Source organism: Staurois parvus, unplaced genomic scaffold (genome assembly GCF_062004578.1).
Source record: "Staurois parvus isolate SC_StPar_1 unplaced genomic scaffold, SC_StPar_1.0 ptg000840l, whole genome shotgun sequence".
Lineage (NCBI taxonomy): Eukaryota > Metazoa > Chordata > Amphibia > Anura > Ranidae > Staurois > Staurois parvus.
This window is the reverse complement of record NW_028318636.1, coordinates 9,162-137,601: the sequence shown is the minus strand read 5'-3', so window position 1 is coordinate 137,601 and position 128,440 is coordinate 9,162. Positions and strand designations below refer to the sequence as shown.

Below are 128,440 nucleotides of genomic sequence, written 5' to 3'. Positions count from 1 at the left end.
TTGTAGTTGTACTGAATAGGGATGAGCTCAGGAGTGTTAGGATCCTTTTTTGAACTCCACTTCCCTGAGATTTCCCACCAGAAAACCATCAACTGCAATGCCTCAGCTGTTTATTATTGGTGGTGCACAGTAACAGCTTCCTGGTGGGATAGCTTAGGCAGGTTCATACTAGGATCTGAACGTGCCTCAACTCATCACTGGTGCTAAATGTAATTGCACAAGTCTCACTTTTATTTGATCTTGTGACCAATCTATTTTAGTTCACCCTTTTTCCATGCCAAATGACTGTGATACATGCATTAATTCTGCCTGCTGTTTCTACTTTATTTTTTTTTTCAAATTCTTTATTTATATAGACAGCGCCACAGCGCCACAGTCACAGAACAGTACAAAACATCACCAGTATAAATATATAAAAAAGAAAGGGGTAGCATCCCCTACGTATAAAAGTCACAGTAGAATAGCCAGCCAGGGATAAAAACAATAAGAAAATACAAAGAATAAATATTCGAAGGGCTGTACATTATACTGTATGCTATTGAAAAGGCAAGCCGATGTGAGGTGTACCTCAGGAGGCAAGAGTAACTGCTACTATGACTGCTGGAATTTGTCCATTTTTACAAAAAATATATAAAAAGATGAGAAACAGAGTGAAGTCAGATACAGAAAGCTGAGAAGAAGACTGAGGAGGGGAGGAAGAGAGAAGGAAGAAAAAAGAAAGGGAAGGGGAGAAAAGGGGGAAAAGATACATACGGGATGCCAAAGGAGGGATGTCCAGCTGCCCGAGGATAAAATTAATTCATCAAGTGAGGGGGGTGCAAAGAGGAATTTCCCCTCATCTAAAAAAATAAACATTCCAGAGAAGCCATGTCTTCGAGTAGGCCTCACGTCTGTTTTGCACCGTTAAAATCAAATCTTCCATTCTGTTGACCTCTACTCTCGACATCCAGAGCAAGACAGAAGGAGGCCACGAGTCTCAACATCATAGGGCGATACAGGATCTGGCGGAGTTAAATAGTTGCTGTAGAATCAATTTGCCATATGTTGTTTTTTCAGGAATGTCCGACACGTAAAAGAAATAGAGCTGGGACGTCAGGGAGAAGATAATCAGTAAATTTCTGGGAGGTACGATGTACCTCTTTTCAGAAAGGTTCCAGTTTTGGACACGTCCAAAATATATGCAATAAAGAGTCCTCGTCCCCTGACATCTCCAGCAATGGTCAGGGAGTGTTTGGCAGCATTTATTGAGTATCGACGGAGTGCGGTACCACCTGGTGAGAAGTTTGAAATTCGTTTCTTGTATGCGTGTGCAGATAGATTATTTGAGAGCAAAGCGGATAATTCGCCGCTGTTGGATGGAAAAAAAAGGATCTGTTCAGCGCCAGTTCCTATTTCTGCAAAAAAGGAGGCGCGTAGTCTTCTGGTGGAGAGATCAGTTGCGCGTACATCTGAGAGAGGGAATTTGACAAGGGTCCCTCGTCTGCACAAAGTCATTCAAAAGAAGTTAGCGGATGTTGGAATCTCTCCGGGGAGAGACAGTGCCCTCAAGAAATGTCGTAGTTGCAGGGCACTCCAAAAGCTCAGGTGAAATCGCCCCGTCTCGGAGGTAAGCATCGCAAGTGACGCCCATTGCGAAGAATTCAAGAAATGGGATGCTTGGTAGCATAGGCAGCCCAATAAGGCGTAAAGTGATCCCCTCGGCATTCCCAGCGAAAAGCACTGATTCCCCAAAATCGGAAAAAGAGGCAGAAGATAAGGAGGTGGAATGGCATACCCTAGCGCAAATAGTAGTGTGGTCCCCAAGGTCAGGTGCCTCTTAATATTGGTGGGAATGTCTTTATAGCACCACACCGCCCACTGCAAAGGTGTATCTTATTGAGATTGTTCTATCCACGGCCACAGCTTGATGTCAACATGTCTGCACCAGTCCACAAGGCGTCCCAAATGTGTCGCCTGGTAGTACTTGTAGAGATCCGGAACTGCAAGGCCCCCATGTTGTTTGGGGAGAGTAAGTAACCGTCTGTGTAGTCTGGGCCGTTTGTGAGCCCAGATAAACTCAATAAATAGGGCAGTTGCCTGTTTGAAGAATTCTCTGGGTATATGAATCAGCAGAGCTTGAAAAAGATAGGTGAATTTCGGTAAAATGGACATTTTAATATTACACCTTCCAAACCACGAAAATAGGCCTTGGTGCTAGGTTGACAGTAGGGTATGAACTTTACTAAGTAAGGGGATAAAATTCAGTAAGTAAAGTTGAAATGGACGTGGAGGACTATAGGTGCCAAGATAACGGAGTGCCGAAGTCGTCCATTTGAAATTAACCTCCCTAGCAGTCTGATTATGTCCATATTTCTGTGCTCAAAGTGGTACATTTTTTTGCATGGAAATATGTATTTTTTTTATTGTAGGCCTGTAATTCTTAGGAATAACTCACTGAAATCTGTCCAACAAGAGTCTAGTAAACATCCCGGGTATGTTAAAATTTGAAACACGAAATCATAAATTATAATTTAATATTCATAAAAAATAATATAATAAATTTAATTCAATAATGTAATCAAGCCAAAAACACTGAAATTTGAAATATAGCGCCAAGTACGCACATCACTGAGCAAAGTTGCAAAATCGTTTTCAGTGTCTGATGACGAATTTCCCCACGAATCATTATCACTCAATTCTGCAAGTGATTCTAATTTACTATCGCTGTTCTCTAGCTGGTCTAAAACCGCTTTTGACCTAAAGGGACGCTTTATGGACGCCATGGACATTTCTCAGTTTCCAGGCAGAAAGAACAGTCAAAATGCAGGCAGGGCACCAGACAAAGCACTCGGGACAAAATGTATGTGAAATGGTTTGATACAGTAATGTTTTACTATGTGATTTTAGTGAATTTAGTGAATGTCACTTTTACAACTTTCAAATTTCCCGCCAGTTCCGTCCCCGTATGTCCCGACGTCGCAGGGAACGGAACCCAGAAGACAGATGCTGGCATCCGCCGGAGGACATTGCAGGGGACACTGCAGGAGGGACATCGCAGGAGCGAAGGACAAGGTAAGTGAAGAAGAGATCCCCGAGCAGCGCTGCAGGGTATTCCCGAGTGTAGCGGTCTGATTATGTCCACAAAGGGCAACCTTGGCGAGTATCATTAGAGATGGGAAAAGGCTCGGAAAGGAAGCCATTTGCTTTGACTTGAGCCGTCGGAGCTGAATAGACGCTGGAAATCCAATTGATCATCCTTTCTCCCATCCTCACATGGCGCAAGACCGTAAACGGGAAAGGCCAAGCTACACGGTCAAATGCCTTATCTGCGTCTGTAGCAAAGAACACAGCAGGAATCTTAGAGAGGTTAGACATATGTACCAAGTTGAGAACGGTGGTATTGTCGCGGGCTTCTTGCGTAGGTATAAAACCCACTTGGTCAAGGTGCACCAAGTCAGGCAGGTGTGGTTGAATGCGGGTGGCCAAGATTTTCGTGAAGATTTTCAGGTCCACATTCAATAAAGAAATGGGACGGTAGCTTACACATGAGGAAGGGTCTTTTCCCTCCTTGGGGATAACAGAAATGTGAGCTTACAGCGAATCGATAGAGAAGGTTGTGTCATGACCCAATCCATTAAACAACTGTAGCATGTGGGGTCCAGAAAGGGGGAAAAAAGCTGATAGTATCTGAGGGTGTAGCCGTCTGGGCTTGGAGCCTTGCCTGATTTCTTGGTGCCAATTGCTACTTGCAATTCCTCAAGGGTAATAGGTTTTTCGAGCTCCGCTTGTATCTGAACTGATAATGTAGGGAGGCCGGAAGAGGAAACGTATTCCTCAGTAGAGTCCGGAGGGATCGGAGCAATGGGCAAGTTATATAAGTTTTAATAAAACTCACGAAAAGCTGCCGGGATTTTAGAAGGTAGACATATCCTTCTGCCGTCACGTCCCATGTGGTCGGGAATGTAGGACTGAGCGCGTTGGTCCTGTAGGGCCCTAGCGAGTAAACAGCCACATTTATCTCTAGACTCATAATAACACTTCCTACAGGCTTGTAACGCTGCCTTGGCTTTATATTGGAGAGCCGTAACTTGTCGGCGTAAACTCAAAAGTTCCTTTTCCAGAGCTGACACGGGCAAATGTTTATGATGGGTTTCTAACGAGTGAATCGCTGACAGCAATCTAGAAAGCTCAGCATCTCGATCGCGTTTAATTCTCGAGCTGTGCTTAATAAGGATCCCTCTAATCACTGTTTTATGAGCCTCCCATACTATACCAGGACTGCTGTCTGGTGTGGCATTCGTCTGAAAGTAGAATTGGATCTCTTTGGTGATAGCCTGAACCACTGATTGTTCCTGAAGAAGACCCTCATCCAATGTCCCAGGTGGGGGAGGAGCATGTTTCGCCACAGATATGGGGAACGAGACCGGGGCATGTTCCGACCAAGTTATATGTCCAATCTCGGCTGCCACCACCGTCAGGAGAAGAGGAACCAAAAAAAGATCAATATGGGAATATGCCTTATTTGGGAGCGAATAAAAAGTATAGTCTCTTTCATCCGGATGAAAAAGCCACCAAGCATCAGTAAATTAATCAAAAAAGGTTGCGCTTGTTAATTAAGTATTTACACCATGATCAAATAAATGTGCTATTTTTAAAAAAAATATAAATCACAAAAATGTCCTTAATATCAAATGTAATGTAAAAAGTCCAACACCAAAAATTGAACATGCTTAATATCTTCAATTATTAAATCTTCATCCTCACGAGGTGCGTAGGGCGGGGCTTTTGGAGGTGACGTCACGACGTTCGGCGTCTGTGGATGCCGAAGGAGGCTGGGTTGTTTTGCTGTGAATGCTGTTTAAGCTGGTGTCGGCTCGGGCACCAGTTATTGTTAGTTTGATACTATGTTTTACAAATAAATCCTTTTTTTACATTGCTACACTATGAGTTTTTCTCCTCTCTTGCTTTCTGAGCCCATTCCGAGTTTGAGAAGATGTGTATGCTACTCTGAATTGTCCCATATACGCTGGTATTCATCTGCAGATCATTGCTCCCAGAGCAAAAGCACTTGTGCTAGTTTATAATCTGACCAGCATTGTGCTCTGGTGAGTTTATTCAATCTATTCGGTGGTGGATTTGAGCACGGTGTTTTGTGTTTTTTTTTCACATGAAGATTTAATAATTGAAGATATTAAGCATGTTCAATTTTTGGTGTTGGACTTTTCACATTACATTTGATATTAAGGACATTTTTGTGATTTATATTTTCTTAAAAATAGCAATTTTTTTTGATTAAGGTGTAAATATTTAATTGGTGATTAACAAGTGCAACCTTTTTTGATTAATTTATATGCACACCTTGTTGAGGGTTAAGTTATGCTGCTTTATATATGTTTTTGGGATATATTTATAATTTAATTTAATTCATTTTAATAATTTTTATATTGAGTAGTTGAATATTTTTGGCACTGCCCATATTTTGAATATTAAAGCATCAGTAAGTTGAAAGTGGTGGAGGGTCTGCAGTACACGTGTACGTCCTCTAGAAGCAACGAAAGAGCTCCCTGTCGCAGTGTTGAGCGTAGGGTTCAAGGGCATATTAAAGTCACCCCCAAGTGGAGAATACCCTCTTTAAAGGACATGAGTGTGTCAATAGTGGTATAGAGAAATTGGTCTTGTTGACTATTAGGAGCATAAAGTGTGGCCAAAGTCACCTTAACTCCTCCAATCGTACCTTTGAGAAACAAATATCGTCCCTCCACATCCGCCCTGGAGTCAAGAAGCAGCCAAGGTAGCCATTTAGATATCACGATAGATACACCTCTGGATTTAGACGTCCAGTTGAAAGCATAAGTGGTATGATAAAATCTGTTTCTAAGTATTGGGGCTTTCTCTTCTTTAAAATGGGTTTCCTGATTAAATGCAATGTCTGTATGAGAGCATTTCAGATCGTGGAGCAATATCCTGTGCTTCTCTGCGACATTGAGCCCCTTCTCATTAGGGGTGGTAACAGTGACTACATCCATTCCAACCTCTGGGGGAAAATGAGAAGGAAAAATCTGAGAGAACAAAAAAAAAGGGGGGGGGTTTGAAGGGGGGAGAAGAAGAAGGGGATGAAAAAGTTTGAAAGAAGAAAACAAAGGGAGGAAACAGAAATAATAGCAATAGAATCAACAGGAGGTAAATAGAGAAAGTGTGAAGACCTCACACCAAGGCGAATAACGGGCAGAGGGGGTCTGCCACTACCCCACCGAAAGAGAAAAGGAAGAGCTACAAGAAGGCACTCACGTAACCAACTTACCACGTATGTGAGCGCAGGCCTAAGTGGAGGAGAGGCCCAGAGATGTCAGCAAAGGATTACACCCCTCCCTCCAGCTATACATACAGTTGGCAATGAAATAATGATGTGCAGACTTATGAATCAAATAAAAAGGCATGGCATATATAGGTCATCTCATAATTCTAAACGTAAAGTACAGAGCCCAACAATAGGTAGCAAACCAACAGATAATGGGAACAGTTATTGGCAAAAAAGTAGACTTCCCTGATGTCAATGCCCACCCTCCACAAACCCGTCAATGAACAACTGGATCCCAGCAGAGTCTGCCCCCACCAGTCAGCCGCGGTGGGATCCCCCGGGGAACGCAAAACGAACATCTCCCCCGAGATCAGGGCATCAGCTCCGGACATGTGAAGCCCATCGCCACTGACCCGACATGCCCTCAGCGCCCTACCCATGGGCTCAGTTAACCTCAGCACCGTGGAAAAGAGGAGGGGGGGGACCACAGTGGAATAAACTGCAGACGAGGCAGTGCCCCAATAATACATTTTCCATCAGATGTGTCTGGCCAGTTCCCCAGCAACACTGGTGTGTCATCCCCACTCCTCCCATGGTACGAGAGGAAGAGCAAAGAAAAAATTGAGGTACTAAGACCTCCAATTTGGAAAGATAACATTAAAACTGTGTATAGTGCAAGTCTATCTGGGATCAGGCTACAGGGAGCAAGGGCCTAATAGTCTCACATTAGCTCTGAAAAACCTCTTCTTGGTCTCCGGGGCACAGACGGTTAGGAGTCCACGTTCACCAGGAACCTCAGGCAGGGAGTGCGACCACATGGATGAGGGTTATGTGGTAGATTTCCTGTGGCACGAAATTGGGCCCAGGAAAACAGAACAAATTGAGCAAAGCCCTCCGATAACTTAGGAGAAGTGCAATCCAGAGGTCTTCCCATGGGGCCACTTCAATATAGCCATCTGGTGTGCCACCCGTGTAGTCACCTCAAAGGCACATGAGAAAAAAAAAATCAGTATGTAGTGCTATGTTTTGCAGGGTTGAGGTGAAGACCAAAAACAAATGCAGTACACCTCTGCAATACATACACATTTCCCTTTTTACCTTTAAAATTGCTGCAAGCATGGATGAAGTCAATGTTCTCTACAAGGCAGGTTCAGTGAAGATTACTAGAGCTTGGGTGCCAAATCCCAACCCTAATGAAGTCAATGGGAATGGAATATTAAAAAATAGCAATGGCCAGTCTAAGTGCTAATAGGCAAGGGACTGTCAAACAAATGGCATGGGGCTGGGTTCTGCTCTGAGGAATATGAACTGAAAACATAAACTCAATTTGGAGGGGAGTGGAGATTTTGATAATGCTTTAAATCAGCGGTTCTCAACCTGGGGGTCGCGACCCCTTTGGGGGTCGAACGACGCTTCCACAGGGGTCGCCTAAGACCATCGGAAAACACATATTTCCGATGGTCTTAGGAACCGAGACACCGCTCCTCGCCGCCGCCGCCACCGCCGTCTCCAGGTGTGGGTGGGATGACATGCCGCCCCTGTCATCTGGACACACCTCGAGATCAATCCTCGCCTGTGATTGGCCGCCGGCACTGTAGCTCAGGAGAGGCACACAGGCGGCCAATCGCTGGCAAGGAGGTGGAGCTTGGAGAGGAGGAGCCGAGCGGCACCGCGAAGATCGAGCGAGTGAAGAGGAGGAGAGCGGCCGGAGAAGGAAGACAGCTGACAGGTAAGTGTCGGTACCATGGGAGAGGGAGGGAGCGAGCGAGCCCAGGCTGGAGCAGGGGTCTGCAAGGTAAGTGTCATTGGTGTCAGTGGGAATAGTGCCCCATCATTGGTGTCACTAATACCAATAATGGGGCACTATTCCTCCCACTGACACCAACGATGGGACACTATTCCTCCCACTGACACCAACGATGGGGCACTATTCCTCCCACTGACACCAACGATGGGGCACTATTCCTCCCCCAAATGACACCAACGATGGGGCACTATTCCTCCCCCACTGATACCAAGGATGGGGCACGATTCCTCCCCCCACTGACACCAAGGATGGGGCACAATTCCTCCCCCCACTGACACCAAGGATGGGGCACAATTCCTCCCCCCACTGACACCAAGGATGGGGCAGTATTCCTCCCCCCACTGACACCAAGGATGGGGCACTATTCCTCCCCCCACTGACACCAAGGATGGGGCACTATTCCTCCCCCCACTGACACCAAGGATGGGGCACTATTCCTCCCCCCACTGACACCAAGGATGGGGCACTATTCCTCCCCCCACTGACACCAAGGATGGGGCACTATTCCTCCCCCCACTGACACCAAGGATGGGGCACTATTCCTCCCCCCACTGACACCTATGATGGGGCACTATTCCTCCCCCCACTGACACCTATGATGGGGCACTATTCCTCCCCCCACTGATACCAATGATGGGGCACTATTCCCCCCACTGACACCTATGATGGGGCACTATTCCTCCCCCCACTGACACCAATGATGGGGCACTATTCCTCCTCCCACTGACACCTATGATGGGGCACTATTCCTCCCACTGATACCAATGATGGGGCACTATTCCTCCCACTGATACCGATGATGGGACACTATTCCTCCTCCCACTGACACCTATGATGGGGCACTATTCCTCCCACCGACACCAATGATGGGGCACTATTCCTCCCACTGATACCAATGATGGAGCACTATTCCTTCCACTGACACCAATGATGAGGCACTATTCCTCCTACTGACACCAATGATGAGGCACTATTCCTCCCACTGATACCAATGATGGGGCACTATTCCTCCCACTGATACCAATGATGGGACACTATTCCTCCCACTGACACCAATGATGGGGCACTATTCCTCCCACTGACACCAATGATGGGGCAATATTCCTCCCACTGATACCAATGATGGAGCACTATTCCTCCCACTGACACCAATGATGGGACACTATTCCTCTCACTGACACCAATGATGGGGCACTATTCCTCCCACTGACACCGATGATGGGGCACTATTCCTCCCACTGACACCAATGATGGGGCTCTATTCCTCCCACTGACACCAATGACGGGGCACTATTCCTCCCACTGACACCAATGACGGGGCACTATTCCTCCCACTGATACCAATGATGAGGCACTATTCCTCCCACTGACACCAATGACGGGGCACTATTCCTCCCACTGACACCAATGACGGGGCACTATTCCTCCCACTGATACCAATGATGAGGCACTATTCCTCCCACTGACACCAATGACGGGGAACTATTCCTCCCACTGACACCAATGACGGGGCACTATTCCTCCCACTGATACCAATGACGGGGCACTATTCCTCCCACTGACACCAATGAAGGGGGCACTATTCCTCCCACTGACACCAATGACGGGGCACTATTCCTCCCACTGATACCAATGATGGGGCACTATTCCTCCCACTGACACCAATGACGTGGCACTATTCCTCCTACTGCAAAATTACAGTTATGAAGTAGCAACGAAAATAATTTTATGGTTGGGGGTCACCACAACATGAGGAACTGTATTAAGGGGTCGCGGCGTTAGAAAGGTTGAGAACCACTGCTTTAAATAAAAAAAAATATGCAAAATTCATTTAACCCTTTCACTGCCAGGCCCTGCTCTCCACTTTTGAAATCAGCTGGCTGGACCATTTTTGCAATTTTTCCATTGCTTCTTTATATTTCCATTACAGCTTTCAGAGTTTGTAAAAGACTCTATTCACTGTGCTTAGTGATAAATAAACAATAAATTCACAGCTGCACTCAAAAAAAACATCAAATGTGTAGTAATACCTAATTAACAAAGATTGTTGCGCTGTACAATCAATTGCCTCCACTAAAAACAAATAAATAAACAATTATAGTGTTCAAAAACCACTGAAATAATTGTTTGTATGTAATCTAATTGTAAATTATTCTCAACAAAATATTTGTGAGTAGGAAATAACAACAATAAAAAATCCATAGACCTACTGCAGCTTTAGTCCGTGAAACAAAGCATCCATAAACTCAATCCTCCAGTGAAAATGAAACAAAGTAAAACAAAGTGTCCATCAATTCAATCATCCAGTGAAAATATGAAATCTACCACCAGAGAAACACAACCTCTTACCAGATCTATAAACACCAAAATTATAGGTGGTCTAATACAGCACGCTGTGTGTGATACGATTTCATTTTTCACTTACAGCTTTCAGAGTTTGTAAAAGACCACTCAAACCATATATTTTCTGAAAGTTTGCATGTGCGCGGGACCAAAGTGCGTTCACCATTTTTAAAAAAAAACTTTTAATTCATTTATTTTATTTAAACTGTAGCTTTCAATTTTTTTTGTCTTTGATCACTTTTATTGCTGTCGCAATAATAAACATCCCTTATGACAGCAATAGGCATGTGACAGGTACTCTTGATGGAGGGATCTGGGGTCTATAAGACCCCAAATCCCTCCTCGGCCCTATAAAGCATTCAAAACACCAAGATTGGAGGTTTAAATGCTTTCGATTGTTTGAAAATGGCACTGATGACATATGGATAAACCGGAAGTGATGTCAGGTCACGAGATGACCGCTGGATCTAAAAAGTAGTACAACCACTTGAAGCACAATAACATACCAGGTATATGATTGTGCAGTAAGTGGTTAAATGCTGCGGCTGTGATGATTCGCTGCGCACCCGCAGCACAGTTGACCTGACTTCTGAACGCTGCACATTCAAGTCTGAGGAAGCGCCTCAAAGGCCCTGCAACTGCATGCAATGCATGCAGTTGCAACGCATTTATCGGCAAAATGGGGTTAAAACAGGTGGTGAAGATGCATCGCTTCCTCACTGCCTGTCAGTAGCCTCTGGAGCGCGATCATAATGCAGAACAGGTTTCAGCGGCAGGGGAGATTTAGAATCTAAATATACCCTTACTAGGTTTTTTATTTTTACAATTTATTTTTTTTTAAATATCTTTACATATGTTTTTGGAGGGGGGGGGGCTTTCGAGAAACACCAGGGGTCTATACAGACCCCTAATGTCTCTTTTTTGACAGAAGACAGTCCCTTTCTCTGTAACTTGGGCTGCACTGTAATGAATAGGATAGGAGGGTGTATAGAAACTCCATCCTATTCATTCACAAACTGACACATACTAAGCACAGTTTACTATGTGCCAGTGATGAATGAACAGAGTGATCCATATTGATCACTTTGTTCATTCAGGAAAGAAAAGGGCTGGTAAACACGTTTTACCAGCTCCCCTGCTCTCCATCCTGATCATGATCTGTCAGTGCAGCCATTGTTAGAGGTGGAGTGAAAGCTGGCTTGCAGAGCTGCCTGTGGGTGGGGGGTGCCGGAGATCAGTGAGTGAGGGGGGGGTACTGAAGGGGGGTCCAAGCAAGGGGGGGGGCCCACAAAGAAACAATTTTATATATACAGTATATATTGTGTGCAATTGCCAGAGGGAGTTGCAGTGGAGGGAAGCCAGCAATTCACAGAGATCTGTGCTGGTGACCATGAGCTTATAGCAGAGGAGGAATGTAGGTCCGTACAACGAACCTGGCCTGTTCGAAGCAGTGCTGTGGGTCTGTACCCTGTACGGACCTGGCAGTGAAAGGGTTAAAGGCATTATACGTTTTCAAATGTTATCATACTTTTAGGTAGATATTAGTGTGAATTATATTCCTTGTGTTGTTTGCCTTAGCTTGTAATGATGGGAACCCCACACAGCAACAAGAACAGAAGCTTGAGTCCCCTCTGCACAATAGCCATACCTGACCCTTATGACAGCATGCCCAGAATATAAAATCTGCTACGTAGATTGACTTCTCCTCTACTCCACTCTTTAGGACTTTTTATAGGCATTCCATCCTCTCTGGAATTCCTATTACCAAGTCATTTGACACTCTCCAACCCCTGCAAACCCTGTTACCTACCATTGTTTGTATCCCTTACTTTGTGTATGTCATGGGAAATGGGGGTGCTAAGCAAACTAATAATCATTTGCAACAAATTTATTGTTTTTAATGATATAGTGGATATTGTTTTTGTTTTTTCTGAATTTTTTTTTATTGGTATGCAAACAGGAACAATAGAATGACATAGTACATTTTGACAACCCATAGGAAAAATACAAAAGAATAGCTCACAGATCGTGGGGTCGGGAAGACACAGTGGGATTGATTTACTAAAACTGGAGAGTGCAAAATCTGGTGCACCTCTGCATAGAAACCAATCAGTTTCCAGTTTTTGTTTTTGTCAAAGCTCAATTGAACAAGCTGAAGTCAGATGCTGATTGGCTACCATGCACAACCGCACCATATTTTACACTCTTCGGTTTTAGTAAATCAACCATAGAATGCATGAAGGTAAAAAACATTCAGCCTTTAGAATCACTTTAAACACATTTTGATGCAAACATTAACTACATACGGTATAATAAGCTTTATAACGGAGGACTGGTATAGATTAAAGAGCATAGTTGAGACTTAAGAGAAGCATTCATGGTATAATACTTTTCACTACTTTTTGCCTTTCTTGCCTTTCCCTTTACCACTAGCTCCCTTCCCCTTTCCCTTTTTTTTCTTCTTTTTCTTTGATTTCATTGCTTTACGGACTTGATACCCTTTCCAGTGTGCCTGAATGATGGTGGCTGCATGGTTCCTGTTGGCTAAATCCTTTTCTTCAGCTTCCTTCTTCAGTTGGGCCTGATGTCTTTCTTCCATAATCTGGACATACTCCACCTCGAAGACTGACAGATTCTCCTTTAGCTCTGCCAACTGAACCTTTTCCTCTTCATACACAGATTCTATTTCTTCCAGCTCTGTCTGATATTGAAAAACAAACGAGAGTTATTTGAGACTATGATTATTTATTTATAGACACATATGAATTTTACTTTGGTTTAGGAGTGCAGCAAACATACATACATAATGTTGGAGAGGTTTAAAGAGCATTGTCAGATTTCTAATGTCTCTGTTAAGGCAAGTTAGCACTAAACCATTCTCCACAGAGTGAAACCGAGCAACTTCCTCCTTCCTATGTACCCAAAAAGGAAACACTTGTGGCCCAAGTATCCCTAATTAGGGCTAAATTTGACATTATAAGAGATCTTCTATTTTGCTTCAGGTGATTGTAGCCATATTACTGCACTTGTGACAGAAACAATTGAGTACTGTCCGTGATACTTTTTTATTTGCATTAACATACAATTTTGAAATTTGATACCCCAAAAGCGTGTCCTGAAAATTGTATGTTAGTGCAAATTAACAAACGTATCAGCAACAGTACTCAATTGTTTCTGTTACATTATAAGAGACAAATCATGCTTGCTTAGCTGACTATTCTCTGATTTCTATACCTCTACATAGTGTGATGCTTGTAAAAGTTCTCTGGTATAAATGCTTTATAGGGCACAAGCCAAACAACTGAAACAGAGCATAAGATACAACTAAGGTCTAGACAAAAGCCTAAGCAGGCCTCTTAAAATATTTTAAATGATTAGTATATGTAGCTGAGTCACATCAAACATCAGATTTTTCCTACAAGCGTTTAGCTTGATTTTGTCCATTACACCTCACAGTCTGCCTATTCGAACTTGAAGTTGCCCATCATATTAAAGGACCAATAGGGAGGATGGAGAGTTGTGAGGGGTTGAGGTCAAATATAGAGGATCATTCATTGCTTTGGTGTGCCATCATCCCAATCAAAATATAAAATACCCAAAGTACACTATGGGGGACTTTTAAGGCACACACAAGAATGAACATGTACATAGAAAATCATATTATTATATAAAATCCAATCCTTATCAAATATATAATATTATGATTTTGTATGGACAATAGTTCATTCTTGTGTGTGTCTAAAAAGACACACACACAAAACTTTGGATAGTTTCAAAGGTTGGGGCCAAGCTTGATTTTAGGAGGTTTAATAATTAAGGTTTGTATAAAAATGTTGCATTCGGAAATATAGGCTGCCCAAATTATATGTAAAATTTACTTTTTCCTGTAAAAGCTGAGGGTGGCAACAAACTCTCCAATTTCCTGAGCCACTGTATTGATCTTTATATGATAGGAGATGATATTGAGAAATATAGAGGATTGTTTATTCAAAAATTATTTTTAAGGATCTCCACAAGGGACATGACTTACAATCAATGCAATGTGTCCCTTGTGCTGCTGGCTGCAGATTTAGTTGAAATATTCCTCCTCTGAATCCCACCTCCACCTCTGCCACCATAACATAATCTGCTGGTACCATAGAGGTTATCAGAGCTGATGGACCTGTTATATTCACAGAATTTATAAAAGCCTTACTATAACTTCCATGAATGAAAACCAAAATATGAATGGAGAACGGGTGCATGAATGAAAGGTCTGTCTCTTCTCCTCCTGCTATAATACAGTTTCTATGAATGAAGGAGGTGGGCGCAAAGGACGGGCATAGCCAGAACTCCCGAAGAGTGCATATGACAGGTCCCTTGGCTTTATTAACACCTGCAGCACGGAAGGTTGTTATGGCGGGAGGAGGTAAGGTTCGGAGGATTTAGGAATCCACCTAAATCTGTAAGTACTGTCCCTTGTGCTGTTTTTTTTGTCAAATAACTTTTTATTAAAAAAAACAAACAAAAAAAAACACTTTTCAAGCTACTGTACATACATACATAAATATGTATACATCACACATTTGCCCAGCCAATCTAAAACCAAAATAACACTGTGGATATACAATTACTTTTTAGCAGTGTCTGGAAATAGCTAGGAGAACTAGGAGTTAGGTACATAAATCAGAAGAAGGAACCTCATAAGGTTCTCTAAGGTGTGGGGTACATGAACAATGAGAAAGTTGAGTGGGAAGAAAAGGGATGGAAATTCTTAAAAAGCTGGATGAAGTCTCAAGAGGAGTGAACTGAATACTTTGCAACTAAAGCTAGAAAAGTGGTTGAATCACTATAGGCCCGACAGCTCATGTGGTGCATATTTTCTCAGGATCAGGGCTATCTTCTGCCACCAAAGTTTCCATTGCCATGATCTTGTTTTATATCTGGGCCCATTTCAAGAGGTGGGGGGAAGTAGATTCCAATGATGGGAAATAGCAACCCAGATTGCTAGTGGGCAGTGCTGTAATATACCCTTTTTAATTTTGGAAATGGATCAAGGAATCAATGACAGCAAGGCAATGGCAAGAGATGGGTGGACATCGGAAATACACATGGAGGTTCATTTACTAAAACTGGAAAGTGCAAAATCTGGTGCAGCTTGCATGGTAGTCAATTAGCTTCTAACTTCAGCTTGTTCAATAAAAGTAGTTGTAAACCTCACAAAAAGAAAGTTCACTGGCTGTTAAACCACTTGCCCTCCTGAGGATTTACCCCCCTTAATGACCAGGCCTCTTTTTGCTACTCAGCGCTGCACTAATTCAACTGATAATTGCGCGGTCATGCAATGCTGCACCCAAACAAAATTTACGTCCTTTTTTTCACACAAATAGAGCTTTCTTTTGGTGGTATTTGATCACCTGTGCGCTTTTTATTTTTCACGCTATAAACAAAAAAAGACCAAACATTTTGAAGAAAAACAATATTTTTTACTTTCAGCTATAAAAAATATATAGTAAACTCAAAGTTAGTTATAAATTTAGGCCAAAATGTATTCTGCTACATGTTTTTGGTAACAAAAAATCCCAATACGTGTATATTGATTGCTTTGTGTGAAAGTTATAGCGTCTACAAACTATGGTATAGATACTGCAATTTACGCCATTTTTTTGCTATACAGTGCTGCGCTAGTTTAACGGACAATTGCACGGTCATGCAATACGGTACATAAATGAAATTTATGTCCTTTTTTCACACAAATAGAGCTTTCTTTTGGTGGTATTTGATCGCCTGTCCGTTTTTTTTTTTTTGTGCTTTAAAAAAAAAAAAAAAAAGGCTGACAATTTTGAGAAAAAAAAACAATATTTTGGACTTTTTGCTATAAAACATGTCCAGTAAAAAAAATGTAAAAATCAAATTTCGTCATACATTTCGGCCAAAATACATTCTGCGACATGTCTTTGCTAAAAAAAAAACCCCAATATGTGTAAATTAATTGGTTTACATGAAAGTTATAGCGTTTACAAATGGCGGGAAAGATACTCGGATTTTTAATTTTTTTTATACTAATGGCGGTGATCAGCGACTTATGGCGGCGATCAGTGACGGGAAAGATACTCGGATTTTTAATTTTTTTTATACTAATAATGGCGGCAATCAGCGACTTATGGCAGGACTTCGGCAGACATTCAGACACTGGGGGGGGAACTGACTTGGGGTCACTGACATCTCCAGTGACACCAATACAGTGATCAGTGCAAAAAAAACACTGACACTGTACTAATGGCACTGGGGAGGAAGGGGTTAACTTTTTTTATTCACTGAAAGGGTTAACTGTGTGAGGGGAGTGTTTTACTAGGGGGCGGGGGTGTGTATTGCACGGGGACACGCTGATCGGGAGAGATAAACTCTTCTCTCCTGATCAGCGTGTCAAGAGCTGTCAGGGAACTGACAGAAAGCAGAGCTACTGCAGCCCTGCTCTCTGTCAGTGATTGCCGCTAATTGGCGGGACACGGCCGGTAATGACCGGTCGTGACCCAGCGACTGACACCCGCGGGCCGGGATCGGCGGTGCAGGTAGGGCGGCGGCGCGCCTCGCGCGCCCCCTACCTGTTTTGGAAACGCACGTTTTAAAACGTGCTTTTGCCCAGCCGTGCCGACTTGCCACCGTATTTCTACAGTGGCTGGTCGGCAAGTGGTTAAATTAGTTCAACGTGGTCTGTCATGTTAATATCATAACTCTTCCTGCCAAAGTTCTAAATTACCTGCCTGATTGATCCTGCCTGCGCTGTTCCTCCTACAAGTAAACTGACCACAGTAGCATGGCAGCCATTTCATGTAAGCGTGGTCAGTTTACATACTGCCATCATCCCTCTGAAGATACAGGTGTGTTGCTGCAAGAGCACAGCGTGCCTATATCTTCAATAGTCAGTACATAGCCATGCCCCGCTCCTGCCTTGATTGAAAGTGCATTTCCTTTAAAGGGTAGGGACGTTATGCCACTGCTCCATTGACATGAAAATGCAGAAGTTTGGCAGCAACGTCATTTCTCATAATGAGGTACATGCCCCAGCAGTGCATTCTTAAAAAAAACAAAGCACACTATTAATGTAAGCTTAATTTTGCCTATTGAAACACAATATTAGCAGTAGCAAGCTTTACAGCCACTTTACACTTTGACAAACAAACCTGGAAGCTGATTAGTTTCTATGCAGAGCTGCACCAGATTTTGCACTTTTAGTAAACCAACCCTATAGAGTTGTAGGAGAGAAATGTATTCTGCCAGAATGGTGAAATCAGACGGCAGCTCCATCAAATACAGAGGTAGGAGCTCTTGGTTTCTTGGCATCTCCAACTGGAAGTGGTGGAACACAAAGATTGGAGGTCGACTGGGGTACGGTACCATAGGAACACAATCTTGTAGCTATTTTCTTGGAAATAAAAAGGCATAGAAAGTATATGGGTGAAAATTAAACACTTTTTCCAATCTTCTTCAGAGAATGAGGTACCAAGATATTTTCCCCACTTCAATAGAAACGGACGTTTCACCCCGAAGGTTCCCCCTCAGGATTCCATATAACTGGGATACGGGGTGGGTGTGGGCTAAAAGGCAATTACTCTGCACTTCTACAATAACGTTTTCTTTTTATCTTACTTGTTTCTCTCCCATATCCGCATCATATTTCTGTATCCAGTTTTCAATTTCTGTTTCAACTTTATATTTTTTCTGTTAAAAAAACATACAAAATTATTTAAAAATGTATATGGATAATACCATGAAACATTCACCTGCAACTTTCTTTTGTTTAAGACCTGTTTACGCTCGTATATTATTGGTGCAGTCATGTTATATATGGAGACTAGGGATAAGCTTTTTAAACCTTCTGGAAGCACAGTTCATAGCCAACTGAGCTCATGATTATAGTTTGTGGTCCAAAACACAGCAATCTATACTGTTTACTACATTGTGTGAACTTTTTGTGACATTGGTGAACCTGCCTACATCCAATGTGACCCAAAAAAAAGTTTTCCTTCCCTATATAGTATTTAGCTTAAAGGTGTGAAATGAAGACATTTGCTTCCATATAAAACCATGAAAAAGCAGAAATGTTTGCCATTTTTTGGGAGTTTAGATAGAGTAAGAAATGGTTAAAACTAATGCCAGTTTATTGTTGTGCTGTCTGTGTACCATTGGGGGATATTCCCTTCACTTCCTGTTCTAGAGACACAAAGTTGGAGGAAGTTAGAAGAAATCTCACATAGTGAGAATTCCCTATTTAATTGTCCCAGGAACAGGTGTCCCCAAGATTTACACAAGATTTACACGAGGAAGTCACGAGACCACGTGACGTAACGCGTAGGCACGCTAAGACGTAACTTCCGGTATCCGAAGTGTCGTACTTCCGGTGCGGGACGCCATTTTCCTGGTTATCAGGAAGCTCAAATACATGTGTGCAGTTTGCCCATATAGGGACAGAAGAATCGCTGTACAAACACATGTAAGTTACCTTTTGTTACTACTACAATTAAACCCTGGTTATTGGAAATACTACACTATGGAGGATCTCTGTTTTTTGACTCACTATTTGTGAGAGAGAGTTTGAAGAGAATCGCTGGTGAGGATCCTATGAGGCACAGCAGTGGAGGTGTGGAGGAGGCCAAATAGGAAGAATATCTGAGAGGTACCAAACCAGGATTCTTGAGGATCCAAAGTGATCCTAAAGGCTTGTGGGCCGTTAGGGGTCACTGAAAGGAGGTGAGCGGGCATTGCAGCTGAAGTGGATAGAGTGTGGTTTATTCAGGAGTGGCACTTGATATATAAAGACACATTGCATGTATTTAAATATCACTTGGAATAGATTCGTTTGGATTTGGACATTGGACGTTGTATGAAGTTGAAGTGGCACCATCACATGATATTGATTTATATTGTTTTGAAGCGGCACTATCACATTATTTATATGTTTATTTCATTTAATGCAATAGGAGTTTGTACTGATTTTGGGGATTTGGAATATATATATATGTAGTAAGTGATATTTAAGAACACTGAGAAGATTATAGTATTTATCACAAAGTGACAATATAAGTGATTATAATAGTTTGTGCATTTTTAGCGCTACACTAATTTAAATTTATGATTTACCAAGATTTACACTTACCTCTTGCTCTCGGGACAACTCTATTATGTTGGATTTCTCCTTATTTTCTTTCTTGTTGACAGTTGTCACCAGTATAAATAGAGGGGAAAATCCCCCCAATGGGGACAGAGACAACAATACAAACTATAAACAAGATGCACTCTAAGTCCCGGTTCACACTGGATCCAACTTAGAAATTGTGCAACTTCACTTGAAGTTGCACAATTTCAAAGTTGGATGGCAGTGCGACTTCAGGTGCAACTTCATAGATATCTGTGCAACTACTTTCGAAGCGGTGCGACAGAGGGTTGAACTCTTTCACAATCTGTCCAAAAACTAAGAATATGGTTTTACCTAGATACACTTTAAAGTATCTATGGTCAAAATATTAAATCATTATGGAAGGAAGGCAGGAAGCTGTGGAAAGAGATGGCCAGCAGACACACAGCATTCACAACACGAAAGAAGATTTTTCAAGTGAAGTGTAACTTTACAAGAAAATCCAATGCCGGATTGCCCCACCAATGCAGAAAAAATAGGGGTTCTAGTACTGTGGGGAAGCAGCTGTTCTTTCTATGGTGAAATACCCGAGAGAATTGTGCAAACGAATATTATGAAACAGCGCTACCCAACACCTCACCAACCTGTCTTACTCAGACATGTTCTACGTCCATCAAGTACTAAAGTGCAAATAATAATCAAAAACTTTGCTTATATAATTCAAAATACTATGCACAAACAATTATATGAAAAATACGCATATAAAAAAAGTGAACAATCAATTCATATATACAGTATGTATACAAATCCTATACACAAAGTGCTAATGTCCAATAAATTTAGTATCCAATTCATATAGCATTCGTGACAACATGTTGCCAGATCAATAAAATGTATGAATGTCCACCTCAGAGATAAATATCAAATTCCACGTGTCTTCTTAATATATATCAGCAAATATGTGCTCTATCACCACCGGATGAATTAAATAGACTCACCAAAGCTCCAGGCTGGTAACATAAAAACCAACATGAACTCATGAACTCTGGGAGTAATGATCTGCAGTAATAACGATCCTTTCCTCAGCCACTCAATTCCACTGGATGTTCATTTTATCTCATGTAATTCCCAGAAGGAGGAAGAAAAAGGAAAGCTCCCATAGAATAAAACCACTGTATTCATAAAATCAAATACATTCAACTCGCTGTGCGTGGTGACGCCACATCCAAGCCCCACCCTATGCGTTTCATCATTTGATGATTTAATTCTTTTCTAACTGCCCTCTGAGGCTGCATAACCCCTGACCCTCTACCTGGACAGCACTGATTGGTCCTGTGATGATCGCATGCACCCTCCCCCAAAAAAACAAACTCTCTAGCAATACACACCAAACAGAAAATGTGCAGACTTGCCACTGCTGCTATAACTATGCTAGATAGATTGGGGACAGCAAAAGAAGGGAAGGATCAGAGAAGACAGGATCAAACAGCCTTTTTACACAATGCAGAGGATTAACCCCTTAAGTTCCACAGTGAGTATAACAAGCATGCTTCACTGCATACACTAACTGATTTTACTGTTGTGGGTTTAATAACACTCTGAGAGATCACTTCATGTTGGCCCCTTCTGCATGTATAGGTGGTTGAACGAAAGAAAATCAATCATATATGGCCTGCCTTACTGTTGCTGAAGAAGGAAGAAAGCATCAAGAATGACAGACTGTGTGAATGGCACACAAATTAGGGAGACACAAAAGAGTTAAGCTTACAAGGATAGTGTCTTATCTTATCTTCCTGATGTTCTCTCCTTTCTACCCTGGCAGCAGCAGCTTGTGAACTTTAGCACTATACAGCTTCTGTCAGCACCCCTCTCTATCTTCTGAACTAAGACATACAATCAAGGCTAGAAATATACATGAAAATTAGTAGTGTGTGATGTAGCGCTGCTGGCAGGGAATTGTGGATAATGAAAGCATAAACATCAATTGAATGCTAAACAACCATGATGAATAAACTCTTGGCAAAATTGTTTGATAATGAATAAATATATAAAGTTCATTCAATTTCAGAAATTGCGTGATCCGACACCACAAAATATAGATCCGTGCTTCATGTGAATTTCATACATTAAAGTAAAGGGGGGTGGACTCATGCACTGCCAAAGATATAAAAACGAAGAAGCTGCTGACACCTAACTAGACTACAATGGATGAAACATAGGTAGATTAAGTGGTGTAGCGCTAATACCATGTAATAATAGACATAAAAAATGAATAAAGGACTCGATATTAAATGGGTGAATACATAAATTATATGAATAAATATATAGGTGTACAGTGGTGCATCTAATGTGTAGCCCAAAAACTTGCCATCGAGAATGTGACTAAATATAAGTGATAGGTGATATAAGTGAAACAAATATTAACCAAATATAAATACATGTGATCATAAATGAACAATATTCATAAATCAGATAGCAGAAAGTCCCAAACGTATAACTGTGATGAATCAATCTTCGACCGTGAAAATTAGTACGTGCTCAAGTGCATCAGACCATCTGTCGCCGTCTAGCGTGCACTCTTACCTCCAATCTTTGACCCTCAGGGAGTCATAAGGCATAACAAATCACCATTTAGTCCCAGGTGGGATGAATCTCACTCTCTGGATGGATACAGGATCAGCTTCCACACAGCCCACGGTTAATCAACCATTACAATTACCACGCTGTAGTCCGACATGTTGCGTCACGATAACACGTGGATAAATCCCTGGAGAAGTCACGTGTTATCGTGACGCAACATGTCGGACTACAGCATGGTGACGCAATTACGCATGGACGGCAGCCATCTTTGGACTCCCTATGCAAGCACACTGACTGTGGGTTATACAGTTCATACCTGGTGGGTCTATGACCCGATTTTAATGTGTGAGTAGGTCTTTGGCATTTGTGCATGGTATAATAAACTTTACTTTCTTACACTATGGTGGCTTTTTCTCTGATTCCCTGTTTATGAGTCATTGGGAGAGTGGAGGAGTTTTGTAAAGGTGCCTTACCATTGTACTGGTTGATTAACCGTGGGCTGTGTGGAAGCTGATCCTGTGTCCATCCAGAGAGTGAGATTCATCCCACCTGGGACTAAATGGTGATCTGTTATGCCTTATGACTCCTTGAAGGTCAAAGATTGGAGGTAAGCATGCACGCTAGACGGTGACAGATGGTCTAATGCACTTGAGCACGTAATAATTTTCACGGTCAAAGATTGATTAATCACAGTTATACGTTTGGGACTTTGTGCTATATGATTTATGAATATTGTTCATTTATAATCACATGTATTTATATTTGGTTAAAATTTGTTTCACTTATATCACCTATCACTTATATTTAGTCACATTCTTGATGGCATGTTTTTGGGCTACACATTAGGTGCACCATTGTATACCTATATATTTATTCATATAATTTATGTATTCACCCATTTAATATCGAGTCCTTTATTAATTTTTTATGTCTATTATCACATGGTATTGGCGCTACACCACCTAATCTACTTATGTGTCATACATTAAAGTGCCAACTCAGTGCTCTCAGAACTCTCACCTCAAATGCGTATTATACTGCGCATTTATAGAAATATCGCCATTATTGGTCTCTATCTCCTCCAGCCACTGGGGACTGTCCACTCCTCCCCTCTAGTAGACGTTAGGATAGCTTTAAGGATTCCACCATTTAGGATGGTAATAGTAACCTGTACAACAGGATTCAGTGGTCATCTACATAGTCGTTCAGCTTGTTACTTTGAACTTTTCATCATAGCAGTAACCCACAACTTAGGAAGTGACCAGTCTATAATTGCCGCTGCTGCTTATAGACTGGTATATATAGCTATAAATACGCAGTACAATACGCATTGAAAGTGAGAGTTCTGAGAGCACTGAGGTGGCATGAAATTCACGTGAATCACGGATCTATATTTTGTGGTGTCGGATCATGCAATTTCTGGAATTGAATGAACTTTATATATTTATTTATATTTTATATATTTATTCATTATCAAACACTTTTGTCATGAGTTTATTCACCATGGTTGTTTAGCTTTCGATTAATTGATGTTTATGTTTTCATTATCAACAATTCCCTGCCAGCAGCACTACATCACACACTACTAATTTTTATATTGCATTGTGGGAACACAATTGATGTTAGCAGCAGCACATATAGTGGCAGTCACTACTAAACATGCATATTTTATTTATTTTTAGCTCATAGTAGGCGCAGGAGTTTTTTCACTATATTTGGAAATATACATATTTTAGTTGAAGAAATTGACATATATTTTTTTAGATTAAGGAGAGGGGGAGAGTTTCCAATAAGGAAGTGACTGCTCTGGGCTTCAAAATGGCAACCTCCAGCGATAAGAAACAAGAGCGATTCTGAAGGCAATTTACAGCAAACACTATTTTTTCTAGCATAGATATTATCGAAGAATGCATCTTCTTTGGTTAAAGAGCAATAATTGTTATTAAACTGTTATGGGTAAAGTTCCGCTTAAGCTGATATTGGATTGTCAACAATAACTATTGTGTGAATTGGTATTATAATGCAAATGTTATAAAATGAAAATGTATGCTGTGACCAGGGGTGGACTGACAACTCATGGGGCCCCCGGGCAATAGGGGATCATGGGGCACCTGTGTCCTTGCCCAAACTCAAAAAAGCCTATGAAAAGGTACCAGGGCCATCTCATGGGGCCCCCTACTGACCCCGGGCCCTCGGGCTGTGCCCGAGTTTCCAAATGGTCAGTCCGCCCCTGGCTGTGACCATATGTACATGCAGCACAGCCTGATTTGCTTCTTAGGTTGCTCTGCAAAGGATGACAGAGCCTTTCAAGACAGATTCAGGTGCTTTAAAGAGTTGTAAGTAAACTACATTTGATTATTTGTACACGAATACACATCTATCTTAAAAGGCTAATTTTTATCTGCCTTGACTTCAGTGGTAAAGGTATAAATGAATAGTCTATGACTTTAGAACATCTAAAGTGCTTTTTAGGTGGCACTGGCATTTCACTGACTATATAATCAATATATAATCATACTTATTTAAATTAGGTCTTTCAGGCTGGTGGTTACATGTTTTCTTTACAATTTTATTTTAAGGAGTTAAAAAAGACAAACACATAACTACACCTTTCTGAGGCTTAGCTCAACCTCACGGTTTTCAGCAATTGCGCCATTAAGCTGTGATCTTAGTTGCTGCAGGTCCTGCTGGAGCTTTGTACACTTCCCTTCTGAGGCACGGTGGTCAGACTTCTGCTGCTTCTCTGCCTCTTGCACTGTACGTCTCACTTGGCTCTCCGAAATTTTCTCCAGCTGATGTAAACTGATCTTCAACTGCCGGATAACCTCATTTTGCTTTGCAATCTACACAGGGGGAAAAAACATCTGATCTGTTAAACAGAATTTTAAAATTTCAAACAATTTAGTGGCATGGTAGCACTTTACAAGTCAGTTAGTTCTCTAGCCAGTAATGCCATAATGTTTTCAACAAATGAAGGCATGCTGAATCATTCATTGAGTTCCTACCAGGTACCACCCACGGCATAGATATTCGTTTTGGGAAGACCTAGTTTTAATTATAAGCAAATTACTTCTGTAAGCAGGTATGGGTTTTAATGCATGATTCTCTCAGACAGGAAACCATGCTGTCCTAGGTACACATGAATAGTGGTGCTCTTATAATCCTCAATCCTTTTTGCGTCAACTGTGGTGTGATCAAGAGCATGCAATTTGAATTCAAAGGCCATAAGGAATGTAGAAAAATCATAAAGACAATGAATATCTTCCTAATTAAGTGGAAATGGCCAGGCAAAAGGACAGCAGCAAAAGAATGTGTGTATTCTTGGCAACCAAATGTTCCACTGATTCAGCTTGAAGTGGATCAGACAATAGTCAAAATGCATGGATAACCATGGGCACCATTACTGTAATGTGGCACAAAATGCAACATGGGTGATAGTATGGGAGTGACAGCCAAACAAACTTTTGATCCTGATGGAAGGGGAGCTTCAGAGGGTTGAAACGGATTCACTTGACTCACAAGGGGGAGGATTATGGCTCATTTACACTGCAGCTGCTAAACTGATGTTCAGGAGCTGTTCAGTGTTTTTTTTCAGCAGCCCCTAAACTCTCCCTAATGTTTTCCTATGTGTCCATGTACACATAGTCGTTTACAGGCAGTTGAGTTTACAGTAGTTTTTTTGAATGAACCAAACTTGCATTCAGGAGTAGACTTTACCAGCGCTTCAAATGCCAAGCGCTTGCAACGCATGTAAACGCTGGTAAACATGGTTAACCACGTTTAGAAGCGTTTTTAACTGTTCCATGTCCGGATGCTGTCCAGAGCCTTTTTTCATCATCAGAAATGCATGCAAAGCATTTTCCATGTATTCAAATGGACCTAGTACACCAGCACAGTCAGTTCCAGGTTTTGTGTGCAGGAAAAAAAAGTAGAACGTGCTGCATTATGCTCATGATGGGATCCATAGTGAATACAACCAGAAAAGACAGGTAATCTCAACACACTCTGCTCTCTCTATTCCTCTCAAAATGTCTGAAATAGTTATTTATTTACAATTTTTCAGTGCATTCTGGGTATTTGGGAATGTCTGCTGAGGTTATCTTTTAAAAACGCTTCTAAACGCAAACGCGCATAAACTGACATTTTTTAACCTACGTTTTTCAACAGTCAGTTTCATTCGTTCAGAAGTGTTTTTCCAGATGCCCCGTGCACATGAGCCCTTATACTTTCCTGACTGATCTTTTGTTGCTTGACTCAGAAAGCCAGTTCTTATATGGTAAAAAGCAAGGGACCATCAGTGAGATGCATGGTGTGAACTGCTATTGAAAGGATTCTTTGTGTCATCATTGGTAGCAATGGGTCTCTCTGAGAAGTGGAGTTTAACAAAGGACTGATCTTTACTAAGAACTGCAAGGACAAGGAATATAAATAACACTTTGTAACACCTATAGGTCACAGTCCCACAGTTGTCAAGTGAAAGCAAGCCAAAGCAAATGACCATGGCAATAGGTAGGAGCGTAGTTTGTTGTGGTCACAGCTACTGGTGATATAGATAATCTTTACAAGGGCAAAGAATTCAGATGAGAGGTCAGGTCAGAACAATAAAAAAAAGAAAACAATACACATTTTTGCTTAGGTACAAGTGCACTGAGAATATTTATTGTATTGTAATACGTATTGCATTTTTTGAAACCTCAATACTAATAAAATTTGAGCAAATGATATAAGAAAGTGCTTAGGATTAAAGTGCCTAGACAGAGCATACATACACTGGCAAATGCAGCTGGCACAGGAATGGAACACCTACACCTGCAGGGGAATTTATCCAAACTGGAACAGGCAGAATTTGGAGCAGTTGTGCAAGACAACCAATCAGCTTCTATCTTTCATTTTCAAAGCATAACTGAACAAGCTGAAATCAATGCTGATTGGCTGCATACACAGCTGCTCCAGATTCTGGCTGCTCCAGTTTTGATAAATTCCCCCCACAGTGTTTCTACATAAACAAAGTACATCAAAGTGACAGTGTCTGAAGCCTTATATTTACCTACCATGTTCCTTCACCACCTCTGTACTGCAGCATCCCAGCCAGTTTATGCTCCGGTGTCAAAGTTTAGACAAGAAGATGACTTCAAAAATTCCCCATGTGACTGTGTTCAGGTCAAGCCTTCTCACATAGACGAGGGTAAATGCTACCCCATACCCTAAAGCTGCACTCCATTACCAAAGGCTTTTATGGGAACAGAAAGGCAGCATGGGAGCAATGTTGGGCAAGTATAACTGCCCTAGGGGTGGGCTACCAGACACCAAATTGGACATAGTGACAGTGTCAGTAAAACTCCACATTTGGTACAAAAAAAAAAACCTGATACAGTGCACATAACTGCAACACAAACAGTATATTGTTTAAAATAGCCTTTCCCATTTCAGTCTTTTTCTAAAACGCAAAAAAAAAAAATTACCAATATTGCTTTTTCAACACCTTAGTAAATGAGGGCATTGTATACACACCATTTATGTTACAGACATCTCTGAAAGCTCATATCCCTTATGTGTGTTTGGCTTTCTGCTTTTCGCGGACGTCTGCACAAAGTATAGTGTAAGTTATGGGCATACACTGACATAGGAGTTTCATTTGTGGTAAGATGCTTTCTAAGACTTCTAAACCCATAAAGGGTTGTGGAAGCTGTAGCTTTTTCTTATTACAGCATTAAGACCTCTCACATGGTTTCAATAAAGCCGTAACTTCTAACGTAAAGCATTTGTAAAGGCTGAAGGTTTTATACCTTTGTGCATTTTATGCATGAAGGTAAAAAACTTTTTGTGTGCTGCTCCACTCCCCCCCATACTTACCTGAGCCCCCCTGGATCTAGCACTGTGCACGGAAGATTTGGCTGTCCCGGGTCTCTCTCCTCTGATTTGCTGAGACACAGCATCAGGAGCCATTGGCTCCCATTGCTGTCAATCACAGGTAGTGAGCCAATGGGGAGAGATCAGCGGGCAGGGCTGAGCCATGGCTCTATGGGGTTTATTTACTAAAGCTGGAGAGTCCAAAATCAGACTCCCTTCTGCATAGAAACCAATCAGCTTCTAACCTCAGCTTGTTCAATGAAGCTTTGGCAATGAAACCTGGAAGCTGATTGGTTTCTATGCAGAAGTGAGTCTGATTTTGGACTCTCCAGCTTTAGTAAATAAACCCCTATGTGTCTTATGGATGCATAAAACAGGGCTCAGAAGCAATGCACTAGGTCCAACTAAATGATTTCTTTATTTATTCAAAACTTGCAATGAGTAACATACTGTACGTCAATGATTGTATTTGCCAATACAGTTAATTTGACTTAGGGTCCATGCACACTGGCCTAAAAAACTCTGCTTCTACAGGAGTTTTGTGTTTTGCCTTTAGAAGCAGCTCATTGTTATCCTCCTCCTCAAAAAACTCCACTCTCTTGGCCTCAGAGACTCCGCTCTCTCCTGGCTCTCTTCCTATCTATCACAGCGCTCCTTCAGTGTTACCTATAATGCTGCCACCTCCCCCCCACTCCCCCTCTATGTTGGGGTCCCTCAAGGTTCTGTCCTCGGGCCCCTTCTCTTCTCCATCTACACCTCCTCCCTTGGCCAATTGATACACTCTCACAGCTTCAACTACCATCTCTATGCCGACGACACTCAAATCTATCTCTCTACCCCTCACCTCACCCCTTCAGTCTCCGCCCGCATCACAAGCCTACTGAGTGACATATCAGACTGGATGTCACTCCACTTCCTCAAACTAAATCTTTCCAAAACTGAGCTCCTAGTTTTTCCCCCAGCCCGCGCCCCCCCTGACTTCTCCATCAAGACGAACAACACCACCATCAGTCCCTCCCCTCAAGCCAGAGTACTAGGTATTATCCTAGTCTCCAATCTGTCCTTCCAGCCCCAGGTCCATTCGCTGACAAACTCATGTAGGCTTCACCTCCGCAACATCTCCAAAATACGTCCGTTCCTAACCCAGGAAACCACTAAGCAACTCATTCACTCCCTCATGATATCACGACTTGACTACTGTAACTCCCTCCTCACCGGCTTACCTCACCGCAAGCTATCCCCGCTTCAGTCTATCTTGAATGCTGCAGCCAGACTCATCCACCTCACTAACCGCTCTGTATCCTCTCTGCCAATCCCTCCACTGGCTTCTGATTGCCCAACAGATAAAATTCAAAATACTAACATTGACATATAAAGCTATTCATAATACTGCCCCAAACTACATCATCGATCTGGTATCCAAATACCACCCAAAACGTACCCTCTGCTCCTCACAAGACCTCCTACTCTCTAGTTCCCTGGTCTCCTCCTCCCATGCCCGTCTCCAGGACTTCTCCAGGGCTTCCCCCATCCTCTGGAACTCCCTACCCCAATCCATCAGACTATCACCTACTCTCCTCAACTTTAGGCGCTCTCTGAAAACCTATCTCTTCAGGGAAGCCTACCCCGCCCTCAGCTAATTACAGAACTCCTCCACTCTTCCTACCACTCCATCCCCCACAGCTATTTCCACCTGTACCACTCTCCCCTCCCTCCTAGATTGTAAGCTCCAAGGAGCAGGGCCCTCGATCCCCTCGTGTATTGAATCGTATTGTTACTGTACTGTCTTGTGTACTGTCTCCCATTATAATGTTATAATGTACAGCGCTGAGCAAACTGTTGGCGCTATATAAATCCTGTATAATAATAATCCTATGGGTCCATGCACATTTGGATATTTACAGGCAGAAAACAAAAACCTTCTGGTTTGCATTTTGGCAGTTTTCTAGCAGAAAAAAAGCTAAATCACTCCTAAATGGGCCTAAACGTGTACGAAAATGCTCTATAAAAGCGTTTTTTTCTGCCAAGGGAACTGGCATATTTTAAGCCTGGTGTGCATGGAGTCTTAGGCTGGCCATACATTATACAATTATCTTCCAATTTTCTGCCCAATTTCATTTAGATTTACCTTCAACTGTGTAGTGCAAGGGCCTGCCTAATTGGATACAACTGAAAGTGTTGTTTAGGTTTGTCCTCCTATTATATGGTTTTTGGTAAAACTAAACCAAAAATCTCCAGATAATTCTATAATGTATGGGCAGCCTTAATCAGTTTAAAGTGTTACTAAACCCAGGATCGTGCATTCACTATATCTGGTCTCCCACAGTACACTGAACATGGAAATGCAATTATTTTAGTAAATATAAACTGCTAAATACCTTTTCTCCCCAGCAGTTAGAGCAGTCTTGTGACTTCTATCAGTGTTCAGCAGAGCACTGGATACAGCTTGTAGAAGTTTTAATTTTGCGCTAGGAGGATGCAGAACTGCTGACCTCTGTCTGCACAATGCTGATTGGCCCTATGCTGATCACATGCACTCTCCCAAGAAAAAAAAAAACCTCTCTAGCAATTCACACCAAACTGAGCATGTGCAGAGTGACTCCACAAGATATGTCTTATCAGAAGATAAGAGGGGGACACTGGAAAAGGGGAGAATCAGAGAAAACAGGATCAAACAGTGTTTTTAAACAATACAGAGGTTCCACAGTTAGAATAACAAGCATGCTTTACTGCATATACAGACTAATTTTACTGTTGTGGGTTTAGTGGGAAATATTCCCATATAATTACATTTTACAAGTAATTCTTTATTGTCTTGAAAACACTATATTTTGGATTGTTTTAAATTTATTTAAAATATAACTCATGCATGTTTGACAAGATTTATTGAAAGGTAGACGTACCATCTTAAAGGAACCCTGTCATGGAAAGGATAAGTGGGCTTTCATTGCTGAAATTCTTTTGAAAAAGCTAGATGCCTGGCTGTCTCTGTCAATACTATCTGAGTCTCTGAACTAGTGTGCAGATGTATGAAACAAGTGAAGTGATTTTGAAATCCGGCCCTGATCTGCATACTTGTTTCAGGCCAGCAACTCTAAAAGTATTGAACCCGGAAAATCAGTATGATAGCCAGGCAACTAGCATTTTCAGAAGGAGGTCAGGAGTTGTGGCCTACATGCTTCTTAGTTTTCTGTTCAATGTAAACTTTTTGTTTTAAAGTACTGGCTGAAATTGTTACAATTGTTTTTTCTTTATTTTTATTTCTTATGGGTATATATATATATATATATATATATATATATATATATATATCAGAATTTTTTTTTATTTTGTTTCATTATTGAAATCATAGGTAAATTAGCTTAATTTGTTTTTGGAATTCGTTTAGTTTTGTTTTGTGTATTTGTTTTTGAATTTGATTCGATTTTACAAATTTGGTTGAATTAAATTCAATTAGACCAAATTCACAAAATTCAAAAAAAAAGTACTGAACTGCCATTCAAATTTATTCTATTTAAAATTAAAATTTTGGAAGACAGTTATAGTCTATTTTATTCTATTTTATTCTATTGTTCTATTTTATTATTTTTTGCTCTGTTTTACTCTTTTCTATTCTATTCTTTTAGAAAATTCGAATTTTGGAAGGTGGCTATGTTCTATTTTATTATTTTCAATTCTACTCTATTCTATTATTTTCTATTCCCTTATTTTCTATTCCATTTTATTCTATTCTTCTAATTTCTATTCTATTCTGTTTTACTCCATTCTTTTCTATTCTATTATTTTATTTTCTATTCTATTACCTTTTTTTTTATTCTATTTTATTCTATTTTTTAATTTCCTGTTCTATTCTGTTCTGTTTTATGCTATCATTTTCTATGCTATTCTATTATTTTATTTTCTATTCTATTTTTTTCTATTGTATTCTTTTCTATTCCTTTTTTTCTATTTTACTCTATTCTAGTTTTCAAATTTGATTTTGATTTCAAATTAGATTTAATTTTTTAATTAGATTCACATTCGATTTGAATTTGAATTTTGGACAAAGTTTTGTTTAGTTATTTTGGGATTCATTTAAATTTGTTATTAATGTAATTTGGAAATTCGGATACATCCAAATCTCCCAATAACTAAAAAGATGTCGGAGATTCGATTCAAAACTAAACAAACTGCACATGTCTATGCACCACTTTACATATTCTACATTCCTGTCAGTCCCTGCCCTAAATTAGCTTACAATTCAAGGTCCATACACACACACACACACACACACACACACATACATACACATATATATTTACACACACACATACCAGGACCAATATAGCTACCTGCATGTCTTTGGATGTGGGAGAAAACTCACACAAAGACAGGGAGAACATGCAAACTCCATGCTTGTAGTGTCCTGGCTGAAAGTTTAACCAAAAACCCACATTATATTGCAAGGCAGGAGTGCTACCTAACCACTAAACCACTGTACTTCATCCAGGTTTCAATCAGGCAAAGTCTATGAAACCTCAATGAGAAAATGAATCAATCCCATAATAGTAAGAAAACAAAATTCCCGAAGGGACGTACATATCTGCTAAATACCTTTTTTAAGTTCTCTGTTAATTGCATACCTCAGTGTCACGATCAAAAATAGCTGCATTAAGCTCCTCTTCTAAAGCTGACAAAGCCTCCCTGTTCTTATGGTCACGGACTGTGATCTCCTGGAGGAAGTGAATCCTCTCTTTCTGTTCAAGAGGGCTGGTCAGGAGCATCTCAAAAAGAAATCCTCTCAACTCTGAAAGGCTTTGGATGAGTTTCTGGAAAGCCTGATCTCTTATTTGTCCTTCGGATCTCAGTGCTTTACTGGCAGTAGGGTTAGCCAAGAACCACCTCAAGATATTTCTTACTGAACTTTGAACTCCTTGACGAAGTGTTAGAAAATTCATGTGAGCCCTATCCACCATATTTGTTTTTCCCCACAGCAATCCTTGCATTCCCTTTTCTTCCGTTGATTCTTTACTCAAGTGACTAAGTTGTCTCTGCATGTTAACTTGCAGTCTGTGGTGCTCCCTCAAAGCTCCCATCAGCTCAGAGCCAAACACTATACTGTATCTCTCCAGGTTTTCAATTGCATGCTGAAAAAGACTGACATGTTCAAGGTTTTTGATTGTCTCATCAAGTACTGCCACCACCCTCTGGGTTTCCACTGAGCTCAGTTTTTTTCGACCAGGTTCTAGCATCTTCATACTGTCAAGACTTAGCTGATTCTTCTGAAGTGGTTTCAAGAGTCTGTCTCCAGTGTCAAATGGGGATTGTGACTGCTGAGTTGAGGCCCGCATTGGCACCTGGGAAAGAGAGAGGACCTCTGATGCCATGTTTGATGACCTCTTATTCAGCAAAATGTTTCAATGATGCATCAGATTTGTAAGCTTTTCTGTTGGACAGTTTTCAATTGCAGATGGCTGAAGAAGAAAAGAAAATGAATGAAAATAAAGGGAAAAATGCTAAAAAAGGAAACAAATACCACCAACACATCTAAGAATTGATTTGCACCAATATATTATATTTTTTTGGGGGGGGGGGGGGTTAATTCTGCTTTAAGGATACAGACTTAATAAAACTAAAGCCAATCGTTCAGAAACTGGTCCTGTACTGCAGTATGGACAAACAGCTGACATGCTACTATCTAATAGCAAGTGAAAAGAAAGCATGGCTGGACATTTACGGGGTGATTTTGCACCTGATTTGATGAAAATTAGATGACCTTTCGCATCAATTAGTTTTGCGTGTGAAGATGATTGTAAATTGGCTGATAATCTGGCAGATATTTGGCAAAATTATTTCTCAATGGGAAAGAATACCATTGTGGCCATACGATTGTTACCAAGCAATATGGTCAATGTGAACAAAAGCAGAGAGGTATGTGGGGGTGTGGTCTACGAAGTCGTTAGGTGTTGTTAAGATAAATTACGTACATTCCTAAGGCTATATTCACATCTCTGTATGTCAGGAATGCATTCAAAATTGTGCACTGTCCTGAGCCTCACAGAAATTCACTGCAGACATGCAGCGATGCCATTAATTGTTAATGGCACCCCCATGCATCTGTTAACATACACCAAAATGCATGTTGACGCAGCATAATGTGGTTTGGTGTTCCACGTTTTTGAAAAAGGGCCATGTTTTTCGAGTATAAGGCAGACCATTGAAATGAATGGACTGCCCTACACACAACATGTGGAAATGCACGTGGGCTTGGTCGCACCTGTTGGTGTAAACCTAGCCTAAATCAAGCTATGGAAAGGAAAGATTTTCTGAAAACTCCCTCAAATTTTGATTTGTGGTTGTTTAAATTTGTGAAACAGTGCTAAGGTTTTACAGTTGGCCATAAAGGTCGTATCTTTGTTGGGTCAGCTAAAAATTGATTCAAGAGCTAATACACCCAAATCCAAAAATGTACTACAGTGCATCCAGAAAGTATTCACAGTGCTTAATTTTGCTACATTTTGTTATGTTACAGCCTTATTCCAAAATGGATTAAACATTCTACAAACAATACCCTATAATGACAACATGAAAGAAGTTCATTTTAAATCTTTGCAGGGGGAGGGATGTGAGCATGACACTCTGCGGCCACATGAGATAGGAGCTCCTGACGCCAGCAATGGTACTCATCTGATCTCTAGGCTTTGCTGCATTGTTGTGATGTTCCCAGTCTGGAGACCCCCGTGGGTTGCTGAGTGGCTGAAGGGGGAGAGAGACCCATCACAGCCTGGGTTGTGCCCGGTGTGCTTGCGGGTCTGGTGGAGCCTGGGACCTGTGCCGCTGGAGGGAACCCCGTGAGTCGCTGCACGGAGAGAGACATGGCAGAAGAGTGGAGGACGCTGAGTAGACCCGCATGATCAATCAGGTGACCAGGGCAAGGAAGCCTGGGAACTTGGGATGCCGGCCAGAGCTGTATGGAAGCCGGTCCCGGGGTCGGAAGAGTTGACCTGAGGTGGAGGCCATCGGGCCGGGGAGCCCCTGAACACCAAAGGAGATTTCCTGAGACCCCTGAAGACAACAACCAGCAGTTGACGTCCAGCTGGTGGATGCAGGACACAGGAGCAGATAAGTTGCCACAGGAGGTGGTAAATCCCCAATGCTGAGGTCATGTATGCTACTGTCGTTGCTGGGAGAAAGGTGAACATAATAAAAGGAGCTGAGGTGTCTCAGAGGCTAAATGCAGTTTTATGAAATCAAGTTTATGTGAAAAAAGGAGGGGGCACCCAGGAAGTGTAAGGTGGAAAAGGAAAAGAAGGGAACAAAAGAGAAATCTAACCCTCATAAAGATTAGGAGGGGAAAGACACTAAGTGAGATCATTGTTGGGTGTAAGGACCTGGGGAAACTGGAAATACATTTCTACCTGGAGCTATAAGTAACTGTTCAACTTTAAGAATATGAAGAGTAGATCTGTAAAAGGAGGAGAAGCAAAAACCCCCCAACCAAATTTAAATACAAGCACAATAAAGAAGTATATGCCTTTGCATGAGAAAAGCCCAGAAGAACAAACCCCAGAGAGTCATGGTGAAGCAAATTGCATAGGAGATCAAATGAGATTGTCTTTTGAAGTATTGGACAGGAATCAGTTGAAAGAATTTTCAAAGTTGGAGAGCAAAAGGGGGGAAAGGAATATGGAGGAGCAAAAAGTAAGGCCACAAATGGCCACAAAATTGGAAATGGTAGAAATGTTTGCTAAATTAGAGAATGCCATAAAAAGTGACAAAAATGGGACAAGTCCTGTCTCAAGTGGAAGAAACGGAAGGAAATTGGAGAAACAAGCCCAAGTAATCAACAAATTAGAAGTGAAATATAAAAGGTGCAGCGCTAAAGTAATGAATGAATCAAATTAAATACTTCTAAAACGTGAATATAGATAAATAAATAATTAATGGTGATAAGGTGAATAGAAGCAGCAGTAGAACGAATAGCAGCAATATTAAAAAGCAGACACAGTGAGGCGCTCTGATCAGCGCTACCGGACGAGAAAGGGGGGGCTAAACAGGAGAGATGGGGAATGAAGTAAAAATGGTGTTTTGTGTTTCATGATGTTTGATATAATGTGGAGTTTGTATTATAAAACTAATAAAGATATAATAATAATAATAAAAAGAAATCTTTGCAATTTATTAAAAAGAAAAAAAAAACCCACATGTACATAAGTATTCACAGCCTTTGCTCAATACTTTGTTGAAGCACCTTTAGCACCAATTACAGCCTCAAGTCGTTTTGAGTATGCTGCTACAAGCTTGGCACACCTATTTTTCAGCAATTTCTCCCATTCTTCTTTGCAGTACCTCTCAAGCTCCATCAGGTTGGATGGGGAGCGTCGGTGCACAGCCATTTTCAGATCTCTCCAGAGATGTTCAATCGGGTTCAAGTCTGGGCTCTGGCTGGGCCACTCCAGGACATTCACAGAGTTGGCCTGAAGCCACTCCTTTGTTATGTAGGCTGTGTGCTTAGGGCCGTTGTCCTGTTGAAAGTTGAACCATTGCCCCAGTCTAAGGTCCAGAGCGCTCTGGAACAAGTTTTCATCAAGGATGTCTCTGCATTCATCTTTCCTTCGATCCTGACTAATCTCCCAGTTCCTGCCGCTGAAAAACATCCTCACAGCATGATGCTGCCACCACCATGCTATACTGTAGGGATGGTATTGGCCAGGTGGTGAGTGGTGCCTGGTTTTCTCCAGACATGACACTTGGCATTCAGGCCAAAGAGTTCAATCTTTGTTTCATCAGACCAGAGAGTTTTGTTTCTCATGGTCTGAGAGTCCCTCAGGTGCCTTTTGGCAACTCCAGGCGGACTTTCATTTGCCTTTTACTGAGGAGTGGCTTCCGTCTGGACATTCTACCATACAGGTCTGATTGGTGGAGTGCTGCAGAGATGGTTGGTCTTCTGGAAAGTTCTCCTCTCTCCACAGAGAACCGCTGGAGCTCTTTCAGTGATCATTGGGTGTTTGGTTACCTCCCTGGCTAAGGCCCTTGTCTCTTGATCGCTCATTTTGGCTGGGCAGCCCGCTCTAGGAAGATTCCTGATGGTTCCAAACTTTACAGGTGATGGAGGCCACTGTGCTCATTGGGACCTTCAATGCTGCAGACATTTTTCTGTACCCTTCCTCAGATCTGTGCCTTGATACAATCTTGTCTCGGAGGTCTACGGACAATTCCTTGGACTTAATGGCTTGGTTTATGCTCTGACATGCACTGTTAACTGTGGGACCTCATATAGACAGGTTTATGCCTTTCCTAATCATGTCCAATCAACTGAATTTCCCACAGGTGGACTCCAATCAAGTTGTGGAACCATCTGAAGGATGATCAGTGGGAACAGGATGCACCAGAGCTCAATTTTGAGTGTGATTGCAAAGGCTGTGAATACTTATGTACATATGTTTTTTTTTTAAATTTTTTTAATTTTTAATAAATTGCAAAGATTTCAAAACAAACTTCTTTCACGTTGTCATTATGAGGTATTGAATGGGGTATAAAATGAATTTAATCCATTTTGGAATAAGGCTGTAACATAACAAAATGTGGCAAAAGTTAAGCCCTGTGAATACTTTCTGGATGCATTGTATATTACAGCTTACCAAACATTAGATGTGGTGGCTGTGACAGGAGTGGTGTCAGACCCCCAGCCCTTCTCACTGACTTGTGACCGAAGGACTAGCCAATCTAAAACTGCGCTGCCACTTGCGTAACAATGCCACTCTCAGCTGCACCCTGCACAGAGATTTTCCAGCTCACTGGACCACAATCTATGTGCCAGCCGCCTGAGAGCGATTGTTACTGGGTCAGGTTAGTTACGCAATTAACCCTTCACACTGCCACCACCACCTTTTTACAGAGAAGGAGAAAACTCACAAATCTCAGCAGTAACAATATGATGTTTGAATAAGCGTCTGTATACACACTGTCACCGCAGACAGATGTATCAAGAGGTTTTAAAACACACAGTAGCACTCTTCAGAGACAGGGATTCTTAGTTTGCATTAAAGAGCTTTAGAAACAGTTCAACACTTTTCAGAAAATAGGATTTATTACTAAAAAGGTCAAAATGGTGCAATAAAAACATTTACAGAAAAGATGTAACCAATATATATATATATATATATATATATAAATAGAGAGAGCAATAACACAACAGAGAGATAAAAGAAAGAAGTTTAAGAAGGTAGAATAATTGCAGAAGTCCTGGTTTAAGCAGAGTCCAAGTGTCCTGAACAAAAGGGTACATTTTCTCCCAAAGTTGGTTCCTGATGTTAAGAGGGAGAATCTCTTCATACTTCTCTCTCCAGGCATGACAGCTTTTCTAGTGTCTACTGAAACCAAGGGCCAATCGCCTCATTTAGGGGGGGGGGGGGGGGTTAGGCGGAGACCCAGGCTGTGACCCAAATACCTCCTAAGCTTATACCATGGTCAATAACCTTCCATAAGTGCATGCAGCAGCCTAGCCACTGGCAGGTTAATACGCAGAATGATATTCTGTACGTACAGACACCAAATATGACATATCCGGCTGTGACGGATAACAAGATATCACTTTCTACTCTCTGGTAGACGTTATCTAGGGGTGTAAGGTATCAGGTGACTTGTATTAAACTGACCTATCTGAATATATGTTTTGTTTTATTGTACCTTGTTCCTGCTGGGATTTATGAAATTGTATGAAAAAGTGGTTTCAAGTGGGATGTCTGTTTTACTGCCACTCTGGAATGCTTTCATGTCCAGTGACTGACTGGTTTATAGCTTTATGACCAGGCCAAGGCAAGGGTCTGACAGACATCATGGAACCAGCTAATTGGGTTTACAACAATGAAGCATATCTAGCTGTGCCCGATGCCCTTGTGACCCCAGCATACACACACACCACATGCCATTCAAAAAAAAGGGAGGAGAAAGACTGATTTGGAGTGAGAAAGACATTTGCAGAGTATGATCCAAATTATGGTTGTCATTGTCCATATCTGTGCGCACAATTATCACAGTGGCTGCATCAGTTTGTTTTTTCTCTGGCTTTTCCTCCTCTGTATTCACCTGGTGATCTGGTCAGTAACACACCTCTTGTATTAGTGAGACACCACTCTGTAGGAATGAGCACAGGACACAGCAGAAAGCAGCATTGTCAGTCTAGGGGGAGCAGGGTTGCCAACTGTCAGTAAATTTACAGTTTTAATTAGTTCAAATCAGTGATTTTTTCAACTGTCTGTAAATATCAGGGGCTGATAATTTGTCATGTTGTGCTGACTTTTGAAATGTAAACCTGTCAAAATTACTTGTTATTGGTATTGTCTTAGTTTTTAATGTAATTTTACAGGTTGTCAGTAAAAAATGCGCTCTGTCAGTAATTTTTCCATGTTTTGTCAGAAAAAATGCTGTGGGAAGTTGGCAACACTGGGGGAAGGGTGCATGTTAAATGTATTAGCAGATTTAGAACCACTAACAAATTCCAAGCTCCAGCTCATATTTTAGGCTCCATGCAAACTGGGCGTTTTAATAATGCTGCAAAACAAAACTATACAAAAATGGCCACTGCCCCAGTCTACAACTGGCCTTCACAGCAAGGAGCACATGAAAGGGCGACGCATGTCACACAACAAAAGAGAAAAATTCCCAGCTCAACTTACCAACCAGCCTGCAAACAAATCGAATTAACCTGTCTAACAGTATGCATTCAAATCAGCGGTTTAGTTAGCACACATTGCAAATACATGCGTAAGCTACAGCGCCTCATCACGGCACATCGATATTCTGTAGACCTAACTCTACAAATTTTAATAACGCTGGTAGCGTTAGCTGTGTAAAGTCATGTTAAAAACGTGAGGTTTTTTGGTGTTTTTTAGCATTTTTGCATTAGCATTTAGCCACGTTTTTTCCGTGTTTCCCTGTCTGCTGCTTGTGTGTTTTAGCTGGTTTTTTTTATAAAAAAAAAATAATTTTTTGCTCCAAAAAATCCACAAATGCTGGTTTGCTGCAGTTTACCCTGTTTTTCAGCGTTAGAGCATTTTTACAGCTAAAAAACCCCTCTACAAACCCACTAGTTCTGGGGTTTTTTTTCCAGCCAAAAAACGCCCTTCTCAAAAACCGCTGATTACAGCCTATGTGTGCATGGACACATAGGATAACATCCTGGGGAGTTTACTGGCAGTAGAAAAAAAACACCAAAAGCCAAAAACAGCAGCTGTAAAAACGTCCAGTGTGCATGAGGACTTATAATCAGCTACACCAAACAGATCTGTTTCCATTTGTGATAAAGGTTTTACATGAATAAATCAACGCCGACCATTTTAATCACCCCTGCCAGTGTTAAATGGTTTGTCTCATCCATATAAACTGACACATTCTGTTGGAGAGTTTTTGCAGTGAAAAACAACAGACTTGCTGACTGCTCTCATCATCAGATGAAAATAGAAGAAAGAAAGCCCAACAAACGAAACTAATACAGCCATCACATTTAAGAATTGGTAAGCTGCAATATAATAAATGTTTGCTTTGGGGTTTAAAGTGGATGCAAACTTCAGATATGAAATATGAACAAAGCATATCCCTCTATAGAGTGTACTGAGCACTAAGTGTCATTTCTGTCTGCTGCTTCCTTCCTCTGCTGTCAGCAAGAACCACTTCAGACAAGTTTTCCTGACACCAAGAGAAAAATGGTGACAGGGGAGGGAGCTCCATCAGATTGACAGCCTCAGCTGTGTTCCTGTGTGGAGAGGGTGTGGCTCTTCCCTCCAATCAGCTCTCAGAACTCGCCTCACTGAGCACTGCAAAGTGTAATTTCAGCTGCTTACCCCCTTTTTTCTGACACCTCAGACAAACTGTATAAATTCTTAATTTTGAAAGGGGTAGAGAATACTGTAGCTGAACAGGTACAACTTAGGTAGGATGACTTGTTTCCTCTCTGTGTATCACCTTAGCCCAGTCTCCTCACTGAGTATATGGAAGGATTTATAACCACTCATACTGCTTTCAGTCTAAAGTCAGCCTTGAACCCCCTCCTTCACTTGCCTTCCTAATGGTAGCCAAGGACCAAGCTGCTTTCCTCCGCGGGCTTCTTCCCTGTGCCTTCTCAGTGTACAATTGCTATGGAGACCAATCATGTGACTAAACTTATCCTGTCCAGCCAATGATAGAAGGAGTCTCCTCAGTGACTGTTGCGCAGGCGCACACTGCTTATGTTAACATGAATTACTGCCGTACAACCAACATACGGACGCCGGAGATAGGCTGGGCTGCAAAGGAATGCTTCGCATGCGCACATCGTGGGACAGCAGGTTTTGTAGTACGCATGCGTAGTGAAATCATGCACAGTCTGGGTGATGTGCTGGTGTCGTGACTGGGTCCAGATCCGGGAACCCCTCCGTCACGTGATATTACAGCGGGCTGGAAGATGCTGAGGTGAGAAGACATGAGCGGAGATATGTATGCGTGGCTGGGGAGAAGTGAGAGCGGGGACTTATCTCTCTGGGGTGAAGACCCTCACAGCAGAAGTGTGTCCTTCATTACTCTCACGAGGAGCCCTCTGTGTATAGCAGTCTTCTCCCCGCATAAGAGGGAGCTCAGGGCTTTGTCCGGGTCTAGCTGTATGGGAAGAGTCATCTCTGATACCACCGTGGAGAGAAGGAGGAGGACAGCTCTGCAGGGCGGAACTTTTCACTCAGCAACTTTTTTGAGGAAGAGTATGGAATGTCTGACTCTGTCAAGTCTTTCCTTTCTCTCCCTCAGTCTTTGAGGAGACTTTCTTGCACTTCGTTTTTGTTTTTTAGACAGCAAGAAATGTGAGATCTCTCCAAAGCAGGATAAATACAAACATGGAGGTAGAAATGAGGCCTCATGCACACAGGACGTTATAAAAAAACACCCGGAACTTTAGCTGTAGAAAGTGGCGGTAAAAACGGGAGTTTGTTTTTGCGTACGCGTTTTGCTTTTGTGAAGAAACACCGCTCTACTATTTTTAACTCCCATTTTCCCATAATGCAAAATGGGAATAGTCATAGTGTAGTTCAGTGTTTCTCAACCCTTTTTTTTTTTTTCTTACCCTGGAGGAACCCTTGGCAAAAAGTTTGAGATCTCGGGGATCCCCCGAAAAAATGTTTACATCTACAGCTCACAGATCATTGGATCTGATCAGCGAGCTGTAGATATAACGCAATTCACAAACAAATGCAGAGCAGTGCAGGGAAGCTGTTGTTGTGACATGCCTTTTCTCCTTGATTCCCACTAGCCCTCCTCTCTTCATTACCAGGTGATATTCAATTTAATCACTTCCCGTCTGGCCCATGTATATAAACGGCCGGACGGGGGCAGTGCAGGAGCGGGTTGCCTTTCATAAACTTCACCCGCCATTTTGGACTGTGCGCGCTCCCTGGGAGTGCGTGGCACCGCAATCCGGTGTCCGGAGGTCCAGATCATGTGATCACTGACTGGTCAATCAGTGATCACATGAATAGCAGAAAGCAAGATGTCACTTCTACGTGTGAAATCTATGAATGATCACAGAGATCACATGGTACAAGGCTATTTCCAAACAGCCTTGTACCATGTGACAAGCTGTGACCAATCACAGCTCACGCAGTATTTCTCAAGAATGCAGCCAGAGAGAAGGAGAAATTATTGCTTTTACAGCCTTTATGGGTATAAAAGCAATCGGTGTAAAAAAAAAAAAAAAAAAGAAAAAAAAATCTTCATCACCCCCAAGTAGTACAGTGTCACTATGGTGACACTGTATTGCTTGGTTGACAGTATGTTAAAAAAACCCATAAATAAAAATTTAATTTTTGGTTATAAACTAATTTGAGTTATTTTTTTTTACTAAAAAGATAACTGAATACATTTTGTCCAAGATTTATGAAGACAGATTGATTATTTGCAAAATTTATAAGAAAAACACTTTTTTCTAAATTTTTGGACTTTTGCCTTTTATATAGCAAAAATAAGAATCCCAGTGGTAAATAAATACCACCAAAATAAAGTTTTATCTGTCTCAAAAAAATGCTAAAAAATTCATATGGGTACAGTGTTGCATGACCGCGCAATTGTCATTCAAAGTGTGATAGCATTGAAAGCTGAAAATTGGCCTGGACAGGAAGGGGGTAAAAGTGTCCAGACATGAAGTGGTTAACGGCCTGAGACAGAAGAGGAGGACCTGTGAGGAACTGCAGTAAATCACAGTATGCTTCCCTGCACAGCTCTTCAAATCCATAGCACAGGGTTTCTCACATGGGGTCCACTGCAGATCCATATTGTGGCAGATGTATATCCACCCAATGTTGTTTTTAACCACTTGCCCTCCAGAGGATTTACCCCCCCTTCCTGACCAGGCCATTTTTTGCGTTACGGCGCTGCGTTACTTTAACTGACAATTCTGCGGTCATGCAACACTGCACCCAAATTAAATTTCCGTCCTTTTTTTCCCACGAATAGAGCTTTCTTTATTTGGTATTTAATCCGCTGTATGTTTTTTATTTTTTGCGCTATAAAAAACCCCCCCACAATTTTGAGGAAAAAACAATATTTTTTACTTTTTGCTTAACTGGTTGCCGACCAGCCACAGTGTTTATACTGCGGCAGGGCGGCACCGCTGCACAGAACGACGTTTTAAAACGTCATTCTGCAAAACAGGTAGGGGGCGCGCCCACCATACCTGTGCCGCTGATCGCGGCCGCGGGTGTCATTCACCGGGTCCTGGCCTGTCATTACCCGCCGGGTCCCAGCGATTAATTACCGGCAATCACTGACAGGGAGCATGGCTGCAGTGTTTACACTGCAGCTCTGCTCTCTGTCAGTTCCGAGCACACTGATCCTAAGAGCGGAGTTTATCTCTCGGGATCAGCTTGTTTCTGGGAAGCACACCCCCTCCATCCCCCTTAGTAAAACACTTCCCTCACATAGTTAATCCTTTCATTGCCTAAAAAAAGTTAGCCCCTTCCTCCCCAGTGCCATTATTACAGTGTCAGTGTTTTTTTTTTTTTTGTACTGATCACTGTATTGGTGTCACTGGGGATGTCAGTGACCCCAAGTCAGTCCCCCTCAGTGTCAGAATGTCCGCCGCAGTCCCGCCATAAGTCGCTGATCGCCGCCATAAGTCGCTGATCGCCGCCATTATTAGTATAAAAAAAAAATTAAAAATCCAGTATCTATACCCCCATTTGTAAATGCTATACCTTTCACGTAAACCAATTAATTTACACTTATTGGGATTTTTTTTTAGCAAAGACATGTCGCAGAATACATTTTGGCCGAAATTTATGACAAATTTGATTTTTAAATTTTTTTACTGGACATGTTTTATAGCAAAAAATCCAAAATCTTTTTTTTCTCAAAATTGTCAGCCTTTTTTTTTTTATAATGCAAAAAATAAAAAATGCACAGGTGATCAAATACCACCTGAAAGAAAGCTCAATTTGTGGGAAAAAAAGGACGTAAATTTAATTTGGGTGCAGTGTTGCATGACCGCGCAATTGTCAAAGTAACGCAGTGCCGTAACACAAACTGCTTCTGTAACCGCTTCCTGACAGCCCTCTGACCGCCCTATAGCAGAAATACTGCTACAGGGCGGCACGGGTGCACAAAATCACACATATATATATATATATATATATATATATATATATATATATATATACACACACATATACATACACGTGAGTCGCTCTCCCGTGGTTTTCACACCCCTCCCAGATAGCGTCAGATTGACCATCAGTACACCAGTCATCACATTTAACCCCTTGATTGCCAGGAACACGCTCATGCACAGTAAACCTCCATTGCTAGTATAGTGTTTGAACGGATCAATATCTTTGATGAGATCAGCACTATACCAGCGTTCACATTAGTATAGCGTCCCCAAAAACGCAGCATTACCGGGATCAGCCCCGGCACCTGCCAGCATCTGCGTTTAGCCCCTAAGTTTACCCCGCTCCCTTCTCCTCCAGCAAGTGCAGTGTCAGGTCACTGTCACTTGATATATTACACACAAAACCACAGTGTTCGCAGAATCAGGCCTGATCTCTGTTTAGCATTTGTCAGTAAATTTTGATGACTCCCATATGCAGCAGAGTGCCAGTACTAGTGCCATGCTACCTTTTGGTGAACTGGCGAGTACTAGTGGCCTAGTACATCCTGGTCTTTCACATACCTCTTACATTGTAAGCTCCCAGGATCAGGCCCTCCTAACCCTCTTGTATTGAACTGTATTGTTCTGTATTGTCTCCCGTTATATAGTAGCACTGAGCAAAATGTAGGCGCCATAAATCCTGTATAATAATAATACCAGCACTGCAGTATGACTTGGCAATGTGGCGAGTCCCATAAGTGCAGTACAAGCCGATGCGGTGGCCAGCACAAGTATTGTCCCGCAACCACCAAGAATTTGCACATAGGCCCACAGAGCTCCTAGTATCCTTCCGGATGTGCTTGCAAATCCCGATTGACAGCCCACAAATTCTGCAGCACCCGTACTTCCCCCATTCACTGCCCAACCCGGAATTCAGGTGGAAATAGCAAATTTAACTACTCCCCTTGATTTTTGGAGCTGTTTTTCATGGAATATCTGTATGCGTTGATTGTGGATAAAAGCAATTTATATGCACAACAATTTATCACCGCCAACCCAAATTTAAACCTTGCCAGACCAGTCACATGGAAACTCATTACGGTTTTCGAATTAAAATTTTTTTTGGGCCTAACCCTCAACATGGGCATTACTAAAAAAAATGAATTGCGGTTGTATTGGTCCGCAGACCCGATTCATCATATGCCGTGTTCTCTGCTGCCATAGCCAGGCATAGATATGAGAGTATAATGTGTTTTATGCATTTCAATGACAGTACACTCTGTCATCCTCGGTAAGACTGAATTTGACCGGCTCCACAAAATTCAGCCTCTCGCAAATCACCTTAACCTAAAATTTGCAGATGTCTATACTCCCCAGCAAAACATCTGCGTTGATGAGTCCCTCATTCATTTTTCTGGCCGCCTTGCATTCAAACAATTTCTCCCCAGCAAGTGTGCCAGATATGGGGTCAAGATGTAGAAGACCTATGAGAGGACAACAGGCTATACTTATAAGTTTCAGATTTACAAGGGAAAAGATAGTCACGTGGAGCCCCCCCGGATGCCCAGACTACATGGGGAGCAGTGGCAAGATAGTTTGGGACTTGTGGCAAAGTGTGACATAATGTGTGCCCACCATTAGAAGTGGGTGGATGCAGGGCGGTATATTCTAATCGTGGGCATTCCACACACTTTATCTGACACTTTCTCTTTTTTTCATTCAGTCTGCAGGCTGCATACAAAAAAAAAAAAAAGAACATAGCATATATAACCAACAAGGATCAGCGATGTACTGGTACATCACTGGAATTTGGTTATACCAGGATGATGCCTACAGCTGCAGGCATCATCCTGGTATCGTTTTTTTCAGCCGGCGATTGGCTTTCATGTAAATGCAATCCTAGTGGCTAATTAGCTGCAGGATTGGTTTTACAAGCAGCGGGAAATGATGCCCCCCCCCTCCCCCGCTGCCTTCCACGGCCTTCTCTGGCAGTCCTGTGCCATCAGGGGAACCTGAGAATGCAGCCGGTGTTTCTGCCTAGCTGACCATAGAGCTGATTGGAGACCAGAGTGGTGCCAATCATCTCTATAGTCTAAGAATTCGGAAGCTACAAGCATTTCATCACTTCAGTTTCAGAGGATATAAACAGCACCATTTGTAAATTGGGAAAGCATCTGATCACACCGATTTTGGTTTGATTAGATAATGTAAGGGCAGAGGAGATATCTAGAGCCTGATAGACCCCAGATTTCTCAAAAAAGAATATATGACCACGCCCATTGAAGTTATAGGGGATATTTGCATTCCCTGTGATAGCATTAAAAGTGATCAAAAAAAAAAAGAAAGGTACAGTGTAAAAATAATTAAAAAAATCAAAATAACTAAAATAAATTGCCCCTTCCATGCGCGCACACCTGTGTGCACAAGCCTTGACCCTGTGTCGGTATGTAAACAGTGGTTGCACCATGCAGCATGTGAGGTATTGCCGTGAATTTCAGATCAAGGGCAGTAATTCTAACACTAGACCTCCTCTGTAAATATAAAATGGTAGCTTTTAAAGGCTTTTAAAGCGTTGCCTATGGATATTAAAAATGTATGCAGTTTGTTGCCATTGCACGGGGCATGGGCAGTTTTAAAGCATGTCATGCTTGGTATCTGTTTACTCGGCATACCATTATCTTTTATATTTTACCAAATAATTGGCCAATATATTGTGTTTTTATGCATTAAAAGTAAAAAAAGTATATTTTTTTTGTAAACATTTTGCTTTTGAAAAATTGCTGCGTGAGTACTATGTGCCATAAAAAATTGTAGTACCCACCATTTTATTCACTAGGGTGTCTGCTTTAAAAAAATATATAATGTTTGGGGGTTTAAATTAATTTCCTAGCAAAAAATACAGATTTTTTTCATGTGAACAAAAAGAGTCAGAAAAGGCTTGGTCTTCAGGTGGTTAGAAGAGTGAATGATGTGTGGCATAAACATCTAATGCTGGGCATAGAATGCCCCCACCCCCCAAAACGACCCCTTTTTGGAACATAGTCACCCCAAACTATTTGCTGAGAGGCATGTTGAATCAATAGAAGAATTTATTTTTTTACCACACGATTTTGGAAAATGATAAAAAAAAATATATTTTTTTTTTTTTACACAAAATTGTCACTTAAATGATTTATTGCTCACACATGCCATGGGTATATGTGGAATTACTCCCCAAAATACATTCTGCTACTTCTCCCGAGTATGGGGGTACCACATGTGAGAGACGTTTTGGCAGTCTAGCCAAGTACAGGACCCCAAAATCCAATAAGCACCTTCAGGCTTTTAAAGGGCTTTATTTCCTCATTACACTTCCAGACTACCTATCACAGTTTCGGAGGCCCTGAAATGCCAGGATAGCACCTAACTCCCCCAAATGACCACTTTTTGGAAAGTAGACACCCCAAGGAATTTGATAAGAAGCATGGTAAGTATTTTGCAGATCTCATTTGTTGCCACAAGTTTTTGAAAAATGAAGAAAAAAAACAAAAACATATTTTTTCTATTTTTTTTTATGTTGCAAAACCTTGTGAGAAAAAAATGAGATCTGCAAAATACTCACCATGGTTCTTTTTCAATTCCTTGGGGTGTCTACTTTCCAGAAAGGGGTCATTTTGGGGGGGGGGTGCTATCCTGGCATTTCAGGGCCTTTGAAACTGTGGTAGGTAGTGAGGAAGTGTAATGAGGAAGTTCCGCACCTTCAGGCTTTCAAAGTGGTCATTGGATTTCAGGCTCCTGTATGTGGCTAGACTCCCAAAAAGTCTCACACACGTGGTATCCCCATACTCGGTAGAAGTAGCAGAATGTATTTTGGGGTGTAATTCCACATATACCCATGGCTTGTGCGAGAAATAAATCACTTAAAAGACAACTTTGTGTGTTTAAAAAAAAAAAAAATGTTTTTGTCATTTTTCAGAAACTTGTGGAAAAAAAATAAATCTTCCATGGACTCAATATGCCTCTCAGCAGATAGCTTAGGGTGTCTACTTTCCGAAAAGGGGTCATTTGGGGGTGTTTGTACTATCCTGGTATTTTAGCACCTCAAGAAATGTGATGGGCAGTCAGAAAGTAAAAGCTGTGTAAATTCCATTATCTATACCATAGTTTGTAGACGCTATAACTTTCACACAAAGCAATAAATATACACTTACTGGGCTTCTTTTAACTAAAAACGTAGCAGAATACATTTTGGCCTAAATTTGTGATGAAATTTTAGTTTTTTGGGATATTTTTTTATGACCGAAATTAGAAAATATTGTTTTTTTTTTTCAAAAATTTTTTTTTTTCTTAAAATTTTTCTGTTTATAGCACCAAAAATAAAAAGCGCACAGGTGATCAAATACCACCAAAAGAAAGCTCTATTTGGGTGAAAAAAGGACATAAATTTCATTTATGTACCATAATGCATGACCGCGCAATTGTCTGTTAAACTAGCGCAGCGCTGTATAGCAAAAAAATAGCGTAAATTGCAGTATCTATACCATAGTTTGTAGACGCTATAACTTTCACACAAAGCAATCAATAAACATTTATTGGGATTTTTTTTACCAAAAACATGAAGCAGAATACATCTTGGCCTAAATTTATAACTACAGTGGGGCAAAAAAGTATTTAGTCAGCCACCAATTGTGTAAGTTCTCCCACTTAAAAAGATGAGAGAGGCCTGTAATTGGCATCATAGGTAGACCTCAACTATGAGAGACAAAATGAGAAAAAAAATCCTGACAATCACATTGGCTGATTTGGAAAGAATTTATTTGCAAATTGTGGTGGAAAATAAGTATTTGATCACCTACGAACAAGCAAGATTTCTGGCTCTCATAGACCTTTACCTTCTTCTTCAAGAGGCTCCTCTGTCCTGCACTCATTACCTGTATCAATGGCACCTGTTTGAACTTGTTATCAGTATAAAAGACACCTGTCCACAATTTTAAACAATCACACTCCAAACCCCACTATGGTGAAGACCAAAGAGCTGTCGAAGGACACCAGAAACAAAATTGTAGACCTGCACCAGGCTGGGAAGACTGAATCTGCAATAGGCAAGCAGCTTGGTGTGAACAAATCAACTGTGGGAGCAATATGTACGGAAGACATACAAGACCATTGATAATCTCCCTCGATCTGGGGCTCCACGCAAGATCTCACCCCGTGGGGTCAAAATGATCACAAGAACGGTGAGCAAAAATCCCAGAACCACACGGGGGGACCTAGTGAATGACCTGCAGAGAGCTGGGACCAACGTAACAAAGGCTACCATCAGTAACGCACTACGCCGCCAGGGACTCAGATCCTGCAGTGCCAGACGTGTCCCCCTGCTTAAGCCAGTACATGTCCGGGCCCGTCTGAAGTTTGCTAGAGAGCATTTGGATGATCCAGAAGAGGATTGGGAGAATGTCATATGGTCAGATGAAACCAAACTAGAACTGTTTGGTAGAAACACAACTCGTCGTGTTTGGAGGAGAGAGAATGCTGAGTTGCATCCAAAGAACACCATACCTACTGTGAAGCATGGGGGTGGCAACATGCTTTGGGGCTGTTTCTCTGCAAAGGGACCAAGACGACTGATCCATGTACAGGACACAATGAATGGGGCCATGTATCGTGAGATTTTGAGTGCAAACCTCCTTCCATCAGCAAGGGCATTGAAGATGAAACGTGGCTGGGTCTTCCAACATGACAATGATCCCAAACATACCGCCGGGCAACGAAGGAGTGGCTTCGTAAGAAGCATTTCAAGGTCCTGGAGTGGCCTAGCCAGTCTCCAGATCTCAACCCCATAGAAAACCTTTGGAGGGAGTTGAAAGTCCGTGTTGCCCAGCGACAGCCCCAAAACATCACTGCTCTAGAGGAGATCTGCATGGAGGAATGGGCCAACATACCAGCAACAGTGTGTGCCAACCTTGTGAAGACTTACAGGAAACGTTTGACCTCTGTCATTGCCAACAAAGGATAAATAACAAAGTATTGAGATGAACTTTTGATATTGACCAAATACTTATTTTCCAACATAATTTGCAAATAAATTCTTTCCAAATCAGCCAATGCGATTGTCTGTATTGTTTTTCTCATTTTGTCTCTCATAGTTGAGGTCTACCTATGATGCCAATTACAGGCCTCTCTCATCTTTTTAAGTGGGAGAACTTGCACAATTGGTGGCTGACTAAATACTTTTTTGCCCCACTGTAACTTTGAGTTTACTATATATTTTTTTATAGCTGAAAGTAAAAAATATATAGTTTTTCTTCAAAATTTTCGGTCTTTTTTTGTTTATAGCATGAAAAATAAAAAGCACACAGGTGATCAAATACCACCGAAAGAAAGCTCTATTTGTGTGAAAAAAGGATGTAAATTTCGTTTGGGTGCAGCATTGCATGACCGCGCAATTGTCAGTTGAATTAGTGCAGCGCCGAGTAGCAAAAAGAGGCCTGGTCAGGAAGGGGGTAAATGCTCAGGAGGGCAAGTAGTTAAACATTAAACATGTCCAGTAAAAAAATTAATACATAAAATTTTGTTATAAATTTAGGTCAAAATGTATTCTGCTACATGTCTTTGCTAAAAACAAATCCCAAATACGTGTAAATTAATTGGTTTACATGAAAGTTATAGCCTCTGGCCACCCCCTGCACTGTGTCCGCAGCCTCTGGCCACCCCCTGCACTGTGTCCGCAGCCTCTGGCCACCCCCTGCACTGTGTCCGCAGCCTCTGGCCACCCCCTGCACTGTGTCTGCAGTCCATTGGTTCAGAATATCTTTTTTCTTGTTTTCCTCCTCTAAAACCTAGGCGCGTCTTATGGGTAGGTGTGTCTTGTGGAGCGAAAAATACAGAAGTTATAAATGGTCAGTCAGTCATAGATCCAGTACTTTCAAACATACTTTAAACACAAAAAAGAAATGATCAATTTGGTTAGAGTCAGATTTTGAGTTAATTGCTGTTTCAGCAAGAACAATCGCTCATATATCAGACTTTACATTTTGTGTAATCAATTTCTGAAAGGTGCAATTTTGTTATCAAAATAATCCTTCTGCTGATTGATTGTATTTTTACATGTATGGCCAGCAGTGGATTAGGCCAGTGTTTCTCAACCTTTTGTCAGTCAAGGCACCCTTTAAAATCCTGCACAATCTTGAGGCACCCTTTTATAATTCTCCACAATCTTGAGGCACCCTTTAAAATTCTGCACTATTTCGAGGCATCCTTTAAAATTCTCCACAATATCGAGGCACCCTTTAAAATTCTCCAGTCTTGAGGCACCCATTACAAAATGTAAAAAAACTAATAGTGTTACAAAATACATCAACATCTGCATATGTAGTACACCCAACATTAGAGGTCATATATTCTTCCAAAGTACTAGTACTTACTAGTATTCCATTGTTTCTCTTCTCCCTCAGTTTCTCTCTCTTGCTCAGCTAATGTGACCCCAATGCTGATGTAGAGGGACAGAGGAGTGTCAAGCAAGGATGATGTGCTGGTGCCCGATGTCCTTCTAATACAATTTTTAGGCATTTTACCAAGGCACCCCTGAAGAAACCTGAAGGCAGCACAGGGTGCCTGAGCACCCTGGATGAAAAAGACTGAATTTTAGGCCCCATCATGTCACCTGTATAAAAATGTCAGCAGCACAACCCCTCTCATCTTGCAGCAAGGAGCAGTTAGGACAAAAACTAAGCATGACAATTAGAGACACAAGGGAGGAACATGGAAGGGAAAGCACAAGTATTAACACCTGTTAGTTGCACTAAACACATATTACTTTGTGATTTTATAATGAAATCTTGATACATATGGTAGTATATTGTGTATATACAAGGATTCTCCAAAAGGTTTCCGTACATTTGTTTTTTAACTCTGTTAAGAATTTCAGAAAAAATGTGACAACTCTTAGGCCTCGTACACACAGGGTGTTTTTTGCAGCCACATAATTTTTTTACTGCTTTTAAACAGTCCTTCATGTTATTTAACCACTTGCCTACTGGGCACTTTTACCCCCTTCCTGCCCAGGCCAGTTTTCAGCTTTCAGCACTGTCGCACTTTGAATGACAATTGCCCGGTCATGCAACACTGTACCCATATGAAATTTTTAGCATTTTTTTTGAGACAGAGCTTTCTTTTGGTGGTATTTAATTACCTCTGGGTTTTTTATTTTTTGCTAAACAAACCAAGACAACTAATTTTGAAAAAAAAACAAACATTTTTTTCTTAGTTTTTGTTATAAAATTTTGTAAATAAGTGATTTTTCTCCTTCACTGATGTGCGCTAATGAGGCTGCACTGACGGACACTGATAGGCTGCACTGATAGCTGGCACTGATGGGCATTGATGAGGCACTAGTAGGTGACACTGATTGGCATTGACAGGCATCACTGATGGGCACTGAAATGCGGCACTCATATATGGCACTGACGGGCACTGATAGGCGGCACTGATAGGCAGCACTGACTGGCACTTATAGGTGACACTGAAAGGCAGCTCAGATGGGCACTGATATGTGGCATTGATGTGCACTGGTAGGCACTGGCAGGTGGCACTGATTATCACTGACAGATGGCATTGATGGGCACTGACAGGTGGCACAGCTGGGGCTACACTGATCATCAGGGCACACTGATCATCAGTGCCCTGATGATCAGTGTACATGTCCCCTCCAAGGAATGCCGATTACTGGCTTTCCTCTCCTCTCGAGCTGTCAGTGCGACAGCTCGTGAGGAGAGAAATGACGATAACCGGCATTTCCCTATTTTACATGCAATCGGCTGTGATTGGACACAGCTGAACACATGATCGAGCTGACATCTTCGACTCTTTCCGTTGATCGGTGATCCGCTGTGTCCGAGGAAAACAGTGCACCACCGATCGCCGCACTGCGCGCTTCCAGAGCCGTGCATGCGTGGTTAGAGTGGAAGGACGTCATATGTCCTCCCAGAACGAGAGAACCGCCTTGCGCCCGTCATTACCTTATATGGCGGGCGGGAGGCGGTTAATGTGTCCATGCACACATGGACTTCTAGAAGCTTTTAGCAGCAGCAGCGTTTACCAGCAGGAGAAAAAACCCAGGGCCAGTGCGTCCAGGAGCTGCAGGGTTTTGGCAGAAAAAACGCTTGAAGCTTCTAAACCAACCTAAACATATGTTAATGCTAGGTGCCTTTTAGCACTTAAGGCCTTTTTCATCCAGTGTTTTTTTTTCTAGTGTTTTTTTAGCTTATAAAAAATGCTAGTGCGCATGGAGCCTTATACTAATCTGCAAGGTCAGTCGGCTTTCCAGACATACTAGTCACATGACACTCTCAGACACAATCAACTACTACTCCTCACACCCTCACTGTTTCCAACAAAAATATACTTTTAGAAGACTCCTCGTATATAATTCAATAAATCATATATTTCATGATATTTGATATTCCAGCCCTCCTCCATTCAGGGGTGTAAGTCCAGTTAGTGCTTCTCCAAAGTTTTCCAGTATAGCTGTCAGATCAGAGACCATATCCAGCTTGCACTTCATTCTGATTTCAAGTTCTGCACAATTTCATGTTTGTGCTTTTTAACTTCACATTCAGTCCCACCCTCCTTTCCTGGTATATGAGAGTGAAGCTCCTAACATAGTTGTAGTGAACGTAGTAAACATAAGAAGCCACAAGTGCAGCCCTTGAGGGCAGCACAATATCTTAGTTTTTGAAAATTGGCTTTGAATAAAATATTTTAAAAAAATAAATGTTCTACCTTTGTTTTGGATAAACTGATATTATTCTGTTTTTGGTACTTTTAGAAGAACGTGACAAATTGACAATGTGGAATTTTTAATTTAGGAGAGCTTTTTTTTTAAACCCTTTCAACATTACATTTTAATGGAAAAAAATGACTTTTGCCAAAGCTGTGGGTTTGGTCCCTGTCAGATATTTACATTTTGTTTCCTTTTGTACTGCATTAAAATAATAATAGGGCTGAAACAACAAATCTACATAATTATAATAATAGTTGTCAACTATTTTAACTATCAAAAGAAAAGAAACAATATGTTTTCTTCATTTTCCAAAAACGTGTGGCAACAAACGAGATCTGCAAAATACAATGCTTCTTATCAAATTCCTTGGGGTGTCTACTTTCCAAAAATGGGTAATTTTGTGGGGTTTGGTGCTATCCTGGCATTTCAGGGCCACTGAAACTGTGATAGGCAGTCAGGAAGTGTAATGAGGAAATAAAGTCATTTAAAAGCCTTAAGGTGCTTATTGGATTTTGAGGTCCTGTACTTGGCTAGACTGCCAAAAAGTCTTTCATATCTGGTACCCCCATGCTCGGGAGAAGTAGCAGAATGTATTTTGGGAGTAATTCCACATATACCTATGGCATGTGTGAGCAATAAATTATTTAAATTACAATTTTGTGTATACATTTTTTTTTTTTTTTGTAATTTTCCAAAAATTACAATGATTAAAAAAATAAATTCTTCCATTGGCTCAAAATTGGCTGCAGAGAAGAAATTTCTGCCAGAAAAAGTGTGTGGTATGTCCACCATTAGAATACCTCCCTGCATCCACCCACTTCTAATGGAGGGCATACATGAAACGTGCCAACAAATATAAAATATATATGCCAAAGCATAGGGGCCATCCACCCACTGGCCACCCCAGGCCCCCGTGCATCGGCAGATATGCTCTTTTTTTAAACTGCGGATGAAAAAAAATCTCATCCAACAGCGCTGCCCACACTGACTTATGTATATTCTGAGAGCAAGTTCCTGTTGCTGTAAGAATAAATAGGTCAGTGCTGCAGCTGATTGACATTCCTGCAAAGAAAACAGCAATGGTAACAATAAAACCGTAACAATAAAACAGTAAAAGTAGAACAACAATAGCAAAAATGACAAAAAAAACCTGTTTTTTGTATTTCAATGGTTTTTATTAATTTATAACAATTAACACAGGAGCAACAAATCACACCCACGCAGGGGCTATCAATTGCACATAGAGGAACTAGAAATTAGAGAAATCAGTGCTCTAACACCAACAGGGCAAAAGATACGCCCATGCAGGGGCCATCAATGGCACTTAAATAACAAAACATAAATATAACACTGATAATAACTCAGACTAAAGGCAGCTGTCCACTGCCACACCAAAGCAAACCGAGAAAAAAAAAGGGGGGAAAGGAAGGAGAAGTACAAAAGAAAAAAGAATAGCCAAACCAAGAGCAGGGATCCAAGAACGCCAAAGTCGAACAACATCACATCCCCAGGCTAGCTGGGGGGAGCGTGGGAAAGGTATATTGTAACCACGGCTCCCATATTTTCAAGAATTTACATTGGGAGTCGTTGCAGATGCTCGACATCTGTTCATTGAGCATCATAGCGGTCATACGATCCCGCACCCCCTGAAGAGGGACAAACGGGCTCTTCCAGGCCTGAGCAATTGTTCTAGAGGCTGACAAAAACAAATAGAAAGCCAACTTCTTCTGGTGAGCCAAGAGGCCCGGTATGGGACAATGAAGCAAAGCATACCGAGCATCCCGTCGTATAGAAAGATGGAACAAGGTGAAAAGAAGGCCAAACACACGAGACCAAAAACGAAGCAGCCTCGGGCATGACCACCAGATATGCAATACATCACCACGATGGCCACAACCCCGATAGCATCGATCACTGCAGGCAGGGTGTGACAGCTGTGTGACAGCTCGTGAGGAGAGAAATGCCGATAACCGGTATTTCTTTATTTACATGCGATCAGCTGTGATTGGACATCTTTGATGTCTGCGGCTCATTCCGCTGATCGGTGATCCGCTGTGTCCCAAGGGCACGCACGCGCGTTTAGAGTGGGAGGACATCATATGATGTCCTGCCAGAATGAGTGAACCGCCTTGCGCTTGTCATTTCATTATATGGCTGGCAGGAGGCAGTTAAGGCTGTAATTAAAGGAAAAGGTGGTTCAGCAAAATACTGAGACAAGGGGGTGATCTTTTTTCCAACTCAGTGATTCTGTTTTAGATTTTTTTCTGATATGTTCGTGTTATATCTTTCACTTGGATGTTATAAGTTGCAGAGTAAATACAACTGGATAAAACAAAAAAAGTGTGTGTCTTCGTTTCAGGCTGCAAAGCAGCAAAATGTGATTATTTTAAAGGGGAGTGATTTTTTTTTTTTCTATACCCGCTTATTTATTAAAATAAAGCTAGATGCTGTACAATGAAATAAAAAGGATATCTTGCTGCCTGGTTCTCCACCTGCGGTTATGTGTATGTATCAAAAAAGGTGTTTTTGCTTTTTATAGCTCATTATAATGCTTTGGATTTTTAAAAAAAAAATAATACTCCAAGCATATAAAAGAAACAGTAAACATTTTTAGTTATTTAAAAAATAATTTATTAAAAAAATTCGAAAACATTACTCTGAGTTAGGTGGCACCAGCAGTGTAGTATGTTTCGATTGTGCAACCCCTAACTAGAAAAACATTGGACGCTGTTTAAGCCCACTAGGGTTCAGCCCATTAAAATTGTGAACTAGCTCATATGTCTTGTAAAAACTTGACCCTTTACCTATCTATGTAGTCAGGCAAGTAATACCCCTCATTTTTGTAGCCTCTAATGAAGGACTGACAATGTTCATGGCTGTTCGATCAAGGTGGGACAGGTGAGTGGCATTGTACATAGACTGTTCGCATCCAGGGATCTGTCTGCAACCACAGGTAATTGCCTAATGTGTGACTACTTGCGAACAACAGCTGTGTCTCTTGGCCTGTCATTGATGTGTACAGGCTTTTATCCATAGCAAATCACACATTTATCTGTGCAGTGTACGAGGGCCAGAAATGCTACGTGAATGAGCCCTGAAATAATTTATTGTTAATGTCACAAAAAACAAGTTTTAATATTAAATGTGGCTTTATTAAATTATTTCTCACTAATGTTGTTCATTGCAGAAGCACCAGTTTTTAGGAGATGAATTTGCCACTTTGTCGGCCAGTGTTGAAGCTTCGCCATTTTTAAGATCCTCCATGTTGGTCCTCTCTGGCAGAAGACTGAGTACATTGTTTATCAAATGAACCTCACATAGTCACCAGAATCTCAAGAGGATCTCTGGATTATTTTAGGAATGGCTGGAAAACCAGAAGACGATGACCCACTACTTTCCTTGGAAGAAAATGGAGGCTTTGGAGATCTTTCTGGTGAGGACACAAACAGTGATGTAGCTTTAGGTAAGAAACTCGCAGTTCTGCAAACCGTCCTGAAGTAATCCAGAACTAGACACTATTTGCAAATTGTGACATTTCTTACTGGATTATATTTTATTTAAAGCAATTTTCCGTGCCAGCTATAAAGGACATTGCCAAAGAAGGTTTTAAATTGATCATATTAAAAGTCCTCATTTATTAGTATTTTATACTTATTCTGGTGGTGGATCTGCCATTGGCACATATGCTAGATCTAATGTCTTGATTATTAATGTATGTCCTCTGGTACCATACAATATTTATAAGCCACATTTTCCACTGGGTACTCTTTTTAAAGCAGATGCATGTCACAGCCATTCAGTCTTATACATTGCCCACACTTATGGCGGCCCCTGGATAGTTATCTTTAGTTTCACTGCTATTAGGGGGAGTTTACCACCCCATGGACTCAGACTCTTTTATTCTACCGCATGTTTCACATTCTGTGTTATTTCATGGATCCTCCTTAGGCTGAAGAATTGCATACTAATTCAGTGCTAGATATTACAGAGATCGTGAAGAGCTGCTGTTACCATCAGAAATGGGGAAACAAACCAGCAATAGTGTAAAACATATCAACTTTAATAAACACAAAATAACATAAACAGTTACTTCCCAGTGTATTTAGTTTTACATAATACCTCATCAGGTAAAGGAAGGGAATCTAGGGAATGGGCATAGGGGTGAATGGAGGGTCCAGTCAGTCGGTCTGTCAGTTTTTCAGGCGCACCTGTTCGGACTCTTCATGTAATTTTTCAGATGCACTTCATGTGAAAGGGACCTATGTTGGGTTGATTCAGGCACAAAATAGCATGACTGCTACTATTTTCACAGTTATGCGATCTCTAAAGGTTAAAAGACCTTGCATTTGCTTACATTAGCATTTGATGCTTACGCAGAGAACACAAATGTCATCCAGATTACTCAACACCATTGTTTAAACTTACGTACAGAGACTCATCCTGTGTGCCAGCTCCCTTCGTTTTTTGTGCCTGCATACCTGTGCCCGCCTAAACAAAGCCTAAGGAAATCTTCTGGGGATTGAATATAATATTGTGAGAGTGTGAGGCTCTCTCGTTGTGGAAGTGGTTAGGAAAAGAACACAGGGTCTGCACATTTGCTGAGTGCAGGACTACAGATCATTGATTTTGAGTGGAGAAAGATGCTTATGCAGCTTTCTTCGGATTTTGGTATTTCCAGCCCAGGTGCACACAGCCGTTATAATGATGGGCTGGTGAGAGCAGTTACAAGTAGGAGGTAGGTGTGCTCTATTTAGAGACCAAGGCAAACCACTCGAGACAGCACTCCATGTGGGAGAGATTCTTGGAGACTGCAAGAGTCTGGGAGGTTAAATGCAGAGCCAACTGGGAGAGAGTCCAGGAGACCAGAGGAAACCATGGGGTAGATTTACTAAAACTGGAACACTCAGAAGCTGGTACAGCTGTCCATGGTAGCCATTCAGCTTCTAACTTCACCTTGTTCAGTTAAGCTTTGGCAATAAAACCTGGAAGCTGATTGGTTTCTATGCAGAGTTGCACCAGATTTTGCACTTTCAAGTTTTAGTAAATAACCCCCTATGAGTCTTGGAGGATTGAGAGAGCCTAGGGTGTCCGAAGAACCCCTACTTAGAGGCTAGGACTGAGCCTGTGCAGCAAGGTACAGCGACCAAGGCTGAGTGAGCCTTAAGAGCCAGGTGGTTCAGTGTTTTTTTTTTGTTGAAGCTGAAACCCCGTGTGCAGAGTCATACGTTGTAAAGACTTTGTTTCCTAATAAAAGTTGGCTACCAGGCCCTATGGACTCGCATCCTAAAACGCATCTATATGTATGTGTGTGTGTGTGTGTGTGTGTTTTACACTTCCTTTTTTTTATTTTTTTACGATTTCTGTTCCTTTTTTGAGAGCTATGACAGCTCTGCCAGACCCTCTTTAGTGAATGGGTGTGCGGTGATGTCACATCCCCACACGCTCAAAGCAAGCACAACACGATGATAGCAATCAAATGCCCGGGAGCTGATTGTTTCAGCTCTTGGGCATTTCACTGGATGCCAGCTATGACATGCAGCTAGAGGTTCCAGCGTGCCCCCTTGCCAGGACCTGTGGGAACCACTGATCCCTGCTGCCCCTTTAAAACAGCACTCTAATGCAGTGCCATTTTTCAAGCGGCGCTGGGGATTCAAGTGGTTAACCACTTCCTGTCCGGACACTTTTACCCCCTTCCTGTCCAGGCCAATTTTCAGCTTTCAGTGCTATCACACTTTGAATGACAATTGCGCGGTCATGCAGCACTGTACCCATATGAATTTTTTACCATTTTTTTGAGACAGATAAAGCTTTATTTTGGTGGTATTTATTCAATGCTGGGATTTTTTTTTTTTTTTTTTTGCTATGTAAATGAAAAAGTTCAAAAAGTTTGAAAAAAAGTGTTTTTCTTATAAAATTTTGCAAATAAATAATCTTTCATCATAAATCTTGGCTGAAATGTATTCCGTTATCTTTTTAGTAAAAAAAAAAAAATAAGCCAAATTAGTTTATAACCAAAAATTTAAAATTTGAAACATTTTTTTTACATTTTTATTTTATTTTTTTATATTATTATTTGTTTAATTTCTTTTTTTTTTTACATACTGTCACCCTAGCAGTACAGTGTCACCATGGTGACACTGTACTACTTGTGGGGGGTGATGAAGATTTTTTTTTTTTTTTTTTTTTTACAGTGATTGCTTTTACACCCATATAGGATGTAAAAGCAATCATTTCTCTTTCTCTCTGTCTGCATTCTTGCAGCCATTGAGAAATACTGAGTGAGCTGTGATTGGCCACAGCTTGTCACATGGTACAAGGCTGTTGTGAATAGCCTTGTACCATGTGACCTCTGTGATCATTCACAGATTTCACACGTAGTAAGCAATGATGTCACAAGTGACATCTTGCTTACTACTTTGCATGTGATCACTGATTGGCCTATCAGTGATCACATGATCGGGACCTCGTACAGAGGTCCCGTCCGACGATTGGTGTTTCACTGTGTCTGAAGGACACAGCGGGCACCGGATCACGGTGCTGCGCGCTCCAAGGGAGCGCGCGCAGCTAGAAATGGCGGGTGCCGTTTATGAAAGGCAACCCGCCCCTGGAGTGCCACCGTCCTGCCGTTTATAAACAGCAGGCGGACGCCAAGTGGTTAAACAAGCTGTGGGAACCATGGACATCCTTTGTGTAAACTCTCTCTCCTTTGGAATCTGAAGATATAGTTTACAATATTCTCTTTATACTATATACCCTTTGTACCATGAATGTAGTTTCTTTAACCATTCTGCACAATGTATTTGTTGAAGGGTGTTTTGACTTTTTGGCTAAAGTACAAATTAAATTATCTTGTAATGAATAAAACTGGGCTAAATTAGCATTTTGTCTGAATGGAGTTAAGCGTTAAACAATTCCAGCTGTAAAGATGGGTACACACTATAAAAAAAATTGGAAGAAAAATTCTGTATGAGGAGCGATCGGTTGATTATATGTTCGTTCGTATAGTGCTTTCGACAGCTGATTCCTACTTTTCGGACGAAAAAAAACAAAGGTGCAAGCTAGAAAATTTTTATCATACGTAAACACGTTTGATTTTTGCTCAATGTGTGTATTAATCGTACAGAAATAATCGAATAAAAAAAAACACACATGATCAGAAGCAAAGCATGACCCAGAAGAAGGGGGCAACAAACATAGAAACCATACACTAGAAAGACTGTTTGCCTTTGTCCGAGAATTTTTGTACAAGTTAATAACATTGTCAGTTACATCATGATACGCATCTTTGTGGAAAATTGGATGATCGTTCGATTTTCTCATAGTGTGTACCACACTTCCGTTTCAGTAAGAAAGACTTTATAAGGAGCAGTGTGGATGGATAGGAATTTTTAAAGATATGCTCTAAATGGCAGTTTTAGGCATGCAAGTTTCTGCACATGGTTAAGAGCAGCTGTTTAGTTTTTTGGATGGGTTCATCACCGTTTTACTTCAGTTTTTCCAGAATTGTTTTAGCATTGCAGACAAGCATGTAAATAAAATGGTCTGTGTCATGCTGCTCTGTGTTCACATCTGGAACGTGTAAGTGCTTGACATTTTTAAATTTATTTCATAGTTGTAAATTTTTATTTAAGCCTTATTCACACAGGTGCTGAGATAGTACATCATGAATTGGCTGTTTTTGTGGCTGAAGCTGCCAGGTGCTGCATTCAAACAGCCCTTGCAAGTCCATGGAGATGCAGAGGCTGCATGGACACAGTCCATGTTCAGAGCTGCTCAACTAAACACCTGTCAAGTTAGGGCGAGCAGCTGTGCTTGTGCAACTGCTACACTCCCATAGACTTACATGTGCTTCCTAGACATAGCACCTGGCGGCTCCAGCCGCATAACCAAAATACCAATTCACAGTTCCTCAGTGCCTATATGAATGAGTTAATAAAAAGTAACTGGGTTTCTAACAAATGTACATGAGGTAGAATTATATTGGTACAAACTGTATAATGGATAAAACATCCCATACTTGAGTTTGAATGCTTTGATTCAACTTCTAAAATTCCAAAATAACTTCTTACAACTTATCACAGTGAGGGATTTATGGTTGTTAATGACTTGCAGTTGCTTTTATATATCTATAACTAGCTGTAACTATACATGGGACAGACTTGTCACCTCTTGTAAATTATATTGCTACCATGTCTTAAATTTGACTCCATTTCATTTAATTATTTAAACACTGAACCTTTTGGGTCTTGTGTCATGCAGATGCAGAGTTGACTTAAGCGGTTCTGCCCGCCCCTCCTCTCCACTTGCCCAGTCATGGTAAGCTTTGTGTTATCTAAACCAATTCACAAAATACAAAGCCTCCTGTGAATGGATGATGGAGGGAAGAAATGTGCAGTCACACAGCGGCCACATCTCTCCAGAGTGTCGGGAATTTAGCGATAGCTCAATACAACTGTTTATTGTAATAAGAGATAAACCCACCTGTGCACCGTCCTAGATTTGCGATCAGGAGGGATTTTGCTTTCCAGTATACTGCATGTGCACCTTTTGTTATGAATTCCTGGGTCCTTTGACCCCTCTTTTCACCCCACTTTTCTTCTGTTTAGCCCTAAAGAGACCATCATGCGACCACTCTGATGTGAGCATTTTTGCATATATATTTTCTACTGAGCTATTAGGTGGATCAAAGGGGTGTTTTTTCTTTTCACTTTAATGTTGAGTGACTATGTTACATATTCTATAGTCCGTGTTATTATTAACATCTCTGCTCCCAGGACCACTATAACTAGGATTTTTACTACATTTCCTATGTATGATTTTTGATTGGCGGAGTCACATATGATGGTCACACATTGCCACCTTGCTGTTGATTCATGTTTGAGGGTGGCACTATGGGGCGTTTCATTGATGGGCCCGCCCACTGGCTCATTGCTAGGAGGGGGTGGGGGACTACTTCCGATTTGTGGTCCTATAAAGGCTGTAAAAGCAATAATTTCTCCTTCTCTCTGGCTGCATTCTTGCAGCCATTGAAAATACTGTGAGAGCTGTGATTGGTCACAGCTTATTACATGGACAGAGGTCCCGTACAGCGATTGGTGTTCCGCTGTGTCCTCCGCACTGCTCCCCTCTGGGTGGTTATGTACATGGGCTGGACCGTGGTTAAATGCCATTCACACTTTGGGGTTGATTTACTAAAGGCAACTATATTGTGTACTCTACAAGTGCAGTTGCTCCAGAGCTTGGTAAATCAGGAAAATGCTTCACTTTGCAAAGAAAACACATGCAAGGAAAATAAAAACAGAATTTTTGCTTGTACGTGGTTGGATGATAGAAATCAGCAGAGCTGGCTTTCCTTTCAGAGCTTCCCCTCTATTTGCCTTTAGTAAATCCACTCCATTGCTGGTCTGGTACATTTTATTAAGGCAACCCATTCAACAAACCACGATGGAAAACAAAGTGGAAATGTAGCATTTTTTCTGATGTAGCATAGCACAACGCACAGTAATGGGATAGCCTGCAGTGTGATACATTAGGGCTTGGATGTCTTTTTCTGAGTAAGGTTGCACATTTCTGGTAAAAGAATGCACTTTTATATGTCATAGTAAAACAGTGATTTATTTGCTTTGTTTTCCACACTTCAATGAATGAGCACATAATAACTATATAAATTCAATGCAATATTATAAGGGAATCTACTTTGAAAAAAAATATGAATGTTCTCATTTGGTGAACTTCTATTTTTGGTGGCTGCTATGTTAATGAGTAACAAAACTGCCTGGATTCATTAGTAAACTGCAAGGCTAGCTTCTTGTTGAGTGCATAACATTTTCTTAAATTTTACTTGCAGCTCGAGATGAGTTTGAAAGCCACACTGTCACCATGGACCAAATACCAGCATTGGAAGAGTTTGATTTTAGTTGGGAGACTCGGTATCAAGAAGCTGCCATCTACCTCCAGGTTAGAATGATATTGCTGTGGGAGAGTGGTAAAATCAGCTGTCTGTTAGTTGCAAATAAAGTGTTTTTTGGGGGTTTTTTTCTTTTGTTTTGTGGAGAGAATCCATGAATTGAGGAACTAATAGCAAATGTTCAGAATGTTATGGATTACATGTATGTGTGTGGCTTTTTTAGCAGTGTAGGTTCCTGGCAAAATATATTGAAGATAATATAAACATGTATTATATTTTGAAGTGCAAGTAAGTTTTGCAAAATGAAAGTTGAATATTTTTAATTAAAATCATCAGTGGGCTTCCTCCCCACCCACCCTTATACTAATCTCATTACAGTAATGTGCTTGAGAGCTGAGGCTTTTTCCTCTCTCGCTCCTCATTTGATTAGATACAGCAGCTGTGAGGAGAAGACAGGGACAGGGCTGAGCTTTGTGAGTCTTATAGACAGAGCAGGGTTCAGGAGCAAGCATGTACGTATGCCCCCCGAGCAAGCGGCTTGCTGTGGGGGCACTCAAAAAGGTGGATGAGCGAATAGCTCTGCCAGGGGATCTAAGAAGAGGAGGATCAGGGCTGCTCTGTACAAAACTATTGCACAGAGCAGGTAAGCATAACCTGTTTGTTATTTTAAAGCAAGAAAAAAAACAAACATTTAGTGTCACTTTAACCTCTCCTATTACCTATGTGCTAGGAAGATAGATGTTTTTTTTTTCAGTTCAGTTGATTCAAGACTTATGGCCAGTTCACACAGCTGCTCTGTGCGGTGTGGTTAATTTTGAATGGGCAAAAATTGCACCATACCAAAAGCAGGGCACTACTTCTTAAAACGCATTGCGACTGGATCGCATGTTACAAAAGTACTTACGATCTAGTGCGGGCAAATGCACTGCATTTGCGACCTACGTTTGGGGTGCAATTAACTTTGTATTCACACCTGCTGCAAATGACAAATGGAGTTTGTTTGTTTTTCATGTGGTCTAAATCGCACAGTAGCGCACAGTGCATTCCTGTGCAATTCATGTGCGGGCATGGTGTGAACCAGCCTTTAAATTATTTTTTTTTTCTTGCATCGACCTCTGTTTCCCAGGTTTGTAAAGCTACCATCTGATCGCCTGTTCATACTTTCTCAAAATTTTACCAGGATGTCCTTTGGGCTTGTTAGATACTTTTTGGGATGTGTTTCCCACCTCTCAGCTGGACTGCTTTTGGGCATCCCAAAGGTTTCCAACTGTCTGTGTACCTCAATTGACGATAGAGAAATAAAGATTTTTGTATTCACTGTAAAATTATATTCTCTGAGTCCATTGAGGGACACACATCCCGCCCCTCCTTGTTTATAATCATGTGCTTGTTACTGGTTTGCTACTGCATTGAGACATTCTCATAGTAGGAGGGGTTTTACCAGGGCTGGCCTACAGGTTTTTTTTATATTTTTTTGCCAGTGTCCATTCCTCTTGTAGGTGGCAGTATAACCCAAAGGTTTAACTTTGTGTCCCTCAATGGACTCCGTGAAAAGGATTTTATGGTGATTAAAAAAATCCTCATTTTCAAAATTACCTCATTCTTTTTTTCTGACTTTTAATATTTCAGGGAAACATATAAGCTTATTGAGTAACATTCATTATATGGACTCATACAGTATCTCACAGAAGCGAGTACACCCCTCACATTTTTGTAAATATTTTATTACCGTATTTTGTGCGTCTTATGGAGCGGCCGGCCCAGTATTCCCGCCGCCGTGTTAGAATACTGGGCCGGCTGCTCAGCTCTACTGTGCAGAAGAACCCACTCCTCCATCCTACCTGTTCCTCGGTCCAGTGGTGTCCTGCTTCCTTCGGCCCTCTTCTCTCCCTCAGGCCGGCATCTTCAGTGTGGGCACCCAGCTGTGAAAGCTTTCGGCTTCACAGCCGGGTACCCGCTGCGCATGTGCGAGAAGCGCTGCGCTTTGTGAATGGACCTGTCACGTGTCACAAGACTACGGGAAGGAAAGCTCCGTGCAAGTGGGAGTGGGTACCTGTAAAATTCTGGTACTCGCCTCTCCCTCCCTCCCCAAAAGTCTTCAGTCTCTGGTCATCTCCTGTACTATGTCCGCAGTCTCTGGTCCTCTCCTGTACTATATCCGCAGTCTCTGGTCCTCTCCTGTACTATATCCGCAGTCTCTGGTCCTCTCCTGTACTATATCCGCAGTCTCTGGTCATCTCCTGTAGTATGTCTGCAGTCTCTGGTCATTTCCTGTACTATGTCTGCAGTCCATTGGTTCAGAATTTTTTTTTCTTGTTTTCCTCCTCTAAAATCTAGGTGCATCTTATGGAGCGAAAAATACGGTATATCGTTTCATGTGATAACACTGAAGAAATGACACTTTGCTACAATGTAAAGTAATGAGTGTACAGCTTGTATAACAGTGTAAATTTGCTGTCACTTCAACATATCTCAACACACAGCCATTAATATCTAAACCGCTGGTAACAAAAGTGAGTACACCCCTAAGTGAAAATGTCCAAATTGGGCCCAATTTGCCATTTTCCCTCCCTGGTGCGACTCATTATTGTTGCAAGGTCTCAGGTGTGAATAGGGAGCAGGTGTGTTAAATTTGGTGTTATCGCTCTCGCTCTCTTATACTGGTCACTGGAAGTTCAACATGGCACCTTATGACAAAGCACTCTCTGAGGATCTGAAAAAAAGAATTGTTGCTTTACATAAAGATGGTCTAGGCCAGTGATGGCGAACCCGTGGCACGCGTGCCACAGCCGGCACGCCAAGCCTTATCTGTGGGCACGCCAGGAGAATCCAGCGGCGCGCTGTCTTCCCGGCTGTAGTGTGCGTGACAGCCGGGTCCCAAGTGCGCATGCACAAGAAGCAGTGCTCTTTGTGAATGGTAAGGCGGTACCTGGGACACATCCCAGAAGCCGCCGGACCAATCACAAAGCGCAGCGCTTCTCGCGCATGCGCACTGGGCATCCGGCTGTCCGACGAGCGCCCACACTACAGAAGCCGGGAAGACAGCACGCGGCTGGATAAAGGAACAGGTAAGATAAAAAAAACTCTGCGGAAGTAAGAGCGGGTACCTGTCAAATTCAGGTACCCGCTCCCCCTCCCTCCCCAAAGGTCAGCAGTCATCTCTGTACTGTCCGCAGTCTCTGGTCATCCCTGTGCTGTCCGCAGTCTCTGGTCATCCCTGTGCTGTCCGCAGTCTCTGGTCATCCCCTGTACTGTCCGCAGTCTCTGGTCATCCCTGTACTGTGTCCGCAGTCTCTGGTCATCCCTGTACTGTGTCCGCAGTCTCTGGTCATCTCCTGTACTGTGTCCGCAGTCTCTGGTCATCTCCTGTACTGTGTCCGCAGTCTCTGGTCATCTCCTGTACTGTGTCCGCAGTCTCTGGTCATCTCCTGTACTGTGTCCGCAGTCTCTGGTCATCTCCTGTACTGTGTCCGCAGTCTCTGGTCATCTCCTGTACTGTGTCCGCAGTCTCTGGTCATCTCCTGTACTGTGTCCGCAGTCTCTGGTCATCTCCTGTACTGTGTCCGCAGTCTCTGGTCATCTCCTGTACTGTGTCCGCAGTCTCTGGTCATCTCCTGTACTGTGTCCGCAGTCTCTGGTCATCTCCTGTACTGTGTCCGCAGTCTCTGGTCATCTCCTGTACTGTGTCCGCAGTCTCTGGTCATCTCCTGTACTGTGTCCGCAGTCTCTGGTCATCTCCTGTACTGTGTCCGCAGTCTCTGGTCATCTCCTGTACTGTGTCCGCAGTCTCTGGTCATCTCCTGTACTGTGTCCGCAGTCTCTGGTCATCTCCTGTACTGTGTCCGCAGTCTCTGGTCATCTCCTGTACTGTGTCCGCAGTCTCTGGTCATCTCCTGTACTGTGTCCGCAGTCTCTGGTCATCTCCTGTACTGTGTCCGCAGTCTCTGGTCATCTCCTGTACTGTGTCCGCAGTCTCTGGTCATCCCTGTACTGTCCGCAGTCTCTGGTCATCCCTGTACTGTGTCCGCAGTCTCTGGTCATCCCTGTACTGTGTCCGCAGTCTCTGGTCATCCCTGTACTGTGTCCGCAGTCTCTGGTCATCCCTGTACTGTTAATTAGTTTGCACTACTGTACGAGTTGTTTTTTCTAAACCAAAAGCTTGATATTCAGGTTTCATTGCAGTGTTGGCACTTTGAAAGAAATAAGTTGGTTTTGGGTTGCAGTTTGGGCACTCGGGCTCAAAAAGGTTCGCCATCACTGGTCTAGGCTATAGAAGATTGCCAAGACCTTGAAACTGAGCTGCAGCATGGTGGCCAAGACCATACAGCGGTTTAACAGGACAGGTTACACTTGGACCAGGCCTCACCATGGTCGAACAAAGAAGTTGAGTGCATGTGCTCAGCTTCATATCCATATTCATCAAGAGAGCCCAACTGTGTCTGCCCCTTTTATGTCCAGCTCCTCCATTCATAGAAGTCATACTATAGCTTCTATCAAAGAAACAGGATCCAGGAATGGAGGACAGGAATATGATTGTTAGGTGTGCCTCCTCCATTCATAGACAATGGTTCATTCGCAGAAGTTGTAGTACAGTATCTATTAATGTAGCTGCTGGGCAGAAAAAGCGGGCATGGTCGCCTATGTTGATGAGAGCCTGTGACAGCCCTTTTGTTGTATTGCACTGGAAGATTACAGTTTTGTTGGCTATTATCCCTGCAGTGAATGGAAATCATGGAGCAGGGTTTGGGACACAGTGAGACAGTATAACCATGCAAGTTATAATGAGAAGGGACTAAAACAATTGAAAAGCCCTCACTATAATCAGTGCTCAGCACAGTAAAGTTTTCTTAAAACAACAGTAATCTGATCTTGCAGCCTTTACATCTTATTCAGTCAACTTTATCAGGTATTAAACATTCTTATGACTTTCTGATTTTCACTGTAGGAGTGTTAAAATATTATTTTTGTACTAGAAACGTATATCTGCTTCATATTTTGAGTTTGGTGCAGTACTGTGGGAGGGATACGTTTAGTCTAGCATTTATGGGTTAAGGCTATAGTTTAGGTCAGGATTAAGATTAAGGGTTAGATTAGTTTTAAGGCACAGTAGTGACATACAAATGGTCAGAGTTCCTCCTGTGCTATGAAAATGAAAGTATGCAACCTAGTCTAAAGCTGCCAACACTCAAAAACTGATACCAAAACAGTGTTAGTGATAAATAAAAAATATATAAGTAGTGTAGCGCTTTTAACAAATAAATACGTGCCAAATATACTCAATAGAATCCTAAAAAATAAATAAATATATAATAATCCTTCATATATAATAATAAAAGACAGATATGATTAGTGCCAAACTAAAATCTATTACCCACTTCATATATATTTCAAATAGTGAGTGCCTATTGGTAAATATCACAGTGCACACACACCTATAGTGAACACGAATAATAAAAGGAGCTATATCCAATAGAAAACTATAAAGTATAATACACAGTGCCAAAATAAAACAGTGTCCTCTCAGTTGAAAAAAAACTCTTAACAATGTCCTTTTGTGAAAACAATATAATCATGCAGTGTGAGATGGTGATACATCCGTGATTGTGTCAAAAAAACAAACACTCTTCTCCTAATAACGGCTAGATTGCCTCCTCACCTCCTCCCAATGACCCCAAAGGGCCAACAGGCTTGCAGGATCTCCCTGGATCCTTGGTTTATAATGGCCAGCAGCTTCCTTCCTTTATTGGGTCTCCTTATTGGGGCTCCTATCGCCCCTGGACAGCCAAGATATTTTCTGAAGAATAATAGCTCACCAGTCCAGTGAGCCAAGAAGAAACTCTAAGTGCAGTACTTCAAACCACTTTCTTTTATTAAACAAGGTTTAAGAGTAACACATTTCAAAGCAGTCTTCCCTCCTCACCGATGTGTGTGTACACTGCATGTGAATGGGACTTCCTGGGTGTAGCAAAATGGTGTCCCATTCACATGCAGTGTACACACACATCGGTGAGGAGGGAAGACTGCTTTGAAATGTGAGTGTTACTCTTAAACCTTGTTTAATAAAAGAAAGTGGTTTGAAGTACTGCACTTAGAGTTTCTTCTTGGCTCACTGGACTGGTGAGCTATTATTCTTCAGAAAATATCTTGGCTGTCCAGGGGCGATAGGAGCCCCAATAAGGAGACCCAATAAAGGAAGGAAGCTGCTGGCCATTATAAACCAAGGATCCAGGGAGATCCTGTTGGCCCTTTGGGGTCATTGGGAGGAGGTGAGGAGGCAATCTAGCCGTTATTAGGAGAAGAGTGTTTGTTTTTTTGACACAATCACGGATGTATCACCATCTCACACTGCATGATTATATTGTTTTCACAAAAGGACATTGTTAAGAGTTTTTTTTCAACTGAGAGGACACTGTTTTATTTTGGCACTGTGTGAGCACTGTGTATTATACTTTATAGTTTTCTATTGGATATAGCTCCTTTTATTATTCGTGTTCGCTATAGGTGTGTGTGCACTGTGATATTTACCAATAGGCACTCACTATTTGAAATATATATGAAGTGGGTAATAGATTTTAGTTTGGCACTAATCATATCTGTCTTTTATTATTATATATGAAGGATTATTATATATTTATTTATTTTTAGGATTCTATTGAGTATATTTGGCACGTATTTATTTGTTAAAAGCGCTACACTACTTATATATTTTTTATTTAACAGTAGTGACATAGTAGTCAGTGGGAGGAACCATGCTATGCAGCAAAGGACGTGCCCTCTGATATACCCATACGTGTCGAATAGTAGCAGAGCCCTGATCTTTTCAAGAGAGTGAAGTTTCTTCACACCACCTACTAGTGGTGGTTTGTGTTGTAGGGTATTCCAATCCCTCACAGGGCTGCTTTAAATTTTTGGGATGGGATGGTGAGATTCTGAGGTGCGTGCATGCAGGGTAATTTTTTCCATATTTCTGCACTGTCAAAAAACAATGTACCTTCATAAATTTAACTTGCCTTTTCCAACACAATTAATGTAGTTTAAGATATAATGCCTTACATTGCAAGGAAAGCAAGAGACCTGGAAAAAGTTAAGAAGGTATTGTTTTATTCCTATATATTGTTCAGTGCCTACAAAACTAATATTTGGGTGGTTTTTGTGGTATGGCACAATAAAAAATCAGTAGGTGTCCTTTTGCAATAGCCTTTAGTGCGTCCAATATAGTTGATTATATGGTATAGTATATACACTATATTGCCAAAATTATTGGGATGCCTGCCTTTACACGCACATGAACTTTAATGGCATCCCAGTCTTAGTCCGTAGGGTTCAATATTGAGTTGGCCCACCCTTTGTAGATATAACAGTTTCAACTCTTCTGGGAAGGCTGTCCACAAGGTTTAGGAGTGTGTCTATGGGAATGTTTGACCATTCTTCCAGAAGCGCATTTGTGAGGTCGGGCACTGATGTCGAATGAGAAGGCCTGGCTCGAGTCTCCGCTCTAATTCATCCCAAAGGTGTTCTATCGAGTTGAGGTCAGGACTCTGTTTAGGCCAGCCAAGTTCCTCCACCCCAAACTCCCTCATCCATGTCTTTGTGGACCTTGCTTTGTGCACTGGTCATGTTGGAACAGGAAGGGGCCATCCCCAAACTGTTCCCACAATGTTGAATGCATGAAATTGTCCTAAATGTCTTGGTATGCTGATGCTTTAAGAGTTCCCTTCACTGGAACTAAGTGGCCAAGCTCAACCCTTGAAAAATAACCCCACACCATAATTCCCCCTCCACAAAACTTTACACTTGGCACAATGCAGTCAGGCAAGTGCCGTTCTCCTGGCAACCGCCAAACCCAGACACATGCATCGGATTGCCAGACAGAGAAGCGTGATTCATCACTCCAGAGAACATGTCTCCACTGCTTTAGATTTCAGTAGCGGTGTGCTTTACACAACTGCATCTGACTCTTTGCATTGCACTTGGTGATGTAAGGCTTGGATGCAGCTACTCTGTCATGGAAACCCATTCCATGAAGCTCTTTATGCACTGCTGGGCTAATCTGAAGGCCACATGAAGTTTGGAGGTCTTTAGCTTCTGATTCTGTAGACAATTGGTGACTACTGTGCACTTCAGCATGCCTTACCCCGCACTGTCATTTTACATGGCCTACCACTTTGTGGCTAAGTTGCTGTTGTTCCCCAGTTCTTTCCACTTTGTTATAAGACCACTAACATTTGACCGTGGAATATTTAATAGCCAGGAAATTTCACGGAGGGACTTATTGCACAGGTGACAACCTATCACGGTACCACGCTTGAATTCACAGAGCTCCCCGAGAGCGACCTATTATTTCACAAATGTTTGTAGAAGCAGTCTGCATGCCTAGGTGCTTTATTTTATACACCTGTGGCCATCTAGGTGATTGAAACACCTGAATCCAGTGATTTGAAGGGGTGTCCCAATATTTTTGGCAATATAGTGTATTTAGTTATTGCAGAAGTCCCTGATTTCCAGGGTTAGTCCAAGTTTTGGATTAAAGCTAAATGACTAATTTAAGAATCACTTTTAAAGTAGAATTTCAGACTAAACCTAACTAGTTTAAAAATACCCCTTCCTAACCTGTGTTATATGATTACCTATTTTCAGACTGCTCCTCTCTATCAGCCAGCAGCGGCTGCAGGGGAGAGGAGCGAGCGCTGGACAATGGCTAGTAAAGCTTGGAGCAGTGGCCATAGGCTCCCACGTCTCAGCCGTTGTCAATGCTCCTTTCTGCCACCGTTGGCTGATACAGGGGAGCCTGATCTTGTGACCGGACCAGAATGAGCTGAAAATGGGTAACTATATACACAGCCATTCACTGGGAAGACCAATGTGCTGCTGTTCCTCCACCCTCATCTCTCTATAATGAAAGAAGAGGGTATGTGATCACTTTGTTTTTTTTTTTTTTTTATCTACAGTATCTCATAGACATGGACATTTTCACTTAGGGGTGTACTCACTTTTTTTGCCAGTGGTTTAGACATTAATGGCTGTGTGTTGAGTTATTTTTAGGGGACAGCAGATTTACACTGTTATACAAGCTGTACACTCACTACTTTACATTGTAGCAAAGTGTCATTTCTTCAGTGTTGTCACATGAAAAGATATAAAATATTTACAAAAATGTGAGGGGTGTGCTCACGTCTGTGAGATACTGTATATATAAATGTTTTACCTTTTTATTTATATTTTAAACTGCATAGGTTGTTTTACAATATGAGGGTTTACATGTACTCTAAATGTGGTATGGCTGCTTTGAACTCCATTGTTTGCACTCTATCCTGCCCTCCTGCATCCTTCAGTGCACTGCTCTGATCCTCTCTAACCAGCAAGGATGACCATATTATTTTATTATTTGGGGAAGGGGGGGTGATGGAGGGCAATGCTGAGACTTTCATATTAAATAGCTAGCTAGCAGGCTAGCAGTCTCTTCTAGAAGATGAATTTAGTTTTTGATGTGTTTTCTGTGTATCCATTTTTTTTTGTATGTGTTGGTGTCGGCTTTAAATAGTAAATGTTTGTACGATTACATTTGAAGTATGATGACATGTAAAAAAAACCCTTAAGATTTAAAAAGGCAATGTTGTATTTCACAGTAACATGAGTTCAAGACAATTTTGGAAACAGAACAAACTGTATATATGAGTACTGTGATGTTTGTATCTCAGATAATCCTTCTGCTAAATATCTCTGAAGCCCAGTACACACTGGCTGAAAATTGATAGTTTCATCAGGACCTGTCCAACTTTCTGTACATGTGTACCACTGTGTGTTCAGCAGAAGTCTGTCTATTGACCAGCTTCTGTCAAAGGGACATGCTGGAAAACCAGCATTCTGGAGGTTGGGGGGGGGGCGCATGCGCAGAGTGGTCCAAGATGGCAGCGATCTAACTTGGCTCCGCTCACTCCGGACACTCTACCTCCTCTCCCTCTGGCGTGACAGAGTTCACCGGGCCCCCGCTGGTTGGAAACTACTATCTTGAAGAGGAGATTTTTGAAGCCGTATCTCCAAATCCTTCAATCATATTTGTTATCACTGGGGGTTCCCCTTTAAACTATCCTTTATGTATAAGGGGTCTCTATATGATGCCTTTAACCACCTCCCGCCCGCCATATAGTAATATGACGGACGCAAGGTGGTTCTCTCGTTCTGGGAGGACGTCATGAGGACGTCATATGACGTCCTCCCATTCTCACCGCGCATGCGGACACAGCGGATCACCGATCACGGAAAGAGCCGAAGATGTCGGCTTGGTCATGTCATCAGCTGTGTCCAATCACAGCTGATCACATGTAAACAGGGAAATGCCGGTTATCTGCATTTCTCTCCTCTCGAGCTGTCACGCTGACAGCTCATGAGGAGAGGAGAGCCGGCAATCTGCTTTCTGCGGAGGGGACATGAACACTGATCATCAGGGCACTGATGATCAGTGTGCCCTGATGATCAGTGTAGCCCGAGCAGTGCCTTGTGTCAGTGTCCATCAGTGCCTTGTGTCAGTGCTCATCAGTGCATCGTGCCAGTGCCCATCAGTGCCACATATCAGTGCCTACCAGTGCACACCAATGCCACATATCAGTGCCCATCTGAGCTGCCTTTCAGTGTCACCCATCAGTGCCTGTCAGTGCCACCTGTCAGTGCCATATATCAATGCCATGTATCAATGCTGCCTTTCAGTGCTCATCAGTGATGCCTGTCAATGCCCATCAGTGCCACCTACCAGTGCCTCCTCATCAGTGCCACCTATTAGTGTCCATCAGTGCAGCCTATCAGTGCCCATCACTGCAGCCTCATTAGCGCACATCAGTGAAGGAAAAAAATCACTTATTTACAAAATTTTATAACAAAAACTAAAACTTTTTTTTTCAAAATTTTCAGTGATTTTTTGGCTTGTTTAAGAAAAAATAAAAAAACCCAGAGGTGATTAAAACACCACCAAAATAAAGCTCTGTCACAAAAAAATGATAAAAATTTCAAATGGTTACAGTGTTGCATGACCACGGAATTGTCATTCAAAGTGCGACAGCGCTGAAAGCTGGAAATTGGCCTGGGCAGGAAGGGGGTATAAGTGCCCTGTAGGCAAGTGGTTAATCCATCCTGATCTTAAGCCCTGTCCGTTGGAGCTTAGTCTCCTTGATCCCATCTCTACTTCACAGACTTCTTAAAAAAATTCATCTGCACATCTACCTCGCTTATCCCGCAGCCCGAGAATGTCTTCAAATTGAGAAGCTGACAAAAGATCTCACGTGATGGCCCAACTTCATTCCCAGAACTTCCAACCGGTTGGAACGGGCTGACCTACATGTTCTTTTATTGTTGGTCTGTTTTTCTTTTTGCTGTCCCAGCGGCTTCTTTTTGTAAATTTGGCAGCTGGATGGTCCTTCCCCTTTAATTTTATGTATGAGATAGGTGCGTGGAGGAGGGTGTGGTGGTTTGATGGGGTTTGTCCTTGAAGGGGGTGGGGTTTTTTTTTCCCCTCCTTCTCCTGCTCAGGTCAAAGCCTTTAATTGGATAGGTTCGGGTGATGTTAGGTTGGTTTCCTTGTTTGGGGAGCCTCAAGGTTGATGTTCGCATTGTGCCTAATTGGGTATGCGTCGGTTGACTTTTGGCCCCCAGACAGCGTGTTTCCTTGGGTGAGATGGTGGGATTGCGGTCTCAGCCTGGAAACGTAATTTGTTCTCTACATCTGCTGTTACGAGCAGCCAGCTCCTGGGAGTGGGCTGCTCCTACCGCTCATTATTTGGATATGGGTTGGCATCCCGCCCGATCATCTGCACATTGTCTGTTTTGTGCGTTTGTGGTTGGGCGTTAATGTTTGACCCCTTGTGCATTTTATGTCTCCCTTTTGCATGATGTTGCAATTGTTATTATGTCTACCTGTTTCATCTTCACATGCCTGGTTTCCATGTCTGTGACTATCTTCCTCTTCCTTTGGGGGTTCTGTATATAGTTTGCTATGTGCGGGGGGAGGGGCTACATGCCACCCTCGTTTGTTTCCTGATGTGGAGTATAGTTTTTGGTGCCCCAGGAGTTCCATTTGATGCATGTGGTGTATCGCTCTTGCTCTTTGTAGCATTCTATGGGTGTTTCCGGTTTTTTTTTTTGGTTTTTTTTTTACGGCACTTCCATTAGTTTTATGGAGTTGTTTTTTTCTTCTCTACTGGTTCCCTCCATCATGGTGGTAACCCTTTTCTTAGCTTTCCTTTTTTCCCTTTTCTCTGTTTGCCTTAGGGGGTGGGGGGGGGGGGGATACGTTTGTGAGGCGTCCTCATGGTCGAGTAATTTTTGTCTGTTGTCATGACTCTCACTTGGTTGTCACTTAATGTTCAAGGTTTGAATTCACCGCAGAAACGAACTAAAGTTTTAATTATCTTCGCTCCTCCAAAATCGATATAGTGTGTCTGCAGGTGACTCACCTGACCTCCTGTTATAATCCCCGATTTTTGGGAGGTCGTTATGCCCAGGTCTTTTTTGCCTCGGCCCATGTTAAGAAGAGGGGGGTTCTTTTAGCAATTCGTAAATCCTTGCCTTTTCAAGAGCATAAAGTAGTTACGGACACCCAAGGCCGCTATTTTATAATTGCAGGGATCCTACAGGATGTAGAGGTCACATTCTATACATACTATGCCCCTAATCAGAGAAAAACTTGTATTTTTGCGCATTTTTTGTCAGTTCTTCAGACCCCTTTTTTTTCCAATCCCCACTCAAGCCGTTCTCATATTGATCACGTTTTTTGTGACTCCTTCGTTTTTTCCACATTTACACTTGATAAAGATTCCTACAATGTCTTGGTCTGATCATGATCCCATTATTACGCAGTGTTCAGTTCCCTCTCAGTGTCCACCAGATCCCTCCTGGTATCTTAATGATTCCCTTCTCTCTTTTTCTTCTGTAGTTGAGGATGTCCGGATCCACTCCTTGGATTACTTCCGGAATAATCTGGGTACAGTTTCTTCGTCTGTCACCCTTTGGGAAGCGTATAAGGCGGTTTTTAGGGGCCATATCATACAGTTGGCTTCCAGGAGGCGTAAAGAACGAGAAAAGTCGTCAGACTTTGAAACGTGAGCTTGAAAAGGTTACTGCGCTGTGTACGAGGTCTCCAGCGGCTAAGTTCCAACGGAAGGTAGATCGTCTTCGCACGGATCTCAATCTCTGTTTGACTGACAAGGCTGAGCACCATTTGCGATGGTCTTGTTAGAAGTTTTATGCGAATGGCAACAAAATTGGGACTATTAGCTAATAAGTTATCATTTTTCCCTCAACGACATTATTATACTCTGAAAACTAGGAAGTGTCTGAGAACCTCTAATCCCAGGCACATAGTGGATGAGTTCTCTCATCATCTTTCGAAACTCTATGATGGCTCGGGGGACACCTCAGCTGATGTCATTGACTCGTTTCTCTGGGAGACTCCTCTGCCTCATGTAACGGATGATCAAAGGGACATGTTGGGCGTGGATATTTCACAAGATGAGCTTCGGCAAACAATTCAGTCTCTGAAGATGCATAAACGTGCTGGCCTGTCTGGTTTTACGGCCCTCTCCTATAAAAAGTTTAGTGATGTTGTAGTCCCTGTTTGGGCCAAGGTATTCAATCAACTTAAGCGGAATGATCAGCTGACTTCGATAATGCTTAAGGCCCAAATCGTGATGATTCCTAAACCAGGGAAGGATCATCAATCTTGGTAAAATTATCACGCTATTTCTTTGCTGAATGCGGACGTGAAAATTCTGACCAAGACTTTGGCCAACACTTAAATGTGCTAATCCCTACTTTAATTGATAAAGATCAAGTGGGTTTTGTACCTCGACTCCAAGTGGCTAATAATATTCTACGCTCGATTTTAATTAGTCATTTTTCTCTAATACGGTCCTGTGACCTTTATGTTTCTGTCTTTGGATATGACCAAGGCCTTTGATACTCTTTCCTGGTCTTATTTACAGAAAGCCTTGCAGAAGTGGGGTGTGGGCCATGATTTTCTTCAGTTGATTCATAGACTTTACAGTATTCCGTCCGCTACAGTCCGTTATCATGGGGTTAAATCCTCTAGATTTCCAATTAGAGGTGGTACACGTCAAGGTTGTCCCCTGTCTCCTCTTCTTTTTATTATGGCTCTTGAACGCCTCGCTCTTCGTATTCGATTCCACCCGGATATTTTAAGTCTCGAGCTGGCGGGATTACATCATAAGATAGCCATTTTCGCGGACGATATTCTGATGTATCTTTCGTCTCCACTTATTTCTCTCCCTAATCTCTTATCACTCCTGACTGATTTCGCTCATCTCTCGGGATTACATGTTAATCCTACTAAGTCAGTGGATATGAACGTTTCCCTCCCTCAGCAGCTTGTGACACACCTTCAGTCTCAATTTCCATTTCAATGGACTTCGTCTCTTCCTTATTTGGGAATTAAACTTACACCTTATGACTTGTTCTTTCAGGCAAACATCCTTCCTCTACTTTCTCAGCTAACCCAGCTGCCCTCTTCCATATTCTTATCCTCGTTTGGTCGGGTCCAAGCAATCAAAATGACTTGTCTTCCCAAGCTACTTTACTCTTTTTGGGTGCTCCCTGTTCGGATTCCGCCCCATATACTCCGTATCTTACAATGGTCTTTACGGTTTGTATGGGCTTCGGGACGTCCTCGTTTGTCTAAACAGCTACTTTACCACCCATATATTTGGGGTGGTCCTTGTCTTCCGAACGTTTATCATTACTATATTGTGGCCCAAGTTACTCCCCTCATTAAGCTTTATTCTCTACAGGACTTACCCTTGTGGGCACTGATGGATATTTTGGACACGCATCCCCTTCTGCCTTCAGCCTTGCCTTGGCTTAAATTGTTGAATCCTGTCTTCACTCACACCTTAAAAATTTGGGACTCATGCAAGTACTCTGCGGGTTTGATTTCCCCGCATTTACCTCTCTTACAATATTCGATTGTCTACTTTTTTCCCCAGGGGACTCTGACAAGATGGCCTTTTGTTGGTGGATAACTCATGGTTTTACAAGAGTCCACTCGTTGATTGCGGGTAAGGCATCTGTACGTTTGCGCAACTTTGAGAGAGTCATTCTATTCCTCCCTCAGAGTTATTTCGTTATTTGCAATTACGTCATTTTGTTGTACCTTTGATTCATAGACGGGATTCCCCTCGTACCTTTTCGAGTTTTGAATTGCTTTGCAAAGCGTCGGCTTCCACTAAAGGTGCCCTATCTCAAATGTATCTATCAATCCAGAACCATATAGCTGAACCTCTGCCTGCTTATTGTGTGCAATGGAATGTGGAGGTTCAAGCGGAAATTTCTGCTGAGGATTGGGGTCTATGTGGCAAGGAGTTTCCCAATGCTCTCGTAACATACTGGCATTAGAGAATTCTTATAAAGTGATTTCCAAATGGTATTTTACCCGTCTCGATTAGCTAAATTTATATCGGATTATAACTCTGTGTTTTCGAGGCTGCTCTTTAGAGGGTACGATGATCCACATATTTTGGACCTGTCCAGTGGCTTGCTGCTTGTGGACTAGAGTTTATAATCTCATTTATTCAGTTACGTCCATTAATCTTAAAAAGGATCCTATTGAGGCTTTACTTTTTAAGCCACTTCGTGGCTTACCTCGTGGACCACGCTCATTGATCAATTTTTTTTTTATGGCTACTAAACAGACTATTGCCAGTTCTTGGGAATTCCCTACCCTACAATTTGAGGAGGTCAGGTCCAGAATCCAAGGTTTCTTTATCAACGAAAAATTTACGGCGGTATTGGAGGATAAACATGATAAGTTTCTCTCTGTTTGGCAACCATGGGTAGATTACCAGCCAGTTTCTCGTTTTACTACGAAACTAATTAATCTATAATGTGTTGGGTTTTGCCTCTCCCCTTATGTGGAGATTGTGTCTCCAGGCTCTCCCCCCCGGCAAACTCCTTTTCTTTGCTGGCCTGTTTCTTTTTTCTCTCTGCTCTCGTTCTCTCTCTCGTCTTCCTGTTTTCTCTGTTTGATTTCTTTCTTTTTTTCTTTCTCTTCTTTTTCATATGATTTGTTTATATTAGACCGATTGTCTATCATTTATTTTTGTCATCTTGCAGGTCTATGATTTTCAGGGACAACATTGCCTCATGAGAGTGTGGCTCTCTGTGTGCGCGGCTCTGTGTTTTTTTTTTTTTTTTTTTTTGCTTTATTGCATGTAACTTTTCTATTTCTGAAAGTGGCTGCGGACCACGGGGCCTTTTACCTTCCATAATGCTATCTGGACCCCAGCGTGGGTCTTGTATGTGTATTTCTGTGCTTGCTGTGTGTTGTTCCCCTATCTTTTATTGTGGTTTTGTGTTACACGATTTGTTATGGTTTGTATGTTTCTTTTAACATGCCTAATAAAATCTTTGGTAAAAGAAAACCAACATTCGACCCACGTTTAGAGCCAATGGCTGCAAGTGCTGATTTGTGAATTCTTGCAAGGGGGCAGGGGATAACTGAAAAGTGCATTGTCTTTTTAAATATTTCTCACACCAAAAAGCGAACAATTCATAAATAATATACAATAATCAACAATATTTTATGTGGTGTGCATAACTACAATAAAGTGCAACGTGAAATAAAAGTGACTAAACAGTATAAATATTATAGAAATTATCTTCCGTGCTGAAAAGTGTTTATTAGGCCAAGGGGACTCTGTGCTTTGTGTATTCCACCCGAGAGAGCCGATGCTTTCACCATCAGATCTCGCAGGAGCTCTGCGACCCCCGTCAGCCAGTTCCAACAGCAGCGTCCCCATTGTGGGAGTGTGGCCTTTGTTCCACTATCAGACTCCGGCACAGATATACATCAAAAGCAAAATGAAGAAGCTATACTGTAGCAATAATAGTTTATTGACCTCACAAAACAGTAGTGCAGCGCTAAGATACATTAAAATGCATGTGCAATACAATAGTGCAAAAATAGTCTATTGAAAAAGGATTACACTTACAAACATGAGGAAATATCAAGCAGTACAATTCTCCAGCACGGCCATGATACCTTTGAGTGTGAATGTGCATGATGGCGTCACAATATTAGCTCCACCCGACGCGTTTCCCCATACAAGGCGTATTCTGGGATTGGAGGTTAGCTTGAGATGTCACAATTCACTATTTAAAGCTGGCGCAACAGAAAAGGTTGCGCTAAGCATGTGAATCCAGAGAAGTCATATAAAGCACTTCCACTTCGCTTCTCCAAATAAAAGTAGCACTAATGCAATAAAACCCCAAAGCAAATGCGATCAGGTTCCTAAAGCAACAAATGCTCAAAAGGTACATGCAAAAAATAAAAATAGATTGAAAAAATAAATAAAAATAAAACCTGAAAAATAATGATGAAAGAAAAGGGAGAGCCTCCCTGCTGTCAGAATTCAGTAGAACAGCAGGGGAGATCACTGCACTAGCATTGCTTGTGTTGGTACAAGGATCCATCAGGTTTTTATTTTTTCAACCCGCTGGTTGAATGATTTAAAAAAAAAAAAAAAACACTGTGTGTACCTAGATTTAGGGCTGGTTTACACCAGATGCAGTTGAATGCCTTTTAAACGCAGTACAAATGCATGTGCAAGAAAAATTTAAGTTTTTAAATTAGCCTAGTTTACACCACTGCAGTGCTTTAAAGTGTCACTAAACCCACATCATAAAAAGCTATCAATAAATACTGTATTATATGCTGTTCACAGTCACTCAGTCAATATGGGATCTGTTTCCTGTATTTTGCAAAAAACCTGGTTGATCCCTCCGTTCTCTATCTCCCCATTCTGTCCATGTCCCCAATGCAGCTGGGGATTTTGCAGAGCAGTGTTGGCAGCTACTGAACATGCTGTGTTCAGTGAGTTTCTATGCTGAGCATTTCCTCCCTATCACATCTGAGCAGCCCATGTGAATATAGAGTCACACATGTGAGCGTATACGCAATGGTAAATGACAGCCCACTCTCTCCTTCCAGCCTCCCTGCACACTAACCAACTAAGCACAATGGGGGTGGGATACTACATCTTGATTGATGGAGGCTTTACCTCTCTGTTGTTCTAAGACGCAGTCTAGAGGGGCGTGACACATCTGTGACTGGCAGAAATCCACCCACACCATGTTATTGGCAAAAATAATAAAGATTTGATTTTAAATATACAGTAATTTGTAGGGCAATTTAAACCAGATTGAGATAAATAATTTTTAATCTGTATCCCAAAAACTTTTTTTGGACATGTGACCAGCAGCAGAGGACTAAAAGATCCTCCTGCTTATGTTTCCCTGCAGACAGGCTGGGAAAGAGCTTTGTCATATTACAGCGTGTATATAGATTAGGAAAAATTACTTATTTTTTTTTTTTAATTAGAATACTCAGAGCCATTATGTGTGTTTATTATCTCTTCAATGTGTGTTTTAATGTGTGTTTTAAAGAGTGTTCGTCATGTTGCATTTTTTTTTTTTTAATGGAAACATAAAAAAAACAATGTAAATGCAACTTGGTAAAAAAAAAACAACACAAATGTGCTGGGATTGTGGTGTAAACAAACTCTTAGCAAAGAATCAGAAACATTGAGTTAATTCTTGTAAAAATCAAATTGCTTAGTTAACTGTAGTAAGTATCTCTCAAGAAATGATTAACTGAATAAAGTTAATGTTGTTTCTCGGTTACTCTATAGGTACTTAACAAGTATCATTATCTTAAAACTGGAATACAGCACACACTTGTAAAATTTGACCGATATTAATTAAAAATTATTATGGATATTTTTTAGTATCTGTTCTGGGATTTAAATTGTGGTCTTTTCTATCTTCAGACTGCAGAATCTGACATGGTACAGGTTTTTCAGCTCTGTGCAAAAAAAACCCCCAAAAACTGCATGCTCCTTATATCTTACTATAGTGGAGAACTAAGCTAGCCACAGACTTTAGATGACATTTGGATATGTATGTGCGAACTGGCCTTCCTCAGGTCTAAAGCTGGCCAAAGATAGATACAATTTTTATATACACTGGTAGAAATTCATTTGTTCGAAAAAAAAATTTCCAGTCTTTCCTCACAGTGGTCAAAAATGAATGCTGATTTGACCCCCACTAATGATTAGAAAAATGAACAACATTTTGTTCAAAAATCAAACTTTTACTCATCTATGGCCAGTTTAACTGTTAGAGAAACTCTGCAGAACAATGTGTCATCTCAGATGTGCAGACAGGTAGAATGGAGAGGGGATTGGTAAATCTTGAAGGTGAAGCAGAGGGTGTGGTGGCGGTTTATTGGCAGTGGACAAATAAGAATTTTCTAAAATTGCCAATCACTGATTCAAAGATTGTTATGCCTACTTATTGTCATTTTGATTTTGAGGTAAAATGGTATATTTATCCATGCAACCCAATACATGCCAGTATTTAGTGAAATCTTTGCTTTATACAGTATTACACCAGATGATTTTGCAGGCCCATTCTCTTTTATTGCTCCCCATAGTAAGCACATTTAACTCAGCATTTATATTTGTTTTTTCTCTTTTTCAGGAAGGAAAGAATAATGACAAGTTTGACACACATCCCCGGGACCCAAATGCACTTGCAGCATACCTCTTTGCCCATAACCATTTGTTCTACATGCTGGAACTGAGCACTGGGCTTCTGTTGCTCCTGCTATCTCTGTGTGAGGCGCCAGCTGTCCCTTTTCTCCGCCTTGACGTCTACGTATGTGGGACTTTGTTGTGGGAGTTTGTGTTAACCAAGTAAAAGAGAAATGAAAGGAAATGTGTCATGAGAGAAATATGTAGGCTACTTTTGCTGGCCTTCTGAAAATACTAGTTGTCTGGCTGTCATGGAGAAGCTATGAATTAAATAATTTCCTAGTCACTGACTTGGCGCAAGTGTGCAGCAAGTAAGACTGTGTACTGTTCCTGCCTGTTTTAGGCTAGTGACTAAAAATATTAAAGTAGAGAAGGCAAATCTTTTTTTTGTTAATTTTGGGTAGAGTAAGAGGGGGTTATAACCCCTGTCAGTTTTTTGCCATTTCTGTCCTATTGGGGAGATTATTCCTCACTTCTTGTCCCATAGCCACAACAGGAAGTGAAAGGACATCCTTCCACAGTGAGGGAATTCTCACTGGTTGTTACCAGGCTCACCAGAACTAGTGTTCTCATTTCCAATATATTCTCATTATGGTGAGCACTAATATTTGGAATTTTCTTTCACTTTCAGTAATTAAGGCCACCAGGACAAGTAGAAGAGATGGTGAACATAGAGAGCAATAAACATCTGAAGGGTGTTCTAATCTTTCTTTCCTTTATTATACTTTAAAGACATAGGATAAGTGTGATTTGGACAGACAAAAAAATATTATTCTACTGTGGTGGTACAACGCTCACTATGTATACTTGTAGTTAGAACATTTTATGTCCAGTCTTGTCGGGGTACATTTACAAGATCATATTTATCGATTAGGTTTGTATTAGTACGCAAACAAAGCTAAATGTTTTAAAGCTCAACATCCTATTATTGTTTGCCTTTATAATTTTTTATTTATCAGTTAATATCATTGAGTTTTCAGGTTTTTACACAAACAAAACAGCCTTTGGTAACAACGAACATCTTTCGCACAAGATCTATGTTCACAGCATAGAAATTGCTAGTACACTCATAGTGTTAGCTGTCACATTAATAGGAGTAACAAGAGAAACAATACATTTGTCATCAGGACCTCGCCTGAGAACACACATCTTTTTAATAACACAAACTAATAAAAGACAATGCCTCTGTAACTGGTATTAATAAAATATTATATGTTAAGCCTTATATCTCGTGAGGTTATGTGTAGTGCCATTAGAGTCAGAGTCAGTTCTATAGACCCTTAAGAGAAAAGTGGTGCAAAAAAGAAAATTTACAAGACACGTCATCCAGTATGCAGCTTAGTATGGCAATAGTCTAGTCAAAATAAGTGAGGTCAGGGCTAGGCCTGTAGTGGCTCGACACAGGTCCTAAATCATTTCAAATGCCGTTGGGCAGTTCCTATGTTGAAAGATACATTTCTCTCTAGTTAGTGGTATTTAATTTTAGTTTTCCATTCTGCCCAAGTAGGAGGGTGGAGATATAGCCACGTTTGGGTAATTAGCTTGCGTGGTATAAAAAGCACACTAACAATACGTATGTAGGTAGTATCAGGCAAGGCAGATTTGTCTATAGCGCTTAGCAGGCAAAGACTTGGATCTTCCGCTATGGATACTTGAAACACGTTATTTATAGTGGCTTGTACCCCTGCCCTTTATTCAAACATAGACTTGCATTTTGTTAAACATCGTGCAGATCTCTGTTATAAAAGCAAATCTATCCAAGCCTACTAGTGTAATTATTATTTTATTATTATATTTCTTTATTTAATTGTTGTAAATGCTTAACTATATTACATATACATGTCTGGAATCCACGATCTGCATTTTTTTTAACAAAGGTTATCTTTATCGATTTGATTGCAAAGCCATATTCAGTTTCATATTCACATTGATGCCTGAAGGTTAAACAGTGAACTAAGGCAGCATTCTAGATTAACCAAGAAAAATCTAAATTATATCTAGCCAATGCACCTGTAGATGTAGTTGGCAGTATAACCTACTTGGCTATACCCTTGATTAAAACGTCAGCCACCAAACCATAATGACTTGGAGAGGATCTGCCAAGAGGAGTGGGACTAAATCCCTCCTGAGATGTGTGCAAACCTGCTGGCCAACTACAGGAAACGTCTGACCTCTGTGATTGCCAATAAGGGATTTGCCACCAAGTATTAAGTCATGTTTTGTGAAGGGGATCAAATACTTATTTCCCTCATGAACATGCAAATCAGTGCATAATTTGTTAGACATACATTTATTTAGAATTTTTTGTTGCTATTCTGTCTCTGTGTTACAATACACCTACCACTTTTTGTGAGTGGGCAAACATTCAAAATCAGCATTGGATCAAATACTTATTTCCTTCAGTGTGTGTGTGTGTGTGTGTGTGTGTGTGTGTGTGTGTGTGTGTGTGTGTGTGTGTGTGTAAATAATTTTATTTAGAAGGATTAGAACCCCTGCCAGTTTTTTTTTTTTTTGTTTTTTTTTTCCTTTTTGTTCTTTTGGGAAATTTCTTTTCTTTCCTTACCCAGAGACAAAACAGGAAATGAGAGAAGATCTCTTTGAACCCTAATAGTCACCAGAACACGTATACCTACTTAAAGATTTACGCTCACATCTTTTTACAGTGTTGTTGCCTGTACAATTTGGGATGTGCATCACTAGGGTGTCCAGTAGTGATGTAAGGGTAGGTAGGAGGAATCATAGCACCCGGCGTGGGATGTGCTATCTTCCACACGATGAAAGTGTTGGGAGACCAGCCCGGGCCTTTTCAAGATTTAATACTACTACCGCTGGACTGGTAAACATAAATCTTCTATTTTTACAGGGTGCTTTTATCTTAATTATTTCTAGTCGTGACAGGTTTGCTTTAACATTTTCATATACCATACAGCAATGTTCCTAAAATCTGGCAATCTTGTGACCCTGTAAGTAATTATACTGTATATATCATTTTTTTAATTACTGATAGTGCTAAGGTTGCCTACAGAGTTTAGATGGCAGCTGTCAATACATTTTGTGGCCATTGAATAATTTGTTAAACAAAACACTGATGTGCAAAAAATACACTATCCTAATCATACTTCACAGGACATAGATCATTAATATTTACAAATACTTGGGTTAAGCCTCCTTTCAGGGTCTTATTCCCTGGCCTGTTCTGAAAATCCCTTCTGGTGTAGGGAAGAGCCTTATCCAGGTAAGTTTCATACAGCCAGAAGGCCAAGAGGGACTGTATCCGAAGCACACATGGAAGATCAGGGACAGCCTGTAATGTTGCCGTTTGGTGCTGGATCCTGTGGGCAGCTATCTCCAGGTTACAATGTAACCAGTGACCTTGCTGGCAGGGTGCTTTACAGGGCCAGGCCATCGATTCCCCTGAAGGGGAGCCAAGTCCTTTAAAGGACATGCGGGCATGCCCCTAGTGTATCGTGAAGATTGGGCCTTTTCACCCTGCATCATGAACTGGTGAGTGCTTTTGAAACGGATGGAACATATGGCAGTTCTTCCATGGAGGTGTTCCCAGAGTGTGGGGCACTGTGGGTTGTTTTCATTAGTAGAGCGATACACAACTGGATTGCAAACATATGCACATGCTTGGTGCTATTTTGCTGGTTTCTGGGCTTAGGTACCCATGCAGTCTCAGGCTTCTAGTCACATTGCCCTGCACAGCTACAGCACAGGTCTATTAACCCTCAGAAAGCCATGACATCAGGCAGGCAGAAAGGTGAGGAAAAAGACGATTGGGTGGACCCCTAAATTCCTCAGGTAAGGAAGACCCTCAGCATGGCTCCCCTAAAGGTCAGATTTTCTCTGAAACTCTGCCCTTGCCTTATATTTCCACTATCTCAGGGTCACAATCTTCTGTTTCCTTTGTGTCCAGGGAGGAATTTTCTGCAGCCATTTCTGGTTCGCAGGACCAGTTCTTAGGGGTTCTCACAAGGTTGGAACACCTGGGACGCAAGCATGGGCGTTCTCCTTCTCCTCCACCTCTTTTTTGTGGGAAGATGAGGCATCGGAGGAACATCATCAAAATGGGGAAGAGGAAGCTGTTGAGCAGTGGGAATCCTCTGTTGATGAATCTGAGGAGGAGTCTTGGGGTCCGGGTCTGTTGCAGACACAAAAGAACACAATGTGCTTCTTCACAGATGCAGTATACTCTAGTATGAAATTGCCACTTCTGGACTGCTCTTCTCTAAAAGTCACTGGGTTTTGGTCCACAGTACACCTTCACTTACAGGTGTAAGTTATGTATGCCAATTGGGCCTACCTAGAGAAGATATTTCACCTCTGAAGCGATTTTTCAGCAATACCCCATAGAGGAGGAATTCTACAAGAAATGGGGTTCTCGGGCAGTTGACCCAGCCATTTTCTACTTAAATAAGATCCTGATGGTCTCTGGGATGAGGTCCCACTCTTTAGTGACACCATGATAAGAGAATAGAGGCCCTCCGGAAGGCTTCTTTCTCTCTGGTAGGTACAGCTCTGTAGCGTGCTGTAGAAGTTTGCCAAGCTCTAAAGTTTGGGCGAAGCAAATGCTCCATTTCAGAGAATTAAACCCAAGGGATCGTGCTATTTGGGAGTTCTTGGAAAATTTTCTGGGAACAGAGTTTCATGTTCTCAGTTTCAGTTGTCAGCTTTCATAGGTGAGCACAATGTCTGCCCACATAAGAAGGATTTTTTGTCTCGTGTTGGTCAGATGCAAATTTAGACTTTTTACTTTGGGGGTGAACACTTGTTTGGACCATTCTTGGATACCTTCATCCCAAAGGGGACTGTAGGTAAAAACCCCTAAAGAAGTTGGTGAAGGTAACAGATCAGAAACTGCTGAGACGTTAGGAATCTAAGAAGAGTTCTTTACATAAGCAATGGGGATACTGGGCTCTAAGAAAAAGCTTACAGTATGTTCCAGTCTCGTAAGAAGAACTGCATAAACCCTCCTTACAGTCCCCAATCACGCAGGTGGGGGGAATCTCTATTGGCCTTCATGACTATCTTAACTCAGGAAATCAGACAACTGGGTCTGCAGCATGGTTTCCTGAAGCTACAAGCTGGAATTTTGCTGCTTCCCCCTCCATGGTATTTTGCACTTAAGGGTATTTTCAGAATGCCAAAAAAGAGCAGTTGCTTTGCAGCCCTGGAAAAGCTGCTGTCCCAAGGGGTCATTGCACCTTTACTGGAAGGGGAATGGTCTCACAGCTTCTAAAACAATCTGTTTACAGTTCCAAGCTCAAACAGAGACTTCTAGCCTGTTTTGGACCGTAAGGGTCTCAACATGTTCCTGAAAATACAGAAATTCAGGATGCATTCCAGCCAATCCGTGATTGTTTGGCTTTATCAGAGGGACTTCCTGGCATCTGGCATGGCTAGTGAATATCAGGGCATCTATCTCATCCATTTTTTCAGTCTCACCAATGATATCTGCAATTTGTAGTGGAAGGTCGGGGCTGTTGGTTTGTGGCATTGCCTTTCGACCTTTCCACAATTCTCTGGTTCTGGGATTGTTGAGGACCTGAGGTATTCCCATTGTGGGGTAACTGGACAATTTGTTTGTTAGCAGAGTTCCTCAACTCAGTATTTTGTAGACATGTGACAGCCGTTAGGTCAGCTATGGAATTTTGGATATCCACACAGATGGTGGATACTGGGAAAGCCTTCCAATAAATTTGAAGGTCTTAATGATGGATGCCAGCCTGTCAAGAGGGAGAGGCGTTCTAGAGAGTTTCTTGATTAATGGAACATGGTCATTAGAGGAGTGGATGTTTCCAGTCGACATCTGGAAATATGGGGAGATTCAATTGGCTCTCCTTCACTGGTCTTTTTACCTTCAGGGTTTTCCAGTCAGGGTGCAGTTATAAAATGTCACACTGTGGCATATATCAACCATCAGTGAGGGGCAAGATGTCATACTGCTTAGGAAAGCAAACCTTGTCTTAGGGAGAATTTCATGTTATTGTGCATGTTACCAATGTGGAAATTTGGCAGACAGATTTTTTCAACTGACAGCAGCTGAATCTGGGAGAATGTGCTCTTCGCTCAGGTGTGTTGCCTGCAGTGGGGAATGCCAGATGTGGATCTTTTGGCATCCAAATTCAACAACTAACTGTACAAATTTCTGTCTCAAGACAGGGATCTGTAGGTAGATGCTCTAGCGCATTATTTGCATCAGTTTTCACTGATCTCTGCCTTCCCTTCACTGCAGCTTTGTCTTTGCCTGTTTCATAGAATAAAGGTGGAATGCCTTCTGGTGATTCTCATTGCACCTGCTTGACAAAGAAGAACATGGTATGCAGACGTTGTACATCTTTTGCCTGACGAGCCCTGGGCTGTTTCAGATCAGCTAGTTTTGCTGTTGCAGAGTCCAATCTCCCATCCTTCTTTACAGTCACTGGCTTTTCCACATGGCTATTGAAGCTCAAGTCCTAAGGGATAGGGATGTTTCTGTAATTCCTAGTCTTCTCAAAGCAGAAAAGTTGACCTCCAGGATGGAAAGCCTTTTTTGCCTAGTGTGAGACTTGCAAGTTTTATCCCCAACAGTATGTCCTGGGGCACATGTTGGTCTTTCTCCAGTATGGTGTGGAGGTGTGTCTGGCTTTAAGTACCACCAAGAGACAGATCTCAGCCTTGGACGTTCTGTTTCAGAAATCTATTGCTTCTCATTCCTTGGTAAAAGCATTTTGCGCAGCGTGTCAGATGGGCTTTTCACCTGTGTGCGCCCCCCCTTTTTGTTCATTGCTTTGGGACATCCTGAGTAGTCATGATAATGAAGTACCCTGTGTCCTGTGATGTTCAATGTAAGAAATTTGGGTTTTTGGTTTAACTGTAAAATCCTTTTCTTGAAATACATTACAGGACACCGAGAGACCTCCCTTGTCTGATTCTGATTGTTACAGAACTGAGGCTTAATTGAGCTGAGATGGATTATGCCTGGACAGGGATTCCTGCCTTTTTTTGGCCAGTGTCCATTCACTTAAAGATGGCAGCTTAACCAAAGTATTTTTAAAAAGTCCTTTGTGTCTTGTGATGTACTTCCAAGAAAAGGATTAAACAGATAAACTGAAAAACCATAATTTTTGCATCAGTAGGCTATGCATATTCTGGGCTATGGAGGTGGGTGGTGGGAGCACCTTACTTATCTCAGGGGTAGTACACTAGAAGATGGGCAGGAAAATCATTCCCAGCTAATCACGAGGGGTTAGTCAGGCTTGTCAGAAGAGTCTGCAGATCTATGAATGTTTCTAAGCTTCCTTAATTATTTAGAACCTGTATTCAGTTCTCCACAGAACCTATGCCACTAATTAATGGGATGCAGCCTTGGAGCCATCCTATTGTTGTAAGATACACATTTTGTTCCGTATAAAATAATTGCTGTTCTTGTCTAACCTTCCTTGCTTATTTCATCTGTTTGCATATTTCAGGTCCATGCCACTCTGGAATTACTTACCCTGGGTTTTGTGGTGTTTGAACTTAGCATGAAGATGAGATGGCTTGGGTGTCATACCTTCTTGAGACACCGCAGGACCATGCTAAAAGTCAGTCTGCCAAAATAAATCTCTGCAATCCAGTCATTAGAAAATAATGTATTTTATTATTGTAGGTAAATAATCATGCTTGTGTTGCATTACACACTTATCTCTTTTTATCTATGTGTCTTTGCAGAGTTGTGTTTTATTGGTTCAGTTTGTGGAAGCTATTGTGGTGCTCATAAGACAGACCTCCCATGTGCGTGTAACAAGAGCCCTGCGGCCTATTTTCTTAGTGGACTGCAGATATTGTGGGGCAGTCAGAAGGTGAGAAAAGAGCTTTTCATTTTTTTTGTGTGTATATTCATAAATTGTAAAAAAAATTTGATTATTGGCTAAGCTGCTGATCACTTGCAGCTTCTCTATAGTGTGTTAATACTCATGTACACTGCTGCTCCTAAACGTGTGTTTAGGAGCTGTTAGCATTTTTTTTGCCAACGCCCCTAAACTCAAGTCAATAAAAGCCTATGTCTTCATGCACACATAGGCTTTTATCAGAGTTTAGCAGCAACAGCGTTTAGGGACAGTTAAACATCCTTCTCCTGAATGCAGAAGAATCACATTCAGGAGAGGAATGTTTTGGCCAATAAAATGGATAAACGCCCAATCACTGAATGTGGTGATTTTGCCATGTTTTTTTTTACATCCAAGGGAGATTAGTGTACATGTAGCCTTAGCATGTTTTCAACAAGTCATAAACACATAGCCAAGGCAACAGGGCTACACAAATTGGCATCTGCTGCCTGTCTAGTTATATGGCACTATAGACCAGGCCTTGAAATTTTCACTCGCCTGCTCGCATTTCGTGAGTGGAAATAACATGGGGGCGAGGGCCAGATTGATCAAACAGCCAATGGATATGGAGTGGGGTGCTGGCACCAGAGGCAGAATAAGCTTTAAGGCATTTAGGCACTCACACACTACCCAAGGGCCCAGAGTCCTTAGGAGGTCCTATGACAGGCTTCTGAAAGGATGGGGAGGGCCACAGGGTGGATTATGCAAGTGTGCTCTGAGTCCAGTCCGGTGAGAGGAAAGAGAGACTAACAGAGCCCAAGGAGGAGGACACTTCACAGACTGGTGAGAACTCAGCATGTAACAGTGGGAGGAAGGGGGAGAACTGTCTGTGACCGGAGTGCTGAGAAACGGAGTGTGACAGGCTGAGAGAGCCAGAGGGGAGACGTGTGTGAGTCTGTGTATATGTGTGTCGGTGTGTGTGTGCTTGTCTGTGTGTGTGTGTGTGTGTGTGTGTGTGTGTGTGTGTCTGTGTGTATGTATGTCTGTATGTATGTGTGTGTCTGTATGTGTGTGTGTGTGTGTGTATGTGGTGGTGGTGGGGGCTCTCTATTCACTTTATGTAGTAGGGGGCCATGTGTGTGTTCTGGGGGGGGGCACATTGTACCATAATGGAGACCATGTGTTCTAAGAGGGGGGTTGTATGCTCATTATAACCTCAAATTATGGGGGATGGTGCCATAATTGTGAGTAGCAGAAATACCAATCACCCCCCTTTTTTGCCCCCTCCCCTCTTTTTCTCTCATCCCCTTCTCTCTCTCACCCCCCTTTTTTGAAAAGGGGTTAGAGGACATGGCTGGGGGGGGGGGGTGAAGGAAAGGAGGGTATATATTTATTTCTGTAACTGTATTCTGCATAAAACATTTAACAGTGTCATTTAATGAGAGATTTTACGAGGGCATGTTTAGGGGAGGGATTAGGGGCATGGCAGGGTAGAGGATGGGTGGAGCAACTGCTGGTGAGTAACTCCTAAGGCCTGGCTAGTAGCTCAGGACTTGAAATTTTAAGCTCTGCTATAGACCATTTAAAATCACGCACTGAGATAGAAATCCAATTTCTCTTATGTTAATTGATGGACACAGCTCTTCTATTCCGACATAGGGTTTTAGTGCCACTTACAGGAGTAGGACACTAGGCAGAAAGAACACAGCACCACCTATGGGCAGTCCTAGCTGGTATAAAACCCTTCTCTGCTATAAGCAAACCAGTTATCTCTGCCTAGTGTTCAGGAGTAAGGTCGGCTGCGACATGCCCCATCCTTGACTGGGTCGGCTAGCATGTTAAACGTCTTGCTGGGACACATTTGACCAGGTGCCAGAGTCTGTGTCACAGTGTCACCCTGGCCGGCAGCCCCCCCACTTCGATGGAGAGGAGGATTTGTCTCGGGATTATTACCAGCAACCTCCATGGATCGGTAAGCATATGCGCCCCTGGGCACAGTGCAGGGCGCTGATACTCCCAAGGTTGGTTGGCTCTGCAGGATCCCCTCCACACCCATAGGCCTGGGTCCCTTTGCCAGTCCCCCCTCTTCCTCTATGCCCTTGGGATGAATTGGTGCGGGTTGGGAACCCATTTCCCTAGTCCCCCAGCCTCAGCTATTTTGTGGTGTAGATGTTTGGACAATGTGCTGTCTGTGCTGGTGCAGCCCACCTTGTCTGTACCCCCATATTGGCAGGTGGTCCCAGAACTTGGTCATAGGAAGTCCGTGAGTGCTGCGGTGCTTTCTTCATCCCCCCACACACACACTTTATCCTTATTGAGTTGAGACATTACGGTTGTGGGGATCATGCTACGGCTTGCGTTTTGGCCTATTGTGATAAGACGGGTATGCTCCTTTAGCTAGGGACGTGGGTATGCAAAATGGTCCTCTCCTTCTATGGTGGATTGCCGCCGCCCCCCCCCCCCCATTCCTAGGTTGCTAAGCAGCTGTGGCTCCGGTAAGGGGTTTGCTTCCCCTTGAATCCTGCAGACTGTAAGGTAGACTCAGTTGTCCGCACTAAGTCACCATTGCTGGTTTTGACGCTGTGCTCTGTGATAGGCACGGACCTGGTATCTCAGGCTCATAGCCCAGGATCTTATGAATGGGGGAATGGGTACAGGACAGGTATCTGACATCAATGGAGAATCAAATAGCCTAGAACCTTGACTAACTGTACAATGCATCCCTGGATGCAGTTTTGTGGTTCTCCAGGCTATCTGTCTTGGCAAAGGTGCTTCGGCGAGCCCCTTTTAGCTGGAGGTTTGGTCTGCTGCCCTGGTGTCCTACACAGCCCGGGTGGGTTTACCCTTCCTGGGTTACTGCCTCTTCAATGCTACCTTGACTGCGTCATCCAGAACTTTGCAGTAGCAAGGATTCCCTCTTCCCACAGCCCAAGAAGGGTGAAGGAACTCTGTCATTAGCACGGTCTTTCCTTCTTTGCACTCCATAGGTTTTCTCATTTCCTTGGCGTCTCATGAAAGAGCTTCCACTCTTCAAGCACTCGTAGGTGATGCCAAGCAGTCCTGGCCTCACATGAGCCTGTGGACAAGGCCTCCTTGGCGCTCAGGTTTCTCCCCACCCATTTCCAGGGTGTGAGGGGGTCCTATGTGCTGGTTCAAGAGCCATGGACTTCGCTCATATTTGACAACTGGTCCCACAAACAGTGTTTGAGTCCTAAAAAGGATTGAGCTCTTGTCCTCCAGAGCAAGTCTCCCTGTTCAGTTTTCACCTCTCCTGTCTCTCTTGCTGGTTTTTGCGGTGTGGGTCAGTATGGCTGCCTAAGGATGTAAGTGTGAATTTTCTTGTTCCTACTGGTTTGCTGGTCCAGTAGTCGGGGAATGCCCAATCCTGGGCCTTAGGGCCCTGACTACCAGTTGTGGGTGCAGAAGTTCCAGGCAGGATCCCACCCATTCTGTCGTGAAATTCCCTCTTCGAGGTGAGTTTCTGGCCTCCATAGACATTGGGGATGCGTACCTGCATGTCTCCTGTGGGGCTAAGTCTCAGTGCTTCTTTCATTTTGTGTTGGGGACGTATATTGTAAATTGTGGAGATTTCTTTCATCCTGGCCTTCGCTCCTCGGATTTTTGCTATGGTACTAGCTTGGTACTGGCGTGCTGAGCCATCAAGGGATCACTGGAATGGTTCCTTAATGATTCTTCCTGGTTAGCAGAGACTTTTTCTGCACCTATGGACTATGTGGAGATCGCGTTGCTTTCTGCAGGAATTTAGGCCAGTCTTTTATAAGTCTGCCTTGACTGCGACTGGACTGCGGGAGTCTTTAAGTCTGCTCCTCAGTTTGTAAATAAGTCCACCTGTTTGTTTATTGGTTAAATTTAACTCTATTCGCTAAATGATACTCAGGACTATGTATGTACTGATCTTACGTTTTCACAGTGTTATGACCTTGTATCACAAGATAAAAGTTTAATCTTGTTTACCTGTTTTCGTATATATATGCCATGCATTGTAACTTGTGGTCTTGTTCGTAATAAAAGGGTTTGGATTAAAAAAAAAAAAAAGATTCAGTGTAAGATTGTCCAAATAATACAATTTATATGGCATGATAATACTTCTATGTAAAGGGCCATTTTGTTTATCAGTGAAGTACTTAGCAGGCTGCATGTGCAGAAATTGTAAAACTATTTTGTTGCTTCACAGGAATCTGCGCCAGATTTTCCAGTCTCTGCCACCATTCATAGATATTCTGCTGCTCCTTTTATTTTTCATGGTCATTTTTGCAATCTTAGGTAAGTAAATTAATATGTCTGTGCAGGGAAATTCCCCTTCATTAATGGCTCTGTCTATACTTGTGACCTGAAAAAAAAAAATCTATTTGACCCTTAAAAAGCTATACTTTTTATACAATTATACTTGTGACATGAACAAAGCTATGTAGACTCTCAAATCTGAACTACAGACAGATTTAACAGACACGTTAATACATCTCTGTATTCATGAATACATCACTAAATGTATTCTTTTACACGCAATCACTATAAATACCTTAAAGCGGCAGTAAACCAGAAAACCTAAAACAAAATAATCTTCTCTCTGCAAGTTAAGAGCATAATGTGCTACTATGCATCGCATATTCGCACATTATGAAAGACTTGCCTGAAAACGAAGCCCTCGAGCAGAGTGCTGTCATGGCCCCTCAGAGCTTCCATCTTCATCTGGTCTTTTTTCTATGTTCATGGGATGCAGCAGTTTGATTGGCTGAGCCACGATGATTTCACCCCACGTGTACTCAGCTGTGGCATGGCTATCTCAATGGATGGCATGCTGTCCATTGGGAGTGCAGTGCATATGCGTTCGTGACATCACCAGCACTGCTAAAGTAAATATCTTCTAAACGGTGCACATTTGGGAGATAACTGTACCTACAGTTAAACCTTATTATACGCTTACTGTATCTGTAGGTATGAATAAATAAGACTTTACTACCACTCTAATTTAATTTGGTATCAGTTTCTTGGAATCCACTGTACAGCAGAGCTCAGGCTGTGGGAAGGGAGAAGCAACAATAGGAGCCAATCATTTGTATTGCATTACAAAGAGCATGCTGATAGGAGAAGAGAACAGAGTTGGATATAGATGAGCTCTTCATTGTGCTGCTTCTTTTATTGTCCAGTCACATACTTTTGAGGTACAAGACCTGTAAATGTTACTTCAAGCAGAACTTCACCCTAAAGGGGAAGTTCTGCTTTGTGCCCTCCCCCCCCCTCCTATTCTGTGTTTTGGTATTTTTTGTGCCCCCCTCCCTAAGACCAACAAAGAAGCAGTGCGTATGAGCATGGCGTTGGACCCCTGGAAAGGTGAGTGTTCTTTTCTTAAAATTTAAGAATAGCTACTGACTTTTAATTTTTATTCAAATGGCTGAAGAATTGCTGTAACTGCAACAGAGAAATATTAGGTCTCCTGCCCTATCAAACAAGGCAGTGCTGTGTAGCAGAACTGTGTAAATTTCAGAACTGAATGGACAGAGATACAAATGTTTTGCAAAGCAAAATAGCTTCCATAAATGTATTTCATCTGTGTTTTTTGTCTGGAGTTAGCTTTAACCACTAGAGTCTCTAGTGCAGTTTTAAGATGCCATTGGGATCTTTGCTATTAGTCATGGCGCGGTTTTAAAGCAGTGCCCAGTCTTAAGTGGCTCTGGCAGATCCTTATGAGGGTGTAGGCTGGAACTGCCAGCTGTCTGTCACGGCTGGTATCCAGAACGAAGCCCAGGAGTTTAAATAATCAGTCCCTGAGCGTCTGATGCTTCTACACAGCATTCCATACGAGCGCAATGTAGAAGTAAAAGTAAACAGAATGCTTTTATACTTTATTTACCTCTGTGCTTGCCTATTTTCTTCACACAACTAGAGCTTTCTTTTGGTGGTATTTAATCACCGCCAGGGTTTTTATTTTTTACTAAATTAACAAAAAAAGAGTTTTTCTTTGTTTCTGTTATAAACGTTTACAAATAAATAATTGTTCATAAATTTAGGCCAAGATGTATTCTGCTACGTCTTTGGTGAAAATAACCCAAATTAGGATGTATTTTTTAGTTTGTAGGAAAGTTATAGAGTTCACAAACTATGGTATAGATCTGAAAATTGATCAATCCTGAAGTACTGACAGCCAATCTAATTTCTTGAGGTCCAAGAATGTCAGAATAGTACAGATATCCCCCAAATGACCCCTTTTTGTAAAGTAGACAGTCTGACATACTTCATAAGAGGCATGGTGAGTTTTTTGAAGTTGTATTTTTTTTGTCATAATTTTTCGGAAAATGAAAAAATTAAAAAAATTATTTTTACTATTTTTTTTTTTTTTACATACTGTCACCAGTGCAGTACAGCATCATCATATAACTGGCATGGCGGTGAACAGGGACAAGCAAGCATTTACCTGAATGACATCGATTCATTCAGGTTTTTTGTTTGTTTTTTTTTTATTTGTGCTTAGCTGTGATTTGGCCACAGCTAATCACATGACATGTGCATGTGACCTGCTGTGACCATTCACAGCTAGACACTAGTATACAATGGATGGCATGAATGAAGCCATCCATTGTATACAACTGTCATGTGACCTGCTGTGATTGGTCACAGCAGGTCACATGGTACCGGCAACAGAGGCCAGTACTCAGATCTATCATCGGCCATGTCCGTGGTAAACACGGCCGGTGATAGATCGCGCCGCTGTGCGGCTCTGCAACCGCGCGAACTGCGCATGTGCGGGAGGACGCCAAATGGCATACACCCCGGATAGCTAATGCATTTTTGCGGCCGCCAAACTGCTATAGGCCGGGGCGGCTAATGGTTAAGCTGTGTGCTGTGGACTCGCTGTATAAACACATCTACCACTGGGGCTTACTACCCCAAGTCACAGTTGATGGAGATTGATGTGTGCAAACTGATGGTGGAATCCAGGTCTTCGCTCCAATGGTGAATTCATGTCAGGATTTGTTGGTTGCTTGTGGAAGTGCAGCCAGGCAATAGGCATTGCGCGTTGCAGGAGGTATACCTGTAAAAGAAAAGGTTCTGCGATGAACTGTGTTACAAATTGCTGTGTGCATAACTGCAAGGATGGGGTGGTTAAAGCACAAGAAGGAAGCATGCTTTGCTGAGATGGGAGACAGAATTCAGTGAGTGAAGGGGTTGTTACCACCAGGACAAGCCCCATACATGATTAAACAAGAGTTCGCCTGCTGTTACCTAGCAACAGTGATGAGATTGGAGTAGCTGACTTCATACAGCCCATGTAGCCTATGGAGGACATTGAGAACTTTCATGCTAAGTTAAGAGAGTTGCTGCATGGCTGATCTGGCCTAGGAACTTCTGGTCAGAGCTGTTGCAACCTATGCTGCTGGTGGAGTTCTGCGTGACTTACAAGCTAATTGGCTGAGAACGGGACGACTGTGACAAGTACAAGGCACAGATTTTGCATGGAGAAGAAATTTAAGCAGGAATGGAAATGTCGGCAAGGTTCTGGTGAAAGAAATTACCACATGGAGAGCTCTGACAAGGATTGGAGGCATGCTGTTGCTGAGTGTCCTGGATCTCGGGATGCTGCACCAAGTAATCCAGAGAAGCAGTCAAGGATTCTCTGCCCTAATGTCTGTGCAAATGTGACTGTTGTCGTCCCTGGCACCTATCGAGAAAATTTTGTTCAGTCTTCAGGGGGTGGCAGAGAGCATGGGAAACCAGTGGTTTCATGTTATGGCTGCTTAGGTGATCAGCCCAGAGAAGAGGGTACAGTATCCAGCATCCTGCAAGTCTGCTGTTACCCCTGGCAACAGGAAATCTTTTTTGCCTACAGGAGGTGTTGAAAGAGTTCAAGAAGGCAGCAATGTTGCCCTGCGACCATGTGGGGGCATTAGCCTGTGGAAGTGTTATAGAGGAGGGTCAACACTCTCAATTGAAGATTGCAGCACTTGCCAAGGTGAAAGGTAAGACTGTTGCTGATAAAAATATCAGACTGAGTGTGAGTCTAATCCCAGTGAAGTAAGAGTAAGTCCGGCTGGGAAATTCACTGCTTGTTTGAAAAAAGTCTTGCTCAGAGACTGAGGACTGATAAGGACTTGTCTTCATGCAGTGTTATGGGTAGCAGGGAGACAAGTAGTAAAACTAAATTTGATGATGTATTGCTTACTAATGAGTTTGAAAATGATGAGGTAAATAATGGGTTAATGAAGCCAGCTAAGGCTAAAATAGCAGAGTTTTATGAGGTTAATGTAGCACCGCCAGTACATGGTGGTGAAAATGGAGTATTGCAACCAGCTATATCCAGGTGACCACTTAGGTGTACGTGCCATTGCCCCTAGTAATCATGACAAGTGCAACAGAGGTGTAGTTGGGGACCTCCCAGGAGCTCATGGTGTCTGAGCTTGAGGTTTCGCAGCACAACTGTTGCCACCCTGATGGGCGAGTGTGTTTCTTATAGGGTGAAAAATGGTGCACTAAATGTCCCATAGGATCAAGCTGATGATGGTCTTAAGACAGCCTGTAAAAGTCAGGAATGATAATGCTGCTAATAATGATGTTGGGAAATGTATTACTGACAATGTTGATGATGATTTGATGTCTCCCATGGCAACCACAGGCAGTGCCACAGAGTTGTCCCTGGAAGTCTCACGTGGACTCCCTGTGTTGGAGCAGGCAGCTGGCCAGGACAGCTCTGATTTTGTTCTGGTGGAATTGCAGGGGAAATCCGCTCAAATGGTAGAACATGTTATCAGAGTCTGATGTTGTTAAAAGTGACTTGTGCAAGATGTCTGCTGCCAGGCCACTCTGTCTTCCTGTGTCTCCTTGGGCAGATGGAACGATGTTGTGGCGTCCTGATGACTGGAGCACAGACTGGATAGACTAGGATAGTTTGGCCATAAAGTTATTAGTGTGGTTTAGGGAAACTTCCATGTGTGACAGTGGGGTGAACATGACAGCTGCTTTGTCAAATGGGGGGTCTGCAGAGCCACTAATGTTGAGTGTCAGATAAGTAACGTTGCGTGTAATTGGTAATGACCTGGAATGGCTCACTGTTGCTAAAAGTGATATAATGAGTATGACACAAGCATCTGGCAGTGCTCTGGGTGGAGCATGAGGCTGGGGTGTCAGTTACCTCCAGAGAGGTGAAGGCCTCTTTTAATGTCTCAAGCTGACCTCAAAGGTCTTGCATGAAGATGTGAAGTGCATTAAAATGACAAGTATATTAGTGGAACTACTTGAACTTGGGTTACTGTACCACAGACAGACAAGGTGGTACTGTGTAGTACCCATGGGTGGAGCCAGGTAGTACAAGCCTTGCTTGGTAACCGTGATCATGAGTGGAGCAGGTTGGTACAATGTGTATTTGCAGTGTGGGAAGTGATCTCACAGTTCTTCATGAGGGTACTACCAGTGACTGGTTTGTATGGAAGGCACTCGGAAGAGCTGGTAGAGATCTCGGTGGTCTCTCCACCTGATGCAGTAATGAGGGAAATTTCTGCTGGTGCGACTGAGCAGTTGTTAGTAAATGGCGCATATACTGCCTCCCCTGCTAGACCTTATCAAAAGGAGGGGCCCAGGATGGACACGGTAGTAGCACACTAGCAGAGCTGTGTGCTCTGAAGTTCTTTAACCAGCTGCCGACCGCAGATAGCCGAATGACGGCTTCACTGCGGCCGGCCAGTTCTGAGTGGACGTCATATGACGTCCTCCCAGAACGCGCTCTCCTGGGGCGCGCACCCGGTGATCTCCGTGATCGCTGTGTCCTACGGACACAGCTGATCACGTGATGTGGTAAAAGGCCAATCACAGCGGCCTTTTACCACCTGATCAGCGGTGTCCAATGACATGCTGATCAGAAGGAAATGCAAGTGCCGGTTCTCGGCTGCACTTTCCTCACGCTGTCAGATCGTGAGGAAAGTACTGCCGAGAACCGGCAGTTGTCAGAGCGGGGATCGGCACCGATCATCAGGGCACTGATGATCAGTGCCCTGATGATTGGTGCCCAGCAGTGCCACCCGCAAGTTCCGCCCAGCAGTGCGCCCACTAGCTCCGCCCACCCGTGCCCATCAGTGCACCCACCTGTGCCCAGCAGTGCACCCACCTGTGCCACTCTGCAGTGCCACCTACCTGTGCCCAGCAGTGCCACCCACCTGTGCCCACCCACCTGTGCCCACCAGTGCCACCCACCTGTGCCCACCCACCAGTGCTGCCCACCAGTGCCACCCACCAGTGCAGCCCAGCAGTGCTGCCAGTCAGTGCCACCAGTCAGTGCCCAGGGGTTGTGCCAGTCAGTGCCGCCAGTCAGTGCCCAGCAGTGATGCCAGTCAGTGCCGTCTATCAGTACCCATCATCAGTGTCACCTATCAGTGCCGCCTATCAGTGCTGCATATTAGTGCCGCCTATCCGTGACCCCTAATTAGTGCTGTCTATCAGTGCCGCCCATCCGTGCCACCTCATTAGTACTGCCTATCAGTGCCCTTCAGTGCTGCCTATCAGTGCTGCCTATCAGTGCCCATCAGTGCTGCCTCATCAACGCACATCAGTGAAGGAGAAAAAATACCTGTTTGAAAAATTTTATAAAAGAAACAAATAAACTTTTTTTTTTTTTTCAAATTTTTTGCACTTTTTTTATTTATAGCTCAAAAAGTAAAGCGCCCAGTGGCGATTAAATACCACCAAAAGAAAGCTCTATTTGTGAGAAAAAAATGATCAAAATTTCATATGGGTACAATGTTGCATGACCGCGCAATTGTCAATCAAAGTGCGGCAGCACTGAAAGCTGAAAATTGGCCTGGTAAGGAAGGGGGTATAAGTGCCTGGTAGGCAAGTGGTTAAGCTGTGTGCATGAAAGAACCTGTAGTCTGGGTGATTGGTGTCAAAAGCAAAGCTACTGCTGAAGAGAGATAGGTGGCTTAGTATTTTGTAACCCGTTTTTGCTGTGTGCAACTGAAACCCCTGTGTGGGAAACTTTATGTTGGACTGTTTTGCTTTCTGCCACTTTAAATAAAAGTGGGCTTCCAGGCTCTTAAAAATAGTTCCTGTCTGCCGAGCACTCACTGTATAAATGCATCTACCAAGAGAGCTAACTACACCATGTCACAGAGGTCAAACCTAAACACTTTCAATTTATATGCAGTCAGGCAGGCCCTTGCCCTACATAGTTGAAGGTAAATTGAAAGAAGTATAATGTATTGTCAGCTTAAGTGTTAAACCAAGCTGATCACCTATTATCAGTGAAGATAATTAATAAAAGCTGTAAGTGTATAGCCCAGTGATCCTAGTGTTCACAAACTTAATAAACTATGTGTTAAGTGTCTGAACCATGATCGCAAGTGGAATTGTAAGAATCATAATTGGCTATATCCAAATATAAGGATATATAAAACTGTGCATATGATGAAAAAGAATCCACTCTGAAACAATTCCTTGTCTTCCAAAATGGTGTCCTTGGAAATAATGTGCCTAGTGCAAAATGTATCTACATGAACCACAGCGTACACCCTAAGGCAAGCCATATATGATGCAATTTTCTTTCTTGCAACCATTGGTTGCAGGAAAGAAAATCACTTGATTTCACTATCAACAGTATGTATATATAAAATGCATATGTGTACTTTGAGCTTTACTATTCTGCTTCATGACATAAAAATCACGCAAATGTGATATCCTTTGAATCTTCAGACTTTGCTGATTATTATGGTAAATACTTGAGGTACACAAATTATGTAAATTTTACGTTGCGAAAATGCGGTTTTTCTTTTTTTTTTTTTTTTTTTAACTATTTATTCCCAATGAAAATTAAAATATATGTATATAAATTTTGCTTCTGAATCCAAGACCAACTGTCCATAGGAAAACTATGTATGATACATTAGGGTAGACTACAAAAACTAAAAGATATAGTGCATGAAATCAAGACCTTGCTGAAATGGGCCAAAAAAAAAAAATGCTCCTAAAACACAAGTATGTTTAGGTTAAAAGAAGGGCTGGGGACTAAAGTAGTTAACCACTGTTATTCCTTATTGATGACATTGATATATGTCTCAATACCTTTTTATTCTGTGTTGGTTTTTATAGGATTTTACCTGTTTTCTCCAAATTCTTCTGATCCAGTAAGTTATAATCTTTTCAAAAATTTTTCCTACGATCAGTTAAAAACGCATTTATAACTTTAACAGGTTAGTTTGTTTCCAGTCAGATAATTGACAATTGCCTGTTCTACCATTTTAATATTAAAATCTTATTTTGTATATATTAGGTGACCAATGATTACAGTTCTAAATAAAATCTGTGCACACATTATACACATTTTTCATGTGGGACTCCTATCATGCTGTCACCGAGATTTGTTTTTATCTTTAAGGATGAGGCTGGCATCACACCTATGCGCTGGAAAAATGTGTGGTAATATGCAATTTAAATCATACTGCGTTGCGGTTCCGTTTGTTTTGAATGACACCACAAAGCATTGTAGGAATGCAACTTTGACGCATCTGTGCTTCAATGCACAGTAAAGACTGCTTCTGGAAAAATAGTGCAGGTGCATTTTCTGCACTGCTGGGGTCCACAGTGGTCTGCATAAATGTGCATAGAGCCTTTATGATTTAGAACTGAAATTGAGATTTGCTGTCTTTTAGCATGAATACAAAGCTGAAGGAGAGTCAGCATATCTGGTTACAGAGTAGTAGCCCAAGGGCCCATTCACACCATTTGCCCTGTCCAGCACAGTCCCAAACCAAAGACAAGTCAATTTCCTATGGTGTCAGTTCACACCACTGCATTGCAGGATAGTACCGCATGCAGTACTTTTTTTCAGTTCAGCAAGTTGCAGCGGAAACCACTGCATTCCAACACCCCTGTGTGAACAAAGCTAATGAAATTCTACTTGTAACATTTCAATAAAGTTCTAACAAAAAAGAGAAAAGTAAACTGTGCAGTGTATCTGGGATCGGCGCTTCGCCAATATGTCCTTCCAGCACACACCAGCAGCCGCAATCAATGTGGCTGCTGGTGTGAATCAGTGTGGGAGGGTATACGTTTATTTGTTGTCAGTTTTATTGGACTGGCTCTACCTTTTTCAGTTGCCAATGCAGACACAGTTGACTTATTTTCTCAAGCCACTAAAAGTAGCTTACCAATCCTTAGATGTCATATCTGTATTTGTTTTCTTTATCAGGCTAAAAACAGTTTCAGCTAGCACAGAAAATACCTGTTGCTCTTGCCAGAAATGCAGTGTTCTAGTCAGTTTCTGTGAAATGTAGTTTTCCTTCTGTCAACTTGTTATCTCCCCATTGCCTTTATAATTGAAATGACAAAGCATAGACCCAAAATGACAGGAAATGTGTTGTTCGTTGTTTGTTTTTTGGGTTCAGATACGCCGTTAGCTGTTGGTTATTTGTATTTTCTGCAAATGTATTCTACCTATTATATGTTGTAGTTTTTTTTTATTTGCAATATTTTGTTTTATTTAATTGATTGTTTTTCATAATATTGTATTTATGTGCTCAGCATCCTTTCTAGAGTATTGGCAATTATTGCTAGTGCCAGGGCTATACCATTGTGTTAATTGTGCAGTTTTACAATGCTTTATCTTTGTTTCCTTTTTAACAGATTGGTTTTAGGTTGCTTCATTGGGGTTGATTATAAAGGCAAATAAGCTGTTCACTTTGTAAGGTAATTTTGCCCCAGAGCTTAGTGAATGTGGTGAAAGTTTACTTTGCAGAGAATACCCAATCATCTGTTCTTCACCTCCTTTACTAAGGTTTGGGGAAAGTTCCCTTGCAAAGTGAAGAACCTATTTTTTTTTTCCTTCAGTAAAGCAACCTTTATTGTATTTAGCAACGCTGCATACGTTCTGACCCTGGGATTTTATGTCACAGTACCTGGAAGTCTAGTGGTCTATGTTGTATATAATGAAGGGTTTAACTTGAGCTGACCACATTAGAATCTGATTATATAATCTTGGTGCAATCTCCTATAGATTTACCAAAAACTATGTATGTATGTATCCAATCCTTTGGTATCCAATCTGGCAGGCCGTTGCACTACATATTTGTTGCTTGATCTAAAGAAGATTGTCAGATCGTAATGTGTGTAGTGTGCTTCAGTTATTATTATTAGTTATTATTAATTACGTTGACTAAGAACTGTGCAAGCAATAAAATGTGGCCTTTATTTAAAGAATTTGATCAGTTCCACTGTTTAATCACAAGAAAAGCCAGGACACAGCTTGTATTGGTTAGTACAAAACACAGGGAAGTAATGTGGCTACTGTTAACCACAATGTTTTTTGTAAGTTGTATCACTATTTTAACAAATTACATAAAGCAACAAATGTGATACACAGTATAAGCAACAGGAGAGTAAACTCAGTCTGTAATATAAACCTTGCTGAAATATTGCTGAAATATCTTGCAGCTGTTATGGAAACAGGAATGCTTCTGGATGCTAAAAAAACATATACAAAAGAGCATATAGGGCATTAAATTTCAATTATTAAGAAGCTTAAAAAGTTTTGCACTCACAATAAAAATCCATGCACAGAGGGCATGTCCATAAGATGTTTGCTGGAAACATTGGGAGGGGACCACAAGCAGGAACATAGCATAGGGTCCAGTGAATGGTCTGCACACAAGCACTGGAGTCCACACTCCTCACCCTCTGTCTTTTGCTTTTGTCCTCCAGCACCAGCTTTTTGCATAGTTACATAGTACCAACCTTTAATCAAGGTAAGTATGCATGGGCCATACTTAGCTATCCCCATGGAAGCTGGAAATCACTGTAGTGGTACAGTGACCTCCACTAGCTTCCAGATCCCTTGACCCTGCTGCTTAGTGAACACAGAGGATCGTTCATTTGTTTGGCACAGGCGACATTCAGAGAGCACTGTGAATTCATTGAGAAAATGCGAAGTGTACTTTGAGTGATACCCATGTCAAGCAATCAACCTCACGTGCTTACTGAGCAGCAGGATAGCTGCTGGGTATGGGACCTGGAAGCTAGTGGAATTCACTGTAGTAGTGGTGCATAGTGATTTCTAGCTTCACGAAGATCACCAGAAACGTGCATACTTACATTGGTATGTGCAAAAATGTCCATACCTAAACTGCAGCTTTAATAATGTACTGATACATGAAACGAATTAGTGGTGAAACAGTACACTATTACTGCTAACTGTGTATAGTTTCACTGCTAATTTCACCACCCACATTTAGCCAAGGACTAAGTATGTAAATGTGTTCCTATAAGGGCAATGACATCAGTATCCTGCCCCTTTGTGTACGTGTGCTGCAGGACAGGGAATGACCCAAGCCGCAGCTAATTGTATTAAGAAAAGCGTGATTTGATTGTTTGGATAGGGATTTGTTCGGGGGATGCCTGTGCTCATTTCTACCAAAGAGTAGTGGCAGCTCTTGTTTGGACAATAAACAAATTAACAGATTTTTTTATATAGAAAGGTAACAGCTAGACAAATCCAAGCAGCTGAATGGTAAATGTGACTAAACAGCTACATCATTCCTTTTTTTTGTTTTTTAAACCCTCACAAGGTTGATGAATCTATAAGTTTCATCCCTATTACCTAGGTTGCACTGATGAGCTCAAAAAGAAATGTAGCATACTACATGTGGAAAATCTGAAGATAACCTATTGTAGGTCTGCGAGATTGTGTTTCTGCATCAGTGTTGAAATTGGTGTTGACTTCTAAAATATTTTTAGAAATGATGACCAAAAAGCATCCTGATAAATTACTAAGTGGTGTATGAAGTAAATTATTTTAACTCACATTGGTTTATTTAAAACCTCATTTAGTAGATTTGCATTTCTTATGTTTCTAATATGTTAAGAACTGTTTTATTGTCATCACCTGTTCTTTTGTGTGGGAAGAGCTCATTCATTTCCCTTTTGTCTTCCAGTATTTCAGCACGCTGGAAAATAGTCTGGTCAGCTTATTCGTTCTTCTGACTACTGCCAAGTAAGCATCTTTTACCTTCTTTCTGTTATGATTCCATACTCACAATGATATTAATACACCTTTTTTTTTTTTTTTTTAATCATAGTTTTCCAGATGTCATGATGCCAGCCTATTCGCGCAACCGGTGGTCCTGCATCTTTTTTATTGTTTACTTATCAATTGAACTGTATTTCATCATGAATTTGGTGAGTTTGGACCTTGTTATACTATTTCATTCACATTATGTCCTTGTTGCATGACTTCCCTTTTTAAAATATTTAAAATTGATAGAAAATTGTTATACTTTTACCTTTAAAGTATTGAAGTAACTTATTGGAAAACCGCTGACAGGCAAGGTTTTTATAAGAGACCATCTGTGGTCTGTTCTGTCATAAATGCCTCCCCCTTTCTGTCAATGGTAATGTGATCTGAGGCGCTCTTACCACATCCATGGCACTTGGTCTGTTGTGTGGTGATGTGGGAGTGGTGTTGTTGAGGCCTGGCCAGTCAAGCAGCTGAGGAGACAGAATCTGGAAGATAGAGCAGGTGGAGGCCCTTCTGAAAACTCTGGAAGGACAAGGGTTCCGCATAATACAACAGGAAAACGTCAATAAGAATTTTATTAATGGCTAGAGATTTATTTAAATGTTTCCTTTTGTTAAACACGTATGCTTTTGTTTGAGGTAATAAGACTTTTTTTTGTCTCACTGCAGGTTCTAGTGTATACCTAACTATGTCATGATGTCTTGCAGTGACTTGTCTTTTTTTTTTTTTTTTTTTTTTTTTTTACTGTAAAATGGATACTGCTAAACTATGTGGGATAGTAACTGGGTTGATTGCTTTCTTCTTTTTTTTAATAAGTTTGGAAGTTATAAGGTAACCGTGTTTTGATTCACATTTTAATTTTATATTCCTCAGCTATTGGCAGTTGTGTTTGATACATTCAATGACATAGAGAAAAAGAAGTTCAAGTCTCTGCTTTTGCACAAGCGCACAGCCACTCAGCACAGTTACCAGCTGCTGGTCAACCCACAGGTATAAAGAACTCTAAGCAGTTATTATAAAATTAGTTAGCTGATTTATTAAAAATGAATGGAATGCATTTATTTGAAAACTAATAGGAAGGAGTGACACTTCAAGCCCAAGTGAAGCCAAAATAAAAAGCACAAAAATCAATACAAGGGACATAACTTACAGCCAGTAGGATGTGTCCCTTGTGCTGTTGCTTCTTCTGAAAATCCTCCTCTGTCCAGGTTGCAGATTCCTCCCCGATGAGATAAACTGTGTACAGGGCGGATACATGGGGACAGAAGGGCACTGTAATGGGTGAAGCAGGGCACATTACCCGGGAACAGGGCACATTATGTGGGGCACACGGCAGAGCACATTATGGGGTTCACAGCATGGCACATTACAGTGCATTACAAAGCATGGCAGGGAAGCTGCTGTGATCAGTCTTGTTGTGGAGTGCTGTTCCCCACCGAGACCCCTCCTCCTCTTTTGTCCATTCCAGGTGATGTCACATACAAGCACCTGGGATGGACAGGAGGGGCCGGCTGGGAACAGCTTGTTACAGCTAGCACTATCAAATCCCCTTCCCTGCCTAGCTCAGCATGTGTCAGCAGGAGGGGTGCAATCTACCTATCCGCTACCTATGACTGATGGGTAGATCGCAATAGAACTCCTGGGGTCCTCTCGCGGAACCCTGTTTGAGAAACCCTGCTAGGCTCATTCACATCTACAAGTGTGTGTTACCCTGCGTGCTGCACTGTGTGCGTAGGTCTGAATGGGCCCTAAAAATGTGAGATTGCAAAAATACCCTTTTAACATAGTATGTTCAGGAAATGTATTTTGCAGTATAAAAGATGAGCCTTTTTTCTTTGACAATCTTTTTTTTCTTTTTGACAATCTAATGTATGCTTACTGGATGCCCTTTTATGATGTGATTACTGGCTATCTGCTGTCTTTTTATCCCAACAACTTTCTGGACTCTCTGCATGCTTTGTAGCTTCTCTTCTGCTCATTCCTTTGTTTTACTTTGGATTTTCTAAGGATTACATATCCCAATGTACATTTTTTCCTGCAAGCAGTGATTCCTGTACTGACGGTGCCTCCTGAAACCTTTCCTCCCAGCACTTCTTGCAATTTAAATGCCAGGCTCAGAAAAATTTGTAACATAGCAATGCATAGTACCAAGGCATAGTGAATATGCGTCAGTGAATTCAAGGATGTAAATACAATACAAAAATGCACTGCAAAATGCATAATTGTGCAGCAGCACTAGTGTGAACATAGGTTAAAATGTTTCGTGCATTTTTGAAAAGATGCAGGTACTTTGTTTCCTGCAGCACAGTTCATTTTTGGCCCCATAGACTTCAATGGGAGCACATGAAAAGTGCAAGAAAAATACACATTTATGCATCTCTTGATGTGTTTTGTGTTTAACAGCCAGTCTCCTGCTACAGAAAAAGCATGAAAAATGAAACTGCATCAAAAACGCTTGTAAAATCACAATACAAGCATGCTTGTGTAGCAGCACTAGTGTCAACATAGACTAAATTGTTTATACACATTAATTCTTAACTACATTATCTAGCTAATATCTAATAAGATGCACATGAGTGTGTTTTTAGATAGATATATGCTATTTAGTATGTAAGAATTTGGCAATCTGCAAGGAAAAGTAGTGACTAGCCAGAGAAGGATCACTTTGATACATTTGGCTTGAACATGTATTCATAGGATCTGAGCACAGACATATCTCCATTTCTACTGTTTAGTGCAGGATAATGAGTAAAAGAACAGGGAGTCTAAAGTTGATTTTGCTACTCCCACTTCTTTCCATTAAACTTCACCAGAGACTTCTTTGGCTTTATAGTCAAAAGCAAGCAGCCAACAGTATGGTCTTTATTATTCACTGATAGACTTTGAAACTGCGTCCAGAGATCTTCTTTTTTCCATTATGAACGTAAGCAACAGAAGCACACATAACACATATGGAGATAAGCGTGTATGGCAGGCTTTTCTTCATTTGAATTTCCTTTTCCAATTTTTTGTGTCTATAAGCTGTACATGGAGAACAGTATCTATATTTTATGCAGTACAGGACACAGGAGTTGATTCTTAGACCATGAGTTATATGCCGTGACCTTCAGGTGATTGGACACTGGCAAAAGCTTTTCTTGGAACTATCCTCAGTGTACCCGTATAACCCTGCGTACTCTGTGGGGCTCCAGTTATTTCTAGTGTTCTTAGATGTTGGAGAAGATTGTTTTCTGTTTTTCACCATTTTTATTCCTTCTTTGAGTGACACTCTTATCAAGATCTGACTTATTGCCTTATGGATTGGCTACCCTATTTGTGCATCTTGGGAACCGGACCCGGACCCTGCAAAAGCAGGGCTGGCCTGTATTATTTTCTTCATGCTCTGGATCCTGTGCTCATTAGTTGCCTTGTGACATGGGGCAACTAGTGTTAGCTCCACTGTGCTATATGTGTCCAGGGCCATGATCCATTCTATGGTACCCAGAACCTGAAGTCCCCTTCAAGTGTATGCCCACTGTGACGTGGACCCTGGTTGTGACCAGCAACGTGGACAAGGTAAAATGGAGTTTCATTGTATCTTTTACTTATTGGTTCCTCTCTACACATATCTTGTTGGATATGTAGAGGATACTACTCTATATTCTTTTATACTACAAGAAATACTGCAGTGCTAAGCACACAAGCGATTTTGAAGGCACAAGTTATGGGGTAATTTTCACTTGAGTTTTTTACCCTGACTTTCATTGTCTTACCTACTTGGCCTGATAGGTAACTTTGTTGTAACATTTACCTATTTAAAATTAGTGGTCTCTTTTTTCCACCTCACTACCAAGACATTCTTTCCTGGCTAGTGACCTAGTGCTCATTTGATTCTTGACTACACATCTCTGGACACCATTTCTGCCAATGACGCAAGCTGATAGTTTCACAGGAACTTGGTTAGTGCTTGGGTTATTGCAATTCCTTCATACCAGACTTGCTGAATCCCCAAATTCTGTATCCATTCTGTGAGTACCCGCAGGGGAAGATCCTCACCTAGCAATTGTGAATTACAGGAGCACATGGGACAAATAGCTGATATTCCACTGCAGGCTCTGAGAAAAGTTCAAGTATTTCTCAAGTTACTAGTAGTTCCTTTATTCCGAAGGCCTTACACTGACACAGCTCCAGCCCCCTAACTCGGGCTCCTTCAGAGACGTGCAACATGTGGCCTGTCTGAAAAATTCCTTGCCACTATGATTTATTCCAAAAGCGATTGCCACTTCTGAAATTGGCTGGTACTACCACCCTCTGCCTTTCCACCTTCTGGTTACCTACAGATATTGCAAACTGAACTGCCTAGTGCACTTCTCTTCAAAGTTCAGGGAAGGGAGCTGCTACTTTACTGTCCTCAATCACGTTTCTTATGTAATGGGCCTCCTGTACCATCTGGATATGATCTGTATGCCCCTCAGACAGTCATCGTCTTTTTCAGGTCCTTCACTTTGTGAAAGACTCTTTACCACTAAGCCTGCTGGACCTGCTAAAAGCCATCTTCGCATTTAAGGTTCTCTCCCACTCCTTGAAAAAAGGAAGGGGGGGGCGGACGTCTACTCCACCATACAGCAAAGATGTCTCTGACTTTTATTTCACTCTGTCAGTCCATCATTCAGTCCTTCAGGACAGCCAGTGCCTGTTTTCTCCATTCAAGGTCACTGAAACTATATTCCTCACTATGTGCAGAAACTAGCTTCATTACATGGACATGTTCTCAGTTCCCCCTTATGTGTTTGTTTCCTCATGAGGTCTGTTGGTACCCCAGCACTGCCCATCTCACCAAACATCTTCAGTTTTGTGACTGTTTTGCAGACTTTTCGACCAGTGATCAGTGCCATCTTAATAGCATCATGGGCCTCTTGTCAAAGTAATGCACTGGGTCCCTTACAAGGGAGATGGGGACCTGGGTTGTGCTACATGCACTGCAGCCAAGACTGGGTATGGCTACATTATGCTACATATTGAGCGTGGCATTTTAGTTTGATTTGAAACAACAAATAAACACAACAAGGGAATTATTCCCTATTAAATTCATCCCCTGTAAATACTGTCCCACCCTCCCTAAACGCTGTCCCCTGTATGCACTAACCCCTTTATGCTCTGTCCTTCTTTCCCCCTGTACAGATTGCTTTTTTTTTTTTTTTCCACTATCCCCCTCCCTATACACATTGTCCCACTGTAAAACATACCTTTCCCAATCTGTGTTCTGTATATATTGTATATGTCTTTCAGTACAGGGGGTGCTGGAGGGCATGGTACGGTACAGGGGAAGGCAGGATGGGCACAGTAGAGGTAAGGGGGGGGCGATCCCAGCATCGCTTGTCACCATCCTCCAACTGTAGAAGAATCCGAGATCCCAGCATGCCTTGTGACCGGTCCTGGACCCAGCACCCTTATAAAGTCTATGGCTACACAGTCCCATGTAGTTCAGAGCTTTTCTGCAGTTAGTCAGATCAAGTCTCCCAGTCCCTTGGCCCTGCCAAATACTCACCAGTTCCTCAGACTGCGCTGTAGAAACCTGATCCTCTCTTCCAGTCTGCCATCCTCCCGGAGTCGTCCCGCAGAGTACATCATCCCTGGTCACCAACCACTTAGGATCCGCTTTACTCCATCCACTGGACTCAGGGTGGAGGATTTACTACTCACATTACATTGAAAAGTGTCATGACGACTGGTAGCCATAGAAACAAGTCACCTGATCAATACAGTTGCTCACATGACTTCTTTGGCTGTAGATGATTAGCGCTGTGATGTTTGGTGTTTAGCAGCAGGAGTAAAATGCTCCACCTTGGGGGTTCTTCCTTAACCCCCTCAAAGTGCAGGAGTAGAGCTGGAAGCTGCGGTGGGGGGGACTCTAGGGGCCCCCCATGCACCTGGGGCCCTTGGGAAAGGCCGAGGTTGGCCCATGCATTAAGACAGCCCTGCCAGAGATCTCCAGGCATCTTTAATTCCAGTATTTTCACCAGTTGGGCAAACTTCAACCTTTAGGTTGGGCTCCTCTCCTTCTCTGAGGCATGCATATCACTTCCCTCATTCCTAACCTACAACTTCTTCTGTTTGGACTCACAAAACATATTGCTCTTGGTACACAGCAGGTGTTGGTTAGCCCTTGTAGGTCCTTTTCTTAACACCTTGGCTTCACACTGTTTGTGCACTCCCTTTTTGCTCTTCTTTGTCAATGTTGCCACTTTCTTTCCTCCTCTGGGGCCTTCCTCAGGTTCTGAGGTACCCTCCCTATGCTCAAAAAGGTTACTATCTTTTAAGGACCTATGTAAGAATAGAACTTTTTACTTTCAGTTAACCCTAACCGCCATAGTTCTTCTGTGGCTCCCCCCTGTTCTTTGGGAGCACCCTCTTTTTCTTCTTTATAGGGGCAAAGTGTAGCCTGTCTGTCCTGGTCCGTTGTCATGTCTTGTTCATCCTGTGTGCCTGTTGCTGAAATGTTGGTTGTTTGGTGCTCAGTCTTCAACTTATTGCGTGGGGCTGTCTTGTGGTCTAAGAATCAACACCTCTATACATTTATTGTATGATTAAAATAATAGGAGTTTTGGTGTACCTGTAAATTCCAAATCTTGGAGTACAGGACACAAAGCCCTTCCCTCTTCCTCTGTGATCCATTTACTCCTTGCTAAAAAATTGGAGCCTCACAGAGTGATTGGGGGTTATATGGGTACACTGGGGGGGGGGGGGGGGGTGCAGTTCCCAGCAAAACATTTTCAAATGTCTAATCACCTCAAGGTAGCAGCATATAACCTATTATCTAAGAATCAACTTCTGTGTTGGGTACTGTACTCCAAAATATGGAATTTACAGGTATGTAAAAATTTGTATTTTTTCAAGAAGTAGTTCCCTGGCCGTTTGCCAGAAAACAAGCACATCTGTAACCACCAATTTGGGCAGGCATTAGTCTCCTAATGCTGTCTTCTCCGTTTTAGTGTTTATAGGAGTGCTATCAGCATTTTGGAGTCCAAAAAACAGCCCGCCTATTTCTGAGGTCACAGAGAGCAATTTTTAAATCTGCCTTGTTAGGCTGAAACAACAAGGTTAAATTATGGACGCATTTCCTTGAAAATCACATCTAGAGTGATGTCCAAAAAGCTCTTTAACCTTGAAAGGAATTTAAATACTAACCTGCTTTAATCTCTGTTATGCTTTTAGTGTTCACACTTCATTTACAGCAATACATGTTATTGTAGGCCCCCCCAGGAATCTCATTCCGTCATTTTGATGGCATGATGAGGTACTACAAGCCTCGGATGTCGACTCGCGATCGATACCTTTGCTTCAGAGCCTTGAAACAGAGCAGCGCAGACCATCTCCGGTAACTTTACTTAAGTTTTGTAAAGAGAACGCAGTTTGGCTCACCAAAGGAGTAAATGTGCATTTTAGGGGCATATTTCTAAAAACTGGGCAAATGCTGGCATATTTCCTGATGTGAATTACCTTCATTTGCTGAAGTTATAAATCTTCCCAGTGGATGAAGGAAATGGATGAATGTGGATCAGATTTGGGCACCATGGGTCATTATTGGGAATAATGGAAAAAAAAAAAACATGAATTTGTCAGAACAGAAAAGCATATGAGAGATCAGTTTTTTAACATATGGAAAGTGTTTTGAAAGCAGCAATTCCAAAATGGAGATGATGACAAATATTCTGAGAACAAGCAAATGTTTGGCAAATGATGACAGCGAACATTCCTTAAAATTTTAGATGAATGACTCATATTTCATTCACTTTATTACACTCTTTGTCAAATCAGGGATATTTCTATTTATTATCGTGTCCTGTAAACACAGCAGGAAGTGAGAGGATATTTCCCGAAAGCACAGACGGTTGTTGTTGAAAAAAGTTCCCATTGGAAAATTTTCCCTTTTTATTCTTGTTCCAGTGACAGCTCAATGCTTAATATTCCCCTAACTTCAGTCTCCTTGACAGTAGTTACCAGAATGAATGGAGAGGATGAATCTCCCCACAGGGGGCATGGATAATGACTAAAATCTCAACAGAAGTTCTAACCCTTCCCTACTCTATCCAAACCCAAACACTTTCATAGCCTGATTTGTATTACTGTACTTAGATTAGATTCATGGAGCTTTTGTCTTGCAGATTGAAAGACTTTTACCATTTCTATGAAGTTGTAGGCCTGAAGTGGAAGGTATGTAATATCACATAGGACAGATTTACCCTTTACAGTTTAGATCAGCAATGGGCAAACTACGGCCCGTGGAGCGTGATACTGTCAGGATGGCTGTCAGGATGTGTGTAGGCGGGGCAGCGTGACGAACGTGAGGGGAGCTAGGCTCCTCTCACAGTCCGCCCTGAAGACCGGAACGGCGCGGGAACACGGCGAGAGGAACGCGCGGAGCAAAGGTAAGTGAATTGACACAGGGGGGACTTGGCTTACTACTTGGGGGGGAATAGTACTATGGGGGATGAAATACTATATGAGGGATGAATTAATATGGGGAATGAATTACTATAGGGGGGATGAATTACTATGGGGGATTAATTACTATGGGGGATGAATTACTATATGGGGGATGAATTACTATGGGGGATGAATTACTATATGGGGGATGAATTACTATGGGGGATGAATTACTATATGGGGGATGAATTACTATGGGGGATGAATTACTATGGGGGATGAATTACTATATGGGGGATTAATTACTATGCTTACTATGGGGGAATATTACTATACTTACTATGGATGACACATACACATCATTCATCTACTCTTGGTCCGGCCCCCGGGTCCAATATATGAACCCATTGCGGCCCTCAAGTCAAAAAGTTTGCCCACCCCTGGTTTAGATACACCTTGTATATTTGTTTTGTTATACATTGCCGAGTTGAATCATGCTTTAGTTTTTTTTTTAATCTCTGAGACCCCAAAGGACAAATTTTTCTGAAGTATCTTTCTTACAAAAACTCAACACAATGTGGTTGCTCAGACAAAGCTTCACTCCCCTGTTGTATATTCTTTCTGTTTCATGGAAAGTCTAACTATGGAAGTGTGACACCATCATTTGACTTTGTAGTGTACATTTAGGTGGAGTAGTAAATTTTATGGTGATATCTTGCCACTGGAGGGCAAGAGTGGTATAAGAGCCAACACATGATTCAGTTTGTCAGCAACCAAGCAAAATTGACCTACTGTATTACTTGTAGTGAAGTTGGCAATAGTGTCCATTCATGCTTGAAACTTTTTCCTTGGCAGGTACAGCGTATTCGTGAACATTGGTTTGATGATCTTCCTCCTACAGCCCTTCTTATATTTAAAGGTGAAATGCTTTCACTTACATTATACATCATGAGTTATTCAGTGGAGGCTGTGTTGGTGAAAGTCAACAGTCCTCGGGTAATACAGACTGGAGCATGATCCGTGTTTGCTCGAGTTTCTTCCAGGTGTTGTCACATTTTAGTGGATAGCATTATCCTTGGTAGAGTGTATAAAACTATATAATATATATATTACATCACCCTGTTACATAATAGTTCTCATGCCGCATGACATGTAAGATGTTGCCAGTTGCTATCTTGTTTTTTTCTTGTACAGGCATTAATATCTTGGCAAATTCAAGAGCATTCCAGTATTCTGTATGTGAGTACAACACTTTGACCTTTCCTATGTTTCTTCATAGTATTACCAATGAGTCTTGCCAGGAAATTAACTATACTTCAGATGTAAATGCACTGTGTTTATCAGTAACTGTGTCTTTGTTGCAGTTTGGTTTCCATTACATAACAAAAGCAAAAGTGCACCTGTTTCTTAGTAGATGACTGCAAATACTGCATTCCTAAGAAAAAACATATTTGTGATATGATTGGCAGTCATTAAAGAGGTGCATGTCGGTACAGTGGTGGTCTTTAGTAAAGTTACAGTTCATAAACTGTCATTATCCTTTTTTCCTTTATTTTTCAGATGTTGTAGTTGCTATAAATGGATTCTGGATTTTGATTGAGACATTTATGGTGAAAGGTATGTTCCACATATTCATTTGACAATTACTATTAGAATAATTAGCTGTCCAATAGTATGTCCACCAAGCTTTCCATAAGTCCTTTGCCTATGCTAGGATGACATTAAGTGCCATGTTGCACATCCCAGAGGCTGCAGGATCAGTCTTCCTGCACTGCGCCATCTCGTGCATGAGCAGTGGGGAGCTGGCTGTGATTCATCAGGAACTCACAACTGGCTCCCAAATCCAAGATGGCGGAGCCAGGGATCCATCAGCAGAGAATTGTCTGTGGCAAGACATCGCTGGACTCCATGGGCTGGTAAGTACCTGTTTTTTAAACCAGCTACAGTAATTAAAGCTGCTGATTTTATTTGCAAAATACTGGGCGAAGTTCCTCTTATTTGTGAAAGTTTTGATTGAAAAAGATGCAAAAAACTAGTCATCAGTATTGCCTGTTGTCTCCCTGTAGCTGATTTCTTCCTTCTTACTAACTTAACATGCCTTGTGCTGCACTGTGTCTGTGTGGAGGTGGCCATTTTAAAAGGCCTGGTTTTGCTGAAAGCGGAAAGCACCTATCCACACAGTTGAAGTAGAAGCAGGGAGATGCAGGTCCTCAAACACAGCTTCTTCTCTAGCAAGCACCGCTATGTCATTACCAAATTTCATTAGTAGTCAGTAGCTGTGCTTTAGGTGATCTCATCCTGCAGCGGCTGTAGACACAGCTATTTTGCAGGAGGAATTTGAGACAAAAATTAAATAATTCAAGGTACTGTTTATGCACAAGTAAGTTACCTAAACCCAAGAACAAAAATTTAAAGTGGAAATAAAGTCACCTTTACTCCCCTTCAGTCATGTCCACTACCTTCCTCACCAGCATTGACATCTTTACCTGGTCATCATCCAGGTTCTGTATTTTCAGCCATCCTGAATGGGTGGCCGCGGATGACTCCACTCACATCACAGAAGTTTTTCATCCCGGCTCAAAGGCATGTCAAAATGTATACTGAGCAGTTTGCACACATGAACATATGAAGCTTTTATTGTAGAAGAGACATAGTATGTCCCTTCTGCTGTAAAAAGCCTTCCTGCTTGTAAATTTGTTTTAAGCTAAATTACCTCTTTAATATATTGTAGCTTTGCCAGTCCATAATTCCGGTATCTGTATTAGTTTAATCTTTCAAGCTAAGTATATTTTCTGCAAGTACAGAAAAATACAGTATATGTTGTTCCTGATAGAAATCCTGTGCCCTTGTAACTTATTGTGTACTGAACTGAAATCTTAGTTTGGAGATGAGAAGATAGGGGGGGTGTTTTGAAGGCAAAAACTGTATAAACACAGTACAGTGAGTGAGCTCTGTCACCCTAGAAAAGGAAGTGGTATTGGCTGCATCAGCAGGAGAAAATGATGGAAAAAAACCCACCACATCTAAGGAATGGTGAACTACAATTTATTACATTTTTTGTTTTGGGGTTTAGATAAGCTGTATATTGCTAGATGCTCCTTTTTACAATGGCGAATTTTCACTGTTTCAGTTCAGGTCCACATAAAACAAAAGTAAGCCAAATGTCATGTTGCAAATGGTTATATAAATATATTGGATCCATCCCTCCATAATATTTGTAGTGTCATTGCAAAGATGGTTTGAGAATGCTAAGGAAATGTTCTGTACTTTTTTAAACAAAAAAAAAAAAACAACATTTACAATGCCTTGAAAAAGTATTCATACCCCTTGAAATTTTCCACATTTTGTTATTGGGATTTTATGTGATAGACCAGCACAAAGTGGCACATAACTATGAAGTGGAAGGAAAATGATAAATGGTTTTAAAATTGTTTTACAAATATCTAAAGTGTGGCATGCATTTGTATTCTGCCCCCCCTGAAGCAATACTTTGTAGAGCCACCTTTTGCTGCAATTACAGCTGCAAGTCTTTTTGGGGATGTTTCTACCAGCTTTGCACATCTAGAGAGTGAAATTTTTGCCCATTCTTCTTTGCAGAATAGCTCAAGCTCTGTCAGATTGGATGTAGAGCATCTGTGAACAGCAATTTTCAAGTCTTGCCACAGATTCTCAATTGGATTTAAGTCTGGACTTTGACTGGGCCATTCTAACACATAAATATGCTTTGATCTAAACCATTCCATTGTAGCTCTGGCTGTATATTTAGGGTCGTTTTCCTGCTGGAAAGTGAACCTCCACCCCAGTCTCAAGTCTTTTGCAGACTCTTAACAGGTTTTCTTCTAAGATTGCCCTGTATTTGACTCCATCCATATTCCCATCAACTCTGACCAGCTTCCCTCTCCCTACTGAAGAAAAGCATCCCCACAACATGATGCTGCCACCACTATGTTTCACAGGGGTGATGGTGTGTTCAGGGTGATCTGCAGTGTTAGTTTTCCACCACACACAGCCTTTTGCTTTTAGGCCAAAAAGTAACATTTTGGTCTCATCTGCCAGAGCACCACCTTTCACATGTTTGCTGTGTCCCCCACATGGCTTCTTGCAAACTGCAAATGAGACGACTTATGACTTTCTTTCAACAATGGCTTTTTTCTTGCCACTCTTCTATAAAGGTCAGATTTGTGGAGTGCACGATTAATAGTTGTCCTGTGGACAGATTCTCCCACCTGAGCTGTGGATCTCTGCAGCTCCTCCAGAGTTACCATGGGCCTCTTGGCTACTTCTTTGATTAATGCTCTCCTTGCCCGGCCTGTCAGTTTAGGTGGACGGTCATGTCTTGGTAGGTTTGCCGTTGTGCCATACTCCTTCCATTTTTGGATGATGGACTAAACAGTGCTCCGTGAAATATTCAAAGCTTGGGATATTTTTTTTTTTATAACCAAACCCTGCTTTAAACTTTTCTCAACTTTATCCTTGACCGGTCTGGTGTGTTCCTTGGCTTTCATGATGCTGTTTGTTCACTAATGTTCTCTAGCAAACCACTGAGGGCTTCACAGAACAGCTGTATTAATACTGAGATTAAGTTCGCACAGGTGGACTCTATTTACTAATTAGGTGACTTCTGAAGGCAGTTGGTTCCACTAGATTGTAGTTAGGGGTATCACAGTAAAGGGAGCTGAATACAAATGCACTTCACACTTTCCAGATATTTATTTGTAAAAAATTCTGAAATCCATTTATTAATTTCCTTCCACTTCACAATCATGCCACTTTGTGTTGTTCTATCGCATAAAATCCCAATAAAATACATTTATCTTTTTGGTTGTAACATGACAAAATGGAAAATTTCAAGGGGTATGAATACTTTCAAGGCACTGTAAGTAAAATACTCCTATTAAAGCGTTAGTAAACTGCAACTTTTTTTTTAGAATAAAAAAAAAAATCTGCAAGACAATGTCATAATGTGCTAGTATGCATCGCAAACTAGCACATTATGTGAAACTTACCTAAAAACGAAGCCCTCCAGTGGCGCGCTGTCATTGCTGACAGGGCTTCAGTCTTCATCCGGTCCTTCTTTCGGGTTCGCGGGCTCCAGCAGCTTGAAAGGCTGAGCTTCGATAATGTCACTCCCGTGCTTGCGCGCGGGAGTCCCTTTCTTATGGCACTCCGCTCTGAAGGAACGGCACGGGCATCCTGTTCCTTCAGAGCGCATGAGCCGGTGTCTTTTACAAGTAAATATCTCCTAAACTGTGCACGTTTAGGAGACATTTACAGTACCTGCAGGTAATCCTTACCTGTAGGTCAAGTTAAAAAAAAAAAAAAACAACTTTAATATATTGTCCTTCTACTAGAAATTATATTTGTCTATTTTGTGTATGCCTTTATATATCTGAATTATTTATTTTACTGAAATCTTTTTAGGGGGGAACTTCTTTACTCAAGGCGTTCCATGGAGCTACATTGTATTCCTTACAAGTAAGTCCCAAAGTTTTCCCTACCCTTCAGTTTTGAGCCTGTAGGTAAAAGGTGATTGATTTTAAGCAGCATCTTTTTAAGTCAATGAGCTAGGAAGATGATCATATGTGACATTTGAGATGAAGCAAGGAGGAGCTGAAATGGTAGCCCTCAGCCTTTATTACCTAATTTTAAATTGAACACATTCTTTGAACTCTTGGAACGGTACACATATCCAATTAATGTAAGTCATATCTGAAAGGTAGTAAATATGGCATAAAAATGTATCGCATGCACCCAGAGGTTTTTCTATGCACACCTTTGTCTTCCCGAAACCCCAGCAAACTTCATGTGGAAGTCATAACATTCAGCTCTAAATATGGAGCTCTGGCACATATATTCCCTGCAATATTCATGTCTCTGTGCATTTAATATTTTTCTCTTAAAGGTGAACTTTAAAGGTAAGCATGCCTTCCACCTGTCTAGTGGTTTTCATGTTAAGGTGAGTCACTGGTGGATCAACAGTGGGAATAAACCATCATTTAATAAATGCCTTCCCAAAGGGTACATTTATAGCACAATTTCAGGAAGGGCCAGAATACTTCAGGGTGCTTCCAGAAAATGATGGTTGTAAAGGTAAACTCTTTGCCGCTTTAAGAACTTTAGGCTGGAGATGGCAGGCTATCCTTTTAAATGCAGGGTAGAACATGATGTGTCAATAAGATTTTCTGAAGTGACAGCAGGAGACGATGGTGCTTCAAGAACAGTCTCTGAAGAGACAGACTGTGGGGACTTTCAGTCAGAGTTAATCACAGGGTCCAGCTGATCTGAAGGCTCTGGAGGGTCAGAGGCAGACTCTGCAGGGGGTGACACTGGAGCGTAATTAGAGCCTCTGTGGTCAGCGTGCACAAAGAATTGAGCGCTTGTGGCCAAAAGGTCATGAGTGGGCATTGAAGTTTCAGACAACAGGGCAGGGGACTTGGCCCCACCTGACAGAGCAGAGCAAGGCTCTAATGAAATAGTCTAGAACTACAAGGGCACAAGGTTCCAGACTGCAGAAACCAGTTCCCTCAGATGATACAGAATAGACACCCCAGCACCACTAGAGGAGTATGGGATGGGGTCACTTGTAGCAGTTAATTTACCCTCTTTGCATCTATATGCATATGTTTCACACCCTTAGCGATAGTGCAACTAGGCCTGAAAGGTGAAACAAGGCCTCAAGTACTCACAATCCTAGGCAGCTGATGGGAGTCAGATGGACAGAGGTGACTAAGTCAGTGCAGGCAGTAAGTAGGAATAGATCAGAGTTCTATGTGGTGCTTTGCAAGCAGAAGCAGCTGTGTAGTGGTGCTTCCTCTATGCTGAATGGTGAGAGAGTGCGCTCGTGTTCAACACCCAACCCAGTGGATAACATCAGTGCACAGTTCCTCAGCCATAAGGCCTCAATCACACAGACACGTTTTTTTTTGAAAGGGCACACAGGATCTTGCTGGCAGAAATATGCATCTATTTAGACGTGTTAGAATGAGTTTAGACGTGTTAATTTTGTTGCGTTTACTGCACTTAAACGTTTTTAGAAGAGTTTAAGACTGTTGCGTTTAAATGGGTTTTGACAGTAAACTAACGCATCTTTGCTCCTGTCAGTGGCAGGAAATTTGAAAGGCAACCAATTGTGTAGGTAGCTCCCAGGGCTTTTGCCTGAGTGACCTTACTCACAAAGTGCCTCTTCAGAAGCAGGGTCATGCTCTTGGACTATTCCAATGCTCTGGACCTGAAAAGCATTCCGTGGTTAACTTTTACCAGTACTCTAATCCTGGAAAGCACCACAATGCAGACCCCAGTGCCCAGTGGTAGCATTCCAGGTTAGTTCTGTGTGTGCAGTCAAGTACGGTACTCCAAAGTCAGGCAGAAATAAGGCCGATATGTTTTGGGTGGTGTGCAGATTAATTAGAACCCCTTCTTTAGGGAGATTAACCCTCCTTCCTGTTTACCATTATCATTGAAAGTGAACGTAAAGAAATTCCAAAATTTTGGGTTGTCCCCTGAAAAGTAATAGAGGGGAAATCTTCCAGTGGGGACACTAGTTCGGGTGAGCTGGAAATTCCCTTAATTTGCAGGGATTTCCTCTAACTTCTTGTTTGGCTATGGCACAGAAATTTGAAGGGAAATCTCTGCAATGGGACACAGATGACAAAAAAAAAAATCTGACTTGCTATATTTCTCTCTTACTCTATCCAAAATTAAAAAAAGATGTGTCTATAGTTCTACTTTAAAGCGGAATTTCACCTAAAAAGGGAAATTCTGCTTTTCTTCCTTCTCCCCCTCCTCTACCACTTTTGCATTTGTTTTTCAAGGAGCAGGTGCCTAGTTTTGACAGGTACCTGTTCCTACCTAAGCAATCCAGACAAAAGTACCCCCCCCCCCAGCCAGCAACCTCCTGGGACACATCACATGTCTGAGGAGGCCTCAGGTCCATTCGCAAAGCACAGTGTGACTTGTGCATGCACAGTGGGGAGTCGGCTGTGAAGCTGCTGGCTTTCACACCTGGCTTTACAAAAGCAAGATGGTGGCACAGGGGACCCAAAGACCAGCAAAGAACCGGCCTAGGTGATAACTCTCCTGGATCCCTGGACAGGTAAGTGTTTGTAGCTGCTGACTTTTTTTCCAGAACTGTAGCACCTCTTTAGGTAAAGTCAATGGAAGAGAAAACCCACAACCAAAACAGGGAAAAAAAATTAGTTGAACTTTTCTCATAAGAGCTGATAAAAAGACATCTGATCTCCCAGGACACTGGCAAAAAAATGGAGGCATGCTGGGTTAAGGAGGGATTATAATGATTAGCAGCTTACAGTTTTTTTTGGTTTGCGTCCAGTGTTCCTGTAGACACTGCTATAACCCAACAGTATCTGAATTCCTGTGTTCCTCAGTGGATGAGAAAGCAAAGATGTTTAAAAAACAAAAGAGTGCCTTCATGAAGTATCATATCTCCTTGTGGGTTTTATATGGTTATTTCCAGTGCTGAACAGTTTTCAGATAGATTGTCTTCAGCATGTTTTGTTACAGAGTACAACTGTGAAACTGTTGTATAGCAATAGTACTATAAACCCAACTGGGGAATGCATTCCTGCAAATTTAAATTTTTCGGTAAAATGCTGGAATACGCTGATGTTTAAAATAATTACAATATATACAGTACATCTGATAAAATCATAATTCTTTTATGTCAAGCCCAAACTAGGGGTTAATGACAAGCAATGATAGGATATGATGGGGGGAGAACAGTAATAGTCATGTAATGACAGAGAAGTTAATCAGGGGTTTGTCTAAATGAGGGGGAAGGGAAGTGTAAGAAAATGGTAGGACATAGGAAAGGGTGAAAAGAATAAAGAAAAAATATAAGGTACATTGTTAATTGTGTTATGTTTATTTCCTTTGTTCTAGTTTATGGGGCAGAGGTCCTCCTGAAAGTAACTGGATTGGGCCCATTAGAATACTTTAAATCTGGTTGGAACCTGTAAGTACATTGATTAGGACCAGTTTGTAGAATTGAACAGGTCCTGCATAGTTTTCATAAGCTCAAATAATATACATTATATGGACAACAGTATGTGGGCACTCTTCCGAATGATTTCGTTTTCACTATATTCCTAATGCTGCATCATACAAACTAATTCTAGACATTTCTATGCTTCCAACTTTGTAAAAACAGTTTGTGGACTGCTCTTTTCTGTTCCAGCATGACTGTGCCCCTGAGCACAAAATTCTCAAACACCAATCTCCACAGCACATATTCATTTTTCCCTCATTCTCTGTTCTGTTCAGCCATTGGGAGTTACTCCTGGGTTTGATGGAATGTGATCAATTTATGTTATGGTGCTAGTTCTGTGATTATGGTCCAGCACTGTCACATGGGGCAGGGGGACCATAATCCCTGTGAAAGCCCTGACTTGAGCCCCCCACTTGAGCGCCCCCCCTCCCCACCAGCTCCTTGGAGCAGCAGGCAGTAAAAAGTGATATGCTGCTGGGGGGGGGGGGGGGGGCATTAAATTGAACCTGTGGTTTTGCCCATCAAATACAAAGCACACGCTCAGTTTAAATTAATTGAAGTGTACCTGTTATGCCATAAGAATTTATGGGGTAGATTTACTAAAACTGGAGCACTCAAAATGTGGTGCAGCTGTTCATGGTAGCCAAACCGCTTCTAACTTCAGCTTGTTCAATTAAGCTTTGGCAATAAAACCTGGAAGCTGATTGGTTTTTGTGTAGAGCTGTACCAAATTTTGTACTCTCCAGTTTTAGCAAATAACCCCCTATGTGTGTTTATAAAAAAAAGCATGCTGTAAATGAATGTCAGAAAAGTGTTGACATTCCTAAGCTTTATGTCTGTTCTGAGTCAGCCGCTCAGATAGTGGGTGGAATGAGAAAAATCTTAAGGTGTATGGCCAGTTTGGCACTTTGTTTAACCTACACACTAGATTTTTATCCATGTATTGATGTACTGCAGTAGGCAGCCCCACTTCTATTTGTCAGTAATCTAATAATCTAGAAACCCCTTTTGCTTACGTCTTTTTAATGCAAGAGAGCTTTCCCCAAGCACACCAGGTGCTGGGCCTGCTTTGGTAGTTTAAATTTGGTCATAAATTGAGTAGCAAGGGAGTACGTTGTTCAACACAACAGCTCACTGGTATTTGTCTGCAGTAGATTACCCAGACAAATTAACTTGGATAGAGGTTTAACAAGGTTGCAGTGTTTCCCCGATACCATTTAGGCCTCGTGCACACTTGACTTTTTTTTTTTTTTTTTTTTTAACTCTCCTAGAAGCCTCCTGGTAGCAGAGTTTTTGCCAAAAAGAACACCTGACACTTGTAAAAGAGTGTAACTTGTTTATCCATGTCAAGCGTTTGGGCATTCATTAATTTCATTGGCCAGAATAAATAATTTTTCTTAAGGATGGGTTTGGTTATTTGAGACTGTCATTCATGTCTAGTAGGTAACGTGTAGATCAAGTGATTGGTAGGTTATACGTGTCAGCTAAGCTGGCCATACACGTAGACTTCGTTAGAGAATTCTCGTTTCAAGAATATTTGTTTGCTTTTCTAATCATTAGTGGGGCCAAATTGATGTTCGTTTTTGACAGCAGTGATGGGAAAATTCAAAGAGGCGGGAAAGAAAACTTTTCTCAATCAAACAAATTTTCGGCTTGTGTATGCAGTTATCATTCAGAAACTATATTCAGTTAAAAATCAAATGTTAAAAACAAAAGGCAATTTTTGAACGACATACGTCCATTCATCAAATGTGCAAAGAATTTTCATGCAATTTTTTTTTTTTAAACAAATATTCTCGTCCAAAAATCTACGTGTATGGCCAGGTTTAATGTAGCTCCTGCTTTGAAATCCTTTTGACAAAATGTGTAAAGCACAAATAAACACACCTGCTTAAATATATTGTTGAGACTCTTCCATAAGCCCAGTCGAGACTGGCTCTTAAGCTTTTTAATGCTTTTTTATCCACGTACAGAGCAAAGTTGACCTTTTTTGTATTTTACAGTCTTTTTCTTTTTTCTTGGGGCGCGTTTTATGTTATAGCTTTGATTTTTCTGTGACCTTGCTGGCACTGCTGGGACTCCTAGCTCTGGCCCTTAATATGAAGCCTTTCTACTTTATTGTAGTCCTGAGACCTCTGCAGCTACTCAGGTGAGTTTATATGTTAAACTGGGTGTTTCTTATTTCAGTAGATGGTGCGCTCTTATAACAGCTTTGTGAGCACACACACAAACAATGTAGTAAACAATATGGGACTGACTGAGAATGGCTGGATTAGGATGCAGATTTGGAGAATCTCTTACATGCATAAATAACACTAACAAATGTTACAACCATTGTCATTAGAATCAGAACACTTTATTAATCTCAAAGGGAAAATATTAGTCATAGAAGTTAAATCTCAAAATACTTAGGAAGGAATATTCTGCATTTTAAATTTGTCAGGGCAGTTCTTCCATTGCATTTTGTTATTGCTTTGTAAGCTTTACTGTAGAAATGAAAAGTGCTTGTCACTGGAAATTTTTTGTGTTTACATATTATATTATTTGTATCACTAATTTTGTACAGTACCTCAGAAGATTTCACAATATAAATCATTAACAATAATAAAAATGGTAATGGAACATTTTGATATCATTTTTGCCTCCTAGAGCTTCCACAATTTATGCATATTCATATTCCCTTCAGGCTATTTAAATTGAAGAAGAGATACAGAACAGTGTTAGATACCATGTTCGAGTTGCTACCAAGGATGGCCAGGTAACCTGTCATCCACCAGCATGAAGATACATAAATGCTTTTATTTCATCTGTATAGTTTTGCCTGTTTCCTTATTTTGTTTCTTTCCTTACAGTCTAGGCCTAACACTGCTTATTTTCTACTATTCCTTTTCCATTGTGGGCATGGAGTTCTTCTCAGGGGTGCTGTTTCCCAACTGCTGCAAGTAAGTATGGTGTATCGGACTTTGTTTTTCCATTTGGCAATTTGGAATAAGTTGTTAAACTTAGTTTAGCTCTATAAAATTCTTAGTGTTTTTTTTAGAGATTTAAAGAAGCAGGAAAGTTTGTGTAGCTGCATACAGTAATTCAAGTAATGACTCATAGCCTTGTATTACTCATTTGCTTGGCAACCCGTAACCTCCCTGGAGGTATTCCCAAGGGCAGCTCGAGGTAAAGTTTCAGCACCACAAGTGGTAACCCCGAGCTACACTCGGGAATACCTTGCAGCGCTGCTCCGGGATCTCTTCTTCACTTACCTTGTCCTGCGCTCCTGCGATGTCCCTCCTGCAGTGTCCCCGGCAATGTCCTCCGACCGATGCCGGCATCTGTCTTCTGGGTTCCGTTCCCTGCGATGTCAGGACGTACAGGGGACGGAACGGTGGGAAATTTAAAAATGTGAAAAAGTGACATTCAC

General features: G+C 41.7%; 2 protein-coding genes across 4 annotated transcripts; one reads left to right on the top strand and one right to left on the bottom strand.

Moving 5' to 3' along the window:
* Window positions 1-12,303: 12,303 nt before the first annotated feature.
* Window positions 12,304-33,419, bottom strand: DRC10 (dynein regulatory complex subunit 10). The gene is made up of 4 exons (XM_089655411.1): window positions 32,595-33,419; window positions 24,732-24,965; window positions 18,057-18,128; window positions 12,304-13,128 (listed from the first exon to the last, which is right to left on the bottom strand). The coding sequence occupies exons 1-4, from the start codon at window positions 33,336-33,338 to the stop codon at window positions 12,823-12,825; spliced, it is 1,356 nt and encodes a 451-aa protein (XP_089511537.1). The 5' UTR covers window positions 33,339-33,419; the 3' UTR covers window positions 12,304-12,822.
* A 7,792-nt stretch (window positions 33,420-41,211) lies between these two features.
* LOC149443642 (two pore channel protein 1-like) lies at window positions 41,212-127,989 on the top strand. Of its 3 annotated transcripts, none has more exons than XM_089655415.1 (21): window positions 41,212-41,400; window positions 57,505-57,750; window positions 64,165-64,274; window positions 83,764-83,940; window positions 91,271-91,384; window positions 91,512-91,642; window positions 95,805-95,893; window positions 103,700-103,734; window positions 107,536-107,594; window positions 107,680-107,779; window positions 108,492-108,608; window positions 114,851-114,975; window positions 115,763-115,811; window positions 116,880-116,943; window positions 117,219-117,263; window positions 117,585-117,641; window positions 121,446-121,499; window positions 124,923-124,995; window positions 127,070-127,177; window positions 127,715-127,786; window positions 127,881-127,989. In XM_089655415.1, the coding sequence occupies exons 2-21, from the start codon at window positions 57,678-57,680 to the stop codon at window positions 127,972-127,974; spliced, it is 1,746 nt and encodes a 581-aa protein (XP_089511541.1). In that variant the 5' UTR covers window positions 41,212-41,400; window positions 57,505-57,677; the 3' UTR covers window positions 127,975-127,989. The 3 variants fall into 3 exon arrangements, with proteins under 3 accessions (XP_089511541.1, XP_089511540.1, XP_089511539.1); XM_089655414.1 differs by having other exon boundaries at window positions 41,213-41,400; window positions 57,676-57,780; XM_089655413.1 differs by having other exon boundaries at window positions 41,214-41,400; window positions 57,505-57,780.
* The last annotated feature ends 451 nt before the right edge of the window (window positions 127,990-128,440 follow it).

Bases quoted from the DNA above. Each gene is read 5' to 3' on its own strand.
- DRC10 (XM_089655411.1), bottom strand. From the start codon at position 33,338: ATGGCATCAGAGGTCCTCTCTCTTTCCCAGGTGCCAATGCGGGCCTCA. The intron at 24,966-32,594 runs GTATGCAATTAA...CCCCCTGTGTAG, and splicing joins TTTTTGATCGTGACACTGAG to ATTGCAAAGCAAAATGAGGT. The intron at 13,129-18,056 runs GTAAGATAAAAA...TTTCAATATCAG, and splicing joins CGGATATGGGAGAGAAACAA to ACAGAGCTGGAAGAAATAGA.
- LOC149443642 (XM_089655414.1), top strand. From the start codon at position 57,678: ATGGCTGGAAAACCAGAAGACGATGACCCACTACTTTCCTTGGAAGAA. The intron at 91,643-95,804 runs GTGAGAAAAGAG...GTTGCTTCACAG, and splicing joins TATTGTGGGGCAGTCAGAAG to GAATCTGCGCCAGATTTTCC. The intron at 95,894-103,699 runs GTAAGTAAATTA...TGGTTTTTATAG, and splicing joins GGTCATTTTTGCAATCTTAG to GATTTTACCTGTTTTCTCCA.